Genomic DNA, 142,216 nt, shown 5'->3' with positions numbered 1-142,216 from the left:
GCTGGTGGCACGATAGGCAATATGTGCTTTGCCTTCACACCCCATCATCCTGTCCCCCCCACCCCCAACTTGCACCCCATACTACATGAACTTTAGGAAGAAGGAACCAACCTAGATGACTGGGTGCGCCTCCTACCTGGAGCCTCTTCTACCTTCCCCTCCCGCCAGCTCATCAGCAGGAAAGATGCTGACACCCTCCTCCTATCACAAGCCCCGCCCAAGCTCCCAGTAGCTCTTTGGCCCTTGCCTGACCTCTTGGTGCAGAGCTAAGCCCAGGACTCCCACAGGGCAAATGAAGCTACTGCCAGGGCCTATCCATCAGGCCCAGCACAGCCTCCCTGCTCGGCTGCCCCCACCACACAGAGTCAATGTCTGGGTCCACTGGAAGGGACCCCCATGGTCTATCTGCCGCCACTCCCCTTGGCTGCCCCTCTTTGTGACAGCTCCGGAGTGAGAAAGTGATGACCCCCTCCCCACCCTCGGTCTAAGGCTAACAGCCTCCCCCTCCCACCTGGTGACCTGCTGGGTGGGATCCAGGGAGACCAAAGCTTCAGGTCAAAGATGACAAATGCTGGGCTATTGACTAAGACACAATCATGGGGCAATCTGCATGTTGTTTACATAGCTACTCAATACTGAGATGAGATGAAAACGCATCCCACTGCAGTGGTCCTGATCTCTCCAAGCCTTCCCAAGGCTGCTCCATCTTCTCCAGGCCCTGCAGAGCACAGGGCTGCTTCAGGGCTAAGGTGGCGCAGGTCTGTCCCTGCCAAGGCACAGCCTGTGGAGAACAGCCCAGTGGCACATCTGCCGGTGGCCTCTGGTCTCCTTAATGTGTTTTCACATCACCCTGAGAAGAGCCAACCCCTAGCCTGCTGCCTCCCCCTTGCTGCCCCCAAACCTGATGTATTTGTGCAGAACCCCAGAGGACATAATGAGAGGCCCATGTGGCTGCAGCTGGCTGTGTCTGGGCTCCAGCAAGGGTGAAGGGAGGTCAGCAGGGTAGGTCTGGAGAGTGGAGGGAGGGTGGCCCGAGGGCAGAACGCTTGGGGCCCAGCGGTAACAGCTTACACATGATTTCTCCTCTCCACAGTGTTCTCTACTCCCAGCTTGTGGGCCCCTGAGTCAGAAGCTTCCAGAATGGTAACAAGCTTTAGTTTATACACAACCAGCTGCATTTTCCTACTACTGTTTGCACAAAGGGAGCCCGCCCAGCATCCTCCCTGCCTGCATGGCCTCAGCAGCGGGTTCAAGCTGGGCTCCTGTGAGAGCTGGAGAGAGAGAGAGTGTCTGCACAGATAGTGAGAACAAGCAGGCCCTGACCTTCTGAGTCTGTCACTCAGTATCTACCGGGTGTCCCCACTCCTTTAGACTGAAGGGTCTCCTCTCTCTACTATCCCTCATCAGACCCGATTATAAACACAGAGGGACCCAGAGTTTGAGAATGGCCAGGCCAGAGATGAGTCACTTGCAGCCGAGGCTCTCGAGGGCCTCGGTGACCAAAAGAGATATACTGAAGCTAGGCACATCCCTGCCCTTCCCTTGTCCCATCTAGGCCGCCTCCCTAGCTCTGCTTTCGGGGAACCTCTCCTAAGGTAGATGGACTGAAACAGAGCCGCTGTTTGGGAAAGGAGCCCAGAGAAGAGTGGCCCGTGAGAGAGGGAGGGGGAGAGAGAACAGGAGCTAGACCCAGACAACTGTGACAGGGACCTTGGTACACCACCAGGCTATGACTCAGCCCAAGCCCAAAAGGCAAAATCCCAAGCCTGCTCATGTAGGCTGGGCCAGGCTAAGGCCTTGTTCTGAATTGCTAAGGGAATGCCCCGCCCTGCTCACCTGGCTGCCATCAGGTTCCAGGGTGACCCAAAAGAGAAAGGTGACTCTCCAACACAGTAGAACTAAGCTTAGGGCCTGTGGGACCAGAGGATGTGATCGTTGTGGGATATTTTGATCACACTGTGACACTCCAGACTGTCAATAAAGTTTACCTTTGAATCAGGGGGTGGGGCCAGTGACTAGCTGAATTAGCCACAGAAAAGCTAGCAATTTGGATAGAGAAGATACACAAGAAGAAAGGCAGAGTCGCCAGACAGACGCCGAAGAAGCAGGGTAGGCAGTATGGAAATAGGGTAGATTAAATAATATGGGTCAATTAAGAACTAATCAGGAACAAGCCTAAGCTAAGGCTGAGCTTCCATAATTAAAAATAAATCCCCATGTTGTTATTTGTGAGCTGGCAGCCCAAAGAAAAATCCGACTACATGTGATCTTATCCCTTACCCCTTCCAAATCTCCTGGTCCTTGTTAGGTTCCTTGAGAAAGAGAGGCAGGAGGGTGGCTGGTAGCAGATCCCAGGGATGCACTGGCCAGAGGAAAGTGTCAGGAAATGGAGGCCGATATCTGACTATCTGTGAACATGTCAGTTAGTACTGCTGTATGTTAGTGTCTCCTCATGCAGCTGAGATAAAGAACTCAATTCTTTTTTTTTTTAAAAGATTTATTTATTTATTATGTATACAGTATTTTGCCTGCATTATGTCTGCACACCAGAAGAGGGCACCAGACTCTATTACAGATGGTTGTGAGCCACCATGTGGGTGCTAGGAATTGAACTTGGGACCTCTGGAAAAGCAGCTAGTGCTCTTAACCTCTGAGCCATCTCTCCAGCCTCCAAGAACTCAATTCTTGAGTACTGGGATGACTCAGCTGATAGAGGTGCTAGTACATGGGCCTATCAACCCGAGTTCATCCCTGGGTCCCATAAGCTGACAGGTGAGAAGTGACCTCTGACCTCCACATGAGTGCCAAGGCACTTATACACACACACTCAAAAATTACAATTTTATTTTAAAGTATTTTTTCTTTTATTTTGAGGTTATAATATAATTACATCTTTTTTCCCTTCCCTCTCCTCTCTCCAAACATTTCCATATGCCCCTCCCTGTAACATTAAGTAGACAGAGAGGGTTACATTTAGGAATACATATGTATGTACATATACATGTATATACATATATATCAATACATATACTTATATATGTGTAATAACAATTTTAAAAAGGCCATGAATTTGAAAAATAACAGTTTAAAAGTACTCAATCCTTTCCAGTAGTTTAACCCATGTGAAGCAGTTTGAATGGTCTGACCACACACATTAGGTGTCTCAAAATTGGCAGCTTTTGAAACCTCAACTGCGTGGAGCTGGGCACGAGAAGGGGAGCAGAGGCTTGAGGTGGACACACGGTCTGCGTACCGCTGGGACTCACCAGGGTGACTTCACAGCCCTCTTCAGCCTTTCTTCAGAACTGAACTCCAGATGGATCAACTCCTCACCGCTGCCCATCCTTTACTCCACTCTCTCATTCCCTTCGTTCTGCTTCCCAGCTCATGGGGAAAAGCTTTGGAGGCAAACAAACCTGGCTTCAAACCCAGCTGTACCTGATGCTATCTGTGTGGCCCTGAACTGACTCATAGGTCCTAATTGTCCTGAGCTTTAAAATCCTTGGTTAAGCACCTCCCCTCCTAGTAGGACCTGACAGCCAACAGACCCTTAAGTATCAGGGTGCCCTTCCCCACTCTGGGTGACTCAGGACAAGACAGGGGAGCTAGGGCTTCTGTGTATCCTGCTTAGATTGAGGGTGATATTAGCCAGGCATGGTGGTATATGCATATAGTTTCAGCACTCAAGAAAGCAGCCGAAGGATGGCAGGTTCAAGACCAACCAGGGATATAGCAAGATCCTGTCTCAACAACTTTCCAAAAAGAAAGAAAGAGAGAGAGAGAGAGAGAGAGAGAGAGAGAGAGAGAGAGAGAGAGAAGCAAAAGCAATAATATCCATGAGGCCTCAGGTTGATGGGCAAGAGTATTTCAGCTTTTACGTATTTCAGCTTTTACTCTAGATGAACATGGAACCCAGAAATCCCTTGTTCACTCTCCTAAGAGAAGGCCATGCCCCTGCCTCAGAGAGTGGGGTGGTGCAGATGATGCCCTTCAGGGAGAGAGACTGATGGCACTTTCAGCTTCAGGAAATCAGCATATGGCTAGCTCAGCAATCACTGGCTCTCCAGAGGACAGCGTTCTCCCAGGTACACAGTCAGCCAAGGGCCTTCCACAAAGATCCTTATGATCAAGCTCTCATGGCCTGATCTACACACACACACACACACACACACACACGTGCATACACACATACACACATATAGATATACACACACTGCACAAACTGCATACACTGCATGCATACAGGCACAGAGGCATGTGTACACACCCACAAATACTGCACACACATGTGAACACAATGCACTGCATACACACATACACACACAGGCATACACACACACACAAACACTCCACACACATGTGAACACAATGCACTCACACACACATACACACACACAGGCACACACACACACAAACACTGTACACAGACACACACACACACACACACACAAACACTGCACACACACCACAACCATGTCTACCTCTAGGTATGGCTACAGTGGGCTATGGCTGGGCAGGTCTCTAAGCCCTTTCGTCCTAACCTTTCCCCTGCAAGGGAACGGAAGCATGGAAGGGTAGCCTGGTGGGAGAACAAACCATGGATTCATTATCTCCCCCACCTCCCAAGGATCTCTGCTCCCTGCACAATTAGAGGCTTCTAATCCCTACTGAAAAGTAAACATGAGCTCTCCCTTGTCCACACACACACACACACACACACACACACACACACACACACACACACACCATTCCCTAATCAGGGCCCTGGTGGCTCTGGCTCCTACTTTTAATACAGACACTCAATTAAAATTTCTTGGAGGGCCCAATAATTGGGTCCTCAAGACAGTGAGGCCCAAAATGTGCAGGTATATCTGGAGAGAGCATCAGGCAGAGAGAGAGAGAATGCAGAAGGGCACCCCCAGAGGGTCTTCAGATCATCCATAAGAATGTGGAGACACTCCGCAATATCTGTGTACCCACCAACTCTGACTTCCTCTGAACTGGCTTGAGAGAGAAACCTCCAAAATCGGACTGTGGAAGCTACTGGGAGCTGCTTGTCCTTGCCACCCCAACTTCCTCCAGTCTGCCGCTTTGTGCCATCAGCCTGGGTTCACTGAGGGCAGCATCCTCCCCCAGGCACTGAGCCACCAAACCCTGCTGGACCCCTCCAGTCTCAACGTGAAGTGCTGCTGGGCATCACGCACCTTTTCAGAGCAGCCCGAAAAGCAGCACTGTCCTGTTCCTGTGGGAAGGCCAGGAGGAAGACAATCTTGTCCAGGTGCCCTCCCTGTAAGAGACAACCTGAGCATGATCAGCCCCTGGGGCTCTCAGTGGCCTTCCAATTATTCCCACTCCATTGCTTCAAATCAAAGGTGGAGGATGGGGGCTGTCTGTCCTCCAGGCTCAATTCCAAGATTGACCTGCCGAAACACAGGAGAAAGAGACTGTTCCTCATCCAATGCCCAGGAGTCACGTGGCACCATCAGAGACCTTCTCCTACAGACCTGGAGGAAGGAGAAGGTGCAGTGAGGGGAATGGCTAGGGGCTAGCGGTTCCTTCCTCCTCACCTTCTCCTCTCCCTCCCATCTTCAAGAAGTCAGCTTGTCAGTCAGCCTGGGGGTGGGGCAGGAGACCAAGGCAAGAGGCCAGCTGGCCTTCCTAATTAAAAGCCCAAAAGCTCTCTTGACAGATCTTCCTGGTAGTGTGGGGTAGATTCCTTCAGCCCAAAACACAGTTCCCCTGGAGGTCTCTGTTCATGACCTCTAGACACAGGATAAGGCTGACTAGAAAGGAATGTATGAGAAGAGGGGTCAGGAGCCCCCTCACTTAGAGCTGAAGAGAGAGAACCTTCTGGAAAGCTGGTAGGAACTCATGGGGCTGGCATCCTGAGAGGCCCCACAAGGATGTTAGAGCACCCACTTCGGGAAAGGTGGCATGGGGAGATGCCAGCTGAACATCTAGTTTTCCTCCTCAAGTAACCTCACAGGCCACAACCTTGGCTGCCTGGGAGTGTTCCACAATCTCATCTATTAGACCTTGCCCCAAATGCTGGGCTAGCACCTCTGAACCCAAGTTTCAGAAGGACTTGGGTGCTACCATCAGCCCAGAGATAGCAAGCCACAGCACCCCAAGCAGGCTGACGACTCAGGCAGGTGAGGACCCAGGGTGCCCAGCACAACCAGAGGTCATCCTGTGGAGGCTGCAAGGAGGGAGAGCAGTTTGGGAGACACTCCTGTGGCAGGGAGCCCAGAGGCGAAAGCTGAGCCAGGAGCTTCCAAGGGAGTCTGGAATTGGTATTTATGAGTCTCTTGTTCCCATTAAAAAAGAAGGGTTCTAGGTCTCAAGTGCTCTGGAGACCATCCTCTGGCCCCAGATGCAATGCATAGGGAGGCACTATCCTTTCCCCTCTGGCTAGATGCATGTTACCCAACTCCTATGCTCCTGATGTAGGAGAAAAGATGTACAGAAAAGAAGAAAGATGTATAAAAGAGAAGGACCATGTTGCCTTGATCTTGAGCCCAGGAAGTAGCCTCAAGTCATTGGAAAGTAGTAGTGAGAACCAGAAGTGCCGTGCTTCTTGTGTTGTCTGACTAGGATTGGAAAAGTCACTCCAGAGGACCTTAATGTCTTTTTCAGGGACTTGAATGTCTCTTTTGTTCCAGAAGTAGCCCATCATAACTCACATTAGGCTAGCATTTTCTCTTCTTCTATATGCCCCCACACTATCATTTAGGTCTTCCATTAACATATTTCATGAATCCTGACTCTGACACCAGATTGTCAGACAGAAGGGAACAGGGGAGTGCTGAGCTCTGTGTGATGTCCAGTCACGTGCCGATGGGTGCTGCTGCTGCTACTGAGGATAATGATGGTGATGATGGTGGTGATGCTGCTGCACCTACTGTGCTGAGGATGATGATGGTGATAATGATGGTGGGTGCTGCTGCTGCTACTGAGGATGATGATGGTGATGATGGTGGTGATGCTGCTGCACCTATTGTGCTGAGGATGATGATGGTGATAATGATGATGGGTGCTGCTGCTGCTACTGAGGATGATGATGGTGATGATGGTGGTGATGCTGCTGCACCTACTGTGCTGAGGATGATGATGGTGATAATGATGATGGGTGCTGCTGCTGCTACTGAGGATGATGATGGTGATGATGGTGGTGATGCTGCTGCACCTATTGTGCTGAGGAGGAGGATGGTGATAATGATGATGGATGCTGTTGCTGCTGAGGATGATGGTTGGTGGTTTATTGTGTATTTGTTGGAGATGCCCTCAACTACACATCCTTACTGGAAACAGTCACATGATGACTGGGACTGCAAGAGAAGACCAGAGAAAGACATGAATGGTCTACCCCACCAGGAAACAAGCTGTTAGTGGAGGAAGGAGAACAATGCCAGGAGAATCTAGAGCAGACTAAACATTGTCATTTGTGGAAAAGGGGAAAGAAGCAAGAAAGAGAGAGAGTGTGGCAGTTAGAGGAAGGGCCTTAACAGGTCCCTCACCATGATTCTACTGAATAGAAATGCAAATCCACCAGGGCATGGGAGTTATTACTGGAGATCATTTTCAACGCAATTAAGATGCCCAAGAGATGTTGGAAATTTACCTTCTAATCAAAAGGCATGACCAACTACAAAATATTTACAAGAATCTTTTTCTCCATGGTAAGAGAAAAAAAAAATGTAAGGAGAGGTATATCAGTGCCCAAGTTCTGCTCTTGACACCTCCACATCTTTGCACACTATTCTAGTTTGCATTCTGTTACTATAATAAATGCTTACCAAAAGCAGCTTGGGAAGGAAAAGGCTTTCTTGGCTCCACTTCCAGGCCCCAAATCCATCATTGAAGCAAGCCAAGGCAGAAACTCAATGGAGGAACTTGAAGCAGAGATCATGGAGGAACTCGCGCACCTTACTGGCTTGCCCTTCAGCTTCTGCTCAGTTAGCTTTCTTATACAGCCCAGGACCCCCTGCCCAGAGATGGCACCACCTACAGTGGACTGAGCCCTCCCCCATCAATAATCAATTAAGACAGTTCCTCACAGACTTGTCCACAGCCCAAGCTGGTCCAGGCAACTCCTCAGTTGAGGCTCCTTCTTCACGGGTGACTCTTGGTTTTGTCAAGTTGACAATAAAGACTAACCAGTACACACATGCATTCCATCTGCCTGGAAGACCCTCTCATCTTGATCTATCTGTTCCCTGCTTCCCACTCCCTGCTGAGTTGGGAGGCCCTCTTCTATGTTATTGGGTTCTTGAGTGAGTTAGCAAATGTGAGCTCCTTAGATGGAACGTGGGACGTAAGGACACATAAGCAATGGTCAGTTGCTGTTATACCATGATATTGTTGCTGATCTATCATGCATTCCCTTCTGAGCCTCCACATGGATTACATGAGTTGGTGGTCATGTGCTAGTCTATTGGACTCACTGACTGTGAGAACTTGTTTAGCAGCAAACATCCATGGAACACTCTTGTGTACTTACACCCCGATATGGTAAGTGAAGTAGAGGGGCAGTTGGGAGCCTGGTACATGCTAAGTTGAAATGTTGACTGAATGTATTAATGAAAAATGAATGCCTATGCACTTTCGAGATGGAGTATGAACAAAACATGTGCCCTCCACCAGCGGTGGTCATGTTCCCTCGGACATGTGTTCCTTCACCTCTTACACTGCTTCAGGCTCTCAGCCAGGAGCCTGTGGTCCACTCTCTTTGGAAGGAGTTCATTTTGCTTTGTTCCAAGGCAGCCAACATCAACAGCAATGTAGAGATGGAAAACAGACCAGGACCAATGAAAGTTGTTCCTTCTCCAGCTGAGGCTCCAACCCGTTTTCAATCTGCTAATGAGACCCAGCTAGAAGTAATCAGGAAGTGTCTAAAATTAGCTGTTTTAATTTGAGCGAGAGGGAAGGGGCTGGCTCAGAAGGGGGCACAGGCTCCAGCGGAGAGTAGGGTCCTAGGAGCCTCCGGAAAAAAAAATAAACCAGAGAATCATCTGGAGCTCCAGTGCCCAAGAGAACACCCAGAATGAACCAGGGTCCCCATGCCTCAGCACCTGGTCTCAAAATTTAAAATTTCATGGTCTGTTTGTCCCAGAGAATCCATTGTGCTTTCATGTTGGGGAGCAGGGGCCGTGGGCTGCCACCTGCAAACCATTAACCAGGGTTGATTATGAGAGTCCTTTCTCCTCCCCAACTTACCACTTTCCAACTTCATTATTTTGGTTCCTATTTCCCACCCCAAGAAACTAAGCATCTAGTAAGTGTTTCACTGCCCTTGACAAACTTTCTGGCTCCCAGGAATCCCTGTGTCTTTTGAATGTCTAAGGCAAACTCATTATCTTACTCTTCATGTCTCAAGCTCCCTAACATTAACTGAACACCTGTTATGAGCTAGGTCATGAGGTAGGGCTCAGGGATTCACACAAAGAGGAAAAGGACCCTTTCCCTTGTGATTTTATTTAAGGAGCTTAATCTGTTATCAGAGAGACAAATGTGGAAATCACAAGTGCAAAATCCTGGGATGAGTGCTCCCTGAGAGTCAACGAACTTCCCAGACCAAAGAGAAAGCTGCCCTTGAACTTGAGATCCACCTACCTCTGCCTCTCCTGTGCTGGGATTATAAACATGTGTCCCCAGATCCTTCACTGGCCTTCCTCTGTCCTTTCCTGGCACTCATACATGAACAAGTTGTGGTCAAAGAATGCGTCTTTGCGTACTTCCTCTTCTTGGTTACAGACTTCACATCCTGGGAGTCCAGTGCATGTTTTGCCGTTGGTGATTGCCTAAGAACATGGCGATCTGGCATTGCAGCAGATAATGACCACTCCTTGAAGAATCCACAAAAATAGGCTGAAACTGAGGAGGAAAGGAAGTAGGAAGACGCCTCCTGAGTCAGTTGAGAGTGACCCAGTAAGGCTGTAGGTCTCCTTTAGAATGCTTCATGCAAGGCTGGGGAGTATACCTGAGCTGCTAGAGTGCTTACCCAGGATGCACAAAGCTCTGGGTTCGATACCCAGTACATAAGCCACATAAGCCAATACTGCGGGGTGAAGGTAGAAGGATCAGAAACTCAAGGTCATCCTGGGCTACACAGTGAATTTAAGGCCAGCCTGGACGACACGGACCCTGTCTCAAAATAATAAACAAACAAATAACAAAAAAGATAGAAAAGTTACCATTGGCTACATAGCACATTGAAACTAGTCATGGCTACATAAGATCCTGTCTCAAAAGGAATAAAAAAAATGAAAGCTTCAAGCATAGCAAAGTCTTTCCTGTATAATTATCTATTATCTATTATTATCCTAGGATAATTTAGATTTGGTGGTCTGTGAGGACGAGAGATTAGAGAAAACTTCCAAAGGCCTTTGGTGTGAGAAGGCAATGCCCAGATGCTGTGAGAGGAGGATTGTAGGCTTAAGGGGTGCTACCCTTTAGACCTGGGTCCTTGGCTTGGCTTTCACAGCTCTTGTCAGCTAGTTCCTGCTCTCCACTCCCTCAGCCGCATCCCTGCCACCAGGCATATCTCAGTTGTGGCCATTCTGAACATCCCACCATTACCTAGACTCAACAGGTCCTCTACCTCCACATACATTTTAGATGCCCATCCCTCTTCATCTGAGAACTGCTGTCCATCTTCCAAGTCCCAGCTCACTTCAGTAAAGTGTCTCAACGTCCTCCAGTAGATCCAGGCATGTGGTCCTCTTGGCAACTCTGCATTTCATTTCTATCAGTGTGGTGACACTAGCCAGCTTGTGTTGCTGTGTGGGTAATAAGAAGAAAAGCCTAGATTTTAAAATCCTGGAAGATCTTCAGGGCCCAGTTGAGCTCATATAGCAGATGGAAGTACAATAGGAACACCTACATAACAAGCCCTCCTGGCAGCCCGTGGCTGGATGCCTCCCCTGGGCTTCTCCATTAACATCCCTCACTTTGGGCTCTTGCATCCTAACCATCTCTCCCTGCCCACCGCCCCATCCACTCAGCAATCAATGGCACCAAAGAGCTATAACCTAAAACCTAAGGTTTCCCACCGTTTTGACTACCACCACCTAGTCCGTGGTTCCCAGCTCTGGCTTTATAGCAGATTCACCTGGAGAGTTGCTAAACCATGTCTCCTCTCTTCTTGGGTTCAGGCCACCCCTCTACTTTGGGGCCAAGGCCCTGGCAGTCTGGTCCTCATCACCTCTCCAGCCTTAGCTCTGGCTTCATTTTTCATCCTCCACCATACTGACTTTGTGTCCCTGCCATGATTTGGATGTGGTTTGAATCTGTCCTCTAAAAGTTCATGCATTGGAAACTCACGGATTTGGGTAGAGATGTTGGGAGGTTGTAGATGGGATCTTTAAGAGACAGGTTGTAGCTGGGAGTGTTGGCATACACCTGTAATCCCAGCATACTGGAGGCTAAAATGGAGGATTTGAATCCTGTGCCAGCCTAAGATACACAGTGAGACCTTTGAGAGAGAGAGAGGGGCGGGGGGGGGGGGGAGATTTCATTGTTTCATCATGATGTCACCTGTCATGTTGTCATACAGCCAAAAGATGCTCACTAGAGGCCAAGCACATAGGGCTAATCCTGGACTTAGGTTCTGTATTAGTTATGTATCTATTGTTGTGAAGAGACACCCTGCCAAGGCAACTTATGGCGATGGTGCACACCTTTAGTCCCAGCACTCAGGAGGCAGAGGCAGGTGAACCTCTGTGAGTTTGAAGCCATTCTGGTCTATAGAGTGAGTTTCATGGCAGCCAGCTAACTACACAGAGAAACCCTGTCTCAAAAAAAACAAGAAAGAAAGAAAGAAAGAAAGAAAGAAAGAAAGAAAGAAAGAAAGAAAGAAAGAAAGAAAGAAAAAGAAGGAAAGGAAGGAAGGAAGAGAGAGAGAGAAAGAAGGAAGGAGGGAGGGAGGAAGGGAGGGAGGAAGGAAGGAAGGAAGGAAGGAAGGAAGGAAGGAAGGAAGGAAGGAAGGAAGGAAAGAGTTCGTTGGGGGCTTGTTCATAGTTTCAGAGGGTTAATTCATGACCGTGATGATGGGAAGTGTGGTGGCAGGCAGTCAGGCATGATGCTGGAGCAGTAGCTGAGGACTTACATCTTAAGACAACAACTACAAGGCAAAGAAAGAGGAAGAGGGAATGCTAACAGGGAATGGCATGGGCTTTTGAAACCTCAAAGCCCACCCCAGTAACACACCTCTTCCAACAAGACCACACCGCCTCCAATTAGGCCACACCCTCTAGTCCTTCTAAAACAGTTTCACCAACTGGGAACTAAACATTCAAATATATGAGCTTTTAGGGACCATTCTTATTCAACTACCAAAGCCTCCAAAATTGCGAACTAAATAAATCTCTTGTCTTTATAAAGTGCCCAGCATCAGGTATCCTGTTATAGCAACAGAAAATGAAATAAGCTATGTTCCATGCTTTCTTCCCTCCTTTGAAACGTCTCAGGTGTCTTTTCTTCTATACAGATTTCTTCCCTTTCTCTCTGCCTAGGCAACTTCTCCTTCCATACCTCCTCCTCCTCTTCCTCTTCCAGGAAAGAAAGGTTAAGAATACACACTCCAGAGCAAAACGGCCCATAACCTGATCCCAACCACATGACTGTAGCTGCTGCAGAGGTGGCTCTGAGCCTATTAACTGCTCTAAGGTGAAGTTTCTTCACGTTGGGTTGCTACTTAGGGTTCAGCTTCAGAGGTGACTATTTGTTCCTGGTGCCTGCTACTGTACTCAGCACTTGTGAGGTGCTCAGGATATATTCTGTGAAAAAAGAACAAATGTCTCTACCTCTGTTCTGAAGATAGACCCCTGCCTGGAGTTCCCTCTAGACTTCTGGGATCTGAGGTATTAGAACCATCCCCAGCTTTCCCAAAACTGGATAATTTATAGCCAAAGAATCGTGACTTCCCCTCCCTACCCCCATTAAAAAAAAAAAAAAACAGAAAGCAAGTTGGACATCAAAAGCCTCTTTAAAACCAACATTTTGATGACTTAAGAGTATATGAATGAGAAACATACGGCTTGAATTTCCTCTACGATACACAAGGGCTCTTTCTGGACTCACTTTCCATTGCTGCCAAGCTAATGATGAGGGTGGAAGTTGCCCAATTCTCACATCATCAACAGATGGCTCCCCATATTTGGAGAATTTTCACGTGGCACAGGAAGAACACTGCCAGCTCCTCAAGTCAGTCTCATGCCTGGTGGCCCTTTCGCTGCCCTCCGTATCTCGTCCGGGGTCAAGCGGAAATTCCATAGCCAGCAGCCTGGAGGCCTGAGGAGGTAGGCCCTGTCTTTCTGGGGCTGGCAGTGGGTAAGCAAAAGGAACTTGAGAGTAGGCAAAGATCCTAGGCCAGGATCTAGTCCAAGTTTTCCCACTGACAAAGCCATATAAGCTTTAGTTTCTTTACCAGCAAGGTGGCCTTGCTTGGTCTCTGCTAAAAATGTGCAGATAAATGAAATGGACACTATGCAGTGTCCAGCACAAGACACACAGCCCATATTCCCTGGCCCTGAAAGGGACAGAAACAGGACACAGCTGGACACTTCACACTGTGTGAGGAACAAGGCAACAGCTGGCTCCTTTTGTCCCTCCTGGTTGGGGCAGTTGGGACTGCTGCAGTGTGATGGCAGGAGAATCCAGGATGCTTGGTCCTTGGTTTTGGTACTGTGGGGAGGAACCCCTGCCCTAGGAACAAAGTTTGACTGATGACGGCAGGACACATTTATTCTCAATGCAGTGGCAGTCCCCCATTTTCCTAAGGCCAGCCCTCACTTTCAAAGTCATTGAGAGTTGGGTGACATCTTTACAACTGCTTATTATATCTATTTCTTTGTACGCGTGCGAGTACACACATGTACTGTGTAAGCATAGGTGTGCCATGGGACACAGGTGCCACAGTGCATGTGTGGTGGGCAGAGGATAACATGAAGGAGTTCTCTCTCTTCTTCTACCATGTCAATTCTAGGTTCAAACTCAGGTCCAGGCTTGGCAGCAAGGACCTTTACCTGCCTAGCTAAAGGCCCAGGGTGACATCTTTAAAACCTTTCCAACACCCACTTGCTTTGGCAGACAGAGATGCCTCAGGGTCCCAGGAGGACCATGCAGGCAAGTCCTGCGACAGGAAGTGCCCACCCGAGAGAGCAGCGGGTGAAGTCTGTCTGAGTTTCTGTGGCGGAACCAGGCCCGGTGGACACACACCTGACCACTGTGGGTCCAGCTTCCCCTATTAACATTTCTTTGTGATGAATGGGGCCAGCGAGATGGCTCAGCAATCACAGGAAACTGCTGCCAAGCCTGATGACCCAAGTTCAATCCCTGGAACCCGCATGATGGAAGAAGAGAACCAACCTGTGGGTTGTCCTCCGACTTACGCATACATGCTGTGGCATGTGTGGACATGCACATACAAACACACACACACACACACACACACACACACACATACACACAATAAATGAATGTAATAAAAAATATAAAGATGTCATCCAAACTCTAAACCATCCAGTAATGACTTTTAAAGTGAGGGCTGGTCTTGGGAAAATATAATATATATTTAATATACATTTAATATAGATTAATGTAATATATAAATAATATAAAATTTTTATGATGAATAAACATTGAGCAAGAACGTGAGGATGGGGAGGGGGAAAGTTAGCACAAACAGATGAGTGGCTTCGGTATGGCACTTGGCCGCTCACTGTCTTTCTTAAGAAAAAGATGGGGATTGCTGCCTCCACCTAGTGCTTTCAGAGTCTGTGCACAGACCACTAGGAGCCTAACCTCAGCTGGATGGGTGGGGCTCAAAGGGCCGCAGAGGAGTGTGGAGTGGTGAGGTCAGCACTGGCAGGTGCTGAGTATACAGAACACACAGGCTGAGGATTTCGGAGCCCTGTTGACAGACAAGCTGACAGTGACGGCAAACTCATCGGTCGGCTGTTCTTGGTGGGTGGGATCTACGGCCAAATCAGTCGAGATGAAACTGAGTAAAATGTTGTATGTGCTAGGCCCTGTACTTCATCTTTCATCATCTCACACACATGAGCGTGTGTATGCACACAGGTGTGCACACACACACACACACACACACTATATATATATATATATACTTATACACACACGTGTGTGTGCACACACACAGAGTTTTAAAAGAGGGTGAAGAAAGACAGAAGGATGTTTCTGGGAGAAAAGACCTGGATTTTTATTAAATTCTAAGCACAAGAGAGTACTAGTTTTCTTTAGCGGCTGAACCCTCAGGTATGTATGTATGTACAGGAAAGTGGTCTCTGTGAGCCATGACTCAAACCACTCTGGAAAACTGCATTCCGTTCTGGTGTCATATTTTAAGAGGGAGAGACTTGGAGCAGCCAGGGCAGGAGGGTCCAGCAAAGAACGAGCGAGCTGCTCAAGGAAGGCTGGAAGCTCTGGTGTTTGCAGCCCTGAGAATGTCGTCCTTCATTACAATGAAACACTCGTGAACCGCCAGCACAGTGTCAGGTCATAGCTGATGTGTTGCCACGACAACCAGACACTCTCTGACTTGGGTTTTAACTCCAAGGTAGATTACTTGCTTAATGTGCACAAGGCCCTGGGTTCATTCCCCAGCACTGAGAAAAGAAAGAATAATAGCATTAATAACGACAAAAGAGAAGAAACTGTTTTCAAGGTGTTGGTGGGTGCCGTGGTTATCCACCTGGCCTGAGACAGTCCCATCCCCCAATTGCTGGCAATTTCAGTCGGTGGCTCATTCTGGGCTTAGCTGGGAATGCCCTGACCCAAAGTGGTGCTGCATTCTATATGAAAGAAAAGAGAGGCCCAATCTCCTCGTCACAAACTGAGACCCAGCTCACAATGCCTTGGGGACCATGTTTATAACCATGGTGGATTCTATTTCCCCTCCGCCAAATCCCACCATTTCCATTTTCCTACAGGATGCCTCATCATCAGTCAGGCTAGCGGCAAGAGGGCTGCACACAAGCAGCAGGTGATCACAGCCCAGTTGGGAGGGCTAGCAATGAGGAGAACAGGGTGTTATAGGTGCAGCTAGGAAAGACACCTAATCCACAGCCAGAGGAATGTCTAAGCCACTTCCTGTTGCTATAACACAATGCCTCTAAATGGATAATTTATACAGATTTACAAATTTGTTAAAAAAAATAAAAATAATTAAAAAAAAACATAGCTAGGGCAACTGGAGAGAAGGCCCAACAGTTAAGAGCACTGGCTGCTCTTCCAGAGGTCCCGGGTTCGATTTCCAGCACCCGTATAGTGGCTTACAACTGCCTATGACTGCAGTCTCAGGGGATCTGATATCCTCTTCTGGCCTCGGTGGACACCAAGCGTGCATATGGTGCACAGACACACATGCAGAACAAAACGAGCATACACATATTGTGTGTGTGTGTGTGTGTGTGTTGTGTTGTGTGTGTTGTGTTGTGTTTTTCGAAGTAGGGAAGTACAAAAAAGTTAGCTTCAGCTGCTTCTAGTCAGGGCTTTCTTACATGGAAGACAGGGCTAGAATGCCACCATAGGCTTCTCTTTGGTTTTTTGTTTGTTTGTTTTGTTTTACAAATCTCTAATGCCACTGTGGAGGCCAGACCCTTAGGACCTAATCTAATTACTTTCCAAAGGCTCCGCCTCCAGATATATTAACATATGAATTTGGGGATTGTTGTTCTGAACACATGAACTTGGGAGGGCATATTTAAAACACAGCAGAGAGGCAATGGGGCTTCTTAGAAGAGGTAAATTGATATGAGACCCAACATGGGGAGCATGGAGTGAACAAGAATTATTTTCAGGGTCCAAGTGGTACCACACAAAAAGCTCAAGCTCTTCATTGGGAGCTCAAGGCTGTGCTGACAGGCCTCAGGGAAGCAGTCTGGCTCTGCCTGGGTTCTTGCTGCCCCCTGGATCTCTGCTCAAGGCTACAGGGACAGGCCCCCTGGTTTTCCATTGCTGGACACATCATAAGTACGTAGGAAGAAGACAGAATCTACTTTGGAGGGATTCAGTTTTCTTAGCTCCCATCCAAAGTGAATTTGAGCTCAGAGATTAAAAACTTATTCCTTTCCAGGAAATGAAGAGTTCTGCCAGGACCGCCCAGTCGAGAGAATAGGAACAAGATGCCTCGTGCTGTTGACGAACTCCCAACTCTTAGAGCCTCGAGGGAAGGCAGGAAGATGGGCCCGGATCCCAGGCACTCCCATATTTGTTCTCAGCTGGGCTTCACCCCCGAGGGTGGGAAGTCCCCGGCTGCTATGGCATCCGCAGCTAGAAACTGTCCTGTGACTACAAACTGTCTCAGCCAAGGGCAGAGTATGGAATGGTAAGGAGAGGGTACTTTGTTCTAGTCTCTCTTGCAACCAACCGACTGAGTGATTGACGGTGAGTCTATTCAGATTTCTGCAACTTGTTTTGTTGTTGTTACTTTGTTGGTGCTCTTTACTTTTACCTTTTCCTGGTGTTGGAGAGTAAACAGAGGCCTCACACACAGCCTACCACTCATGCTATTCCCTCAGCCGTGGATCTTGAGGTTTTCTTTTGTACCTTTAATGGTTCGGCTTGTCTTTTCTTTTCTTTTTTTTCTTTTTTTTTTTTCAAGACAGGATTTCTCTGTGCAGCTTTGGAGCCTGTCCTGGAACTTGCTCCGTAGACCAGGCTGGCCTTGAACTCACAGAGATCCGACTGCCTCTGCCTCCCAAGTGCTGGGATTAAAGGCGTACGCCGCCGCCGCCGCCGCCGCCGCCGCCGCCGCCGCCGCCGCCGCCGCCACCACCACCCTGGTTTGTTTTTTAATCTATGTAAGAAATTATGGGTTTTATGACCTAGACTGGATAATTTTTTGCATCTAATTATGGTTTCTGAGGAAGGAAATAAGAGAAGCTTACCAATGAGCAGGCTCTTGTATGATGGCTGAGATCTCAAACTCAGCAAGGCTTCCTTTTCCTGAGGCTGTTGGACACCCAGGGAAGGCAGCAAGACGTCACTTCAGAGCTGTTCTGATGTTTGCCTCTGAATCCAGTCAAGCTGAGAGGCAGTCTCCTGGCCAATTGGATGGCAAGTTGGGGCGGGCAAGTTGGGGCATGTTCTGGCTGGAGTCTCTTGTCTGAATTCCTCCTTCGATGTTCTCAGCACAAACTTTCTCTATAGGGACAATATGACATCTGCTCTTTCTGCCAAACCTTTGATGGTGGTGGTAGTCACCGTTGATGGAGTCTGCTAATCCTTCATTAGCCCCAGTCTTAACTTAGGAGTGATTATATCAGATGAATCAGCAAATATTGACTGAGTGATCACTAACTGCAGGCTTACATACCAAAGCATAGGAATGGTTTCTACTGTGCAGAAAGATGAAGGGAAATGTAGAATATTATTATTTCTCTGTTTTAAAATGTTCAGTTGATATTTGTTGGCATGCATGACTATGGGCAGGTTAGTGTGCCACGGTGCACACATGGGGGTCAGAAAATAGTTTTGGAGGGGTGGGAATCAAACTCAGGAAAACAGGTTAGTTCAGCAAGTGCCTTTACCCACTGAGCCATCCTGCCAGCCCTACTTTTCTCTCCTGCCTATTACCATAAACCATACCAGATTGGCAGTTCCTGTCTTCCCACACTAGGACTGGCCAGGCAGTCACATTTCTCTGGACGGCTCAGTAGCTCAGCTACAATAAGACTCTGTCACACAGATGCCACTTAGGCCAGGATACACACTTTCTTATTCTTTCTTTTTTGAGGCATTCCGTGAACTGTTTTTATTGTATTGGAACAGATGTCGCACACTGAGCATAACTACAAATGTACAAGTGTGCAAAAGAGGGGTTAGTCTTAGAAAGAAACAAGAAGGCATGATTCTTGTTTTCAATGAACATGTCAACACGGCTTGGGTCTTACATGAGTCTGGGCCTGAGAGCTACATGATGGGACTGCCTTGCCTATAGATTCAAAATGATGTCACTCTCTACCCCAGTAATCAACCCATGGAACTAGGGTGAACATGAATTGTTCAAGGACATGCGCAAACCACGTGGAGTAATATGGGAACTACCTACCTACTGTTGTGCACGTGGCTCAAAGCAACATTCGTTCACCATGTCCCAGCCTCTCTTGATCGGAGGTTAGGCACAACACCGTTAGGCCCTTTGATCTGGGCTTCTCACAAGGATACAACCAAGTTTTTGGCCAGGGTTAGGGTCTCATCTAAGGCTCAAGTGAGGAAGGAGTGTTGGCAGGACTCAATCCCTGGGGACTGCCAGTCTTCATCACGCCTGTGTGACTCCCAAAAATGCTCCTTCCTTTATCAAAGGGTGAAAACCAAGAGGGCAGAAAAAGTCAGCTAGCAAGGGGTGAACCATACTCTCAGGTAAGCAAAGAAATAACATCCCATCATCTTCGATGTTTTCGTTGTTAAAAGTGAGGTCTGGTGTAGCTAGAGTTTTCCTGCCTGGCCCACCTCAGGACAAATCTCTCTCACCTGCCAGTCCCACAGCCGCTCAAACCCAACCAAGTAAACACAGAGACTTATATTGGTTACAAACTGTATGGCCATGGCAGGCTTCTTGCTAACTGTTCTTACAGCTTAAATTAATCCATTTCTATAAATTTATACCTTGCCACATGGCTTGTGGCTTACCGGCATCTTCACATGCTGTTTGTCATCGTGGCGGCTGGCAGTGTCTCTCTGACTCAGCCTTCCACTTCCCAGCTTTATTCTCCTCCTTGTCCCGCCTACACTTCCTGCCTAGCCAATGGCCAATCAGTGTTTTATTTATTGACTAATTAGCAACACATTTGACAAACAGACCATCCCACAGCAGTCTGGGGCCCCACTCACACTCAAGAGGGTAAGTGTGTAAATGTGAATACCAGCAGATGGGGACCATTGAGGGCCACCCTAGAGGCTGTCTGCCACAAGAAAGGAAAGAGAAAGTACCCATTGAGCCTCCGAAGAACAGCACAGGCAAGCACCATGGGTACAAGTGTCCCAGGCCAGGCTGAGTTGGGTATGTGTGCTGGAGTTGAGACCCAAAGTAAACATCTGCTTTGCTTTCTCTCTCTCTCTCTCTCTCTCTCTCTCTCTCTCTCTCCAACTTGACACAAGCTAGGGTTATCTGGGGGGAAAAAACCTCAGTGTCAAGTGCAAACCCCTCATTCACATAAAGTATGTCTTAGCCCACCAAAGGAGCTCCTGAGCCCAGAATGCCCCCAACACATTGGAGATGCTTAAGAAACAAAAGCAAACAGCTGCCTGCTCTCCTGCAGCTCAAAATATAAAAGGGAGCTGTTTTTTGAAGGAAGGGTCCAAAAGAGTTCCAGTGGAAGGATTTACACTTCCAAGGGTGTGCACATCAAATGCTGAGGGGAAGAATAACAGACTGTACCAAGCAAAAGGTGGTATGGCCCCAGTATGTGAAAACAAGGAGCACTTACATATGGTCTCCTCCATCATCTGGAGTGCTCCTCACATCATGTCAGACAGCAGCTGTAGATATATCTGTCTTATATTTACAATGAAAACTGAGGAGTCTGAGACATACTTGATCAAAGTTATATGGCTTAGGCAATGCTCTGGGATGGGGATACGGACAGGAAGAAAGAAAGAAGGTGTAAAGAGAAAGGGTGTTTTCCAACAAATGGTGCTGGAACAACTGGACACCCGCTGGCAAACACACAACATTGTCCCCTATTTCATGCCCTATACAAAAATCTACAGCAGATAAATTGATCATCACAAATATTTAAATCTTGTGTTGCCTCTGGCAACACATGCTTGTAGTCCCAGTACTTAGAAGCCTGAAGCAGGAAGATTTTGAGTTTGAGGCCAGGGTGACATAGCAATATCCTGCCTGAAAAATAAAACAGAACAACAACAATAAATAATAATAGTAATAATACATGTTTGTGCATCAAAGAATACCAGCAAGAAGGTTCTGGAAAATATAACCAACATAATGGGAGATAATGTTTGCAATTCATGTATCTACAGAACTTCCATATAAAGAACTCGTATAAGCCAATAACAAAAAGATAAATGATACAATTTAGAAATAAGTCGAGGATCATGTGAACATTTCTCCAGAGGATGAACACATGTCCAATAAGCACAGCCAAAGATTCTCAGCATCGCTGGCAACCATGAGAATTCAAATTCAATCCACAATGAAGTAGTATCTCACACTGCAAGAGTGTCTAAAACAAAACAACAATAATACAGGAAGAGGAGGAGGTGTTGGTGTTGCTGAGGATGTCTACAGGATTAGAGCTGGCATATATAAAGTGGTGCAGCTTCTCTGGAAAAACCAGGCAGTTTTCCAAAGGCAAAAACCAACTTATCACGTGACCCATCGATTCATTCATAGACCCAAGACCTGAAAGCCTCTGTCCACACAAAAACCTATGCACCAGTGCCCAAACCAGCACTGCTCATAAGAGCCCCACAATAGAGCCTTTCCAATGTCTGTTCATTTGTCCATCCCAAAAGAGTGAGCTGGACATATCCATTCGATGGGGGATATTCAAGAGAAATGAAGTATTTATGATGCTACGACATGGATCGGCTTTGAAAACACTCTGCTAAGGGAAAGCAGGTGATTCTGTTTGTATGAAATGTCTAAAACAAGCTGATCTTTAGGCAAATAAACCTGAAATAAGTGGGAGGGCTGAAGGTGGTGGTTGCATAATTCTGTGGCTATCCTAAAGTCCACAGGGTTTTTTCAGAGGAAGAAGAAAGAGACGGAGGCAGGTAACTTTCCTAGGACAGCCACTCTTAGCCTGGGGTCCTGAACTCCCTAAAGCAGCATATAAGGGCATCTGTGTAGTTTGGGGTTTTGTTTATTTGTTTGTTTGTTTTCTTTTTAGGACTGCAGCTTTCCTCATATTTCCCCGAGAGTCAAACCACAAATCCAGAATTCCCACCTTCAAGCGGGCCTGGAGGGACTCTGAAGAGTGGTGGTGATTGGGGGCTGCATCCTTGATGAAGCCCCTTTGAATTTCCCTCCTGGTTTCCTGTAGGTGGGACAGGCTTCAAGGCCAGACTTCATTTCCTGTCTGTTTAATCTCCACTTGGCTGTGTGGAGTTGGGTTAGCCAGCAAGCAGCCCAGGCCCTCGCCCTTCCCAGCCCCTTGCCCTCTGTGGCACTCTGCCACTCAGCCTTCTCCCAGATGTGCCTGCATAGACCTTCCTGCCAGGAAGTGGATAGCTGTTCTCTTTCCAGCTTTAAAGGGGGAGTGTAGACAGCTAGCTCTAGGGCCCTGGACTCCAATGTTGGAGTTGGAATGACGCACGAGTAGGACACAGTTCAGCTGCAGACAGTCTTGCTTTTAAGGCTGCCATCTTAGCATGACTGAGGAGTTCAGCCCTCATTCTTACAAAAAAACCACCATGGTGTGTAAGGTTCCCTTAACTGTCTCCTCAACCAAAGGGAACGGCCACGGCTGCATGGGAGCAAGCAGCGCTCAGCTGGCCCTAGCTGGGTTCACTCACTTCCTCAGCAACGGGCTTCATTCTCTTGGAAGCATCAGTAGGACTGTGCTTCTTTCTCTCCAGGCCTCACTTCCTACCTCATCAAAGATCCTCATGGAGGGGGTCCTCGGCCTCAGCCTCCCACTACCTAAAGACAAGGCTAACATTTCTCAGTAGTCCTGGCAACACTTAGCTTTCTCTTCCCTGGGCTAAAAAGTCCTGCCCAGATTCTCAACTCTTTTTTCCTCCACCCTCCAAAACACCTCTCTTCCCCCTAAAGATGACAAACCACATCTTTAACATTTTATGATGTAAGCCAGGCATGGTAACACACACCGGTAATCCCAACACTGAGGAAGTTGAGGCAGGAGGATCAATGCAAGCTCTTCAGTTTTGGCTACAGAATAAAACCTTATCACACACATACACACATACACACACACACACACACACACACACACACACACACACACACATACAGGAAAATAAAAAATCTATTTTATACTTCTAGTGCCTGGTAAAAAAGTGGGTGGCCTTGCATTGGTTTGTTTTTTCTTATGTTTTCAAAACAGAGTCTTGCTATGTAGCCTTGGCTGGCCTGGAACTTGATATGCAGACCTGCTTAACCTTGAACTTGTGATAATCCTCTTGCCTCTGCCTCCCAAGTTGTAGATTAAGGTACACCACCATATCCAGCTAAGAATTTTTGTCAGTAAGCAACTTTTGGATGAATGAAGCCCTGGAATGGTTATGCTGAAGGTGCCAACTTATTGCACAAGACCTCAGACCCTGCAGAGCTTGGACCTCTAGGTGTGGGCAGCCTGAAGCCACACTCTCCACGGAAGTAGGACTAAAGGGCAGTGCTCACTGAAACCCCCATTGAGGGCCAGGCAAGAACTTACAAGGCAGAGGGAAGAGACGTCACTTTCTGTCTCAGAGCTGCTTGTCTGCCCATGTGCAGAACCCTTCAGCAAAGCCGGTTTCCTCTGCTCCAACCAGAAAGGAAGCACTCTTTTCTGAAGAGGTATACGATGAAGACGGGGCTGCCTGATTTTAGGTTAAGGGCTCTTCTTATTTTAACATGCCACTGTGAACACCATAGACACCTCCAGTCATAGAGGACTGTCTGTAATCATAGTGTCCATGGCTGGCCCCAGGACCACAGTTAGAATAGAGCGAGATGATGACTTCTTGGTTCACAAACACTGGATCCCTGGATGCTAATGGCTACTATTATATAAGGGGTGTGTGTGTGTGTGTGTGTGTGTGTGTGTGTGTGTGTGTGTGTGTGTTGGGGGTGAGGGGGTAGAGGGGTAGCTATGACATTGTTGGGCAGAACTTTCAGAGTCATGTGGAACTGTTTCCAGATCTCAGTTCTGTTTCCTCTTAGCAAGCTGTTTGCTCTCCATCTCATTTTGCAATTTTGATAATGCTGTTATCACACAGGGTTTGGAGGCTCTGATGGGGATATGTAGTGAAGAGTCAGGAACCAGAACACTCAGGAGGCAAGTGTTGGGTTTTTGCATCCCCAGTTCTCCAGTTAGCCTGAGGCCAGTTGGTCTCACTTTAGGGCCCAAGACCATGATTGCTAAGCATGGCTGGTTGAAGAATCACCATGGGAGTTGTTTTTTTAAATTACAAATTTCTGGGCTGGGGAGATGGCTCAGCAGGGGCAGTGGTGGTGCACAAGCACAAAGATCTAAGTTCGGATCCCCAGCATGCACATGAAAAGCTTGGCATGGCAGTGTGAACCTGTGCTTCTGTGCTTGGGAGGGCACAGAGACAAGATGATCTCAGGGGTTTGCTGGCCAGCTAGTCTAGCCAACTGGCAAGCTCAAGGTTCAGTCAGAGATCCTGTGTCACACAAGGTGGAGAGCAATAGAGGAAGACACAGACATCGACCTCTGGTCTCCACAGGCACATGCATGGATGCTTTTATCCATGCTGTCCCCCCCACACACATACACATTACACATGCACACAACTAAAAGAAAAATAAATGTAAATTTCTAGCACTCAACCTCCAGCCTGTTGATAAGAGGCCTGGGAATTTATGTTTTTGGAAGTCTCCAGGTTTGTGGTCTGCAAGTACCTCCTCTCAAATCCAAAGCAGCCATTTATCTATCAAAAGTCCTGTGAGGGACAAGAGAGGCCCCGGAGATCCACTAACTGCTAGCCCGTGGCTCCTCCCCACACTCTCTCCACGCCAGCCCTGGCATCCTGGCCCAGGCTGTGGTGGGTCTCTTCTGAGGGAGGCACCGCTCTTAATGAAAGGCAAGACTGACAGGAGGGGTCGAAGTTCACACAAGCTGCACCACCTTCTGTTTCATTTACGAGTGGCAGTCACCTCATTAAACCCGGTCTCCCTTCACCCCACCTACCCTCACCCCATAGCCCACCCCTCACACCCCTCACCCAGGCCCCTCCTTCCTCAGCTTGGCTGGATTGGCTATTCTGGGGCCCAGAGGCAGACAGAAGAACTCATGGAGATATTTGCCCACGTTTCCTTTGGCAAGCTCGCTCCCATGTCCAAACTTTCACAACATCTGGCATAGGGAAGGCACTCAACAGATGTTTGTTAAACTCAAGCATTTATGAATGCATACAAGTGGCACTACGACAGCCATGGCACAACCTGGACCTGGGAATCAGCAAGGACTCCTTCAAGTAGAGTCCTATAAAGCAACACACACACACACACACACACACACACACACACACACACACACACATCTGGAGGGAACTGGACTCTGGCGACCTGCTATGTGCCCTGTGCTTATTTCTTTGACCCTTTTGGTCTACGATGAGGAATAAGTCACAAGAAAGAACCCAGATTAGCATGGCACATTGTAGCTAGTGGGTGAACACTGTTCCCCTGAATCCCGAGCATTTAATGGGGACAGAACACCACAGAGTGGGCTTCAGTTCTGGGACTGCATGAAGGCCCCTGTAGCTGGTGAACAACACAGAAAGACCAGAGAGGCCTGAACTGAGACCAGAAAGAGGGCTATTAGCCAGGTCAGGCAATGACAGGGTTGGTGCAAAGAAGCCCTTCATGAGGCCTTGGGCAGGACAGGGGCTGGCATGCCAGAGTGGACTTGGCATGCAGGGGCAGAGGGCAGATGTGAAGGACAGGAGATGAATGGGATCAAGGTACAAAGAAATATCCTCTCCTCCCAAGCCTCCCACACCCACAGCTGGAGAACACCACCTCAGCTCTGCCTCCTGGGGCTCAACTCAGGGCTGATGCCAAACTGGAGAGGGGAACTGAGCATTTGCATGCAGGAGGCCCCAGTGGAGGGGCTGCTGAACCAAAGGCGGGGGTGGGGGGGAGGTGGGGGGGTTGGTTTCAGTCTGTCCTTAGAGTCTGTTTATTTGGGGGGAGGCGGGATGGATCAGGAGCTAAAGTGCACACAAACCCATGTAGAACGGAGCTGCAGCATGCTGAGGAAGATGGTACCATTCCCACCATAGTTTCTGCAAAGGGTGTTCTTCAGGCTGGGGCCAGTGGGGCAAATGAGTCTCCTAGAGTCCCGGACCAAAGCTCAGCCGAACCACACCACTGTTTGATCAGGGCTGCCAGGTACGTGGCCCAGAAGGACAAAGAGGCAGGACCCATGTTCCTCTCTGATTGGGGCTCAGCATAAAAAGATAGCAAGTGTCCTTCCCAATGTTCGAACGCCTCTTGCAGTTTTTATTTTATTTGTGTGTGTGTGTGTGTGTGTGTGTGTGTGTGTGTGTGTGTGTGTGTATCAAGTCATCAGGCTCGGTACCAAGCAGTTTTACTCAGTGAGCCATCTCACTGGCTCCAAGTCACAGACATTTGTTGTCATCTGTTTAACCTTGAAGCTTGTTTTTGTCGTCTCTGTTAGCAGCCCTCAATGGCAAGAAGACCCCAAAGTCTTCTCCAGGGTGAGCGAGCTTTCCATAAAAGCTCAGACTCCGGCTCTGGTGAGCATTGGGGGTACACTCCATGTGCAGTCAAGTGTGGTCCCAGGCCTGGGGTCTCACAGCATCCGCACAGGACAGGGATGGAATCCCCTTGCTGAAGAGGTGCACAAAGGTGGCTGTGTTCCTATCCACCCCTCTCCCAGTGGTCCTTCCCAGGCCTGTCAAGCTGTATGTATGGCCTTTTCAGTGATTACTGGGACAAGATACCAGCACTGACAGTTCTTGTCACAGTCCACCCCTGCTTCGTCCATATTAGAAAGGGGAGGACAGCTTAATTCTGTGGCTCAGGCACAGGGATGCCTGCCAGATACGGTGAGGCCACACTGACCCGCTGCCCCTCCTCCCCGTGGAGAACAAAGGCTCTGGTGTCCCCTCTCCTCTCCTTCTTACTGTGGCTCTCTCTTCCCTCTTCCAAATGAGCACTGATAACAGCTAAATTGTCCAGGGATGAGTGATGCTAGGTTCTTAGGAGGATGGGAAGAAAAACATGACATGTTTGACATAGCAACCTCAGCCCTCCCCCACCCCACCATTCAGAGAAAAGGGGGGAGACTGATGTCAAGTCTTCGAGTAGGGGTTCCCTTAGCCCCAATATTTTGGGCTCTGGACATAAAGGCAGAACCAAAGTGGTTGTTTTGGGTAGTGGTTTCCAACTACCTCCCTGCCCCCAGATATACATCTCAAGGAACTCTGGGACAGTTGGTGACACCGTGTACTTCATTACATCATTGGCTTCCAGAGTGGGGTCACCCAGGCTCTCCGCCTCCTCAGCTCCATCTTTGGGGGGTGATTCCTATTCTCAGGGCTATCTCCCAAGCTAGCTTGGGTGCTCATCACATATGGTCCCAAATCAAGAATACTGCATGCCAGCTTGAATCCCAGATTCCACACACACTAGAGGTGGGGTGCGGAGCCCCTTCCCTTTCCTTTGTGTTTCCTCTGCTTCTCCCCCAAAACTAGTAGAGCTGCTCTGCACTCTCCCCAGAACTCTAAAAGACAGAAGACCCACCCCACCCCGAAGAAGCTAGCCCTGAGACCCCTGTTCTTTCTAGGAAAGTTGGTGGACCACTTCTCCAGATGGGCAACAATACAGTGCCTTAGTACACAAGCTCCCATCTCATCCTTCTTATTTCCTAGCAGCAAGACAGAAGGCAAATGGTCCAGCTTGTTTTCCCCATCTCCAAAACTTCTCCTTCCTGAACTATGGTGAAGATTCCGGAGCTCTCACAGATACGGCACACACCACCTGATGTGGCATTTTGTGTAACAGCCCCGGCTGTCATCCACAGTGTGAACCCACAGCCCTGAGAATGGAGGGGCATCCAGGAACCGCACAGGAATAGTCAGGACCTTGTATCTGGGGCCCTCTCTGGAAACTGAATGTATACAGAGTCGGGATTCTTAGCTGAGCCTAAATATCAAGTCCGGCTCTGTTCTCTGAGATGATGGAATCATGAAGTCCAGGCAGTGGCTGAGGGTATCATTCCTTCTTCCAAATAAGTCATCTCAGCTACCAAACTCAGGGTCCTGAAAATAGAAGGGACCTCAGGGATTATATTATCCAGAGACACAGATCCTAGCCTCCATCTCATCCTCTCACTTGACGGTCAAGGATCTTGAGGCCAAGAGAGACTGTGGCACAGCCAGCTAGCAGCAGAATGGACATAGAGACCCAGCTGGCTTGTCTCCATGATGGGTATGATGCTCCTTCCTGCTCTAGCCACACACCTCCATCTTTGCTCGGGGCTCTGTCTACTCAGCCCCAAGCTGGGATCTGGAAAGGTGGGAAAGAAGAAGCCTTTGTGGGTTCCTAAGATGGGCTCATCAGAGCAGCACAGGCTGAGAGGAAGGATTCCCAAGTGAATCCAGACCTAGTTCTGCTATACAGCTATGAATTTAAGATGTCATTTGGTCCCTCTTTGGCTCTGTGTCTTCCCGCAGTGAAATTGAAAAGGAATAGTAAATTCTTTGCACAGTTGCTATTGAGAACTTGAAGCAAGCTAATACATTTAAGATGTTCTGACAGGTAAGGGATGCCAAATACTGAAATCCCATTTCTATTAATTTTCCAGGTCTTGGTGAGTGGGGAAGGCCAGGCTCCACTGTGATCACAGGCCCTATAAGCTTTCTTCCCTTCTTGACTTTTCTTCCTAGATCATAGAAGTAGGTGGACAGGGGAAACTTGGTTTAAATTTGGGAGGGTAGGCAGGGAGGTACTGAAGAGTTAGCAGTTAAGAGTGCATTCTGCTTTTCCAGAAGACTCAAGTTAGGTACCTAGTCAGGTAGCCTGTTAACTCCAGCTCCAGGGGATTTTATATCTTCTCTGGCCTCCATGGGTACCCACACACATGTGACATATACTTAAACACACACACACACACACACACACACACACACACACACACACACAATATATATATATATATATATATATATATATATATATATTTTAAAATGAATAAAAAATAAAAAAATAAAACTTAAAAAATTCAGAGAAACTTCTGGAAATTTCTGTAGCCTTAGACAGACAACGAGCCAATCTCAGTGGCAGTCTCCTCCCCATCTGTCCTTCCATCTCCCTCCCTACTCTCCTCTATCTACCAGTGAGGGTGGGGGTCCTCTCTAGTTGGTGAATTTCTTACAACTGCTGGTGTGAAATCAGGCCTAGTTGGTGCCAGTTAAAAGCAGAAGTAAAGGATCCCAGCATCCAAGGCAAGAAAGCGCCCAGTCCCCTGCAGCCCCTCCATGCACTGGTCCCCTGCAGCCCCTCCATGCACAGTCCCCTGCCACCCCTCCATGTACCAGGATTCTCCACTTCCCAGAGAAAATCATCTCTGGTTCTAAAACTTGGGTGTTTCCTGCATGAAATGTACCACTTCATGTCCACCGTACACGAAATAGGCAGGTGGGTCTGGCCACCGTGCACAGGTTGGAGATTTAGAACCGAGAGTCCCACACTGCTGCCTAGCACAATCCCGAGGTTGGGGAGGAGGAAGCTGGTCACAGAGAATCAAAAGATGAAAGGGGTGATGAAGACAGACTGGCGTCTTCCCCAGAAGCCCAGGATGGAAGAGAAGATTGTGTTCAGAATCCCCCCTCACCTCCTGCTCCCTCCTTGACCTTGTGGCTCACATCAAAGTCGGGATCTCTTCCCACAGCCTGAACTGTCCAGGTCATCACTCCTGGCTCCTTGATGCCGCTGACGGACAGATGGTAATAGCTCCCAGAGTGCTGAAGGATGCAGACTTCAGGTCAGGGGCAGCCCCTGCCTGGCGCTGTGCTGGGGGAAGCTGCTGGCTCCACTGCTGAGTCTTCTGTGCATTCCCAGGGTGCCCTAGGCCAATCTGGCTAGCTCGTGCTGGGGAAGGGAGTGCGTAGGTAACCCTGAACCTGTAGGTCAAAGGCCACAGATGCAGAAGTTGAGAGGTGCAGAGAGGCCTGAAGAGCTGAGGATTCCTAAGTCCATGTCAGACAGGCATTTGGAGCAACAAAGATCCTGTGGAGAGAAACACGGTGAGGCCTGCCCGGGAGGAGGGAAGCGGCTCCTCTCACACCCACTTCCTCTCCCAAAACCCATCCTTGGATCAGGAGCTTCCAAACTCCTCACCTTCACTTTCCCTCTGCTGTTTACTAACTGATAAACTAATCATTTATCTACACAGCATTAGCCAAAGTCATACTTACCTATCAACTAGTACACCCGATCTGCAGACAAGGCAGCCTTCAGACAGTAAGCCCTGGTTATCTAGTCAAGAGCTACAGACAAGGCAGCCTTCAGACAGTAAGCCCTGGTTAACTAGTCAAGAGCTACAGACGCCCGATGGGTGATTTAAGCTGCATAGCCGAGCGGCGAGCGGACATTCCTGCTAGGCCTTTTGTTAGTTGAGAACAGCTGGATCAAACTCTCCATGTTTTCATTTCATGAGCCTCTTATCACTGAGTCTGAATCAAGTTTTATTTCACATCCTCTCCAGAACCCAAAGCGTGGCCTCTCCCTATGAATTTCACCTCTTCACCATGAAACAGAAAAATCAGGTTCAAGCTAGCTAAAAAACAATAAAGGAACAAGATTCACAACACCGGAGCAACCAAAGCCAAGTTCATGAGGAGGGTGAGAAAGACAAAGAATGACTTGTGAGGGGATTTGGTATTTGCTTAAAACCTAGTCCCACTTTTGGGGTAGTAGAAAGAAGTCCTAGGCAAAATATGGGGCGCCGCTGCCATCTGGTGGTAATACTGGACAATTCACGCCACTTGCTCACAATGCCAAAGTAACACGAAATCTTGCCCCATGACAATGTTTATATTCAATCCACTGTAACTTTCAAACAAAACAAAGCAAATTTTATCAAAACAACACCACAGGGCAATGAGATTCTTTCAACAAGTGGTTTTAGGATGATCAGCTACCTATTCAGACTGCGGGGTATTATAGACCTAAAGATGCTGAACCTAGAAAAGTCTTAAAACTGTAAGAGCAAATATCTATGGGTTTGACAGCAGAAACTCAAGCGGCTAGTCACATCACACCCAAGAGCAGAGAGAAACAAATGCACCTACACTGCCTGATTGTTTCACTTAGCTTATCCCGTCTTTGATAGTTCAGGACACCCTACCTAGGGAATGGTGCTGCCCACAGTGGGCTGCCCCTTCCTACATCAACAACCATCAAGACCATCCCCCACAGATGTGCCCATGGGCCAGCCTGATCCAAGCAATCCCTGAACGGAAGCTCTCTTCTCAGGTGGGTTAGGTCGTGGCCAGTTGATAACTGAAAACTAACCATCACAGATGGTGCTTCTAGGACACTATGCCCCTCAATCTTCTAGAAGTAGCCTGTCACAAGAAGAGTGGGGGCCATGAAGGTGATGCTCTTCAGGGGTTGTAGAGTGAAAGACAGAAGTTCGTTTTAATTAAAGAAATTAGATCAAGCCAGTATGAACTTAGTAACTGTGTTGGGGTTTGTTGCCATGATAAAACACCTGACCAGAAGATTTTAAAGGAAAAACATTTATTTTAGCTCACCGTTTCAATCCCCAATAACTTGGCTCCACAGTTTCTGAGGTGAAGCGTCATGGCAGACAATGTGTGGTGGGGCAAAGCTGCTTACTTACTTCATGGCAGACAGAAAAAAATAATAGAGTAGGATGAGGGGCTAGGTTCAAAATCATGCCCAGGGACCTAGTTCCCCCGTCAAGACCCCATCCCCTCTTTTTTAAATCTTTTTAAAATCTTATTTATTTTACACCCTGCCTACGGCCTCCCTGCCCTACTCTCCTCCCACTCCCTCCGCTCTTCCACCCTTCCCATTGAACCCCCTCATCCGTACTCGGTCAGAAAGGGGCAGGCCTCCCATGGGCATCAGCAAGGCATGGTTTATCAAACTTCGGTAAGATTAAGCACCTCCCCCCTGTATTCAGGCTGGGCAAGGCAATCCAGCATGAGAAATAGGTTCCCAAGAGCCAGCCAAAGCACCAGGATGGCCCTGCTCCCATTGTTAGGAGTCCCACAAATAGACAGCTAAACTACACAACTGTCTCCTATATGCAGAGGGCCTAGGTTGATCCCATGCAGGCTCCCTGGTCATTGGTTCCTCGCCCACACCTAATAGCCCATTTGGCTATGAACTCATCAGTGGATTAACCCACTGATAAAGCCAGATCCCTTCCCGAGCTAATCATCTCTCAGTAACTCTACCAGTTGAGACCAAGTTTTCAAGACACACGCTTTTGGGGAAGAGAATACACTGCATATCCAAATGGATCTAGGGACAGGTGTAAGAGAAGGGAGTTATCCCCAGGACTCTCGTGACATCGTTTAACCATGGCAGGTGATAGGAGAGGAGGAGCATGACTGAGGTGAAGTGATAAGCAGTCTTCATGATGTGAGGGAGCCAATGGGGAGCTCCCTAAGGGACAGGGCAGATGGCTGTGGACATCTAGAGCTCAAAGAGACAGACCCCCATCATCAGCACACAGGCAGAGGTTTCCAAGCTTGCCTGTATCTGCAACTCTTGGGAGGAGGCGGGATGTGAAAGTGGAGCTCAGCAGGGTATCCACCTAGAACCCTTCAAGGAGCCTAAACGCAAATCAAATGAGAAGGCACAGCACACATTCTTGAATCAAAGCCAGGCAGGAGCCCCTGAGCAGGAGATCCACTTATCAAAGGTAAAGGCACATGTGGTTTGAAGTCTGAAAAGTGATTTGTGAGCTTAGGTTGGAGCGTGCTCAGGTTGCAAAAATCCTAAATACCCAGGAGGCAAGGTACTGCTCTCAGAGTGGGCATGGGGTGAGCCACCCCCCTCTCCAGCCTCTTCAGAGCAAGAACTTCTAAGAGGCACAAACACACATTTCATAGAGCCCCAAAGACAAAAGCTCTGCTTGGGCAATGAACTGCCATTTCTCATCATAAGCCTTTCATTTTCACTTTTAATTATGTGCATGTAGAACTTAAAGGGGAAAAAAGAATGAAACAACACCTCCACACACTAATCACATGATTTCACTGCAGATGATCAACATTCTAAGCAGGTGAGGTTCATCTTAGGCATGTTACAAGTTCCTTTGCTGTATAACTCCAGTTTCTCAAACCACACTAACAGGTCCTCTCACTGTATCTGCAACAATTACAGATGCCCTTTATGCAGACAGACCTGATGCTTAGCAGGCCAACCCAGCGAGGATAAGAGAAATATTTAATTCCTTTGTTAGTCATAAAACAGAGGGGGGGGGGAGAGAGAGAGAGAGAGAGAGAGAGAGAGAGAGAGAGAGAGAGAGAGAGAGAGAGACCCACGGCTTTCCCTGCCCCAAACATCTACAACCCGTGGACTAAGAGACACCATGTTTTTAGATGACCCAGAGTTACTGAACCTTTTTTGTTGTTGTTGTTACTAGAAAAGGGAAAAGACTTATCTAGAATGCCAGCAAAAAGAGAAGATACCAGGGTTAAATAAAGATCATAAAGATCTTATTGCCGATAAAGATCATCTCAGCTCAGTGTGTTTTGTGGCCCTTCTATCCTTAGGTAAACACTGAGGCTTAAGATAAACTCGGTTATTGGAGACTTCTAGTTGTCTCCAGTGGACTATCCTGACAGTTGCTATGCATGTTGTCACAGGGTTATGCTGCCTCCATAAACACCGAAAGCATCTTAATTACCCTTATTTTAGATAGGATAGACTTAATCTGTGGGGCGTTTACCCACCACCCCCACAGTTCCCCAGAGTTTTCTTGAGTGTGAGCAACAGAAAATATTAGATAGAAGGATTTATTGCGGAGAATATCGCGGAGATAAACAGATAGAAAATAAAGAATAGCCTCGAGAGGGCCTGGAACCTATTCCAACGGCCCCGACTGTCTCTGCCCCAGGGTTTTTATAGAGACGCCAAGGGGTGGAGCAAAAGACCTCCTCCCCCAGCACAGCCAAGTGCAGATCATCTCAGACACCTGCACTCAGGCCCGTGGTCCTAATCATCCTCTATGTGGACCTGCTGGGTAAAGCCACGAGGAACCCAAGAATGGGCTCCCACAGTAATCCATTGACCTTAAGAGGCAAAAACTTTCCTGCCCTTTAAGGGGCAGAAAAGAGATTAGAAAAGTTAGGACTCCCGGTCCTGGACAGACATTTCCTTAAATGACTAAGATGTCTGCATGCTGAGACGAGCAGCATCTGGCCCAGCAATGAAGGCGGCAAAGCAAGCAGATTTGGTAAGAACACAGCAATGCCAAGCTTTTAACCACCCTAGTCATCTGGTAGCCATGTGTCTATATGGGCATTGCTATCAGCCAGAAAGCCTTCTCACCCCTGAAAGGTAACTTAGGCAACCATTTTCATCATAATCCACAGCACGCTGACACCTACATCTAGGCTAGTGGGAGACTAACAACACATTGCTCAGCCACGTGGCCACCAAACTTACCCATTTTACAATCAACTGAAAGCAAGAATAAAGGACGTTTTCTTGATTAATGATGGATGGGAGGGGCGGAGCTCAGCCCACTGTGTCACCGCTGGACAGGTGGTCCTGGTTTGCACAGAGAACAACACGGGCAAGTCACGGAAAGGAAGCCTCTAAGAATCCTTTCTCTGCTCTGTTCCTGCCTCCAGGTTCATGTCGTAGCTTCTCTCACTGATGGACTGTAAGCTACAGGATGAAATAAATCCTTTCCTCCTCAAGTTGCTTTTGGTCACAATGTTTATCATAACAAAAGGCAAACTAGAGGAGCTGGAGAGATGGCTGAGTGGTTAAGAGCACTGACTGCTCTTCCAGAGGACCTGGGTTCAATTCCCAGCACCCACACGGCAGCTCACAACTGTCTGTAACTCCTATTCCAGGGAACCTGGCAGACATGACAAAACACCAACGCACATGAAATAAAAATAAATTGCCAGGCATTTACTGTGGAACATGCCTTTAATCCCAGCACTCAGGAGGCAGAGGCAGGCGGATCTCTGTGAGTTTGAGGCCAGCCTGGGCTACAGAGCGAGTTCCAAGACAGGCTCCAAAGCTACACAGAGAAACCCTGTCTCGAAAAACCAAAATAAATAAATAAAATTAATTAATTAATTAATTTTAAAAAAGAAAAAAGAAAACCATTCATGGGATAAAAAAAAAAAACCTAGAACATACTGTGAGTGAAGATGTTAGATTTTTAAATAATTTTTTAAAAAATAAAAGAATAATGCTAAACAACAGACTCATGCTCTCTGCCTCCAGCTTCATGTGTTAAACCCTGTGGTGGTCCAAATGAGAAATGTCCCCAGTAGGACAGGTTTGTGTATCTAAATACTTGTTTCCTACTTGATGGCACTGTTTGGGGAGGCGGTGCAGCTTTGTTGTAGGAAAGTGCATCCCTGGGAGCAGATTTGGAGTGTTCCAGTTTCTTTCTCTGCTTCCTGCTCCAGCTGCCTGCTGCAAGGCTGTCCCTGCCAGTATTGTCAGGTCCAAAGGGAACTCCATTTCCTCAAATTCTGGTGGTTAGACAAAAACCAGCATTCCTCAGGAACTGGTGAGGCTGGTTCCCCTCTACCAAAAGAGCCATTTCCCTTCACACCGCAGAAGTTGCAAATGGCATGTGCGGTGCCTATTAGCATTCCAAAGTGCACACTGGCCTCCAGGCTCCCTCAGTAGGTCAGGTACCTGTTACACATTTCAGAGTCCTGCTGCCATCCTGGCTCTTCTCACCTCCCACCTTCCCCAGACTTCCCCCAGCTCAGGAGCTTCCCTCCTTTCCGAGGTTTACTCTCCTTATAACCCTGCTATTTCAACTGCACTCACTCCTGGCTCTTTCTTATACCTTCTCTTGGTCCTCCCTCTTGGTATTTTCCCTCTCCTTGGCCTTCTCTTTTTCCTGCACTCTTCTTCATCTCTTGCTCTACTCTGTTCCTGTTTCTCTTCCTGGCCAGGCCCAGGTCTGTGGGCCATGTTCAGTCTACAGTTTTCTTTCTCTGTGCTAGAATCTTCAAGATGTCTCTGGCAGTTCTCTCCCTCATACCTACAATGACCACCTTTCCCTCAACCCTACCATGGAGTGGTCATGTCATCAATTTATACAATTAGGAGCTCTAAGCCTCTTAAACAGTAAGCTAAATAAAATCTTTCTTCCATAGTCTGCTTTTGGTCATGGTGTTTTATCCCAGCAACAGAAAAGTAACTAATACAAGCCCTAAGTCAAATTGTAACTATATTTGTAGAAAGGATCTTTAAAGGGATAATTATGGTCAAAGATGCCATAAGGACAGTACCTTGATTAATGTGACTGGTGTTTGTGTAGAAAGAGATGTCAAGGACAGACATGGACAAACTGTCAGCCATTTATAAGGCAATGAGAGAAGACTGAAGGGAAACCAGACCTGCCCATACCTGGATCTTGGACTTGTAGCCTCCAGAGCTGTGAGAATTAAATGTGGACTACTGAATCCACCCATCTGTGTTATTCTTCAATGGCAGCTTAAGCTAGTACACTTACTGACCCATGAAAATTACATACACCTTTCATATTCCAGAGTCCACTAATAAAATTTTATTAGAGCACAGCCTCACCTATTTATTTACATTTTGTCTGCTGTTAGTTTCCTTGACAGAGCAATCAAGCAGTTAGTACAAGGACTTGCATAGCCTGCCAAGTCTAAAGTATTTGCTACCTAGTCATTTGCAGAGAATGTCTGTTGACTCTCCTAGTATCTCACTCACTTTGTCAACTTGCAGCATTTGGCACCCAGTGGCCCCTTCAAACTACTCCACGTCCAACTTCTCTGGGATTCACCACTATAGAACATGTTCCTTGCTTGATGGCTTGATAAGCAGATAAGACTCAACATTTTATCTTCTCCACACATTCAGAGCAGAGTACATCCTCACACCAGATTGCCCCTGGAATTCCTGAAACTACTCTCTGACCTGTAACTCACTGCCACACCTTGAACACAGCTGTGCTGCCTAGCCTTTTGTCAACTTGACACAAACTGGAGTTATCTGAAAGAAGGGAACTTCAATTGAGAAAACACCTCCATAAGATCTGGCTGTAAGGCATTTTTTAAATTAGTGATCAGTGGGGAAGGGCCCAGCCCATTGTGGATGGGGCCACCCCTGGGCTGGTGGTCATGGGTTCTATAAGAAAGCAGGCTGAGCAAACCATGGAGAATAAGGCAGTAAGCAGCACTCCTCCATGGTCTCTGCATCAGCTCCTGCCTCCACGTTCCCGCCCTGCTTGAGTTTCTGCCCTCACTGCTTTTGATAATGAACTGTTACATGGAATTTTGAGTGAAATCAACCCTTTCCTCCCCAACTTGCTTTTTGGTCATGGTGTTCATTGCAGCAATAGAAACCCTAAGAGAACAGTCCTTTCCTGTGTGGGGTGCTGGTCAGCAATGGTTTCCTTTCTGCTAATGCTTAGATGGCAATAATTTCAAATGGACTACATCATCCAATATTTGGTACTTCTTATGGTATGTTTAAATGTTAATCTTAAAGGATATTTCTTAAATATTGTAAGACATTATATCTTAAATATAACTGCTTTTAAAATCCATGCTTTTTAGAGTTGACCAAGTGACATAGTAGACAAAAATCACTTGGTCTTTGTTGTCCCTCTACTCAAAAGGTGCACTTCTACTAGGCTGTTCAGGGTCTCGGGTCATTAAGGCATCCCTGTGACTCAGGTAACAAGGAACAAGACGGCCATTTGGTAGAGAGCATCATGAAGATGTTAACTAACATAGCTTCATGTGGAATGGACACTGTCTTCAGTGGGGACACCCAGTTTTCTAGGGGAGTTTAACAACTCTCAAACTATCAACTTCACTAGCTTGTTATCCAACATTGAAGAACTGAAAACGTCAGAATGCCAGGCATGTTCTGTTACAGATGCACACCTGTAACACCAGCACTCAGGAGGCTGAGGTAGGAGGACCATGAGTTTAACACCACCCTTAGCTATATAGTGAGACCCCCATATCAAAAAATCAAAAATTGCTCACACCTTTAATCTCAGCACTTGAGAGGCAGAGGCAGGTAGATACCTGTGAGTTCGAGGCCAGCCTGGTCTACAAAGCAAGTTCCATGACTTTTAGGGCTACACAGAGAAACCCTGTCTCAAATAACAAGAAATTTACAATTAATTTTCAAAAGCTGACAGAGAATAGCAGTGTAGCATTTCATGGGGATACTGAGCAGGAGAGACAATGCAGCTGGCTCTCAGTGCCCCTCTGAGGTTGTACCAGCCTAGGGGACAATCTAGCCTAGGGGACAATCTAGCCTAGGGGACAATCTTCCTGGCCCTCCATTGTTTGAACATCGGGGAGCTAATCACATCTCCCCATTTCTTGAGAAAGCTGCTGAGAACTGTGAACAGTCTCGGGTACTCTCAGCCTGCTAATTATTCAGTTTGCCAAATTAAAAAGTGGGGTCCCCATTTAGGAGACACCAACAGGACAAATGAGGACACAAATCCAGTCATTTTTTTTTTCTCTTGTGCCCTGACTACTTCACTCCCTCTTTTCTTCCCAATGAACTTTATTTCTATCATCTGCTCTTCTCTACAGGTCCCCATTTTAAGGACATTCCTGTTCAACTAGTTCCTCAAAGCAGTCATCAATAGTTCCTAAATGTCACATTATCACTTTATCTTGAGAAACATGGCATGCTAAACAAGGGGAAAAAATACCCCAAATATCTAAGCCTTATATAACAGAATAGTCACCTAACCTAGGTGGGCTATCACATTCATTGTGAAGAGTAATAGGTAGCAAGAAAACAGGGAAAGGGATTGGAAAGTTGCCATTTTCAATCCGGAATTCTTCAGTCCATGTATTCCAAGACTCTCAGTGGATGCTCCAAATCACAGCTATTGGGGTAAATGAGATAGCTCCATAAGGATGCTTGCCACCAAGTTGACAACCTCAGTTCAGCTCCCAGATCCCAAATGGTGGAAGGAGAGAACTGACTCACTCAAGTTGTCCTCTGCACTCAAGTTCATGCACACTCACACACACAATTTTGTTTGTTTGTTTTTTGAGACAGGGTCTCTCTATGTAGCCTGGAACTCACTGTGTAGATCAGGCTTGCCAGCCTGAAACTCACAGAGATCTGACAGCCTGTACTTCCTAAGAGCTGGGATTAAAGATGTGTGCCACCTTGCCCGGCTTCAGAATTTCTTATGTTAAAGAGAAAGAAACCACAGATACTACAAAACCCACACTTTTTCTTTGCATACCTAAAATTGAGTTTAATCTGCAACCCAGGCACAGTAAGAGATTAGTAAAAAAACAATTATAACATACTACAATAGGGTTGGGATTTAGCTCAGTGGTAGAGCGCTTGCCTAGCAAGTGCAAGGCCCTGGGTTTGGTCCTCAGCTCCGACAAAAAAAAAATACTATAATAAAACAAGTGAATGTGGTCTTTTGAAAATGTTACTTGACAAACTCGGTGACAGTCAGACAACTGATCTGATAAAATCTGGTAACTAAGTGGCTACAGTGATTGCTGGGGAGTGGTAGTACATACAACACCAGCATGCTGGCAAAGGGAACATCCACCACCCAGGCAGCATAAGCAGGGTGGTGAGAGTTTCCATCATACTATTCAGAATGATGTATAACATAAAACTCATCAATTGTTTATTTCTAAACATTTCCACATCATCTGTTCAGATTAGTTACCTATAGGTAACTAAAACCGTGGAAGTTGAAACCACAGCTAAGGTGGGGCTACTCCATAGAGAGAGCATACAAAAGCTGTCCTGGAGCCTTTCCCAAGTGAGCTGTCACCCCAACTTTCTTAAACTCAGTCCAAACTATGAGTTGCATCTAGATAAAACAGTGGGTTTTCACCTTCCTAATGCTGTGACTCTTTAATACAGTTCCTTATGTAGTGGTGACCCCCAACCATAAAATTATTTTCGTTGCTACTTCATAACTGTAATTTTGCTACTGTTATGAATCGTAATGTAAATATCTGTTTTCTGATGATCTTAGGTAACCCCTGTCAAAAGGTTGACCCCCTGAGGGTCGAGACCCGTAGGTTGAGAAACATTGATGTAAAAGATTGTTTAAAGACCAAGATAAGAGCTGGTTATACCAACTGACAGGGAGGCCAGTGAAATTCCATCTCTAGGGTGCTCAGCATGGCCACCTCCTTCCTGAGAAACAAGAACAGGAGACTTTCCAAACCAAGGACGTATGAAATGGCAGCACCCTTATAACCACAGTCGTGAATTAACCAGAGCCGTCCCTACTCTAGAAAGCCAAGCACTGCATGCAGCAGAAACGTCAATCCTAACTTTCAAGATGTCTCTCCTTAAGCTTCCAAATCACTCATTTAAACAGATTCAAACTAGTAATCTAAAGACCAAATTCAACCTGCAAATATGCGCTTAGATGCATAAGAGTGTGTATGCAAGTAAATGTGTCCATCTGTGTGTCTACACATGTGTACGCACATGCAGGTGCATGATCGTGTGAAGGCCAGAGGATGACATAGTCTTCCTCAATCATGCTCTACATTTTGAGATAGGGTCTGTCACTGAATCTGGAACTTGACAATGTGACTGAACTGCCTGGCCAGCAAGCCCCAGGGATCCATCAGCACTAGCTATGTTACTGTGCCTGCCATTTACGCCGGTGCTGGGGCTCCAACTCAGGGACCCTTGTTCACACAGCAAGCACTTGACTTGTGCCTTTTCCCAGCCTCACTGAGTGTCTTCCATTTTTTCTTAGCCACTTTACTAAACCAGCATAATCCCTAACTACACTCGAAATATTTGTCCTTATACCCAGAGATAAGTATTCTTACCCCTCATCAAGGAAACTTCTCTTTCCAACAGATGAAAATCATTACAGAAAACCACAACCAATCAGAAGTAGAGTTGTGGAGCGAGTCCCAGTGGATACATCTACAACACAGCTCCTACTCCTAAGGTTCAGGGATTACTGTGGAACACGGGGAGGAAAGACTGCAAAGACAAGAGGGTCGGGAGTGTGCTATGAGTTCATGTCTCTTAGAAATGACAGAAACTACATCCATGAAGTCTTACCACCATGGTTGCCCTAGCATGACCTGAACAAGGATGACACCAATGAACAGGCTAAGGTCCGTGAAGTCTTAGCACCATGGTTGCCCTAGCATGACCTGAACAAGGATGATACCAGTGGACATGCTAATGTCCGTGAAGTCTTAGCACCATGGTTGCCCTAAACAAGGATGACACCAGTGGACATGCTAATGTCCGTGAAGTCTTAGCACCATGGTTGCCCTAGCATGACCTGAACAAGGATGATACCAGTGGATGTGCTAATATGGAACAGAGAAAGCTCACAAGGCTTTAACCTTACACAAAGAACTATAAGCAACTAAGAAATGCTGAGATTGGGAGAAATAGTGGCAAGAACATTGTAACTCGAATCTTAAAATGGTCTTTTAATAAAAAAACCTTGTACCAGATATTGGTGTAAATGCTGAAAGATCAGAGAGACAAAGGAACAAGCCACTTCTTACCTCTAGGACTCCTCAGCTAAAAGACTTTAGTTCCTGTCTCCTCATGCCTTACATACCTTTCTCTGCCCACCCATATCATTTTCTGTCTCAACTTTCCTAGTGCTGGGATTAAAGGCATGTGACTCCCAATAATTGTGATTAAGTTGTGTGCCACCACAGCCTGGCTCTGTTTCTCTCCTAGACTGAGTCAATCTCATGTAGTCTAGGGTGGCTTTGAACTCACAGAGATCCAGACAGACCTCTGCCTCCTGAGTGCTAGGATTAAAGGTGTGTGCCTGGTGTCTATGTTTAACTTAGTGGCTTGTTCGGTTTTCTGATCTTCAGGCAAATTTACTAGGGTACACAATATATCACCACAAAGCACACCAATTGGTTATCCAATACCAAATGGTCAGCCCTGAAAACATATATACAAGTAGCATTATATAGACTTATCAGGTTGTATTTATGTATTTAGGAATGCGCACACACACACACTCTCTCGTGCAATAACAATTAAAGAAAAAGAGGCCATAAATGTGAAAGATAGTGGGGGTTGTAACCTCAAAAAAAAATTTTTTTTAGAATGTTTTTATTTAGTTGGCAACAGGTTGGGAGATTTCACAGAAATATCTAGATTTCATGGTTCTCTACAAGAAAACAGAAAATCTGCCCACAGGGCAACCATCAGCTGGAGCTAATAATCGTTAGACAGTGTGTGTGCTTGGTCTTTGTCCCAATCACCGCCTTTCACCCTCCTGGCTTTACTCACTTAGGTTAGCTGCCCACCATTACCTCACCTAAACAACCCTTTCACAGGTTCCCAGCATGGCACCCATGTTCTAGCTGACAAAATCCCTGGGTCCCATGATGCACGTTTATCCGAGACATTCTTTCCAAGGGAGCACTCCTGAAGGCTCAGAAGCTTTTCCTCCTGTTGGATGAAGACAGGTCCTGGCCACAGACTCCATCCTTTGGTTCTCCTTTACTGGGCCAATCTGTCTGGTCCTAGGCTCTCTTCCATCTTGGCAAAGAGACCTATCGAGGAGAGACTTCCAGCAGGCTTTCCCACATTACAGCCAAACTGGTAGGAAATCCGACTTCATTCTCCATTCAAGTCCTGAAGTGGCCAAGTTTCTTCACCTTATCCCAGCTGGCTCTTCTGTAGTTTGTTCCAAATGAGAAGGTAGCACAATCCATGGACTACAGCAGAGCTCCGGGGCCAAAGTGGCCAACAGTCTTCATTGTGCGTCTACACGCTTGGCGCTTCTACACGCTTGGCCTCCTTGTCTCTGCTTTGATCCTGATTTGGTATCTCTAAACCCAGACGGTGCAGAGAACATGCAAAGAAGCGAGGCAGCTTGCAGGCCAGGAGGAGTTCCTCTGTTCTGGAGCCCAGAGCAGGCAGGACGAGCTGCCTAGCATGCAGGTGAAGGGGGATATAGCGGGCCTTTGCCTGCTGCAGCCCCAGCTTCTTCAGTGTGCCAGCAGAAAGCTTCTACAGAAAGCAAAGACAAATCCTTAAGAGCACAGCCAGCTACTGCCTGTCTTTAACTAGACAAGGCGCCTGCACTAACCTCTGCAAGACCCAGTAATGGCTAGCTTGCCTAAGGGGCATGTCTAGGAAAGGCTTAGAACCTCGGTAAGAAAAATACAATCATACCAGAGAAACTCTTATGGGTCCATTTTCTGGCCCTTTAAGAGAATGGGTGCTAATATCAACTAATAAAAAAGACCCCCCATGGTTCTTTAGATAGCATGAAAGGCAGCTGTTATCATAGCCTCCCAACAATATCTGAAAGTAAACAAATGAACCACTAAGGTTCTGACAGCATATCCTGTGGCTTCATGAAGACAGCAACTACTTTGATGCCTCTAAAAGCTGGAAGCATGTTGCCATGTCTGGAGACAATACTTTGTCATGACCTACTTCAGGGTTTTAACAAAAGAAAAGAATAAAAGGTAAGTTTACCAAAACATCTTTTTTAATCTTCTAAATGCTTTGAACAACGTAATTTCAGAAGCAACCCAAATCATATATACTGCTATTGTTAAGACACTTAAATGTCACATTTATTCTTTGAACCTTCACTTACTCTAGGGGATGTTCTCTTCCCCAGTGTGTTATCTCTCTCCCTGTCTCTCGATGCCCATGTTTGTATCTATAGTAAAACCACTTATTAATAAACTCCACTGTTGCTTCAGAACAAACAAAGGAAAGAAAGAAGTGCTTGCTGGGCATGGTGGCCCACGCCTTTAATCACAGCACTTGGGAGGTACAAGCAGGTAGATCTCTGTGAGTTCAAGACCAGCATGACCTACAGAGAGTTTCTAGGTGACACAGTGAGACCCTGTCTCAAAAAGACCAAGGGGATTCAGCACTGACACAGCAAGAGCAAGCCCATTCATTTGTTTATTATCTCAATAATTATCTCCCAAACCATAAAAAAAGGGGGGAGGGGTGGTTCTCTCTCTTATCTGTTAAACTGTACACAGAGTTAAACCAACGGTGGTTTGAAAGTGTCCCCCCACAGTGTTGGGCATTTGAACAGTTGATCCATAGTTGGTGGTGCTATTTGGGGAGGTTTAGCTGGTACTAGAGGAAGTGTGTCACTGAGGGCAGGCTTTGGGAACTTAAGGCTTTCCCTTACTCCCAGTTTGCTCTTCTGCTTCGTTGCTTGCATCTGAGATATGAGCTCTGAGCACTTACTTCCTGCCACCATGCTGGCTGCTTGCTGCCATGCTTCCCCACCATCATGGGCTCTTATGCCTCTGGAACAGTGTGGGGGAGTTGGGGGGTACTACCCACCACCCCCACATTTCCCCAGAGTGTTCTTGAGTGAGAGTAGTAGGAAATATTAGATAGAAGGAGTTAGAGTGTGGAGATAGATAGAAAATACAGGATAGCCTCAAGAGGGCCTAGAACCTCTTCCAATGGGCTCCGACTGTCTTTGCCCTAGAGTATTCATAGAAATGCCAAGGGGTGGAGCAAAAGACCTCCCCCCCCAGCACAGCCAAGTGTAGACCATCTCAGACACCTGCACTCAGGCCCATGGTCCTATCATCCTCTCTATGCAGACCTGCTGGGTAAAGCCACTGGGAAATCTGAAAATGGGCTCCCACAGAACAGTAGCTACTTTTATATATAAGTTGCCTTGGTCATGGTGTTTTATCACAGGAACAGAAAACGAATACAACCAGTATTACCTGAGGGGCCAACCTACTCCAGTCTGAGTACTTGTGATCACCAAGGATTGGGCAATCCAACCCAAAAGACAGGTGAACTCGAAGCTGATGTTTTATTCCTTAGGAGAAAAAGGAAAGAAACACTTATGAGAAGCAATAGAAACGATGCTACTGCTGACATCTACTTCAAATCCTATAAATCAAAGCACAGTAAACTAGCAGCACCAAATGCAGTAAGGAATAATGGAGGAAACTCTAAGCTAGGCAGGACCGGCCAGCTTATGAAATAAACATACATATTCTGGACAACCATTATCATGGCCTTTATGTCTACAAGTACCCTAACTTTTTATAATTTTACTATATGGTAGTCAACTATTATTTTGTATATTTCTTTCTTTTTTTCTTTTCAGTACTGGGGATTGAACTAAGGGCCTTGCGTATGCCAGACAAGTGCTCTACTACTAAGCTAAGTCCCCGGCTCACATTTCTTAACTTGCTGTATATACTTCTCACTTGAGCCACTGAAGTTCACAGTGCACAGCTCAGTAGCATCAGTTACACTACACTGTTTTGCAACCATCAACATTATCCATCTCGAACTTCCCATCCTCCCCAACTAAAACCCACTGGCGGAAACTATGGCTTCCCATTCCTCCCCTCTGGCTCCCTTCACCACTAGTTTTTGGCAAGCATCATTCTACTTTCTCTATGAATCAACTACTCTAAGTATATCACGTGAGACAAATCATACAGAATATATCCTTTATATCTAGTTTACTTCACTTAGCATAATGTTTTCAAGGTTCATCCATGTCAGAATTTCATAATTCTTCTAAGGCTAAAAATAGCATTCCCATGTTATTTCTCCATTCATCCATCCTGGGTTACTGCTATGAACATAGGGATGCAATGTCTACTTTAGATTTTTTTTTTTTAACTAAAGAAGAGAATTGCTGGATTAAATGCTATTTTTTTTTTTAAGAAATGCTTTGTATGTTTTTAAATAAAGCTATTTAAGCTGTGTTCTCCTGAAGCTCGACACAGTGGCACTTGACTATAATTCTAACACTTGGGAGGCTGGGGCAGGAGGATCACAAGTTCTAGGCAGTGTAGGGTACATAGTGTATTATTTCTTCTATTCTTCTACTCCCCACAATCATCCCCATGGAGACCCTCGTTTCAGATCTGTACCAGAAGCACAGACAGGGTCACACAAGTCAGCTGTACCCACAGCCTACACACAATACCAGTGGCTCAGAATAAGGGGAGAATCCAGCACGAGGCCCTGGACAAAGCATGACGGTCACCTCACAGTGGAATGGGGCATCCTCACCAGTGATAGGCTGCAGCTCCACGAGGGCGGAAGAGGGAGTGCTGCTGAGCACCTGGTACTGAGTCACAGCAACATGGGCATTCCGGTTGGCCCGCACCTTTACCATTTTCCCATTGTCCATACGGTAACCCGGAGCCAGCGTCATCTGAAGCCAGAGAAATCAAGACATGATTCCCAAGACAAGACAGAAACCCATGCCTCAGGGAGGCAGCTCACCTACCTTGTGGTGCTGCTGCTGGCCTTGCACTTCCTTCTCCACGATGGGGATGTCCACGACTCCTGCCGAGGGCAAGGGGACACGCACAGTGATGGCCCTGGGGGTGACAATACAGACTGCTGCTTGAGCCACAAAAATCAGGAAGGGGCTGCTGGGAGTTGGGGGCTTAAGACCTCACCATGGACCATCTTTACTACCATTTTTGCAGCTTCTTGTCTATGTAAAAGAGCTTTAGAATGGGTCACTGAATTATGCCTGTGATTTCATGACTTCTTTGACTAGCAAACAGGTAGGGACAGTCCTGTGAGTTTTTACTATATTCATTCTGTCACTCAGTCACATGTTTGTTCACTCAGCATGAGATTAGAACCCACCACTATTTATTTATTTTACTAACTTTGATTCTTTGTGATTTTCACATCATGCATCCCAATCCCACCCATCTCCCCAGCCCCCCATCCGCCCTTGCAACCCCCCCACAACTATTTGTAATCAAAAGAGAAATGAGATACAAAATCCTTTTATCTTGATTTTCTTTTAATTGTACATATCCATGAAAGATCATTTAATTTTTTCCCAAAGTATTCTACAATCAATACGCATGACTTTAGCTTAGAAGATTTCAGTTTAGAAATATCTAGCTCGTTGAGCGGTAGTGGTGCACACCTTTAATCCCAGCACTTGGGAGGCAGAGGCAGGCAGATCTTAGTGAGTTCGAGGCCAGCCTGGTCTATAAAGCTCCAGAACAGCCCTGGCTCCATAGAAACCCTGTCTCGGAAAAACAAAACAAACAAGTAAAGAGGAGTATCTAGCTCTCAGGCTAGGCGCTACATCAGGAAAATCATATGGGACTGCCCCCAACTATTCCAGTAGCTCTTAAATTTGACTTAATATTCCAGTTATTTACGGAACTTGTTATACTTTAGTATGAGAACCAATTCAGGGCTTCATGCATACTAAATGCCCTAGCTCTGCCACTAAGCTGTTAGAGACTTTAAAAGACACAGATGCTAAACCCACAGCCACCAGACACGAATGAGAACCACTGTGGGTGGGTCATAGACGTAGAGCTTCTCAAAAACAAAAAGTATTTTTATTTCTGTATGTCTGTGTCTGTCAAACAAGCGCAGGTGCCCACAGAGGCCAGAGGCAGGTGATGGATCCCCTGAAGCTTAAGTTACAAGTGGTTGTGAGCTGCCAGGTATGGGTACTGGGATCCAAACTCAGATGTCTGAAAGCAGCAAGTGGTCTAACCCCTGAGCCACCTCTCCAGATCCCACGTAGATTTTGTTTGTTTTCTTTTCTTTTGGTTTTTTGAGACAGGGTTTCTCTGTGTCCTGGAACTCACTTTGCAGACCAGTCTGGCCTCGAACTCACAGAGATCTGCTTGTTTCTGCCTCCCAAGTGCTGGGATTAAAGGTGTGTGCCGCCACCGCCACCCAGCTCCCTATATCTTTTTTTTTTCTTTTCTTTTTTTTTTTTGTTTTTTTGTTTTTTAGGGACAGGGTTTCTCTGTGTAGTTTTGGTGCCTGTCCTGGATCTTGCTCTGTAGCCCAGGCTGGCCTCGAACTCACAGAGATCTGCCTGGGTCTGCCTCCTGAGTGCTGGGGTTAAAGGTGTGCGCCACCACCACCTGGCCCCATATCTAGTTTTTAAAGGGCTCCCTTGATCACAAAGTTAATGCACAATTTCTAAAACAAAAAGGACTACATGTGCAATGCATAGAATAATATCTATAAATCAAACGTCAAATCAAAACCCAATAGGAAAATATCTAAGGAGAAATTGTCTGATCTCAGAAAGCGAAATTCAAATAGAAAATAAACACAAAATCCCTATCTGAGTGGCTTTTTAAAAATGCTTGGAGTGTACTCAGCACTGCTGGTGAGAGCGGAAACGAACAGCTATTTTGGAGAGCAGTTTAGGTACTATCAAATTTTTTTTCTTTTTTTTCTTTTCTCCCAAGACAGGGTTTCTCTGTGTAGTTTTAGTGCCTCTCCTGGATCTCGTTCTATAGACCAGGCTGGCCTTGAACCCACAGAGATTCGCCTGCCTCTGCCTCCTGAGTGCTGGGGTTAAAGGCATGCGCCACCACCGCCCGGCCCTATTAAATTTTTAAACGTGAGGCTTGAGAGATAGCTCAGAGGTTAAGAGCACTGACTGGGCTTGGAGAGGATGTAGGTTCAATTCCTCACACCCACATGGTGACTAACAACTATCTGGAATTCCAGTTCCAGGGGATCCAATGCTTTTTTCTGGCCTCCACAGGCACTGCATGCATGTGGTACACAGACCAAAATCCCCATATACACATGAAATAAAAATAAATTTCAAAAAAATACTAAAAATTTTTTAACATGCATACCATTCAAATCTGCAATTCTGTTTTTAAAGGAATATACTCTAAAAACAGCGCTAAGGAATAGCGTGTGGTGGTGTACACCTGTGATTTCAGCAGAAAGATCAGAAGTTCAAGGTCAGCCTGGGCTACATGAGACCCTGTCTCAAGAAACAAATCATTGGCCATTGAGATGGCATAGCAGATAAAAATGCTTGCTGCTAACCTTGACAATCTCAGTTTGACCCCTAGTACCCACATAATGGAAGGAGAGAACTGACTCCAAGTTGTCCTCTGACCTCCACAGATGTGCATGCATAAACACACAGAAACACAAATAAATAAACGTTTAAAAAACAACAACACAGGGGCTGGAGAGATGGCTTAGAGGCTAAGCGCTCTTGCAGAGGTCCTGAGCTCAATTCCCAACAACCACAAGGTGGCTCACAATCATCTATAATGAGATGATGTCCTCTTCTGTCATGCAGGCATTTATGCAGACAGACACTGTATACATAATAAATAAATAAACCTTTAAAAAAACAACAACACTGGGTATAGTGGTTGCAGGCCTTTCTACCCAGCATTTGGGAAGCAGAAGCAGGTATCCCTGTCTATGTAGCAAGTTCCAGGCCAGTCAAAGTTATGAAGTAAAACTCTGTCTCAAAACCAATCAAACAAACAAACAAATAAACAAACAACAGCAGTTGAGGAGATGGCTCAGCTGGCTTCACATGCATGATGATGAGCTCGGAATCCTAGCAGCCATGCTAAGTCCAGTACAGCAGTGCACATCTGTGACCTCAGTGCTCAAGGGGACAGAGACAGGCAGAGCCTGGAGTCTAGCTTTTCAGCTAGTCTAACCAATCAGTGAGTTCTAGGTTCAGTGAAACACCTATCTCAATAAAATAAAATAAGGAGTGATAAAGAAGTCTGACATCCTGCTCTGACTTCCACATGTACACACAATCACACACATACACACACACACACACACACACACACACAGAGATACACACACGAATCACTATTTTATCCACATGTACACACAAGTGAGCATGCACACACACAATCACACACACACACACACACACACACACACACACACACACACACGAACCATTATTTTATCACTCAATATTCTAAGTATTTAAGCTATTTCATATTCTCTTTATATCCTCATGTGTCCTAGTACAATGCCTTCTATTAATAGTTCCTGTAGCACAATGGACAGATAAAAGAGATGTCTTCATTTCTTCTACTAACAGGCCTCCTACCAGTACTTCTTTTCCACCTGGCGGGTTCTAAACAACTCCTGGACTTGATGTGCCATATCCTTCTCCCAGGCCAACACCATTACACCCGTGGTTTCTTTGTCCAGACGGTGGCACAGATGCAAAGGCTCTGCCTTGTGGCCACGAAGCATCTTTGCCAGGATGGGCAGGACATCAGTGATGCAGAGCTGGACTCCAGGGCCACCTATGACGGGAAGAGCCAGAAGCTGGAGTTTTCACTGAAGAACTCTTCTTGAGAGAACACTCCTTACTGCGTAAGTTATCCCCGTGTCCTATAGTTGTGCTATGACCACATGGCAGGGATTACTAATATTAATAGGTCCAGAGCTCTCATTAGCTATAAAATGAACTGCAGGTCCCCAGTCCAGATTACTAAGTCAGAACTCGTATTTTAACAAGCATCCCAAGGACTCACAGTAACTAAAGTCTGGGAAACACCGTGGCTTTCTCTTCCGATTCTGTGGGATGGAGAAGCTCTACTGAGGCATTACAGAAGAGAAGTTAAGAGGGGCTCTGAGATCAGACAGCCCTAGACTTTATTTACTCTTTGTACTCTCCATTTGACCTTAGAGAGATCACTATCTTTCCAACTCTGCTTTGTTATCTAAAAAATATAGATATCTACAAAAAAAAAAAAAAAAAAAGTAACCCCAACAACCAAAAACCTCATCAGAGAATAGTAAGGCAAGAACCTGCTAGGAAATCAAGAGGGGGAAAAAAAAATCACAGACGCATTTAACAATGCCTACTGTATTTCTCTGTACTGCCCACCAAAGAAGATATTTACTCCAATAAAATTCGTACATTGCCCTTGCAAGTCTTTGATAAATACGTTCCTTTTTTCTCTCTTCTTTTCCTTTCAAATTCTGATTCACTTCAGCTATCCCTTATCACTACAATTAGCAGAATCAGGACATCCATTAAGTTCCAGACATATCACTCCCTCCCCCCTCTTATATATTAACTTCCTCTTCCCCAGTGTTTTTGTTCTTGTTTCCCTACCTCTCTCAGTTTGAAATGAGGTTTTGCGGTTGCTGAGACAGGTCTGAACACCTGATCCTCCTGCCTCAGCCTCTCCTAGACCTGGCACCCAGCTCTTCCTCCCACCCCACCCCCCTTTGATGGAGAATAATCATTAGGACTGTCAGCACACAGCTTTTTGTATTCCTCTGCAACAATCTGTGTGGGAGGCTGCACACAACCCACAGTCAGAATTCAGCTTTTGTATTTCTCTGCAATAATCCCTGTGGGAGGCTGCATAAAGCCCACTGTCAGATATTTGGAAGAGGGGACTAGGCACTGGTTTGTGTTAGCAGTAGTCATATACATGGGCTACTACTATACAAAGACTAAATTAATTGAATTCAAGAGGGCCTCGCAGGTAAGGCTTCAGAGGTGCCCCTAGTTGTAGAAGGAAGCAGCAGCAGGTTCCTTTCCCTTGCCCACGTGGTTCTTACCGTGGACAGGGAGACCATAGGGTTTATTAATGACCACAAGGTCCTTGTCCTGGTGGAGAATTCCTCGGCTCAGCTCCTTAGCAAGCACATTGGGGTGAACTCGCTGTAGCTGCTGTGTGAATCGCACTAGTTCCTGCACCCTCCGCTGAACGGGGTTTGTAGGGACCTAAGGAGAGAGAAGGGCGGCAAAAGCTTAACGGGGAAGTGAAGCGCTGAGGATGGCCTTAAGTGAGATTTAGGTTTCGTGCGGGGGAATGACTGTGTTGTAGATTTAGACCCATGCCTTCCTTTGGGACCATACGTCGGTATCCATCTCACCTACACACCCACGCGGTGTTTGGGTCTGAGCCTGGCAGTAGCAAAAGTGCCCACAAAGACACTGTGCCAGCGTTGTCCTTTTCTCTCGGTGGTATTCGGACTAACACACTGTATATCCTCAACACGGACTTACTTGCTGTTACAGAACCTGCCCACGGCACCCCACACCTGGGAAAGCCGTGAGAGCATTGCCTCTTGGGAGTTGTGGTCTTTCCAGGCTCACCGGTATTTTCTTCGTCTTTTGCTCTTGTTTCTGGGCTCGGAGCTTCTCTGCCAACCTCTGAGCACTCAGGGGCCTAGAGGTAGTAGCACTGGAACAAAACGGCTTGGACCTGGGAATGAACAGTCTCCCGGGACGCGAGTTCCTACTCAGGAGCCGGAGACCAGGCGCACCCAACCTGGGCGCCGCCATCTTGCCGAGGGCGGGGTCAGACAGCACGGCACGAAGGGGAGCGACCGGGGGGCGCGGGGGGGGGGAGGTGAAGGGCGGGCTCTGTTGGTCACGTGGGCGGGCAGCCCGCAGGTCACGTGGGCAGTGCGCGCTCAGTGCGGCTGCGCCGGCCGGTAGCTGCAGCTGGAGCGGTGGCGTTTGGAGCAGACGCGGTGAGTGTGTGGGGAAGCCAGGCTGGGGCTGGGAGATGCCGGTGCCTCAACGGTTTCCGCGTGGCCCAGCTCTCCGTTCTCGGAGGGCACTGCCCTGGGGACCGTGTCTCGCTTGGGGACGCGACCCCACTCAAAAACACCTCCCCGCCCCCGCGCCCTTTAGAAGAGAAGCCGGAGAGACGCTGGCTCCTCAGCCTTCAGCGGCATCTGTCTCGTCCCTCTTAGCAACCGGGTCCTCGGCGGGTCCTCAGAGGGACGTGTCGTGTCCCCTTTTATTTCCTTGCCGTTCGCCCTCCCGGAGATTCCCGGATCTCTCGTATTCCAACCTCTCACTTGGCGACTGCCAACCCCTTTGTTTGGCGTTGTTTGTAACCAGTCCCTTCTCCCGAGGATGACGGCTCTTTCTTTACCTTCATCCAGGACCCCTACCCCATATGACCTACCTCGAGAGAACCACGGTTGTTTGTTTGCTTTTTTTTTTTTCTGACCTTCCTCAGGAGCTCGTTTCTTGGGGTCTACTGTCCCTTCTCTACTCTTCCCAAAGAAAGGGCAGAAAGAACAGAACACAAACCTTTTCCCTTTTGCCTTTAGTTTTTCCTTCCATAGCTTGAAACTGTCCAGCCCTCTCCCTTTCCTACAAGGAACTCCCATGTCGGAACTGCAAACCACAGCTTTCCTATCACCAAAGAGCAGCTGGGAATATGAACAGCTATTTGGAATGGTAATTTTGAAAAAACCTTGGGATGCTCATTGGGAAGCTGATGCTAAAAGGATTTCATGAGAACTAGTGACTCTTCTCTGACGAGAGAGGGTTTGCGTTTCAGTTGGAGAATAAGTAGTTGAATTAGGTTTGGGTCCTTCTTCCTCCAAAAAGGATTAGCAGAGGGAGACCACATTACGTGTGAAACAGTTGAACAGGTGGATAGCCTACAGAAGACTAAAAGTTGAAGAGTTTAAACTTTATGTGTTAGATAGTTGAGAGTCTTTGAAACTTCTTGAGAAGTTCCTTGTAAGTGGAATTGTAGATAGGAATCTGATAATGCAGTTCAGGACAGATCGAAAAGAAAAGGGTTTGTAGCTGGAAAACCATTTAGGCTATAGGTGATCATTAATGAGGTCATGTCCCATCCCGTGGTCTTTTTCCCTCTGCTCAGTACTGTCCTTGGAATGTGAATTACAGTTTATGCATTCAAGTTGTACCATTGTTGATGAGAGTTACTTGAGGACTTTTTTTTTTTTTCTAATCCCCAAGCCTGTTGATATAGTAAGCTCACAAATATTTGTATGGCTGCAGTGTTTCTGAGTTGGGTTGGATTTTTTTGTCTGTCGATTTGTTTTAAGGGTCTCACGTTGTAGACCAGGCTAGCCTTGAATTCACAGAATTTTGACTCTGCTTCCCTAGTGCTAGGATTAAAGACTACACCTCCACACCCAGCCTGTTTCTGAGCTTTTTATTTGTCAGTTTTTGACATGAAGAAGGAAAGCAGAGAATGGTGGAAAGAAGACTTGTCTGTGTGTCTGTAATAAGATAAGTGGTCTGGATACAGAGTTCCCTGGTAGCAGTTTGGGAAACTGTTAGTGGCTCTGTTCCATCTGAACAAGAAATTCACAAGTAGAACACCTATAAAAGTTGGGAAATTCCACTCTAAAAGAATTATTACCCTTTCTGATAAGCTGCAGTTGCAGGTTCTAATGTCATTGAACTATTGAGCATCACTTGTTAATCATATAAGGCCCCCTTCCTAAGACATGGGCATCAGGCGTTAAATTCACACCTTTAAGTGAATTTAATTACATACCTGTACCAGGTATAGGACCTTTATGGTTTGGGGGAAGGGGTGGAAGAACCTGTATATGCCTTTCCCTTTCTTGCACTGTTCAAGATTAATGTTTGTTTGTATAGAATTGGCCTTGTGTGGCAGGAAACAAAGCAAGGAAGCAACTCAGATGTCATTGCTAGTGACACAAAGCTATGTTCTTGGTTTCAGGTTAACGCAAGGTACACTCTATAATGCCTGGAAATAAAGATGCTTTGCTACTCACTGTATTAAAGAAGAGACTTTTAGGTTTTGTTTTGTTTTTTGCTGAAGAATTTAAAGGATTCAGTTTTTCTGTTTATCTCTGCATGTGGTTACAAAAGTTACATTTCCTTAATGCCTCTCCTATGAATCTTGGCATTTCACAATTTAAAATAGAGTTACAGCTGGGCATGGTGGTGCATGCCGTTAGTCCCAGCCCTCAGGAGGCAGAGGCAGGAGGATCTCTGTGAATTCAAGTCCAGCCTGGTCTACATAGCGAGTTCCTGTACAGCCAGAGCTACATAGAGAGACCTGTCTCAAAAAATAACAACAAAACAAAACAAATAGAGTTACTGTTTATAAACAGTTTATGTGCATACATCCTCTTTCCTTCACATCTGTATTATCTTCTTCCTCTTCCTTATCCAGTCAGAGCTATTTTCAGGCCTTCTCTTTACTACTTCCTCACCAACTTCATGTTGACTTTTTGATTTGAGACACCTCTTGTCCCAAAGGTTTTCCCAGTCCAAGGGAGGAAATAGGACATTCTGTTACTGGGTCACCATTTTTACAGAGTACAGATCTGTTCAAACATGGCTTATTTATATAACTACATAAAGAACTTGATTGTTGGCTCAGCTTGTACTGATGACCTGAGTCCCACATAGGAGGAGGAGAACTGACTTCTCCCAGGTTCACCTCCTGAGTTCGTATGCACTTGAGCACATTCAGGCATACACACACACACACACACACACACACACACACACACAAATACAATAATTTTAAAAAGTACATAATCGGGCTGGAGAGATGGCTCAGAGGTTAAGAGCACTGACTACTTTTCCAGAGGTCCTGAGTTCAATTCCCAGCAACCACATGGTGGCTCACAACCACCCACAATTAGATCTGGTGCCCTCTTCTGGCCTGCAAAGACACATGCAGGCAGAACACTGTATACATAATAAATAAAATAAATCTTTAAAAAAAAAAAAAAAAAAAAGTACATAATCTTTTAAAAGAACCTTTTAAAGATGTCTATTCTATAGAAAAGCAAAAAAGCTCCCTTAGTATTTCATAAATATAGATAATAACTAATTAATAAGGAATCTTAAGCAGCATACATGGAAGATTGATTAGTTCACAGAAGGCTAAGTTGTGCTTCCTAAAACAAAGATTTGCCAGTTGCAGATTAACCAGGGATCCTGTTTGCCTGAAGACCAGGAAGTACTTGGACATTATTTTATGATTTTAGGGAGATTAAGAGAAGCAATTAGGAAGAACTCACTGCTGGTTTCCTGGAAAGTGTGGTCTCGGGAGCCAGGCGATCTGGGGACTGGTCCCAGTTTAGTTGCTATGAACTTGACAGGTAATTTGGGGTTTGATTTTTCATCACTTAACAGCTGATCTTTTTTCTACAGCTCTAAGTATCTGTTCTGTGAAGGTTTTCAAATGGCACTTCAGAAAGAGCCTCTCTTTTGACCTTAACAAGTGAAATTTATTTCAGACTTACCTTGAATGTGTTTAGCGCCCGCACAAAGAATCTAGATTCTGTTCCTCCCGAGTGCCCCACCCCAATTGCACTCTTACTGAGCTGATGTTTGTATTTGGAGTTTACCAAACTGAATGGTATTGGGGTGATACTTAGGATGTCCCAAGTGGGGGTTGGTGAGATGGCACAGCATGTAATGGTGTTTGCCTCAAAAATGTGGAACCTCATAAAGGTGGAAGGAGAAAACCTACACCATGAAGTTGCCTTTTGACCTCCATATGCTTGCTATGGTACATATGCTCCCTCCACCCCAAATCAATAATTAAAGAAAAGCTTTCCTGGCCTGGGTGTGGTGACACACACCTTTAATCCCAGCACTCAGGAGGCAGAGGCAGGTGTATTTCTGTGCATTTGAGGCCAGCCTAGTTGGTCTACACAGTGAACTCCAGGCTAGCCCTGGCTGCCTCATGGGACCCTGGTTTTTTAAAAAAGAGAATCCTATAATGTAGGTTGTGGATAGTAATTATTTTTTCCAAACCACCTTACTTTTTTTAAATTTTTGAGACAGAATACTTACCACTATGAAACCCATGCTATCCTAGAATTCACTGTACCTCCCAGACTAGCCTTCGGCTCTTGGCTTCCTGAATCAGTCTTTTCCTGAACACCAGCATTACAAGCCTGCTGCCACACCCAACCTCAGACAGGCAATTCCAAGAAATTCCCTTGTTCTGTTGCCTCATACTTTTATCTACCTTTTGACCAGTGATCCAGAAGGTGTAGCTTAAATTAGTGCTTCCTGGACTTTGGTGTTTCATGAAGCGTGGATAGTAGCTATGTCACTAGAGAATGCTGGAGATGGGCCATATGAGGCTACTAGCCTCCTGTCTGTCCACAGTTACCAACCTGATAGGTAGCACCAATGGCTGAGGAGATAAAATACATCCCTACCCTGATGCCTGACTACTTTGCACATTCAAGGTTCTTACTGAAAACTGACTATGCCGTACACTTTTAGAAAGCCACTGTACTAGAACAAGTACGCCCTGTAAAGAGAAACTAACCAAGAGTAACTAATAGGGGCACAAGCATGACAAACAAGACCAAGTTGAGAAAAACAATCCATGGCACAACTCTTCTATAAGTCAGTCAGTTTTCAGTAAGAACCTTGAATGTGCAAAGTAGTCAGGCATCAGGGTAGGGATGTATTTTATCTCCTCAGCCATTGGTGCTGCTTTCTGTTATAAAAGTAATAGTTATAGCATAAAAAGTACAAAAGTTAGAACAGAGGGAGCATTCATAGTTCTCTTTTCAAGCCATATTAGTATCATGGCTTGTCTCCAGTTTTTTATGGACTCTTATTTTTCCCCCAACTGTGAAAATTTAAATGAGCAAATAGAAGTAAAGTGGGTGTGGTGCATAGCCTGCCATTTTTGTCATCTCAGAACACCAGCGGTAGGAGGATGTGAGAGGTTAAAGGTCATCTTCAGCTACACAGGAAAAAAAGGGCAGGAGCAGGGGAACAAGTGCTAAACTCCCATCTATGATCAACCAGCTTTGACAGTTAACCAACATGGGACCATTGTCCTCCCATCCCCAGATGGCTCTGGCTGAAATCCCACACATATTTCATCTGAAACTTTGTTGTCTATTTGTTTTTAATACAACCGCAATCCATTATCCTTTTTTTTGTTTTGTTTTGTTTTTGAGACAGGGTTTCTCTGTAGCTTTGGAGCCTGTCCTGGAACTCACTCTATAGACCATGTGGCCTTGAACTCACAGACATTCCATGCCTCTACCTTCTGAGTGCTGGGATTAGAGGTGTACGTCACCACCCGGCCCATTATCATATTTTTTAAAAAAGAATTTATTAATGTTGTCAAGCAAGAAACTAGCTCCTTTTAGTTAAAGAGACCCAAGATGCATACAAGAAGGAGCTGCATATCTTGCAAACACTTGTTTTGTTGCTGATGGGAATCAAATTCAGTGCTTTATGAATGTTAGCAAGCACCTTAAGTCATATGCTTTTTAAAAAATAATTTATTTTTATGCATTGGTGTTTTGCCTGTGTGTCAGATGCCCTGGAATTGGAGTTACAGATAGTTGTGAGCTGCCCATGTGAGTGCTAGGATTGAACTCATGTCCCCTGGAAGAGCAGCTAGTGCTCTTAACCACTAAGCCATTTCTTAAGCCCAAGTCATCTGCTTTTAACTAGGGAAACAATATACTTTTCATTAGATCACAGAATGTTGATAGTTCCCTTGCTTTCGCTTCCTGAGTGCTAGGATTACCCATGCCCAGCTGGTTTTTGTTGTTGTTTTAGACTAGGTCTTACTGCATAGTCCAGGCTGTTCTCAAACTCAGTGCCTTAGCCTCCTCAGTGCCAAGAGTACAAGTTTGAGCCATCATGCCTGGATGAGTATTTTATACCATTGGTCTTTACACAAGCTAAGCCTGTTCCTATCCATTAAGCTACATCTGCAGCCTTCTTTAGTGTGTGTTTTAAACTTGTTTAAGTGTTAGCTGCTTTAGGGCTACTTGAAGTTTAAATTAATGCATATTAAACCACTCTTGTAAAGCCTAGCACATTGCCAGTATGTAAAGACTATCAGCTAGTCTCAGCACATAGTATAGGACCAGGTGCATAAATACTTGTCAGATATTTGTAAATGAGCTAGGAGCCAAGAAATACAGAACTCAGTCTAATTTTGTCTCTGAGGTTATTTACTTCAAAGTTTTCTGCCTTAAATTTCTCATCCATAGAAGAGGGTAGTGTAAACAACTATATGATACTGAAATTCCTGTGCTTACTTGAAGTAACAGATTGATATTTAGAAAAGTGAGGAGATTTGAAAATAGATTGGGAGGGCTCAGTGATGTAGAGAACTTGTTGCTCTTGCAGTGGGCCTGGGTTCAGTCCCTAGTACCCACCTGGTGGTTCATAATCATCCGTAACCCCAGTTCACAGGTATCCAGCACCTTCTTCTGACCTCTGCACAACACCAGGCACTCAGGTGGTACACATATATCCATTCTATCAACCACTCATACACACAAAAAGAAAATAGATTGAGGGTTGGGGTCATCATTGACAGCATTTAAGCTCCACACCTTCATTCTTCATTTGTAAAATGAATTAATAATACCTACCTAATAAGGTTGATAAGCAAGCAAGATAAAGATATGTAGTGTCTAGCATGCAGTAGGTACTCAAATTATTAGTCTGAAATTGTATTAGACTTTTGTGACTATGACCAAATACCTAAATACAGTAGCTTAAAGGTGAAAAGACTTATTTTGTCTCATAGTTCCAGGGGTGAGTCCATCGTAGTGGAGGGAGCTTGGTGGAGCTGTTATGTTGACTAGGAAATAAGAAGGGGCCAGAGCTAGATATAGCTCCCAAGGGCATGCCACCAGTGATGACTTCTAAGTAGGTCTTGCTTCTTTCTTTTCTCCACCTCCCATTAATTCTGTTGCACTGTGAATGTATCAAGGGATGGACTCATTTATTAGGTCAGAACACTTACGATCTAGTCGTTTCTGGAAACCCTTCATAGACATACTCAAAAGTGTACTTATTTCTTGGGCCTTTGTTAAATGAATTAAGTTGATACTCAGGATTAATCATCATGCATCACTTCTCATGCAGGGCCTGGCATGTGCTAGGGAAGCGCTCCTCCATGGAGCTATATCCCTAGCCCAGTATTTGCACATTTTCAAAACTGTAAAGAGCTATATATTTTAAGGTATTATGTAAAAATCAAAGTAATCTTATTGGGAAATGAACATACAACATAGTTTCTAGACTATCAACAGAAAAAAAATTATGGATTTTTAAAACCACTTGGTTGGATAAAAGTCAGATGTTAAGACCCTAAGAAAATTAAACATGTATTTTCAGCAGGATTTTCCTATTTGAGTAAGAACAATTAAAGATGTGGCTCATTGTGTATGCTTTAGTTGTTAATGGCTGGCATGGACTGATAAGTTTGACCTGATATCATTGTTATATGTAATATATATATATATATATATATATATATATATATATATATATATATATATATATCACTAGTTGGTATTAGCAGAGTTAAACTATTAACTGGTTTAGAGAAATTGATCCACTCAGTTTACCAATCCCAATATATTGGTCCCAACATTTCTGAAACTTGATAAGAGTTACGGGAAGCACTGGGCATAATGGCTCATGCCTGCCATTCCAGCACTTGGGAGGTTGAGGCAAGAGGATTGCTTTGAGTTCATGGCCAGCCTGGGCTACATAGTGAGACTGTTTCAAGCAAGAAATCAGTCATTAGATCTCTGCTGTAGAGATTCTGATTGGGTGACTTGGAGTCCAGGAAATGGTTTCTTTCTGCTTCCCCAAGCTAATACTTTGTTTATGGATATACCAGACGAAGGTCAGGCTCCTAAAAAAAATGTAAGAAAAGTCATGGCCAATGTTAAATATTGCTACTTGGCCTCTCTGCCAAATAGTGTTGGCTGTAGACACATACAGTCTCTTCCACCTGTGCTCCTCACTGTTTAGGTTGGCCTACACTTCAGTGTTCACCTGCCTGCTGTTAATTTTCCCCAAGTGTGCCAGCATGCTTCTCACATGCTTATCAGTAACTTTGTGAGCTCAGCTGGATCACCCTGGCTGTCGGCGGGCGCCCTGCCTCTTCCTCCTACCTTCAATGTTTTTTAGGAATGCTGCCCAGCTGCTGTCCTGGACCTGCTTTTCTCTCACCTCCTTCCTGTGTGGAACCATGTCCTTTTCTGGCTTGTTTCCTTGTTTTATTGAAGCATACACTCCAGGAATTTCCTGAGAAGTATTTGGATGACTTGATTTTGCCTGCCCATTTGGTTCAGCAGCATATAGAAATGAAAGTTTGAAGTAATTCTCCCATAGAACATTGAGACATTGCTGTACTGTCTTCAAGAATTGGTTATTGCTCTAGAGACGGCATTCACATCCTTTTCACATAATCTTGTTTCTCCCCTTTCTCCTTCCTTGAAAACTATGAGTGTTGCATGAATCCTAAATGGTCTTACAGTAAAAACCCAGAGCCAAGTATTGGGGTAAATGCTGAAAGATCAGAGAGACAAAGGAACAAGTCACAGTCACTTCTTTTTTTTTTTTTTTTTTAATTTATTTATTATGGATACAGTGTTCTGCCTGCACACACCCCTGCAGGCCAGAAGAGGGTGCCAGATCTCATTACAGATGGTTGTGAGCCACCATGTGGTTGCTGGGAATTGAACTCAGGACCTCTGGAAGAACAGCCAGTGCTCTTAACCTCTGAGCCATCTCTCCAGCCCCCACAGCCACTTCTTACCTCACCAACTCCACTAATCCTCTGACTGAATGCCCCTGAGTCCGCAGTTGAAAGCTCTCTAGTTCCTGTCTAGCCATTTCACTTCCTATCTCAACCTTCCTAGTGCTGGGATTAATGGTGTGTGCCACCATTGCCTTCCTCTGTTTCTCTTTTAGACTGGATCAATCTCATGTAGCCCAATGTGGCCTTGAACTCACAAAGGTCCAGATGGATCTCTGCCTCCCAAGTGCTAGGATTAAAGGTGTGTGCCACCACTGCCTGACCTCTGTGTTTAACTCTGTAGCTGGCTCTGTCCTCTGATCTTCAAGCAAGTTTTATTAGAGTACAACAAAATATCACCACATATGTGGATGTCCTCTATCCCCTACATTATACCGTTTCATGGTGGTGTACAATGGGGTGGGGCTTTGCCCAGTGTTCTCGTCATGTTATAGTGGGCTCATTCATACCCTTCAGTTCTAAGGCATTTGCCAGACTCTTCTCCCATCCTTTCTTTGATTCTTTTGTTGCTGTTCTCTCCCTCTCTTCTCCTTCCCTCTCCCCTTATCCTCCTCTCCCCCACATCTCTCTCCCCTCTCTCCTCTTCTCTATCCCACTCTCCTATCCTCTCTCCTCCCTTTCTCCCTTCCCCTTACCCACTCCCTTCTCTCTCTGTAGCCTAAGCTGGCCTTGAACTCACTAAGTAACTGAGTCTGATCTTGAACTTTCGATCCTCCTTTCCCTCCTAAGTGCTGGGAATTAAAGTGTGTGCTACCATGCCAGAGTTTTAGTCTACTCTTGCTATATGGATATGATAGGCTGCAGGTGGGTCCATCATAGTTCTTTATAGATTGTTCTCAGAACTTTGCATTAGCTCCATTTCCTACAAGTGATTGGAGGGTTTTCACCGGAAATTCTCTGCCTGATTGTATCCTGCCTCTGATAGGCAATGACATGCTCCTTCTCCAGGCCGGCCTCAGAGCACCTGGTTGAGGTGCCCTCTCTGTTTAAAGTCAGGCCCCGTCTCCTGTTTCCTTCCCTGTTCCCTGGAGCATTTCTTACCTGGCTTATCCTCACTACGACTATGGGCTTCACCAGGGCATGGGGTTTGGTTTTGTTCTGTTCTGTTACCGTTGTAGAGAAGGGCCTTGCACTTAGTAAGCACTTAGTAATTTGAGAAACAAATGAACTCCTTTATCTTGTGATTTCTTTGCAGGTCTAATGATCCTGGTTGTATTTGACTCAAGTTATTTAAAATTCCATTTTGTTTTTCTCTAAACCTTTGATTTGGGAGGTGGAGAAAATGAAATCGTTTTCTGACTTAGCAGTAGGTGAAGAAAATTGCAGTGAGTAGACTTTATGATAATCCATATATATCTTTAGCTCTGCATTAAATTTTCTGTTTCCCATCTCCAAAAATTGATTGAAAGTCCTTAGCTGCTGCAGTCTTCTTCCCTCTGTCTCAGTCTTGGTTTTATAGTTTACAAAATTCTTATCATTTTAATGATAATACTTGAAAAGAAAGTATTAATTGCTTAAGGACTAAAGTCAAAGGAGTGGGCACAATGATATCTGTACATAGCAAAGAAAAACACAAATTATCCGTAAATTTCTTTAACTGTTTTCAGAAGGCCAGTCAGCACAGCCTTTTTAACACTGCCTGAAAAATTTGAGATTAGAAGTCACTGGCAAGTGCTTCTTACTGTTCCAGAATCCATAGGCGTCTCACCCATGGGATGGAGCTAGAGAGCTGCCTTCTCAATGGGCTCCCTCTCATCCTGGTGCCTCACAGCCCCAGCCAGCTGGAGCAGTGTACTGCTGCCCTGTCCAGCCACTGCGTGGCTTGTTCCTGTAGCTATGGAGATCAAACCCTAGACCTTAAACTTTCTAGATAAGTTCTCTATTGCTGAGCCATACAGACCTTTCCTCCATTATCTTATAGAAACAAGATTCTTGCTAAATTGCCAGGCTGGCCTTGAACCTGCTTGCTTCTACCTCTGTAGCTGGGATTATAAGTAGGTCCCACCACATCTTGCTCTGACAAATTGTATTTGTTTGTTCATTTAAGCCAGGGTCTTGTATAAAAAAAACTGGCCTCCACCCTTAAAAACATTACTTACAGCTGGGCAGTGGTGGCGCACATCTTTAATCCCAGCACTTGGGAGGCAGAGGCAGGCGGATCTCTGTGAGTTCAAGGCCAGCCTGGTCCACAAAGCGAGTTCCAAGACAGCCAGAGCTGTTACACTAAGAAACTCTGTCTCGAAACACCGCCCACCCACAAAAAACAAAAACAAAAACAAACCCAAACCATTACTTACTTTTACATGTATGAGTGTTTTGCTTGCACCTGTGGACATCTGTTCACTACATACATGCAGTGCCAGAGGAGGCCAGAAGAGGGTATCAGATCCCCTGGAACTGGAGTTACAGACAGCTATGAGCCGCCACGTGTGTGCTAGGAGTCGATGTGTGTCCTCTGGAAGAGTAGCCAGTGTTCTTGACTGCTGAGCCATCTCTCCAGCCACAACCTCCAGCTTTTGATATTCTGCCTTGGCTTCCTGAGTACTGAGGTTAAGGTGTACACAACCCTGCCCAGCACTGAATGTTTTTAAAAGTTAATTTTGCTAAAATACTGAGGTCAGTGGAGGAAAGCAGGAAGATAGTATGAAAGGGGTTGTAAGAATATGATAGCCTGAAGCAAAGGCACTCTAAGGAAGGAAGTTTTGAATTGATATGAACATGGAGCCAAGATTATCAGGTGCTTTGCGCTCCTTTTTGAAAACATTGTATGTGTGTGAGTGTTTTGCCTGTGCGTTTGTGTACCATGTTCATGCCAGATGCCCTCAGAATCAAAAGAAGACATCGGATCTCCTAGAAAACTGGAGTTATGGATGGTTATGAAGCACCATGTGAGTGCTGAGAACCGAACCTGGGTCTTCTACAGAGCAATAAGTACTCTGGCCAGTGAGCCAGTGAGCCAGCCCTCTTGCCTTTTCTGCATAACTGCTTCATTATAACTTTATATTTTTTCCTTAATGTCTACACGGGATCTGTTCTCCGAGGTACAGGAGAGGTGCCAACTACCCTCTGTGGCTGCTCACTGCCTGGGAGTCCCTCCCTTGTCTTCACTGGCCTCCCAAGCTCTTTATTATACAGTGTGTTTGTAGGTTTCCCTAGCCTGCTCTTCTCTCATAATTTTTCCCCCTTTGGTTATTTTCACAGGCCACTTTGAGACTGCTGTTGCCTGCTGGGCAAAGCAATGCTTTTGGAGTTGTTTCTTCCGAGCTAAAACTTGGTGGGCTCTATGGAGATGATAATCTCTTTTTTGTGTGTGTGGTGCTTTCAGATTCTTTTTTCTAATCTAAACAATACTTTAGACTCTCAGCTTATTTATATATCACATAAAATACTATTTTTTTAAAGTTGATTTTTTTTTGTTTGTTTGGTTGGTTTTGGTTTTGGTTTTGGGGGTTAGGGTTTTTCTGTTCAACAGTTCTGTGTGTCCTGGAACTCACTTTGTAGAACAGACTGGGCTCCAACTCACAGAGATCCGCCTGTCTCTGCCTCCCAAGTTCTGGGATTAAAGGTGTGCGCCACCACTGCCCAGCTAAAATTGATTCTTATTAGGACAGAAGTCCTGCAGAGATTATCATAGTAGTTGAAGATGGCATGTTTAGTCATATCATTCTTTTGTTCTGACAGGATTGTTAAAATGGTTTTTATAAAATCAGTACACACTTAGGTTGGTATTTCAGACCAAAAGAAAGAGGCAATTGCCCATAATTTTAACATGTAGAGATTATCTCTGTCATTCAGAGGTCTGTGGCACAGAGTCATTCAGAGGTCTGTGGCACAGAATAATTTTTAAACTATTTTGACCTTTAGTTTGATATACTGTCTGTCTCAAAGAACCACATGTGTCTAAGTACAGTCTCACTGAACTTGAAAGTTGTGTCTCACGGGCATGAAGCACAGTAGTGACATGGGCCAGGAGTCTCTCCAGGTTAATTGGTGCTTTAGACCATAAGAATACTGTGGTGGGGAGGGAAAGAAATGTGTGGAGGTGGAGGAGGATTCCTTCAGACCTTGTACCTTGGAGGCTAAAGAGAGGGTGATTGCTCTTTCACTGGGGGATGGAAGGGAAACTAGGAAAAGATGAGAATGGAATTAAGTGCTAGGTGCTTCCAGAGGGAAAGGAAGATAAACAGCAACACAGTCTCAGTGAATTTTGTCTTTAGGATTTCATTTCCTATAAAGGGTTCAATGAGCACATGTTCCTCCTCAGTGTTAATGTGTGTGTATTCAACCTGCATGAACAAGTTACAAGTACTGACTATGGTGTTCTGTCACTAGAGGCTAGACTTTCCAAGGAAATAGCCTATGTCTTATTCGTCAATTGAGATACTATCACATGTCATTGTGTCATAACAGGGCTGACTTTGAAGTCAGTGTACTATGTCTACTGTGCTGAGATATTATTGCACTGTCTTAACAAAGTTGACTCTGCAGTCATTGTTCCCTGACTACTGCATAATAGTCAGGTGACTTTTATTTAGCAAGCTTTGTAATCAGTTTCATTGTCTAGGGTATTTGTCATACATAGTGATAACAGAATCTTCTTCAGAGAAGAATGGTATTGAACAAAGTGTAAATGCTATGTAGTGTTTTGGGGAGGTAAGCTGGATGCAATAGTAATTTTAACACTATGTTTGACATTTAATATATATTTGAACATGAAAATTCAACAACTTATGTCTAATAAAATGATTGTTTTGAATCCTACAGGCATATGCAGAATATAATCAGAGGCAGCTACAAACTAGAAATAGACTAAGTTGAGTACATGTAGCCCTGTTTTATCAAACACATCCGTAGACTGTCAACAAAGTCTTATGTGACCTTATTCTCTCTTCATCAGTTTATCTTCTAGACTTTAACTGTCATAGTAGGTACACAATTATTGAATCAGCAAATATTTGAACATTTGCTTAAAACACTGTGTAATAGAAATGGGCCTAGGAACAGATGATAGAACTTCTCCTTATCCCGAAAGAACAGTTATTCTTGTGGGAGAGGCCAATAATTGCAAATGTTAAAAGATACAAATAAGGGGTCAGAGTATATAGCAGAGGCACTTAGAGGAGAAGGGTGGACAGGCAGCCTACTGGTAGCATTGAAACGAGGGGCTCCAGAAGAGAAGAGGGGGCTGAATGAAGTGCTGATGGTGGGTGGAGCTATAACCATCATAACCATGATGAAGAATTTAATTTTATTAATCACAGATGAGAAGTCGTGGAATGCTTTTATTTAACCCAGTTTGTTTTGAGATAAGAAACACTAGTTTCTTGTCCCCAAATGCTAATACCCCTGAGTCACTTGACAGAAAGAGTTCTACTTTTAAGAATCCACCTTTGGCACTGGAAAGATGGCTTAGAGGTTAAGGGCACTGGCTGCTCTCCCAGAGGTCCTGAGCCCAGTTCCCAACAAACACATGGTGGCTCACAACCATCTGTAATGAGATCTGGTGCCCTCCTCTAGCGTGCAGGCACACATGCAGGCAGAACACTGTATACATAAAAAATAAATAAATCTTTAAAAAAAAAATCCCTCTTGGCTGTGGTGATAACTCAGAGGACAAAGTGTTTGCTGTGTAAGCATGAGGACCAGTATTAAGCTCCCCAGAGCCCTTGTAAGTTAGACACAGGAAGGTAGTTCAGATCATCAGGTTCGATTTGAATAAAAGTTTGGTGGCCTATGCATATAGACGGGGAAGAACATTCTGAGTAAAGACAGACCTCAAGGCTAGAGTGCACAAGCCTGTTTGAGGAATTCTGTAGAGGCTTCAGGGAGGGACTGGATGTGTCAGCTTTCTAGAAATGAGTTTCTCTTGAGCTTCAAGAAGTTCATATGTCAAAGTAAATCAGTAGTTAGGTATGGAACTTTCAGTCCACAAATACTCTACAGATGCAGTCTTTAAATACCTACACTCATGTCTTAACTTGAAATCTTAACAAAGTAATGCAGTTTAAGTTCACTTCATCGTACAGCTGAACAAACAGGTGTCCTGTAAGTAAATCAGTGGAATTGGATTACATGTGTACAGACCCAGCATTTAAAAAAAACAAAAAACAAAAAAACGAACAAAACAAAAAAGCCCCCAAACTAAAGATGCTACCATTCTAGAATGGGGATGTAGTTCAGTGGTAGAGTATGTGCCAGGTGTGCCCAAAGTACTGTTTTTCATCTCCTGTAATTCAGAGAGGGAAGAGTGGATTCGATCATTTCCACTTACAGATTGCCAGATTATAAGGCTAAAGTCTGTTTTATGGCAAAGATGTTAAGGACACTTGTTGATAAGACAAACAGTGAGAGGGTTAAGATTGGGTTTAGTAAAGGGGAAAACTGCCTTTTGTTTGTTTTTGTTTTTCAAGACAGGGTTTCTCTGTGTAGCCCTGGCTGTCCTGGAACTCACTCTATAGACTAGGCTGTGCTCGAACTCAGAGATCTGCCTGTTTCTGTCTCCCAGGTGTTGGGATTAAAGATGGCTGGGCATATAGCTTATTGGTAGAGCATTTACCTAATATGCATAATCAGGTTTTATCATGTTCCCTGTTCTTTCTAGCTCAGTAGTACCAAATCTCTTAAATGTTTTTATTTGGTGATAAGTGTTTTCTGTTTTCATACAGTAAAATTTTCTATGTGCTTCTTAATTCTTAAGTCTTGAATTGGTCACACTATCATCACTGGCCATAGTAGAAAATCGGCAGAGCTGTGTGTATCAAGTGTGTTCTGTGCATTGAAGTGCCTTTTTTCAAATGTCCATGCTCTTTATAAAGAACTATGCCCTGTAATCTGCTCAAAGTGATCCTGGGGCGACTCTAGCCATCATGTCCCACAGCTCATCTTTTCTTAATGTTCTGAATTTTGTGTCATGATTATAGTGGCCTTTTGTACTGAGTAAAACTTCTATATGCTTTTCTCCATTTATCACTGTTTTCTATTGGAATCCTATTCTGCAAATTGCCATTCATTGTTTCTAGGTTAGTTTGCTGGGAGGTTGGAGCTGAAATAAAATTAGAGAATGTTCAGAAACATGGGTCTGAAGAAAAACATTATTCTTTCTACTAATAGCACACACACGCACAAAAAAAAAGGAAAGTGACACATGTTCATATAACTAAAAATTAGAAGGACTCTTGAAATTCAACATACCTTTTCTCTCCCCCAGACAGAACTGTTACAGATACCACCTCCAGCTCTAATAGTTCTCCCACTTTACTTTCTTGGAGCTAGGGTCTCTCTACAAAGCCCAGCTGGCTGCCACCTCAAGATCCTCTTGCTTCCATCTTTGGAATTCTGGGGTTACAGGTCTGTGCCACCATGCCTGGCTACCCTCTTTCCTTAAAAGGACATGTAACATGCCGGGCGGTGGTGGCGCACACCTTTAATCCCAGCACTCGGGAGGCAGAGGCAGGCGGATCTCTGTGAGTTCGAGGCCAGCCTGGTCTCCAAAGCGAGTTCCAGGAAAGGCGCAAAGCTACACAGAGAAACCCTGTCTCGAAAAACCAAAAAAAAAAGGACATGTAACAACCTCTTTAACTTCCAGTTCTATTTCCATTTGAAGTAGAGAATTCAAGAGCATAGCATGTAATAGACATTTAAAGCTGCTAAATGAAAACAAAAAATTGTACTCAAATAAGCTTATTCGTAAAACCCTTTGTGTGTTCTAAAATTGGTTTTTATACAGAGCAAGCCTGTGATAAGTTTCTGACTTATCTGTTATAATATCATGTTTAATATATATATGTGTGTGTGTGTGTGTGTGTGTGTGTGTGAACTCAAATGTAAGTAGTATTGTAATGAGTAAATTGGACTTGATTGTATGTATGCATATGTGCATCTTCCCCCCTCCACCCCTCATGTGCATGCGTGCTTAGGTGCACATGCACATTTGCCCGTATATATGAAGGCCAGAGGTCAACCTCAGATATTTTTCCTCAGGAGCCATCTGCCTAGTTTGTTGAGACAGGATCTCTCATTGGCCTTCCTCAGTTGGAATATGCTAGGTTTGCTGGCCAGCAAGCCCCCGGATCACCTGTTTCTGCCTCCCTGGTAATGGGATTACACGTGTGTACCACCGTAGCTGCTTTTTAAAATTGTAGGTTCTGAAGGGTTGAACTAAGGTCCTTGTGCTTGCAAGGCAAGCACTTTATTAACTGAGCTATCAATTTGGCTTTAAAATTAAAAATAATTGATAAAGGAGCTAGAAGGATGGCTCAGTGGTTAAGAGCACTGCTTTCTATTATAGAGGACCTGGGTTCGATTCCCAGCACTCACATGGCAGCTCACAACTATCTGTAACTCCAGTCCTAGGAGATCTGACACCCTCTGGCTTCTGAGAGTAAGCACTCTCTATATACATGCAGGCAAAACACCTACATAATTAAAATATGACTGATAAAAAGAACATCCAAGGTCATGATCCCGAAATACCAATATGATTTATTTGGGGCTTGAGTGAAATGACTTACTGGAATTTGGGGTCTTTCAGAAGCCTTGCCACTAATGAGACTCTTTTCATATTGGATGTGAGTGAGTGTTGGTAAAAGAATAAGTAACATCAAGCTATCATGTTACCAGCAGCAAGTTTTCAAGAAATGAGTTTTATGCAGCGATTATCTGACAAAAGTCAGGGGTTTCTGGCATGCTGCTTAAGAATAACGATAGGAGCTAAGATAACCATGGGTAGAGGAAATATTTCAAGTCTGGGTTACAGAGAGCAATCAAATGCCTGCTCACTGGACATCATTTCTATCTCTGTATGAATCTTAGGAAGACACAGCAAGCTTGCTTTTGTACACGGATAGGAAAAACTGCACTGTACATTGTGGATTGAATTTATCAACTATCCAGGCAAATATTTTATTGAATATGTTCCATTCAACAAGCTTGTAGAATGCTCCTTGGTGGTGCCTTACTTATACTGGGCATCCTTTCATTCCTCCCTTCCCTGACAGCTGCTAAAACACAGATGTGTTGGAATTAGTCCAATAGCCACAATCAGAGGGGTTTTGGGTTTTTTTCAAAACATAGGATGACTATTGTTTCCCTTAAAAAAAAAAAAAAAGTTAACCTTTTTTGCTGTAGAAGTAAACGTGTTCTTTTTTCCAGTTAATGTTTCATTTTTCATAAACAAAGAGAAGCTTGCTGCAAGGAATGTGCCAGTCTTTTATACTAGTTATTTGTAAATCCTTTGCTTTCTGGCAATCCCCCCACCAAAATATTGGACTTTCCCTCGACTTGACTTATTCCATCTGCCCATCTATCACATAGTGTTATTCCAAGTTCCTTGTAGCATGGGGCTTGGCTCAGTTGAGTACTGTGCATATGCTGGAAGCCTGTGAGAATGAGGAGGCAGCTTGAAGACCCAGCTGAATGCTGAGTGCAGGGAAGAGCCAGGGTTTACCCTTTGTGCTGCTTCCAAGATGCTGGGACAGCCAGAGCTCCTAGGATTCTGATGGTTTCAGATCCTGGGTCCGTTATTAAGTGCCAACCTATCTGTCATCCAGATAACCAGTCCCTTTTCTCTCCACTCTCTATTCCTCATTTCTTTCAGGGTTTTTCTTAGGTTATCTTGAATCTGCCACCTCCAGCTCTATTTTTACCAAGATGACAGGTTGCAAATTATAAATGCTCTGACTTTCTTTGATTTTTAATTGGGAAGGTCTCATGTGGCCCAGGTTGACCTTGAACTCACTATGTAGCTGAAGCCGGCCTTGAACTCGATCCTTCTGTCTCTGTCTCTACCACTTAGGATCAGGGATTACAAGACTGCTAAGTGTTCTATCTCATTTGAAGATTTTGGCCTGAAAGTTTTGTAAATGACATCACTGTCACCTGTTTTCAGTGTTCAGTGGGCATCTGACTGACTTTGCTATGCTCTGTTAGCCTTGAAGGATTTCTCAGTAACTTAGCAGTCATTGGAGTATTGAGGACACTGCCACAGGTAATGCCACTGTTTACTTGTGTCAGAAAAGTGTTTCCACTTCAACTCTACGTAGCTCCTGTATTCTTCCTGGCTCCGTGACCTGACTAGGGCAGCAAGGAAATCAAGAAAAGACAGACACACAGAAAGAAAAGCTGGGATTGGCTGATCTAGGGTCTCTAATGGAGAAGCCAAAGCCAGCTCCTCACCCCCAAGCTCAGTGTGTTTACTATTATATAGCTAAACAGGGAGGAAGAGTTATTCATACAGCTGAACAAGGAGGCAGGTTTAGTTAATCTCAGTAGGAGCCATCTCTGGGAGAGAAGTCTTCAGGCCTTAAATATCTGAAGGTAGAAAGCTATAATGGACATTTTCTGCAAATGCTATTAACTTCGACAGTTAGACCAGAGGAAGGCTTTGCCATTGAGCCTCACCTGGGGAAGGCTTTTCTACTCCTATTGGGGTCCCTGACAGACCCTTGGCATGACTGTGCCCATGTCAACAACATACATTCACTCAGGACTTCACTCACTCCTTACACATAGCAAATTCCACTGAAACAGAAGCTGAAATAATCTCATATAGAGAAATTCATGTGTAAACTAACTAGTTGATACATGTTAGGAATGCTGTACCAGATTTCCATACTTACCTTTGAGGCTTTTTAGCAGCACTGCATACTGTTTAGGATAAATGATAAAAGGGATTTCCCCCCCTGAAAACAATGCTCTAGAATGAATAAGATATGATTTTTGTAACATATGCACTGGGATATACACTTGGGAGATATCTCATATGAGACATCCTTGACTGAGGGTAAAATATTAGTCCAGTGGAAAACAAGATGAGTGGATGACGAGTTGTGATAAGGGCATACAGAATTACTTTTCATTCAGCTTCTCAGTAATAGAACCTAAAACATTCCAGTCAGAGCCCGTTGTGCATGTTTAATTTTCTTAAACTATAGCCACTGAAATGAGCTTGCAGAAAGGTTCTGTAAAGAAAAGCGTCAGAAATTAACCAGTGGTCTGGATGAGAACACAGCAAAGCTGATGATGCATTTCCCCAGAGAAATGCAGAATTAGTCTAGAGTTCTGTTGGTGATCATCAGCAGTGAGAGGTGTGTAACGAATAGTTCTTCCAACTTCCCAACTGAGCAGGCTGCATGAGTGCATGCCTCCACCATGACTAATTATGACATGCCCATTGAGATCTACACAGAGTTATTTTAAGTAAATCTGTTTGCTACAATTTTAGCACTTAAAAAATTAGTTTCGGACTTCAAAAAATATTGTAAGACTGAGAAACTAGTAGTTGGAGAACATTTTAGTTGGTGGTAGTGTTACTGAGAGCATGGCGGGCGTTGCAAGACGGAATGGCTGTGGTTTGAATTCTGGGACTAAGTACCGACCTTTTGTGTCACAGGGTTCTCATCCATAAAGTAGGCTGATGATGCAGGCTGAGACTCCTTTAAATGAAATATTTGAGACCAGAAATGGTTGGTTTGAGTTTTTTGTTTTTGTTTGTTTTTAATATTTTTTTATCACATAATGAGTTATCTTAGAGATGAGACACAAGTCTAAAACACAGTATTAATTTATTCTTTATATACATATAGCCTGATGGTGTTGTGTACAATTTTTACTATAACATAATGTCAAGTGTGAAATTTTGTACTTGATGGCATCTTATCAGCGGACCAAATGTTTTAGACTTTAGAACATTTTGGATTTTGGATTTTCAGGTAAGAGATATTCAATCTGTAATACCTAATAATAAGGTTGTAGGAATTAAGTGAGCTAATATTTATAGATTTTTCATGGCCTGTGATAAGTAGTGATATTTTTTAAATTTGGTTTTGTTGTTGGTTTTTCAAGACAGGGTTTCTCTGTGCAGCTCTGACTGCCCTGGGACTCTTTCTGTAAACCAGGCTGGCCTCAAACTCGGAGATCTGCCTGCCTCTGGCTCTCGAATTCTATGCCAGCACTGCCCAGCAATTTTTAATTTTGCTTTTTGTTTTGTTTTAGGTATTTTGAGACAAGGTTTCTCTGTGTAGCCCTAACTGTCCTGGAACTCACTCTGTAGACCAGGCTGGCCTCAAACTCTGCTTACCTCTGCCTCTCCACTACTGGGATTAAAGGTATGGGATTAAAGGCCACCACCTGGCCTTTTTTTTTTTTTTTTTTTTTTTTTTTTTGGTTTTTTTTCGAGACAGGGTTTCTCTGTGTAGCTTTGCGCCTTTCCTGGAACTCACTTGGTAGCCCAGGCTGGCCTCGAACTCACAGAGATCCGCCGGCCTCTGCCTCCCGAGTACTGGGATTAAAGGCGTGCGCTACCACCGCCCGGCATTTTTTTTTAATTTTTAAACAAAACTGGGTTAGTATTTGAATTGAACACTAAGTTCTGAATATTCCAGGCTTCAAAACTTACATTAAGTTCATTTACTTTACATTTCTCGGTGCTCAATGATTAGGTTTAATTTGGTTTTTGTTGTTTTTGGGGGTGGGGTGGGGAGGGGGTTCAAGACAGGGTTTATCTGTGTACCCCTAGCTGTCTTGGAACTCGCTTTGTAGACCAGGCTGCCTGGTCTCAGAGATTTGCCTGACTCTGCCTCCCAAGTGCTGAGATTAAAGGTGTGTGCCACCGCGCCCAGCTGGGTTTAATTTGTTTAAGTGATGGGTTTACAGAACCGTGTTTATGAGGGCGAGGGGACATAAATATGTTTGCCTTCCCTTAGTGTTACTTTAAATCATATCCCCAAACTGAGAGATTGTGGTATGTATGAAATAAAAAAACCACTTTTTTTTTTTATCACTGGTTCTCCATAAAACATAAATGTTAGACAGAAAATGATTTCTATAAGTTAGAACTTGATGAAAATATTTTAGTGATGATCAAGTTCTGACTGTCAGCAAATAGGAAGCTTTTTAACCTCTAAGAAGTGAAACACACACATGAGAGAAGGAAGTCTGTCAGTGTATTCTTTGATGTTGCTCATAGATGCCGCAGTAGAGAAAGAAGCTCACCCAAATGCTAAGCCTTCATCTTCCGAAGGAGCAGAAGGGTTCAGCATTCTTAAAAAAGACTGACACCCAGCTAGCTCACTCCAGTTACTTTATTCAAACATACACAAGGTTAATAGGGGCTGGGAAAGGCTCCAACTATCAAAGTCATCTTGCTCTTGCTGCCAGTGAGAGCAGACAACCCACAGAAATCTCAGTCTCTTTTGACTATGGCAAGACATAATCAAAAGTAAGAATCCAGGTCTGCCGGGAATGTCTTAGGACCACGGTCGGTGTAGCTGCAAGCTCTCATGTAGCAGCACCAAATACAGAGTCTCCAGAAAGACAACAGTTCTTCAAGATTTAAACAGTCTGAAAACAGTTTCTCAGCCTCTACTGATTAACCCAAACATAACAAAGGCTTTCTGAAACATTCTGCTCAAAACCAGACATAAAGGCTTTACTTTACATATTGCTACAGTGGTGTACTTACTGAGCACCCAGCATTCACAGAGTGTCTAGGAAAGTTAAATTTGACTTTATTTAGCTGTTTCCTACTTGAAATACTAGAAGAAGCCCCCAGAGATATTCTGTTCTTAGAAAACATGTACTTTTGTTTAAGACTGACTTTATTTTTAAGAATTTACAGTATCCTTTTAACAATCATAGCAGATATTTAAGTTAAGGCAAGATTTCCAGCTTTGGTGATTGACCTATTTTCCCAGGGCCTTGCTTTCTTATGATCAGAATCAAAGATTTTACCAGAAAGGTGATCTATGTCCTAACTTTTGTGGGTTTTCTGTTCCCTAGTTCCCTGATGACTATAATATCAAAGAAATGTCATTATGTGAAATGGAATATGGGATAAGGAGCTAAGCCTTCTGTTTACAAGAGAAAATTCTACACATGGCTTTAATAAATAATGAGCTTTCTAATAGTGAAGTCCTAATAGTAACAGTGGGGCATAATAACATATCCAGAACTCTATTATCTTCTACATTGTCAGTGAGATGCTCAGCAGGTACAGGTACTTGCTGCCAAATCTGACAATCCGAGTTTGATCCCTGGGACACAGATGGTGGAGAAGAGACTAGACCCTGAAAGCTATCCTCTGATCTCCACACACATCCCGAGACACACCAACATATGCATACTCACGCACAACTAAAAAAATAAAATAAAAAAGCCAAGCGATGGTGTCGCACACCTTTAATCCTAGCACTTGGAAGGCAGAAGTAGGTGGATCTCTGTGAGTTCAAGGCCAGCCTGGTCTACAAGTTCCAGGACAGCTAGGGGTATTACACAGAGAAACCCTGTTTCAAAAAAACAAAACAAAAGTTGCTAATATCAGTCTTTAAATGTCACCAGTATACTAAAGTTTTAAGCAATTAAAATCCGTTGTAGCTCTTTTGTTTGTAGTGACTCCTGTGCTGGGTATCCCAGCAATTGATGTTCATTGTCTTTCACATCTCTTTGCTTAATACCTCTACCACTTACCACGGTGACTTGACTAAAGTCCCCTCCATGTTTAGTGAGAGAGACGTGTCTTCAGCCTGTGGGGACAGTTAACAACAAAGAATGTCTAACAGTGAACAAGTGGTGTTGCTCATTGTATTGCCAAGTGTAGGTGGATAATTAAGCACTGTTAGCACACTGATCTGTGGGTTGTTTGATGTCCTCAGTGATTCCCAAGTCGTCTTATGTCAGTTCCATAGAGTGATGGCCAGTGGCTTGCATGAGTTGTCATAGCTGGGTTTTGGTGAGAGTTGGGGGCAAGGGATTCTCAGAAACAGAAGCAGTATGCCAATATGGAGCACTGATACAATGAGAGTTGTAATTTCAAGACTACTTGTCTTAGACTAATTTCATTCCTTAACCTTGGTTGCTCATTAATTAATGGATTTCTGTTGAGCAGAGGACACCCTATAATACCTTAATGGGTATATGACTTATGAAAATGCTTAATGTATGTGCTGTTGTAAATGGTGTACTTTACAGATCTAATCATGGTACATGATGTTTAATCTATTTTAGAAACTGGATGGCTTCTACAGGGAGCCAGGCCTCTGATATAGACAAGATTTTTGGATTCTTCAATGATGGCGAACCCCCCACCAAAAAGCCCAGGTAAACAAGAGAAAGGGAATCAGAGGAACAGAAAATTACCATTAGTGGGAGATACTTACCCTGAATTATAGGTGTTTTCACTGATTAATATGGCCTTCATTTAAAAGACTAAATTATTTTTACTTTGGATTTAATTTTTTATTAAGGTAAATATATGTACATAAAATTTTTGTTACTTTAAAGCTAATAATATGCTACTCATCAGAGATATTAATTTTCTATTTTTTTATTTTTTTTTTTTTTTTTATTTTTTATTTTTTTTGGTTTTTCGAGACAGGGTTTCTCTGTGTAGCTTTGCGCCTTTCCTGGAACTCACTTGGTAGCCCAGGCTGGCCTCGAACTCACAGAGATCCGCCTGGCTCTGCCTCCCGAGTGCTGGGATTAAAGGCGTGCGCCACCACCGCCCGGCCAATTTTCTATTTTTTTAATCTTGACATCTGTTTTGTTTTTGATGTGAGACAGGGTCTTGCTACATAGCCCAAGTTGGTCTAGAACTCTTTTTTTTTTTTTTTTTTTTTTTTTTTTTGGTTTTTTGAGACAGGGTTTCTCTGTGTAGCTTTTGCGCCTTTCCTGGAACTCACTCTGTAGCACAGGCTGGTCTCGAATTCACAGAGATCTGCCTGGCTCTGCCTCCCGAGTGCTGGGATTAAAGGCGTGCGCCACCACCTCCCGGCTAGAAGTCTTGCTTCAGCCTCCCAGATGCTGAGATTGCAGGTATGCAGCTGACAGCACACACTTTAAATGCTATGTTCTGCTGCATGCTCTCTAGTAACAGAAGATAAGGACTCCGTTTGCTTTCCTGCGTCCTCCCTCTGTTGGGGCCCCACAGGTTTCACCCTTATCTCCCATATGTTTATCTGTATTTGATCAACCAGTTCTCAAGATTTACATTATTATGTCTTTATACATGGTATTCATAAGCTGGGCATGATGCTTTTAATTCCAGCACTCAGGAGACAGAAGCAGAGGCAGGCAGATCTCTGTGAGTTCAAGGCCATCCTGGTCTACATAGCAAGTTCCAGGACAGCCAGAGCTGTGTAGTGAGGCCCTGTCTCGAAAAACCAAACAAACCATAAATAGTATTAAAGTGTTATGATTTTATTTCCTTTTGTGCATTTTTTTAACCTCCATATCACTGAAGAGCGTCTTGGGTTTTTTTATTTTCTGTGTTCCTCTTCAGATGCTGACAGGAAAATTAATCTGTCATATGCTGAAAAATGTTGGAAACTTTAAAGTTTAATTGATTCCATGGATTCTTACCTCTGGACTCAACCCTGGGACAGTCAGCTCCTTAGTCTCCTGCGTTTTATTTGACCGTGCTCCATTTTGCTGAAGCACACTCTCAGGTGCCTTCCTTAGTAAGAATACATAGGGAAGAATTGTGGAGATACTGAAATGGCTTTGTCATGTCCTTACATTTACTTAATGGTATGGCTGAGAATAGAATTTTAGCTAGGAAATACTGTTTTCTTACAATTTTGACAGTGCCACTCATTTCTCTGGTAACAGAGAAAAGTATTCTTACCAAGATAGACAGTCTGTGGTGATTAGCAGTTGTTTTAGAAATGAATTTAAAAGAGGAAATGGTGATTTGGTCACAATTTCAGAGATTTTGGCTTATGGTCTGTTGGCTCCATTTCTCTTAAGAGTATTGTGAAGTGGATTGTCATTGAAGGACGTGTAGAACAGAGTTGCCCATCTTTTGCCTGCTGGAATCAGAGAGCCAGGGAAGAAGGGTCCAGAAACAAGATACCGTTCTTTCAGGTCTCATCTCTAGTGAGTACCTCCAAGTAGGCCCTGTGACTCAGTCTCTACCAGTCTCAGTAATGCCTTCACATTACAAACCCATCAGTGGATTAACCCAATGATAAGTTACCTTCCAAAAACCCCAGCTCTGAACACTGACTGCTGCCTTGGGAACCAAACCTTTGGTGCTTGAACCTTGCCAGGGGGTGTTCCAGACCCAAATCAAAACACCAGTTTTTGTATTGTGTGATCTCTTTTGTCTTTGCTCACTAAAATCTTACAAAAATCACATTATTCTCAGTAACTCAAAAAAATTGTACAATACCATATCATGTGAAACTAAATACTATGATGCCTTCAAGTTACTTCCTGATAACTTCATTTTGAAGTAATTATCCTGTGTTAAGCTGATATTAAACTCTCATTAAACATTTGTCTTTTGTTCAGATGTCAAACCTTCTGTCATTAGTGTGTTCATGTTTTCTCTCCACTTCCCACCCCCACCCCATCTCTCACTATTTTATAACAAGGTCTTTGTATATAACCCATCCTAAACTCCAGCTCTGTCCTCCTGTATCAGCCTCCTGAGTTCTTGGATTACAGGCATGTACCTATGTGCCTGGCTCTGTTTTTTGTTTTGGTGTGTGTGTGTGTGTGTGTGTGTGTGTGTGTGTGTGTGTGTGTTATTTGTTTCAGTTCTACTTTCTTAAAGGTTTTCTCAGTTTTTCTTATGGGTTTTTAAAAATTGCTGTTACATTTTTAATTTTTTTCAGTTTTGTTATAGTTACTGTTTTTGTCTTTTTGAAGACAAGGTGTCACTAGGTAGCTCCAGGCTGGCTTACAAGTGTGATCTTCTTGCCTTAGCCTCCTGAGTGATTGTTTGTATGTACTGCTTATCGTGGGCCTTTTGCAATTGTAAAGTGACCATATAGTTTGTCTATTCATATTTAAGCTATGGAAAAGCAGTTAGGAGTCTATGTGAGTGTAGATATTAGTCAGGGTTCTCTAGATCAGTGGTTCTCAACCTTCCTAATACTAGGACCCTTTTTACAGTTCCTCATGTTCTGGGGACCCCAACTATAAAATTATTTTCATTGTTACTTCATAATTGTAATTTTGCTACTGTTATGAATCGTCATGTAAATATCTGATATAGAGGATATCTGATGTGACCCCTGTGAAAGGGTCATACAACTCCCGTAGGAGTCACAGCCTACAGGTTGAGAACCACTGCTCTAAAGGAGTAGAACTGATAGAATGAATACGTATTTTAAAGGGGGGTTATTAGGTTGGCTTACATGGTGTGGTCTGGGTAGTCCAACAGTAGTTCAAGTCACATTGGAGAGTCAGAGAAGCCAGGAGCTTCTCAGCAGTCCCAGTCTGGTGTTGAAGGCCTAAGGGATAGATTCCTGGAAAACCACCGGTCTTCAGTCCACACTGGAGGACAGAAGGAGATGATAATGTCAGTGAAGAACTGAAGCATGGACAGGGTAGATGAACTTGTTAGCAGGATGGGAAGGCAATGCTGACCTCCTTTTTAAAATCTGGCTGCCACCAGGTGCCACCTACATTTTAGGGTGGATCTTCCCACTTTGAATAATCTGATCAGGAAGATTCCTTACAGGTTTGCCCAGGAGCTTTTCTTTTAGTTGATTCCAGATTCTATCAAATTGGCAACCAAGTATTCATCATCACAATAAGCTAATGAGCTTCCCTCTGAATATTAAGCCTGGAGCAGGTTCAGTAGTTGAGGACCTCTAACCTGTCTAAAGCTGGGTCTTTCCTGCTCCTATTTCCCCAGAGAAATCTTTCCATCTCTTGAATTCGTGGAGACTGGGTGCAGAGAAAAGGTTAAAGCCTAGTGTCTGGGAGGCTTGCCCCAAGGGAGACTGGTTGGAGAAGTCTTAGATTTCATACAGAGATTCTTCCTTAATCCCTCCCACCTGGCACTGTGCACAGTGTTCTCAAATGCAGCGTCCTCTGGCTGACTTTCTGCAGACTTCCAGCTGAGTTTTAGTGCCACCTGCCTGCCCACCTGAACATTCCTGAGCTTCTACAAAGGGAATTGGGTTTTATCCTGAACTTCTAAAATGATGTTGCCTTCTGATGTCTGTTGTCTGCTCGCTGCTGTCATCTTGTCCTACCCTACTTTTTATACATGCTGTAGCAGGATGTTACAGCTCAGCACTGCTACCATAGGCCGAGGAGTTACACTTTAGAGACCTCCGTACAGGAAGAGCTGCAGAGAAGAATTTCGGGTACACCATTTTAATTTAGTATGGGGACTTGTGGGAGGGGGCTTTATTTGGGGAAAGGACAGTACTCACTCAGTGTAAGCTCCTTGAGAACTGTATTTAGGTGTCTTACAGTGGCTGTTCATATGAGCCTATGGCTTTTTATGTTATATTTCAGTATAATTTACCACAGGGGTTAAAGATTACATAAAGCTTAAAAATTAGTAAAGTTTGAGCTGAGTAAGGTGGTGTATGCCTATAATTCTCACACTTGTGAGATGGAGGCAGGAGGATCAGGAATTTAAGGATTCTTGGGCTATCTGAGACACTATCTTAAAAGCACACTCTTGAGCACACACCTCAAGCACACACAAACACACACACACACACACACACACACACACACGCACTGAAATGAGCTAATTTTACTTATTTTTCTTCTTATTGAGCTTCCTTTTATAAATGTGAGATAGTTTTATGAGGTGTTTTGTCTAGATTTGGGTATGGAAGAGGCATAGTGTTACTATCTAAAGTCAAGATGACAAACCTCCTAATCTTAAGTAAGTATGTAGTTTCGTTTGTTGTTTTAAACATCCTTGTTTGACATACCTCTTAGAAAAAAGAATATTGGGCTATAGAGAATCTTGGCTTTGTCACTTGTGACCAGGTTTCTGACACCCAGCCATATTCTTCAGTGAAAGGCTTTTTCCCCTTCCCATGACCCCCTCATTTTCCCTTTCTATCTTGCCTTAATACTGTCTTTAAAAATAACTACTAGGGCCGTTGTGATGGCTCCGCAGGTAATGCTAAGCCTGATGTCCTGAGTCCAGTCCCTGGGATCAACATGACGAGAAGAGAGAAACAACTCCCCAAATTGTCCTCTGATCTCCACACACAGACACACTAAAAATAAATGTATGTTTGGGATTTTATAGGTTATTTAGTGATTGAAGTAGAGATCATAATTGCATTTTTTTTTTCTTTTTTTACTGGAAGCCCTTTTGTGAAAGTATTCAGTGGTTGTGTATATTTACATGTGTGTTTATATGCCATTCACTACCTTTTTTTTTTTTTTTTTGGAGACAGGCTTTTCTGCAACTGGCCTTAAATTTCTAATCCTTCTGTCAGTACCTCCCAAATTCTGGGATTATGGACTTCAGCCTTCACATCCAGTTTTCATTCATCATCTTGATTCCTCTTTTTAAAACACACTCAATTATATGCTTCTAATAGCTGTTAACAATTTTTTTCCCAGTAGACAAGCTATTTTATATATGGGCCCATCTCTAGTTTCTGCATGTTTCAGGGTTTTCCTATTTGTTAAATGACTGAATGTAGAGACCCGAGTAGGACAGGCAGTTGTAGAGGTTGTCTCCCAAGACTTCAGAGTGTTCTCTTGTTCTTGAGTTTTGTCTAAGTGTTGATCATGTTTCTATTCATTGTACTATTTGGAAAAAGAAGGGTAAGGCAAGTAATGATTGCAGTGTAGTCGTAGAGTGAGAGGGAAGGGAAGCTGAAACATGCTTGTCCTCATGCAGTCTCCCAGCAGGACTCTGCTCATCCCATGAGAAAGGGCTGTTTGTTGTGAGAAAAAACACCAGGCGCTCATGTTCTCAGAAGCCTGCTGAGAACTTTGTTTTGTTTTTGGCTCAATGATATCTAGAACAAAACCATGTACAGATTTGTCCCCTGGATTTGGCTTTCATGCTGAGTTTTATCTTTGCTTATAAAATCTGGAATCAAGTTTTTTATTGTCTTCCTTATTTTACATTCATATCTCAACAAACAATATCAATTTGTATGAAAATATTTTCTTTTTGAAAACAAACATGTCCTTTTGAAATTACCATTGGCTTGAAGAATAATTTAGTTGGCAGAACTTCAGCTGTAATACACTTGAATCTGTTGTAATATTAGTGGTTTTCTTAGCTGGAGAGGACAATGGAGGAGAAAGTTGGTTTTGTGATTGTTTTTCAGGATTCCTGAAATAGTTATTATTTTGTCTTCTTGCAAGAACTGGAATAATATTATGGTCTTTCATTTAATCTACTTTGGAGAACTGTCAGAAACTGGAATTCTCATTTTTACAACTAAAAATTATAAAGGGCACACTTTTAATCCCAGCACTGGGAAGGCAAGGCAAACATCTCTGTGAGTTCAAGGCCAGCCTGGTCTACATAGTGAGTTCTAGGCCAGCTAGGACTACACAGTGAGACCCTGTCTCATAAAACAAACAAGTTCCAGCTGTTGAGTAGTGAGGCCCGCTACATGTTTGTCAGATGTCTTCAAATGTACCTGGTGTCTGCTGCGTGCTCCAATCCTCTTGTGCCTTTTCCTTTTCAGGAAGCTGCTTCCAAGCTTGAAAACCAAGAAACCTCGAGAACTTGTGCTAGTGATTGGAACAGGCATTAGTGCTGCAGTTGCACCGCAGGTCCCAGCCCTGAAGTCCTGGAAGGGGTTAATTCAGGCCTTGCTGGATGCTGCTATTGATTTTGATCTTCTAGAAGATGAGGAAAGCAAAAAGTTTCAGAAGTGTCTCCATGAAGACAAGAACCTCGTCCATGTTGCCCATGACCTCATTCAGAAACTCTCCCCTGTGAGTAGTCTGCTGTATGCCAAAGTTCCTGAAAACATGATTGGTGTGCTTACTCTAGCAGGAATATTTGTCTATTGCTTGTGTGTTTATAACATTTGGCTCTTAGAGCCTGTTCAGAGTAATTATCCTGGCCCCATTTCTTTTTGTGATATGCTGAGAACTTTGAATGTTTGAATACACTTTGGCGATGTTCTGAATTTACTTTTTCTATGCTAACTATAAAAGGTGCCCTGATTTCCATGACTTTAAGGAAATATTGGAAAGATTTAAGTTGGGATTTTGTTTTTGTGTTTTGAGAAAGCATCTTGTGCATATTATACTGGCCACAAACTTGAAGTCTTCATGCATCAGCTTCCTGAATGCTAAGCGTATAGGCATGTGCCCCTTGCCTAGCTGGAGATAATTCTTTATCATCAAATAGATAAAATGAAACCAATTTTTAGTGTTCTTTTTAGAGGCTGTAACTCAAAATATTCACAAGGAATTTTATCAAATTAAAGAACTTAATTGTCTTTCTTGCTTCCCCTGAAAAATTATTTGAAAATTAGGATTCAGTTATGCTAGGATTAGTGGTACATGTGTAAAATATTACATCAATGAAAGCAGGGGGATTTGTGATTTCCAGGCCAGCCTATGATGAATAACAATTCTGTGGCACACACACACACACACACACATACACACACACACACACACCACCACCACCACCACCACCGACAACAACAACAACAACAAAAAACTCCCAAAGCACAGGCAGTGGATATGGCTCAGTTGTTAGACGCTTACCTAGGATGTATATGTCAAGGGCCCTAGGTTTGATCCCCAGCACTATCCCACTGAAAGCTTAGAACATGTTTTGGCTACTGTATTATTTCCAAATACATCTTCAATAAATCCTGATTTGGTTTGTTATTTGAAACAGTCTCATGTAGCTAAGGTCAGCCTAAAGCTCACTGTGAAGCCAAGGATGGCTTAGAATGCCTGATCCTACAGTCACTACCTCTCAGATGTTAGGCTTACAGGCTATGTGTTGCTTGGGATGGAACCACAAGCCTGTACCTGAGCCCACATGTTCCACATTTTAATAATTTAAATGCACCATGAAAAAGAAATAGGGCACTTACTCCTTAAAAATTAGCTATCGGGGGCTGGAGAGTTGGCTCAGCGGTTAAGAGCACTGGCTGCTCTTCCAGAGGTCCTGAGTTCAATTCCCAGCAACCACATGGTGGCTCACAACCATCTGTAATGAGATCCGGTGCCCTCTTCTAGGATGCAGGCAGAAGACTGTATACATAATAAATAAATAAATAAATAAATAAATAAATAAATAAATAAATAAATAAATAAACAAACAAACAAACAAACAAACAAACAAGCAAATCTAAAAAAATCATCTAATTTGAAAAAAAAAATTAGCTATCAGTAATTTTTATCCCTTCTCCCAAGACTATAGAAAGAAATGTTCCTAAAACTTATCATAGACCTTAAGGTTTCATACTCTTCCTTTCAGTTCCTTGTCCTTAATGAGTTTTCAAGAAATCATAAGGAACCAGATGTAAGTAGTGCATGCCCATACTTCCCACACTAGGAGACTGAGGCAGGAGAATTGCTACATGTTTCAGGCCAGCTTGGAATAATAGAGAGTTTGAGACCAGCTTGGACTACATAGTGAGGCCCCAACTTAAAAAACAAAAACAAACAAACAAAAAAACACACATGCCAGGTGTGGTGGCACATGCCTTTAATCCCAGCACTTGGGAGGCAGGTGGAGCTCTGTGACTTTGAGGTCAGCCTGATCCATGAAGTGAGTTCCAGGACAGCCAAGGCTACACAGAGAAACCCTGTCTCAATCAAAAAAACCAAAACAAACAAACAAGAAACAAAACAAGGGTTCATGAGATATTTTATTTTAATTCCAGAGCTGTGCCTTTTGTGGTAGCACACACCTTTATTATTTGTGTGTATGGGTCTACATATGTATATATGTGTACCCTGTATGTTCAGTGTCCTCAGAGGTCAGAAGAGGGAGTTGGATCCTCTGGGACTGGAGTTATAAATGGTTGTGAGCCACTGTGTGGTTGCTGGGGATTGAACCCAGGTCCTCAGGAAGAGCAGCCAGTGTTCTTAACCATTGGACCATCTCTCCAGCCCATGAGATTTTTATTCAGTAGGTAAAATTAATTCAAAATGAATCCCGAACCTAATTATCAGAGTTACAATTTTAAAATTCTTAGAAGAAAACAGTTTGGCAGTGATTTAGTCATAAACTGAATAATCTGCTTTTTAGAGGACAATAGGCTTGAATAGACATTTCTCCCAAGAATAATAGATAGATATAAAGGGCTAATAAGAATTCAGGTATGGGGGCTGGAAAGCTATCTTAGCAGTTAAAAGCACTGGCTGCTGTTTCAGAGGATTGAGGTTCAATTCCCAGCACCCATACCATTTATAACTCCAGCTCTAGGGGTTATGATGCCCTCTTCCAAGGGCACTACACTGCACGCACATGGTACACAGACAGATATGCAGACAAAACACCCATGCACATAAAATAAAATTAAAATCTCAAGAAAAATACTACCTACATTCATTTTTTTAAGGGATCCAAATATGATGGTATATGCCTATAATTCCAGCATTAGGGAGAGTGAGGCAAGTGTACTGTGAGTTGAAGGCCGTCTCTGGCTACCAAAACCATAACCACTTCACACTCATAGATATGGCTAGTATCAAGAAAACAATAACAGGTATTGATGAGGCTGTAGAGAAATTGGAATTTTCATTGTTTGAGGCAATGTAAAGTGGCTCAGCTGCTTTAGATAATAGCTTTATAACTTCTTGCCTTGCATGGTGGCGTACACCTTTAATTTCATCATTTGTGAAGCAGAGGCATGCAGATTTCTGTGAGTTCTAGGCCAGTACGGTCTACATAGGTTAGACAAGGTTATATAGTGAGACTTTGTCACCAAGGGGTGGGGGAGTGCAGGGGATACCAAACATACAAACAAAACGAATCTATAGCTTCATCAAATGACCTGAAAGCATGGTGTGGACAAGATGGTTCAGTGGGTAAAGGTACTTGTTGTGCAAGCCTAGCATCCTGGGTTTGATTCCTGGAAAACATGTTAACAGTGGAAGGAGGGAATAAAACCCACAAAATTGCCCTCTGACCTCTACATGAGCACTGTAGCATATGTGCCCACCTACACAAATCATGCACACTATAATAAAAGCTTTTTAAAAGCATGTTCGTGTAACTCCTGCTCATAGGTGCTAACAGCAGTGGTATTCATAATATCCTAAAAGTGGAAACATGTCAAATCTGTCAACTCATGGCTAGATAAATAAAATATGCTGTATCCATATACTATTATTTAGCCTAAAAAGAGTCCTAGCACATGCTACAACATTGGTGAACATTGAAACCAGCGCTAAGTGAAAGAAGCCATACACAAAGGACATATGATTCATTCATATAAAGTGTTCAGAATAAGCAAATCCACAGAGATAGGAAATAGATTAGTGGATTCCAGGGCTTGGAAAAGAGAAGAATGTGTTGCAAATGTGATATGCAGAATGTTTCCTTTTGGGGTGATGAACTGTCCTAGAATTAGGTAATAATGGTGGTACCTTATATGGATATACTGAAAACTAGTGAGATAATACACTTTGAAAGTGAATTTTATGGTAAATTACAACCAAAAATTCATATGTATGTAAACATTTAAGTTGAAGGTAGAATGGAATTTTAGATTTCTTCTTAAATTTTAAATGCTTTCCAGACTACTTCAAAAAATAGGAAGGAGGCTAGAGAGATGGTTCAGTAGTTAAAAATGCTTGCTGCTCTTGCAAAAACCACAGTTTAGTTTCTAGAACACTTGTCAGACAGCCTACAACTCCAGTTCCAAGGGATCTATGCCCTCTTCTTGATTTCTCAGGCACTCACATACATGCACACATACATACATAGATGCATGTACCACAAATAAATAAAAATAATCTTTAATAAATTAGGAGAGAGCTGGGCAGTGGTGGTGCATGCCTTTAATCTCAGCACTCAGGAGGCAGAGGCAAGCAGATCTCTGAGTTCAAGGCCAGCCTGGTCTACAGATTGAGTTCCAGAACAGCCAGAGCTGTTATACAGAGAAACCTTGTCTCAACACCCGCCCCCCCCCCAAAAAAAAATTAGGGAATCCCTCCAATTTAATTTGTAAGGCAAATATTAGCCAGATAACCAGAGTATATGTGAGCAGGGGTGGAGGGGGGGGGGGACTGCTGGAGAGAGAATAGGAAGACAGATAGACAGAGACAGGGAGGGAAGTGGAGGGCAAAACGTCAAATCAAGTACTTAAAACATCCAGCAAAAACTGAGTAAGGGAAACCCCTTTTAATGCAGCCAGCTGGAGTTTCCAACAGAGGGAGTCCTGGGCAGAGCAAAGTATCTCCTCAGATGCGGCTTCCAAATAAAAGAACATGTGGCAGTAGATAGAAAGAGCATCATCAGGTCAGGCACTGATGCTCATGACATCCTGAAGAAACTGACTGGGGAAGTTGAGGGAGCATTCCTTCCATGGTTGAGTTTCCATGGGCTGGACTTCCAGCTTCTCTTTCCCACTGCGGAAGCTCTTCTATCATGGGATAAACAGTGGGAACTTCTGTTAGAAGTGGCTTACGGCCTAGCTAGTCTCAAGGGCTCTTTTGCTGTTCTCTTCCCTATCCCAGAGTTATGGAGGTTAGCCTATCTAGCTCAGATTTTGGAGGACAGTTGGAAACAAGCATGCTTGGGTCTGAAATAGGGGAGACCCCGACTCCCAGAACGAGCTGCTCAGTTGAGTTCCAACAACACATGACAGTTTACCAGTATTGTACACTACTTGCCACTATCTCTTATGAACATTGATGCAAGGATCTTCAAAAGTATATAGCTAAACTTAATGCAGCATATAAAAAAGAATTTACATAATGAGCAAGGGTGAACTTTCCTAAGAATGCAAAATTGATTTAACATGTGAATGTCAGTATAATGTACAAAGAATGTCTATAGCCAGCCAGTAAGAAGTCAGGTGTATATATCAAAGGGATCTATATCTTTCTTTTAAAAAATAATTATTTTTATGTACATGAATGTGTTGCCTGCATGTATGTCTATGCACCATGTATGTGTGCCTGGTGCCTGCAGAGGCCAGAAGAGGGCATTGGTTCCCCTGGAACTGGAGTTACAGATGGTTGTAAACCATCAAACCTGGGTCCTCTGGAAAAGCAACATGTGCTCTCAACCACTGAGCTATCTTTCTATTTCTAGCCCAAGGGTCTTTATCTTTTAGGAAACATAATGAAGTATCTATGAGTGAAATTATGTAATACTTTGATATCAGCACTCAACAGCTCAGTGAAGTTAGGAAAAAGTCATGATGCATGGGAGTTTAAGTCAAACAAGATTGGCCGTGTGTCATGATTATTAAAATTGGGTGATTGGTATAGGGGGGTGCTCATTTATTTATGTATTTGCCTTTTATCGCAGTGCTGTGGATTGAACTTCTCACAATCTAGGCAGGTGCTCTGTTTGTTTTTACTTTTGTATGTTTGGGAAAATAAAATTGTTAGATTATTCAATAGTAACACGAAATGGTTAATTGGTCCCAATTATTGATCCAGTTTCATATAATAGAGAAGTAACATTGTGAATTCAAGGCAGAGAGCTTAGCTGTCAGAATCAACAAAACCATGCCATTTCAATACACTGGAATTCTGGGCAAATCAACTGACTTCTCACCATTTGCTTTTGCACAGTAGACCTGGGATCAGGACGCCTGGGGTCATCACACTGTCTAGAGCATGATTGAGTGGTTGGATCCCCAGCACCAAAGAGAAAAAACCAAACAGCTTGTTGTATTACTTCCTTCATGGGATTTTGTGAAGACTAAATGGCACTAGCCACGCTTGAGTGACTTGGAGTTGAAGTTGGAGGGTGGAGCAGCCTAGCCACCTTTTTTCATCAAACATCAATTTTACTTGAAAGAATGAAATGAGTGCTCAAAGTAAATGCAGTAGGAATGTTAATGACCTTGGAGGGGATGTGATCAGGAGTGCTTGATTTGCTCTATGTGGGACTAGAAAGATGAGTTACAGGGTAAAATAAATGATGTAGTATGGGATTTGCGGCACTGTTTGAAGTGAAGGAGGAAAATTCTTAGAGGTTGTGTGGGAGTTTGGCATTTCCTTTTGACTTCTGAACTCCCTGTTTATGTTTTCATTCCTTTGTCTCAGAGAGGCCACTGGTGGGAAATTTAGTTCTAAGACAAAAACTTTGATTTCAAATTAAGGAAATCAACACGGTGACAAAAGCATCTTTCCAAGCCCAGAGTGGTGGCTGACACCTGTAATCCCAGCATTGAGAAGCTAGAGGATCACAAGCCCAATGCTAGCCTGGGCTGGATAGTGAGGCCACATCTCAAAACAGAACAAACAAGCAGATATCCTCAGTCTTTAATATTGCTATAGAAAATTTGGTAATTCACAGAACTGGAACTAAAAGATACTAAGCTAAAACAAGTAACTTAAGGAATTTCCAAGTTTTAGTCTTTTCATAGAAAAACAAAAAACAAAACCTCATGTTCTTCACCCATGACTAACATGGTCTACCTAGGCCCTTCTACTTGTGCTCATAGTAAGCAGGCTGGTATAGGAATATAGCGTGTATGATTGTAAATACGAATGAACTAAGTACAGTTGAAGTTACAAAACACAACAAAGAACTTCTTTATAAGAAATCACTATATTTATTAAATCTGAAACTTAGTTCTGCATTTTTTTTTCTTTTTTTCTTTTTTTTGAGACAGAGTTTCTCTGTGTAGCACTGACTGTCCTGAAACTATGTAGACCAGGCTGGCCTCAAACTCAGAGATCCACCTGCCTCTGCCTCCTGAGTGCTAGAATTAAAGGCGTGTGCTACCACTGCCTGGCTTAATTCTGCTTTTTTGAAAAAGTATTGGTATATACATTGCAAAAATCAAAAGGATGTAGCTATTTATATCTACTGAGATATCTTGCTCCTGCTGGTGTATTTGTCTTATCTCTTCTTTGCCCTAAGTCACAGTTCACATATTTTTTTATGCGGCCTTCCAGCTTTGCAAATGTAAGCAGAAGTATATCTATCCTTCCCTCACTGTTGCCATCTCCAAAATCAAAACTAATATCCTCTAGTTTGTCTCACCTAGCAGTGTGTTGTTCTCCTGTATAGAATGTAAGTCAGTGTTGTCTATAACAAAATAACCTACTTGCTTATAAAAAGAAGAGGGGGTGGGAGGAGGTTCCACTCCATGGTCAGTTATTCCAATTGCTTTGTTCTTGTGGTGAAGCAGTGCATCATGACAGAAGCATGTAGTATAACTTTACAAGACAGAGATTAAAAAGCTAGCCAGGGCCCCAGAGCCACCTTCTAGAATATGCCCCCCGGTGACTCAAGGACTTTTCACTTGGTTCTACAATTTCTTAATGGCACAGCCCATGTTCTCATGCCTTTGGGAGGTACATTCAAGATCCAAATGATAAGATATGGTCCTGGGCCATACCAGTCTTCCATATATGGGTGTGTAGTCTATTACTATTGGAGATAACAAAGCAGTGATAGCCTTGTATATGTCATTTTATCCAATTGCAGTTATATCTGCAGGATTCCATCCTAGAAATGGAATAGCTGTGGCATGTTGGGTTGGCTGAATAGACTTGTGGGTTTGATAAAGTAAGGAAGCATCATGTTTCTTTAATAGTAAATCTGGTACTAGCATTTATAGTAGTTGACTGCTGTGTGTCGTGAACTCGGTAACTAGAATTAATACTCATCACTGTTTTGGTAGGGGGTAGATTTTTTTTATTTTATATGAGTTTTGCTTGCATGTGTGTATGTATAATTTGTGTGTGCCTGGGGCCTGTGGAGGCCAGAAGAGGGTATCAGATCGCTTGGATCTGGAGTTAGAGATGACTGTCAGCCATTTGGATGCTGGAAACCTAACCTGCATCCTCTGAAAGAACAGCAAGTGCTTTTAATAATTGAGCCATCTCTCCAGCTCCTTTCCACTGTTTTTGATTGGGTTATGCATCTAATTAAGTAGCGTTAGAGTCTCCTGTTGACTGCCTGTGTGCCATTAGTGTGATGTAATTATGTGATTGTGTAATGAAACTAGATAAACTTCGAAGACTAGGACTTGCATTCTTAGCCAAATGAGTTTCAGATCTATTTACACACCAGGAAAGAATCTTTGCAGCTGCTGACAGCAGGGGGCAGTAAGAACTCTGTGCTGTGCTGTTGTGCAGCACAGAACCGTGATGGACAGAGCCCAGATAAACCATGGCTTGTATCCAGCGGGCTGAGAGACAGTTTTAACTGAGTTCTAATGTTTTCACTGAGGAAATAGCACTTATTTGGTAAGTATGACCAAAAAATTGGTTATTTTATAAAATACTGTGTCACGTTAGGAAAGGGACACTGAAATGTGTTGTGTGTGTCTGCTTAAGAGGTTCCATGGAAACCTAAGTATTTCACTCCTGAGAGACAAGGAAACCTGGAAGGTATAGGGGGGCTGCTTTGAGGGAACCTAAAAGGAGCTCTGTATTCCAAGGAGCTTGAAACTCCTTGGTATGCCCTTGTAGCTAGATGCAGTAACTCATAGCGTGAATGGGAGCCAGGCTTGCTGACTTGCACGAGTAGCCCTAGCCTCTCTGGATGCTGAGGGAGGAGGATCATTTGAGTATAGAAGTTCAAGGGCAGCTTGACAAAAGTAGCAGTTCTTCCTCGGAGCTTATCTAGTGGCATAACATCAAGGATAGACTAGCTAGTGATCAGGTGTTTGTTAAAACACTTGACCTAGTTACTGTCTCATTTCAAATTTCTTTTGCCCCAGGGGTCACTGTGTCCTTGGTTATAGAACCAACTTCTCATCTGAAGTTGGCATTGTATTTCCTCAATCCTCACAGATATTATTCATTCATTGCTTAACAGTGGATATATATCCTGAAAAACGTATTATTAGGCGGTTTACTGCTGTACAAACTTGTAGAGTGTACTTCTACAAATCAAGATTACTCTGACATCACTTAGATGATACAGTTGTACAGGACCAGCTGTAAATGTGCCATTGTTATGCAGCACAAAATTTATTTACACATGTATCCTGAATGAAGCTAGGGAGGTAGTTAAACCATATGTTAAGTAGCTTATTTCAAATTGTTTAGTGGTTAGTAATTATTATTATTGTCCTTTTTTTTTTTTTTTTTTTTTTTTTGAGATAGGGCCTAGAACTCACTATATAGACCATTCTGGCTTCAAACTCACAGAGATTTGCCTGCTTCTGATTCTTGAGTAGTGGGATTAAAAGTGCGTGCCACTACACCTGGTTCTTTTTCTTTTTTTTTTCCCCCCAAGTTTTATTTATTTTTATGTGTGTGTTTTGCTTGCTTGAATGTATATGCACCACATATGTTTCTGGTGTCAGCAAAGGCCAGAAGAGGGAATTGGATCCCCTAGAGATAGAGTTACAGGTAGTTGTCAGCTACCTGATGTGGCTGCTGGGAATTGAACTCTGAAGCACTTTGCTATCTCTCTAGCCTGGTAAACTTTATTTTTAATTGTGTTTATGTGGGTGTGTGTATAGGTGAATGCAAATGCCTGTGGTGTCCAGGAGAAGGTGCCGAATTCTATGGTGCTAGAGCTCCGGGTAGCTGTGAGCCACCTGGCCTGGGTGCTATGAACCAAACTTGGATCCTCTGCATGAGTAGTGCACAAGCTTAACCTTGGAGGCATCATTTCAGTCCCTGAGTTTAGTATTTTCAATAATTGATACCTGTGGATATAGTCCAGTTGTACATGTCCAAAGCTCTAGGTTTCATCCCTAACACTGTAAAAACAATTGCAAAACGCAAGTTTTTAATCATGAAACTTATTTTAAATCTCTTCATAATTTTGTCATGTAATAGATATTCTTCATAGCAAGCCTATAAACAGATCGCTGAATTAGGTCAGGGTAAAACAATACAAAAAAGTAATAAATGGTTTTCATAACTCCATAAGCAGCCAAGTACCTGTAATTAGAAAAAGAGATGTTAAATTGGATGTGGCAGTACATACCTGTAACCTAGCACTTGGGAGGCTGAGGCTAGAGGATCATGAGTTGGAGACCAGTGTCAATCAACTACATAACAAGTTCAAAGCCAGCATGGGCTGCATATTATTCCCCTGTTCCCTGTTTTCCCTCTGTCTTAGTTAGGGTTTCCCTTACTATAATTAAAACACCTTGACCAAAAGTAACTTGGGAAGAAAAGGTTTATTTCAGCGTACAGCTTGTAGTCCACTGTCCAGGTTAAGTCAGGGCAAAAACTCAAACAGGGCAGGAACTGCAGCAGAGGCATGGAGGAGTGCTGCTTACTGGATTACTCCTCATGGCTTTATCAGCCTGCTCACTTGCTTGCTGGTTTTGGTTGGTTTGGTACTTTTTTTTCCCCCTGGTGGGGGTGTTTTGTTTTGTTTTGTTTTTTGTTTTTGAGACAGTCTCTCAATATAGTATTGGCTGTCCTGGAAATCTCTATGTAGAAAACCAGGCTGGCCTTGAATTCAGAGATCCTTCTGAGTGCTGAGATTAAAGGCGTGCACCACTATGCCCTAGCCTGCTTTCATATACCACTCAAGACCACCTACCCCAGGATATCATCACCACACCCACTATGCCCTAGCCTGCTTTCATATACCACTCAAGACCACCTGCCCCAGGATATCATCACCACACACACACACACACACACACACACACACACACACACACACACACACAATGTGGGCTGGGCCCTCCCATATCAATCATTAAACAAGAGAGTGTCGCCGTGCAGTGGTGGTGCACACCTTTAGTCCCGGCACTTAGGAGGCAGAGGCAGGTGGATCTCTGAGTTCGAGGCCAGCCTGGTCTACAAAGTGAGTTCCAGGACAGCCAGGACTGTTACACAGAGAAACCTTGTCTCGAAAAACAAAAAAACAAAAAAACAAAAAAAAAAAAAGAAAGAAAGAAAAAGAAAAGTGCCCTACAGACTTACCTGTGGGCATTCTGATGAAGGCTTTTATTCAGTTGTTGTCCCTATTCCCAAATAAGTAGCTCATGTCAAGTTGCCAAAAAAGCAGACTTTAAAAGAATAAAAGAAGGGCAGTGGGGAGATAACACTACACCACCTTGGGTCTGAGTGTCGCCTTCTTATCAGAGGCCTAATTTGAGGGTAGTTGGTGCTTCACTTTCTACCTTCATCCTTTAGTCATGATCTCTTAGTCTTACCATTTTCTTCCTTTTATAAAATTTAGAAGGTGGGCATGGGGGCTGAAGAGATGGCTCAGCGGTTAAGAGCACTGGCTACTCTTCTAAAGGACCCAGGTTCAATCCCAGCACCCACATGGCAGCTCACAACTGTCTGTAACTCCTGTTCTAGGGGATCTGACAACCTCACACAGACATACATGCATATATAACACCAATGTACATAAAATACAAATAGCCGGGCTGTGGTGGCGCACACCTTTAATCCTAGCACTCGGGAGGCAGAGCCAGGCGGATCTCTGTTAGTTCAAGGCCAGCCTGGACTACCAAGTGAGTCCCAGGAAAGGCGCAAAACTACATAAACCCTGTCTTGAAAAAAAATAAATAAATAAAATAAAATAAAATAAATAAAATAGGCCAGGCGGTGGTGGCGCACGCCTTTAATCCCAGCACTCGGGAGGCAGAGCCATGCGGATCTCTGTGAGTTCGAGGCCAGCCTGGACTACCAAGTGAGTCCCAGGAAAGGCGCAAAGCTACACAGAGAAACCCTGTCTCGAAAAAACAAAATAAAATAAAATAAAATAAAATAAAATAAAAATAAATAAATTTAAAAAACAAGAAGGTGGGCATGATGACACATGTAATCCCAGCACTTGGGAGGCAGAGACAGGAACATCACTGAGGACGTGAGGCCAGCTTGGTCAAAGTGAATTGAATTCTAGGCCAGCCAGCAATCCACAGCATGACCATTTCTCCAGTTTTAAAATGTCTATTTCAAAGGCTTATTATGCTCATGATCACTTACTGTTACTAGGCATTGTGTTTGGCATGTACCATTCTAGTTTCCTTATTACAATGAGAGTGATGATGTTTTAAGTATAAAGTACTCAAAATTTGTAGTTTCTGCACATGAAACAAGTTAACAAAGCACTTATGAATTTTATTTTATTTTATTTTATTTTTTTTTTGTCTTTCAAATCTCCCACACATGCAGCGTACCAGTAATGTTCGATCCACATTTTTCAAAGACTGTTTATATGAAGTATTTGATGACCTGGAGTCAAAGATGGAAGATTCTGGGAAACAGCTCCTTCAGTCTGTTCTCCATCTGATGGAAAATGGAGCCCTAGTATTAACTACAAATTTTGATAATCTCCTAGAACTATATGCAGCCGACCAGGGAAAACAGCTTGAATCCCTTGACCTTACTGATGAGAAAAAGGTAAAATGTTAACCAGTAGTCTTCTCTTAGGGTAGGTGGGTCTTATCTTCCTCAGAAAAGCTACCTTCTGGCCAGTATGTTAGTATTTCTGTAGCAGAAGTGTATTAGTTATTTTTCATGTTGTTGTGACCAAAATATCCAACAGAAACAAGCTAAAGGAGGAAAGGCATGACGCTCACTATTTCAGGGAGTTTTAGGCCTCACAGTAAGAAGAGCACAGTGGAGAGGCTTTTTGTGGTGGTGAGAGCATGTGGTAGAGACTGTTCACATCATAGCAGAACAAAGAGCAAGAGAGTGGACCAGAATCAGGACCAGGTTATAATCTTCATAAATCTCTCTCTGAGTGGTCTGTTTTACTGGCAAGGTCCCACACCTCCCAAAATAGCATCATGAGTTGGGAACCAGCACTTAAACCATGAGACTGTGATGGGTATCTCCAGCTCAAACTGTAACAGTGAGAAAGAAAGCTGCTTTCCCTGCTTGTATTTTTGGGATTGGTTGGTTTTTTAGGTAAAATCGGTATACAATAAAATACAAAGGCTTTAAAGTTATGAGTATTGACAGTTTTGCCTAATTGTAAGGGTGAGATTAGTCATTTGAAGAGACTGGAGCAGTGGAGCAGTGGTTCAGCAGGTCGGCTATCCAACCATACTTAGGGACTTTCCAGCCAGTAAGGCAAAAAAGAGAGAAATCCCAACTCAAAATTTTAAAAAGAAACATGGGAGTGAGTGTGACGTGGTTCAGTGGGCACTTAACCATCAAGCCCAATGACCTCAGTTCAATTGCCAGGACCTACATGGTGGAAGGAGAGAACTGACTTTTGCAAGTTGTCCTCTGACCTCTACATGTGCACCATGGTGGTGCACCGTCCCCCCCTCCCCCCACACACACACACACTACATAAATAAATCTGAAAGATGTTGATGAAGAGATGATTCCTTTAAGGTCATTTGCTCTGTTCTGTGATTTTGTCATTTTCATTGTTTCTTTCCTTGGAACCTACCTTTGTGTCCAGATTAGTTAGTGCCCAGCTGAAATAGTCTGAAGAGATAAATGACTCCCCCAGTGCCGCAGGCCTGCCTCTGCTAGGGTAGTAGCTGGAATACTACTTGTTTTTGCTGACCTGGGACTCAGATTGGGAATTGAGCCAGGTGTGGTGGTGTATTCCTGTAATCCCAGTACTTAGAATGCTGAGGTGAGAGGATTTTAAGTTGAAGGCCAGCCTGGGCTAAATAATGAACAAAAGAGAGTGAAAATAAAATAAGCTGGGTATAGTGGTACATATCTTTAATACCAGCACTCAGGAGGCAGAAGCAGGTAAATTTCTGTGAGTTTTGAGGCCAGCCTCGTCTACATAGAGTTTCAGGACAGCCAGGGCTTCATAGAGCGATCCCATGGCAGAGGGAGGGAGGAAGGAAGGATGAATGGGAGGATGATACCAGAGCCACACCAGAGGAAACTCCTTATTGTTCTGCAAATGGTGACAAATTCTAATTGCTGATAGTGACTTTCAAAGAGAAGTCACTAGATTTGCTGCCATCATTCCTGACAGTCATAACATAGGAACACAGGCACATCAAGTTTTCGAATTCTTGTCCTTATGATACCGTGAAGCTGGACAGTTATATCAGAAGTCTGATCTTCAGGCAGCCTCTTACACCTTGTGACTTTGAAGCAGGTGCTCGCCTTGCCATCCTGGTCGAGCTGTGTATGTATTGTGCAGGTCCTGGAGTGGGCGCAGGAGAAGCGGAAGCTAAGTGTGTTACACATCCATGGGGTCTATACCAATCCTAGTGGCATTGTCCTCCACCCAGCTGGATATCAGAACGTGCTCAGGAACACTGAAGTTATGGTAAGTGGTGCTGATCTAGCTGGGCTCTGGCTCCTGAAGACGTTTCTAAGCATATTCCAAGTATTAACAGGGGAGCATTTACTTCTCATTAATCAAGACAACTAGAAAGTCAGACCTTACTCCCTTGTCTGTTAGCCCTGGGTGTGCATGCCATCCTGGGAAGTGCAGAAATTTTACTTCAGGTGTAAGGTCATAGGGCAGGTATTTACCTGTGCTTGGTGAACAGCCAGCAGAGGTACGACCTCATTGGCATCACCTTCACATACCAAGAATATATTAGTCTCTTTCTTCATTTGGTTTCTTATTTAGTCAGCTTTTTAAGAAACAGTTACAGTTGGGGCATAGATTATTGAAAGACTGTCCATTTATTCACACTTGACTGTTTACTTGGAAAAATTGAAAAACAAATTGATTAGAATGACAGAATGGAGGTTTTCTTCTTTGGGTCTGTTGATCTTTGGGGTTCAAGTTTTGGACTTGTTCACATATACATGTTTAAACTGGAAATGCTTCTTGGGTCCAGCTCAGTGCTAGAAGTTTTCAGGACAGGGTCACATGGAATCTTTACAGAACGGGGCCAGAGAAAGACCAGGAAATGTAATGCTTTCTGAAGTATAAGGGCCTTATCCTTCCCTGATATTTACTCTAAGTATATCCATCATTGATACTGAAGCAAAATCATTTCTAATTTGTGTGTGTGTGCTATATGCTCAGACACAAATTATATAGACACACACAGCAATGTTTTAAGTAGTCAGGTTTCTTTGACCATATCTAATGATAGAATTACGTTTTCTGATGATCAGTTTGTAAGGCAAAAATCATTTGAGGGCTGGCAAGATAGCCCAGTGGGTACAAAGCACTTGCCACTAAGTGAGGAGCTTAGTTCTAGCCCTACCACTGACATAAATGCCAAGGACAGTACCATGTGTCTGTAGTCCCAACATTTGAAAGGTGGAGACGGGAGGAGACCCTCTGGGTCAGCTGTCTAGTTAAGACTAGCTGAATCTACAAGTTAGGGTTCAAATAAGAGACCTGCCTCAGTATATAAAAAGGAGAGCAATGGAAGCCCAACATCAGCTTCTAGCCTCTACATATTACATGTAACATGCATGTACACATACTCACTCAAAAAATAAAAATTTGAAGTTGTCAAATTTTTGCAGAAAGTGGAAAGGGGTAAGATACATCAAAGACCCATCGGTTGTCTAATTAACCAAGAACATAACTCTAAAAAGTTAACCCTGCATGACCAGTAGACTAGTGCCAATGTGGTGAAACTGAACAAAACAGAAGGACCAATGAGACAGCTCAGTGGGTTAAACCCTTGTTGTGCAAGCCTTGCAGTCTGACTTCAATCCCTGGAACCATGTAAAGATAGGACAGAGAAAGATGACTTCATGGTTGTCCTCTGATTTCTACATGCAGTCTATGGCATGCACACTCATGTACATACATCATATCCACAAAATAATATATCTTTTTTAAAGAAACAAGAACCTTCAGAAGAATGTCAGTTAAGAAGTGCAATTTTAGACTAAGCATCACATTGTAGTAATAACTAGGAAATCAGACCTTCTTGTAATGTCTTTCCCTCTTCAATCTTCATCAGTGGATCATTGCAGTTCGCTAAATGTAGCAGTTATGGACTGTTGACTTTTTTGCTTCAGCTGTCTTATCTGTCTTCTGTGTTATTAATATGTTGTTTTCTTTTCCTTGAAGAGAGAGATTCAGAAACTCTATGAAAACAAGTCATTTCTTTTCTTGGGTTGTGGCTGGACGGTGGATGACACCACTTTCCAGGCCCTGTTCCTGGAGGCTGTCAAGCACAAATCTGACCTAGAACATTTCATGCTGGTTCGAAGAGGAGATGTAGATGAGTTCAAGAAGCTTCGAGAAAACATGCTGGACAAGGGGATTAAGGTCATCTCCTATGGAAATGACTATGCTGATCTTCCGGAATATTTCAAGCGACTGACATGTGAGATCTCCACAAGAGGTAAGGGAAGGTCAAAGAGCAGCAACCCTTTGGCTTTTTGTGTGTGTGTAAATAAAATCACTACCAAGATAGGGAATGTGTAGTGTCTGACCAGTTTGGGAAGAGGAGAAAGTGTCTTCAGGTCACACCAAAGTGTCATTTTGATTTGGGGGAAATAATCATAATATATACCCTTGCAAGTCATCATATACATAGAGAGTAAGAAAAACATGTAAAGATTCTTAGCTTCAGGCCAGCTTTCCTCAGCAGGAAAAAGCACTTGCCACTTGAGCCTGATTACCTGACTCAGTCTCTTAACCTACTGTGGAAAGGAACCTACTCCTGAAAATGGTCCTTTGACCTCCACATATGTACTGTGGCACATGCATGCCCTACACATGTATCACACATACATATAATAAAAAATCTTTGAGGAGCTGGAGAGACAGCTTGTTAAGAGCACTTGCTCTTGTTCCAGAGGACCCAAGTTCAGTCAGTGCCAGCAAAACCATGTCAGGAAGCTCACAACTTCCTGTAACTCCAGTTCTAGGAGATCGGACCCCCCCCCCCTCTTCTGGTCTCCATGGGCACACACATATACACACACAAAATCCTAAAGAAAAAAACATTTTTGAAGATGCTTAGTTCAAGTGAGATGTAGTTGAAATTCAGGTTTCACAATGGAGATAAGTAACTGTTCAGCCTTGGCTAAGTTTATGAGGAAATTTCTTTCATGTATATATCAAAAATTTCAGGACCTTTTGTTTCAGAAATTCTACTGATAATATTTATCCTGTAAGAAAGTTTCCCTTAAGAAAGTTTCGCTAAAGAAATAATGTGATTGCACACACTGTGACAAACCACAGTGGCACCTACCTATAATCTCTGCACTCAGAAGGCTGTGGCTGGAGGATCAAAAGGTCAAGGCCAGCCTGGGTACATAGCAAGAGCCCAGCCTGAGGTGGGGAAACCTGTGGGACTTGGGGGAGGAATAAGGCCAGGGTATGGTCATTCACTCGCCCACCCAATTCTAAAGGAATTTTCTTGCTGTTTGTTACAGACTGTTGTTAAAAGAACCTGGGTTTATTCGTTAGTTGATTTTTTTTTTTTTAATTTTGGGTAGTTTTGTCTTTTGTTTTTAGTTTTGTTTGAGACAAGAACTTGCTATGTAGACTAGACTGTCCTCAAACTCAGAGACCTACCTGCCTCTGTCCCCTGAATGCTGGCCTTGAAGTCACTATGTAGTCCAGGTTGGCCTTAAACTCTGAATCCTTCTGTCTCAACTTCACAACTATATAAACACACACCTACTATGCCTATCCTGCTTCAAATATTTGGGTGTGTGTGTGTGTGTGTGTGTGTGTGCGCGCGTGGTTTGGTTTTGTTTTTTACTTTGTTTACTGTTGTTTTTGCCTGCATGTGTGTCTGTGTGAGGGTGTCAAGCTCTGGAACTGGAGTTACAGACAGTTGTGAGCTGCCATGTGAGTGCTAGGAATTGAACCCAGGTCCTCTGGAAGAGCAACCAGTGTTCTTAACCGCTGAGTCATCTCTCCAGCCTTGCTTCAAACTTTTTAATGAGTATTTCTGTTACCAATTTGAATGTATCTTAGATGACACGTTAAAATACAGGTAATCTAGTATATGTCCCTAAATCTAATTGCAAATAGAATTCTAATTTGAGTTCTGTCATGGCAGTGCTTGGTAAGCTGAAGCAGGTCTGTTGAGAGTTCTGGGCTAAAGTAGACTTGTCTTTTATTTAAAACGCTGTAACTGAACACCAAAGGCTTCATATACTCTTCCCCTCTCTCCAGAGGCTTAGAAAACACTTAGAAAGGCAAATCTTTGAACTTGTCTCTTTTGTGAAATGAGCTGCCATCTTTTTCTTGAGGACAGTTTTTCTGGTGTCCCTCAGTGTGACAAACCTTTAGGCTGTTTGCAACATTGGGCTGAATTTTTCTCTTGCATGTGCTCTGATTATATAAACTGGAGACACACACTCAAGCTCTACACAGTTAATTTGATCTATACTGGATCCTCTACCAGGAAAAAGTGCTGTGTAAAACAACAGTCTGAACAACAGTCCCTTCTGATGCACTCAATTTTATGTTAACATCCTGAATATTGTAGAGTGGTACAGATAGTTACTAGCTGCCAGGTTCTCTAGAGTAACTTTCTATTTACCAGTCAAGAAGCCATTCTGTTTATTTTTAATTTGTTTTGTTTTTTGAAGACAGGGCTTCTCTTTGTAGCCCTAGCTGTCCTCAAACTCAGAGATGGGCCTGCCTTTTTCTTCCAAATGCTGGGATTAAGGGCATGCACCACCACCACCCAGTCTGTTTATTTTTAAATCAAGGGTTTTCCATATGATCATGGGACTCTCCACTGGAATTGTCTGTCAGGTAACTTCCAGTCTACCAGTGTAGTTTTTCTTCATTTTGTATGGAATCAAGCCTGTCTTCCATCTATTATGCCTTAAGTCTCAGTAGATACATGCTGCTGAGAAGTCATCCAGGGGAACAGAAGAGTGTAAAGCATTACTATACCGGCAACTATTTTAGTACAATGTTATTTCAGCTACTTAACCAGTAACTGATTTAACCAGTAACTGATTTAACCAAACTGATTTCTGATTTAACCAATACATTTTTTCACAGTTGTAAACAAAGCTTAGTCTTGGACACCTTAAAAATAAAAATAAATAATAAAACCAGAGGTTTCGCTTTATGCTCTGTATTTGCCTGAAAGTAGCTGTGCAGCCCAGGCTGGCCTTGAACTAATGATCCTAAAGCCTGCATCACCACCATGCCCTGCTTTGTATTTATTAGTACATACATATTGACCACATGAAATATAGTAAGACTGAGGTACAGAATTTTTAATTCAAATTAGCTGCATGTGTGTACTTGCTAGGAATAGAGTAAGCAGCCACATTTTGTCTATGTAAAATGTTCTGGGGGCTGGAGACACAGCTCAATTGGGTAAGAGCTTAGACTGCTCCAGAGGACCTGGGTTCGACTCCCAGCACCCATATGATGGTTCACAACCATCTGTAACTCCAGTTCTAAGGGTTCTGACACCCTCTTCTGACCTCCTCAGGCACCAGCTATGCACGTGGTACAGAAACATATATGCAGGAAAAATCATGTAACCTAAAAAAATAAAAAAATAGTTTACAAGCAGTCTTGCAAAATCTTTCAAAGTAGTACACAGCTAGAATTCCAACTACCAGGGAGGCCAGAGCTTAGAAAATCTGGAGCTGTAACCCTAATGTGGTAACAGTGAGATCCATTCAGACAAAAAAACAATCTTAGTGCAGTAAGGAACCCACTGCTTCGGTCCAGTATTGATAGTCTGAAGGTTACTCTTCCTTATCTTGTGTCATTCCTAAATGTCATCTTTAGTTAAACCTGTGCCCTTAGCTCCTCTTAGTTTTCATTTTTGCCATTAATAGTTTTAGCTTTCCCAGAAACAGCAAGATGGCTGTGGGTAAAGGCATTTGCTGCCAAGTTTGACAACCTGAGTTTCTTGCAATCCACACAGTGAAGAGAACCCACACCCAAAGAGCACACAACACACAAAATGAAAATGTAAAAAAAAGTTTCTGCTTCTTTACCTAATGCCTCTACCAATGTTCTTCTGTTTTTAGCAGGGATGGCAAGAGAAGGCCAGCTAAATGGCTCATCTGCAGCACACGGTGAAATGAGAGGTATACTACTTCCTATTCAATCTGTCAGCAGAAAAATTTCCTAGAACTTTGAGATTGTGGAGAATCAAAATTTGCCTTTCCTACCTGTTTGAGATTCTCTGAATCTGCTTTCTGAAAACTTAAGACTGACTTAAGTAAGCACCTGCAGCTTTAGATGCATAGACTTGCTTTGCAGAACTTCATTCTCTTCTTTTTGTTTCCCCATAGGCTGTAGTACATGAGCAAGCTGGAGAAATCACCATTAGACCACACTGTGGGGCCTTCCTGTGGATGTGTTTAACATGCAAACATACAAGAACTCAGCACCGCTCCCAGGAAGTACCAATACCCAGAAGTTGAAGCTTGGGGTAGAATAGGGGTGGCAGTGTTGCACCTTCCCTTCATGCTGGCTGTTTCTTGATACTCTGCTGCCTGGTCCAGTTAAATACCCAATGACATCAGGACCCAATGTAGCCCCTACCTACCCCAAGGCTGGACATGCTTGTCTACACAGCAGACCAATGTGATGGCTCCTGGCTATGGCTGCAGCTCTGCAGGACTTGGGGAGCAAGAAGTCATGGAGTCAGTGGGCTCTTGTTGCAGTTTTGTACTCTACTTGGTTTTTTCAATTGAGCTTATGGCTTTTTTAAAACATGACTTGAAGCTCTAGTTTTCTAGATCTTTTACAGTGTACAGTATTTTACATAACTGAGCTGTATTAAAAGCCTGTTCATTTACTTGCCAGGGCCCTGGCTCTACTTCGAAGAGTTAACTGTCAAACTTGAAACTTGCAATTTACTTTCATCTTAGGCAAAGTGATCTTTGTTAGGGCAAGCACTTGTCCAATTCCTCAGAGGACTGTCAGTTCCTATCATGCCCTTCTTGCCAAAAAGAAGCCCAAGAACTACAGCTAGTATGAGTTAGCATTTTAGTTTTAAATCCTATATAAAATAATACAGACCTAAGAGGCAATTTCCTTATGAAATTTATTATTTTTTATATAAATTATGTATTTCTCTGGGCAGACAGCCTTCACCTTATTGCACTAGTAGCACATCTGTAACCAAACTACAGGACAAGTCTGAACAAGAGGTTTGTGTTCTTCAACGTAGCACTTGTCTACCAGGCACTGTAGAAGAGGATGAGGAAAAGCCAGGACCTGCTCAGGAGGCCAAGGGTTGAGTGGGGTGGGGTATAGGACAACGATAACCCTTCTGACAACTGCTTTTCTCCCAGGAAGGTAAACATGCAAAGCTTACATCAGGATTCTGGGAGCAGGGACAAGTTGGAAGGCAACTCAGCTCCCTTTGTTTCTGAGAAGTGGGCACTCACCTTTCACTCATTTGTAACAAGGTCTAACTGATGCTTTGGGGCAACAATCAGGTGTAGAGTTCATCATCAGATTTAGAATTAGCAGCAATTAAGAATGGACCACCATCACTGCCACAGTGAGGTGGCTGTTACCCTGGCACCAGGGACCCGAAAGCTATATTCTAGAGAGAGGTGCCATTAAGACCCAGAGCTGGCTCTGGAAGTAACCCAATAGAGCTGGGACTTCACAACTGCTCTTATCTCAGATGGCTCTGTGATCATACTAGTTAGCAATACTCCAGGTGTTGGGTTTTCCAACCATTGGTCAAAGCTATGATACTGAATCTGTAGGCAGAGTGAAGAAGATGCCTGAGTAGGAAGAGGGAGGCTTGTGGTGATAAGGGTCATCGGGCAGTGATTGTAACATGATTAGGCCCTCCTTGCAGGAGGTAGGGCTGAACATGGAGTAGGGTTAGAGCTGCAAGTCTCCAAAGCTCCCCTCACTCTGCCTTTGTACTACACTGAAAACAAGGTGCTCACATACTCTAAAGCACATTCTTGATAGAGGAATGGGGACTTGGGGCAAGCGGCGATTTGGTATTAGGCAAGAGCCACATTAAGCCTTCATGAGGGCAGCCACCACAGCCTTGGCGTTGAGACTGCGTAGGTCACAGTAGGTCTGGCCAGTGCCCACAAAGACGATGGGTTTGCTTGTAATGTATGTCATAGAAATAGCAGCTCCCACCTGAAGAAGAAAAAGAGGATGGCCAATCAACTCAAGCCCTGTTTACACTAAATGCCTCAGCTTTCTTTTGTAAAGAAGCCCATTCCTCCTTCGTTTCATCCAGTGTCAACCACCTTTACCTTGTCATCAATGGTGTCAAATTTGGTAAGAACAATACCATCGATGAGCCGAGGTGTTTGAGCCATAGAATGGTCAGCCAAGGCTCTGTTGAACTTGACCTGAAAAGGGAAAAAGTAACGTAAGGACCCATCTAATTTGCCAAAGTTTAAGTTGTAAAGGGAACTAGGCCCAAGCCCTCACCAGCTGATCCACGGCTTCATTGCCTACTAAGGCCTCCCCCACAAACAGCACCAAGTCAGGTGTATTGACAGTAATGAGTTTGGCCAGGGCAGTCATCAGGGGGGCATTGTCTTGCATGCGGCCAGCTGTGTCCACCAGCACTACATCAAATCCTTGGTTACGTGCTAGAGAGAGAAAAAACAATCAACTCCAAGCACACAACTGTCACTCATACTAACAGCCAACTTGTGAAGATTTCCTACTCTGGCTATGTGAAAAGCCACTCAACTGTCACTCATTCTCACTGCCAGCTTCTTGAGATGTCCCAGTCTAGCTATTTGAAAAGCCTATCCTGTTTACTTACTTGGACTCTGGATTTAGTTACAAGGTAATGTAATAAAAAACTTGTCCTATTCTTGGCCACCACCAAAACCGTTCAGGGAAAGGACATAAGTAGGGTAAAGGTGACCACATTCAGGTCTGTAGTTAAGATACACTAACTTTTTTTCCCTTCAACTATACACATTACCACCCAAAAACATCACCCACACAAGTAACTTACCCTGACTTCTCTGGTAACCTTGTGGTAAAAGTTTTATAGTAGCCTAAGTCTGCAAATTCCCAGGGAATACAAAAAAGACACTATAAGACCCCTGCGGCCCCCGACACTGTACCAAAAGCAATGGCTTCCATGGCAATGCCAGCAGCATCCTTGCCATAGCCTTTTTCAAACAACTGCACCATCGTACGACCACCATGCTTCTCAGGGGGATGGAGGGCAGTCAGTCGCCGGGTGTGTGTACGAAGCTGCTCAACAGCCCCAGCCCGAAATGTATCACAGGCAGCAATGAGGACACTGAAGCCATTCTCTAAGAGCCAGAAGGAAATCTGCAAAATCGTTAAGAACACTGTCACATGGAGCCAGGACTCTTAAAGCACAGGGTGAAAAGGTAAAAGCAGCAGGCTGGGGAGCTGAACTGACCTTGGCAAGATTAGTAGACTTCCCCACTCCATTAACACCACAGAAGGTGACAACATAAGGGCGCTGGCGACGTTGGGCATCCATGATATCCCGGAGCATGTCTACACGACGCTGTGGCTGCAGAATCTGTACCAGAGACTCCTGTAGAGCTTGCTTGACTGTGGAAGTCACAGCTTAAAAGGGTGATGAAGGGATTCAGTCAGAAAACCAAGTATCACACTTGATACCCAACATCTTTCTATCTAATAGATTTAAGACCATGTAGTTTTTCCCATGAATTCAGATCATACTGTTCTAAGTACTTGATTAGCTCATTTAACTGATCTATTAAGTTCTAAAGGCTGTTAGGGCGATTTAGAAATGAAGGTGTTTGCCAAAAGGCACATACCCAAGAGGTCTGACTATCACCTCTGAAATGCATGTGCACTTTATGACGTGTGCAGATACTTACTGCTGAACGTCCCCATCACTTTCCCTTCCAGCTTGTTGGCAACAGATTCACAGAGCTGGACAGCAATATCTGCAGCCACATTCTTAGCTGAGAAGAGAGGGACAGCTGTGAGTTTTGTGTTAGCAATGATCAACTCTCAGAGTACAGCTTAGAAAATGGTTCTACCCATAATCAACTCTATGCCACATACGTCAGCCCAGTCGTCCAAACTCACCAATGAGATGATCACGCATCTTGTCTAGCACAGACTCCATGTCTTCACGACTTAAGCTCTTGGAACCCACAAGGCCCTTCAGCATCCCAAACATGCCACCCAGAGTTCCCTTGGTAGTACTACAAGCACAGAAGGTCAGAAACACACATAAGGCCCACAGACAGGAAGTATGGCTCATCAATACTGCAGCCATCCAGTGCACCTCCCACCTGAAATCCTTCTACCTAGGTTTGGTGTTTTGAGTGGCCCCTTCATCATCTGAGCTGCTGCAATCCAGATCTTGAAGCTGCCCCCCAGGCCCAGTTCCTCGAATCTGGAGGACATGGGCAAACGAAGGAGATGGGATGAGGAACACTAGCAGCTGAGGGAAAAAATCCCACACCCTGTCAACATTGCCTGAGACCTTGAAGAAACTCCAAATATAGTTCACTCCTCTCAAATCCAGGTATACCTTCCAACTCTTTCTGGTTAACGGTGACCTTTGCTCTGATCTTTATGCTTCTTACCAAGTTGATATCTTCAGACAGGGCAGCCTCTGGGGTTCCATTGGTGGTGGGAGCACTGTAATCCAAGACTTCCTTGTTAGCACAGCCACCTAGTTCCCACACCCGGGGTGCTTTCTTGCCCTTCTCCTTTGGAATCTCTGACTTTGTAGACTTGCTGCAAAGGACCATATGAGAAAGAGTTACGGTAGAAAAGTAGAAAAGAACATAAGACAAGGCAGTTCCCTGACCTCTAACACAGCTGGGTAAGTCACCAGAGAGACTGACTAACCGACTGCTCACCTGGATTTGTCCAGACCCTTCCCATGCTTCTGAATGAACTCCTCTCTCTTCCGGCGTATCAGCTCCTCTTTGGAAAGTTCTCCATTCTCAGGTCCCACTGGGAGACCTGACTTTTCTGCAGGGGCTGTTTTGCTGGTAGCCAAAGGGCCATCAGAACCTGTTAAGAGAAACCTCACTGGAGGAAAAAAAAAAAAAAAAAAAAAACAAGCCCCAAACACCCAGATGATGACAATCCTTCCAAATCCTTAAGAGCAAACTTGGACCAAACACCTTGGTGACCACAAGGCCACAAGGGGATGACAGGGTAGTGAGCATTTACACTGAGGGAAGCAAGCAATGACAAAAGGAACACCACAGACCTTTAGCACCATTCTAACCTCCGTGGCCTAGCATGCTCATGCTCAAACACACCTTCCTTTTTGGCCCCCTTTTTTTTGTTGTTTTTTGCTTTTTCCTTGGTCTTTTCCCCCCGTGTTTCAATCATGGACCTCACAGGTTTCTTAGCTTTTTCAGAATCTTCAAATTTCTTCATGGTAGTGGGAGCACGGATCTTACTGCTCTCCTCTGCTTCACTAAAGAGAAAAGAGAATGGTTAGTCTTTCTACCCACATACGAGGGAAAGAAAAAAGAAAAAAAAAACTGATTCCAGAAAAAGGTCTCACATATCAAAGGGATAATCAGAGATGAGCTACAAAATGTGACTGCTATGAACCCATAAGTTAATACTGTTGAGCTACCTGCAGGCAGGGCACTTATCAAACCACAAACATTGATTCTAAAGAGTTGGGAAGCCTCTCACCGAAGAAGCCGCAGGAAGTCATTCTGGAAATCAAAAGTGCCATTCAATAGACTTAAAGCACTTTGTTGTTGGATTTCTGTGCGGTATTTATCCCGAAACAGCCGATGTACATCATCTATCAATTTGTCTACATAGGTCAGTGTGAGGATCTTCTGAAAGCCAACCTGTTTATGGATGGAAAGAGGGCCAACAGATCTCCTTACATGTCAGCCCAGAATGGAGGGAGGCCAACTCAACCCAGGCCTCCAGAGATAGGTTTCCCGTCCCGAGAGGTAGCCAAGCTTCCCACCTTGCCCAGAAGTTGCTTTCTTTCTCCCCTCCACATTCCAAATTTTTAATCTATCACATATACAATACAGTTAATTGGGTTTATCAATGGGGATTCTGTTGAGAACATAACTTGTCTTTCTAGAACACCCTTCACTTACCACAAACACCAGCTCAAACTGGTTGTCCAGTTTATACTTGAGTGTGAGGGCCTCATGAGTGAAAGAGTTGTTACCTCCTCGTTCCTGGAAAAAGAGTGTTTCAGTGTTCAGGCTATCCATAGCAAAACCAGACTTTGAACTACGTTTGGGCAATAACCAGGTATTATCCTGGCCTCAGCAAGGGAGTACTGAGACAATTTCTCTCTAGCACCCCACCACGGGGGAAGACACCAAGTTGAGGCAAAGGGTAAAGTTGGGAGAGAAGGCATGACACGTGGGAGCCAGAAGATAAACAATCATACACAAACAAGCAGATCTTCCAGCAGCTGTGAGTCATTTAATGTTCCTAAAAGGTGTTCTCTCATCCACAGTCTCACCCAGCCTCAAAACAACAGAAAACCAAGCTGCCCCAGTTGGATGGAGAGAGTAATAAAGTCCCATCAGAAGCCGGAATACGGATACAGCCCCAGATATGGGAGGGGGGGGGGGGCGTCGTAAAGTTTCGGGATACTGTGATGCCAGGCAAGGAAGTTGAGTCTAGGTGGCCAGTAAGTGGTCAGTTTGAGGAGGGCAGGGCGGAAGGCGCAGGATGATTACTGGAAGGGGGCACTAAAGACTGGATCTGAGGGACAGCACAGAGTTTTGCCCCGCGGGGGTGGTACCTGCAGCAGCACGGAACGAATCAACGCGTTCACGGGCCCGGTGCACGAGTCGCTCACGCCCTGGAAACACCAGAGCACAAGCCCGCCCTTCGAGAAGATGGTGAAGAAGTCGAGCATGACGGAAGCGGGAGAAGACTTGGGGCCGAAGCCGGCGCCGGGAACTCGGGCCGCGTCCGCCGCCGCTTCCTGCTGCGCCAAGCGCGGGACACGTCACACCAGCAGCCCCCGGAAACCGGCTCAGCCGCACTTCCGCTACGAGCCGCCGGGGTCCCGCCCCCTCCCCGCCCAGGGCGCGCGGGACTGACGTAGAAGCAAGGCTGACCAATAGTGGATGTGGGCGGGGCTCCCGGGAAGCTGGCTCCCTATAGCGTTGGAGGGGTGGGGCCTGAAGGGCACTGCGGGCTAATCGGCACATTCGCGTCAATGCCCGGTGGCGCGGAGCGATGACTAGAGGGACGGGAGTGGGACTGAGCGGCACTTCAAGCTGGAAGAAGCCGGGTTCTGTAAGGCCATGCTTCGCAGATTGCTGCGTCTTGGCTTGGGCCCGGGCCTCCCAAACCGGGGGCTACGCACACGCAGAGGAGGCTTTACTCTGGGTAAAGCTGAGGGCAGCAGAGAGTATATTATACAGAGTGATTCTGGGGTACCCATAACCTCCACATATGTGACCTTCAAGGTTTGACACCCTGCCTCATGCTGGCGGGACAGCGAGTTAGCTGGGGAATGGGGTAGGCTTGCCTGCCAAAGATTAAAGAGCCAAGGCAGGTATATGGATCTCAAGGAGGCACTTTCCAGAAGACAATTCCATGTAAATGGAAGCTTGCTGGTGGTAATGGATATTAAGGATAAGGGACCATATAAAGTTGACCAGCTTTAGAAGGCTGTGTGGTAATGGAGTATACTAGGAACTCATGTTTCCTGAGCCTGGGATACCTGAGTGGGCTGACTGTGCAGTTGAATATCTGAGAATGGGTTCAGGAGGGAGAGAGGTCTGCACAAGCTAAATATGTGAGTCATCTAGCATGTCCAGGGAAGTAGAAAGTGTAATTTTAGGAAATCAATCTTTCAGTGCTAGAGAAGGTACATAATAGTGGGGACTGATGGGGCAAAGACCGATCAGCAAAGTTGTTACAGTACTGCTGTATGTGAGTTGATCTTGTGAGGAAGGATGACATTGGAGATATGCCAACCCACATGTCTATTCAGGCCACCTTTTCCTGTGCCCATCCTCCAACCCCACAGCATGTGGGAAGGAAACCTAAGTCCCTCTAACAGTAACTATGTCCTGCAGACTGGGATGCAAAGGTGTCTGAGTTTAAGAAGAAGATTGAGTGCATCCTGCCTGGAAAGCAATGGGAATTGCTGTACGACACCAGCCACCTGCCCCCAAAACAGTCGGATGTGGTCATCGTAGGAGGTGGGATCCTTGGTCTGTCTGTGGCCTTTTGGCTGAAGAAGCTGGAAAGTAGACGAGGTGCCATCCGGGTGCTGGTGGTGGAACAAGACCACACGGTGAGGTCAGGGAGTAGTGTGGTCATCTTATCGAGGACACAACCTGTAGAAGTTCAAAGGGCAGGGATTGTGCTTTGGACCTTGAGAAATAGTCCCAGGTTCTTCCTCCAAGAAGACCCTTGGCAATAAGATTGTTTTGTTGAGGGAGGGGAGGAGGTCTTGTCACAGCTGTTTAATCTCTTTGGAGGCAGGGTCTCAATATATAGACTAGGCCAGCCTTGAAGTCAACATCCTCCTGTTTCAGCCTCTCAAGTGCTGGGATTACAAGTGCACTTCTGCACATTTGCCTAGACTTTTGCTTGTAAAAGCAGATTCTACCGTGATTGTACTTCAGTATGTGAAGGTCTGTCCAAGATAGCTTGTACTTGGGCTACTTATTAGTGCAAACAGTTTCCTCTGCCGCCTTTTAGGCTCCATTGTTTCTGAAGTCTTGGTTGTTCTTGTTTGCGATTGGCCGTTAGCTGCAAATCTCATGTCTGTCTTCATTATAGCCTTCCAGTTTTGTAAACTGTTTTGTAAACTTGTTGCAAGGTTAACCTTCTACCCTTGGACTTCCAGGCCATTACTATTTGGTCTGTTATGTCCAGCCCTGTAAGACAATTGACTTCTGCTCAGTTCATGTGTCATTGATGGTTTCAATGATTTAAAACACTGTGTTTATCTTTGAGCTGTGGGTTGGTTGACTTGCATACAGGTTTACACTTCCTTGCTTCTTGAGAAAGGATTCCCCTTTAAGTTTGGGTGTGTAACTGAGAGCTTCCATTGCAGGATTCCATTACATATGACATCATGACAGTCTACCTCGGTTTTTCTCTTCACAGTATTCACGGGCTTCCTCCACAGGGCCTTCTGTGGGCGGGATTTGGCAGCAGTTTTCTGTGCCTGAGAATGTCCAACTCTCCCTCTTTTCAATCAACTTTCTACGGAACATAAATGTATGTACCATGAGATTTGAGGGGTTGGGGTAGGGAGCCCCTCCTTAGCATAAAGAACAGAAGCCTAGCTGGCAAGGGGAACCGAGGAGAAATAGTGTTAGAGGCAGCAAGACATTGTGATCCTTGGCAGTCTTCCAGTGTTGGTGCCCAGAGAAGGGTTTGTCCTGATCTGGGGCATTGACCCTGAGAGCTAGAGTGAGAAGGCCAGGAGGCTCCCCTTTATGCCAGCCTCTTTGGAGAACAGCTTTCCTTTGTACACAGGAATACCTGGCTGTAGTGGATGCCCCTCTTGTGGACCTCCGGTTCAACCCCTCAGGCTGTCTCTTGCTAGCTTCAGAAAAGGATGCTGCCACCTTGGAAAACAATGTGAAAATGCAAAGGTGGGTATGTAGCACTGCCCTGAGCTGCTTGGCATTGCATACTTGATGAGCTCCCGTGCCAAGCTAGAAATGGGGAAGCTGAAGGTGATGTCACAGGAGCCGCCTCTCTACTAGCTCATATTATCAGGAAAGATGGACCTATTCAGACCTTCAAGGCCCATGAGGAGTGCTATAACCCACTTATGGACAGAATGTGGTTCCTCCATTTACCAGATCAAAACATACATCCGAAACCTAACAAACCAGAATCTCTAAGGAGTGGCCTGGGGACTGGGCTACTAACAAGAATCCTAATTTAGGGGTCAGCAAAGTTCTTTTTATAAAGATCAGACAGTAAATATTTTAGGTTTTGCTTGTCATTTTGTCTATGTTACAGCCTGTCTGCTCTGCCATTATAGCACAAAAGCAGCCACAGACAAAAAAAATATAAATAATTGAGTGTGGTCCATATATAAAAGTAAGCAGCAGGTTGGCTTCAGCATGTGAGCCCCACATCAGTTAAGGATTGGGCATCTTTGTGATACGTTATGTACAGGCTCTCTTTTGATATGCTATAAATCTCACTAGTGACAACAGATAAATGTTTGCAGGCGCTAACTCATTTAATCAGAACATCTCATTTTACATGTAGGGAAACTGAGGCCAGAAGATCTAGTAAAGCTGGCACTGTGATTCAGTTTAAAATAGACACTAGCTCATAGGAGTGTTTCTTAGCACTTTCATTCCCCAGCCAGTAAGTGTTCCAGAGGAGACACTCATGCTGAGGGACAGGGTTGTACTAAGCAGTAGAGAAGAAGGTATTTACAGGAGTTGATGGAACATGGTTCCTCACCATGTTGTGAAAGGAGATGGAGTAGGTTTGGGCAAGAAGAAGTTGAGAATTCTGAAAGGAGACAGGAGTGTAGAGAAGGAAAGATAAGCTGTCACATTCAGCAGTCAGGAGAAATGGGGCCATTTGGGGTAGAGAGGGCTATCAGTGAGCTGGACTTCCATCTCATGGAGCCGGGGTCCATGTTCCTCCCCTATGAATACCCTGCCTAACACAGTAACTGAGATGCACACATTTCTCTTAGGCAGGAAGGAGCCAAAGTCTGTCTGATGTCTCCTGAGCAGCTACAGAACAAGTTTCCCTGGATAAACATAGAAGGAGTGGCTGTGGCCTCTTATGGTGAGGTTCACCTGCAGAGCACATGGCTTTCTTTCCATGAAGATGGAGATTGAAGAGCTCCTGGGGTTGCAAGTTTCAGTGTGCCTTCTCCACACTGAAGGAGGACCACTTTACTCCTGAGTAACATAGCCTGCCCCAGACCGTGCTACTTTTCTAGCCTTCAGCATGACTAGACTCCAGTACAGTTGGTCAAGATGACCTTCCCTGCTTCTAAAGCCCTAAAAAAGTGTGTTGGGTATACAGTGGGAAAAGGAGGGTTCCAGTGCTTCATGAGTTTTCTTTGTCCTTATGTCAGGGATGGAGGATGAAGGTTGGTTTGATGCCTGGTCTTTGCTCCAGGGTCTTCGTCGAAAGGTCCAATCAATGGGAGTCTTACTCTGCCAGGGAGAGGTGACACGTGAGTCCAAAGTCTCATTCCTTCAGCTTATGTCTTGCAGCCAGGACGAGGCCTAAACCAGGCTCTGCCTTTTGGCTCACAGGCTCACAGGGTTGGGGTAAGGGGCTGTCTTCTGTCAGAGGGCTGCTACTACTAAACTGCTTTCTCCTCGCTACACTGCCCTGTTCTTGTGTGGCCAAGTTCATTCTGGTTTCTTGACGTCTGTTCACTGGAGTGTCTATGGGAAAGCACTTATTCTTCTCATCTTCTTTCCTTGAGAAACCAGTGTTCGTCATGGAGCTAGGAATGTAGCTGTTAGTGGGATGCTTGGCTAGCATGTGTGAAGCACTATGATCCATCTCCCTCGGTTCTATCCCCAGCATCATAGAAACCAGGCACAGTCATACATTCCTGTAATCTCAGAACTCTGGAGGTGCAGGCAGGAGAATCAGAAGTTTAGTGTCATCCTCCACTACATAGCAAGTCTGAGGCCAGTCTGTGATACGTGAGACCCTTTCTCAAAAGAAACCAGTGTGATTTCCCCCATTTCCCTCAAGGGTTTTGTGTATGTATGCATGTGTCTTATTTACTGTTCTATTGCTTTGAAGAAACACCACGACCAAGGCAACTCTTATAAAAGAAAGAATTTAATTAACAAGCAGGCAGGCATGGTGCTGGAGAAGTAGCTGAGAGCTATATCCTGATCCACAGGCAGCAGGCAGAGAGAGAGAGAGAGAGAGAGAGAGAGAGAGAGACAGACAGACAGACAGACAGACAGACACTGGTCCAGTGTGGGCTTTTGAAACTTCAATGCCTATCCTTGGTGACACACCTCCTCTAACAAGGTCACACCTCCTAATTCTTCCCAAACATTTCATCAACTGAGACTAAGTATGTAAATATATAGCCTATGGGGACCATTCTCATCAAACCCCCACTGTGTGTGTGTGTGTGTGTGTGTGTGTGTGTGTGTGTGTGTGTGTTGATGGGAGCACTGGGGATAGAATCCAGGGTCTCATGCATGCTAAATATATGCTCTACCGCTGAGCTAACCTTTCCTGGAGGGCTTATTTTTATTTTCTTTCCTGCAGGTTTCATCACTTCATCTAGCCAAGCAGAGACCTCAAGTGGGGAACCGGTAGTCTTGAGAAGAATTCACAAAGTCCATGTGAGTCCCAAGTTCCATTGTGCTCTTTACTACAGTAGAGGGGCAAGAAGGGTGATAATCTGCCCAGATGTAGGTCTTCTGTCTGCTTCCCAGTTATAACACAAATCCTAAATGGTCTTACAATAAAAACCCAGAGCCAAATATTGGGATAAATGCTGAAAGATCAGAGAGACAAAGGAACAAGCCACTGCCACGTGTCACCTCGCCAGCTCCCCGAATCCTCTGACTCAAAGCCTCTGAGTCCTTAGGCAGAAGGCTTCCAGCAGAAAAAGGGCTTCAGCCAAAAAGGCTCCTCAGCTGGAAAGCTTTGCTTCCTGAGTCCTCACACCTTTGATGCCTTTCTCCGCCCAGCCATATCACTTCTTTCCTAGTGCTGGGATTAAAGGCATGTGTGCTTCCCAAATACTGGTAGCAGAGGCATGAGATCTCAAGTGTTGGGATTAAAGGCGTGTGACTCCCAAGTACTGGGATTAAAGGTGTGTGCCACCACTGCCTGGCTCTGTTTCTCTCCTAGACTGAGTCAGTCTCACGTAGTCCAGAGTGGCTTTGAACTCACACAGATCCAAATGGATCTCTGCCTCCTGAGTGCTAGGATTAAAGGTGTGTGCTACCACTGCCTGGCATCTATGTTCTGTTCTCTGATCTTCAGGCAAATTTTATTAGGGTACACAATATGTCACCACACCAGTACTGATAAAGTTAGGCTCAGGAGGAAATAAACATCTCAAGAGTCCATTAGGTTGTGTCATCTGTCATGCCCCCACCACACACACACACACACACACACACACACACACACACACACACACACACACGCTCCAGCCTCCTTCCTCTTACCCTCTGTTGCCTATAGGTAAAAATGGACAAGAGCCTGGAGTATCAGCCAGTGGAATGTGCTGTCGTGGTCAATGCCGCAGGAGCCTGGTCTGGGAAAATTGCAGAGCTGGCTGGTATTGGGAAGGGACTGCCTGGTACCCTGCAGGGCACCAAGCTACCTGTGGAGCCAAGGAAAAGGTAGCTACCCTCAGGGCAGCTAAGGAGGATGAGAAAGAAATGATACAAAAGTTTAGGATGTGTTTGTTTGTGTATGTGTGTGGTGTGTGTGTGTAGTCTGGACTGAGGGTTGGTGTTAGTTCTGCAATGTCTTAACTCCCCTGATCATGACAGGTATGTGCACTTATGGCACTGCCCCCAGGGACCAGGTCTGGAGACACCGTTGGTTGCAGACATCAATGGAGTCTATTTTCGACGAGAAGGATTGGGCAACAAATACCTAGGTGGCTGTAGCCCCACTGAGGTAAATTAAGTTGCAAGGAGACATAGATAAGATGCCATTAAAGAGGGAAGCCTTTTGGGGGCCCTATGTTGTCATTGAGGTTAGAATTGGGATCCACTGAGGAGATTGATTATAGGAATCAGATCCCAGTTTGCCCTCATATTACAAGCAGTATATAAGCCTTGCCTCTACCTCTCACTTAGGAGGAAGAACCAGACCCAACAAATCTGGAAGTGGACCATGATTTCTTCCAGAACAAAGTATGGCCCCATTTGGTCCAGAGGGTGCCATCTTTTAAGACTCTGGAGGTAACTAACAGAGAATAATTAATTGCTCCTGTTGGGTTTGGGAATGAAACAGGATGGATGATACTGGAGCATCTTAGTCTCTTTGACCTCTCCCTCTTGTGTTCCCTCCACTTAACAATCGCTAGGAATCTGTGGGTCCCATCCCATGACCCCTTTAGCAGCTGATCTCTGAGCAAGGCTGTGGGTTGAGCATGGCTGTGGCTTTGCCAAAAACCTCATCATCTTTTGCATCTGCAGGTACAGAGTGCCTGGGCTGGCTATTATGACTATAACACTTTTGACCAGAATGGCGTGGTGGGCCCCCACCCACTAGTTGTCAACATGTACTTTGCTACGGGCTTCAGTGGTCGGGGACTTCAGCATGCACCTGGCATCGGTCGAGCTGTGGCCGAAGTGGTACTGGAGGGCCAGTTCAAGACCATCGACATGAGCCCCTTCCTCTTCACCCGCTTTTACGTAGGAGAGAAGTTACAGGAGTTCATTATCCTCTGAACATGAAAACTTCTGTGGGCCTCGCCAGCCCAGGCGTTGTCCTTGCCTCACACTGGCTGTGGTCACTGCCTGAGTCTCCCCAGGACGGTGACACGGCTCCATCCCTTCCCTCACCATCCTCTAAGCCGGGCCACTCTGCCCCAGTGTCTCTGGACAGAGAATGCACACAGGCACAGAGACCCAGGTCAATGGAGAGTGATGAATGGGACCCTAGGACCGACTGTAGCCCAGGCTGATGCCACCATCCAAAACACTTCAGCTGGCATCCTGGGTATGGGGCCCGGGACTGGCCTCCTTCCTGGTACAGGAAATGGTTCTCTGACCCTCTGGCCAGAACCCAGGCACACAGCATTCTAGGACTGCCTGGACCAAATTTATCGACTCATCTGTTAACCTAGTCTCCAGTCAGTATATGTGATTAACCCTTTCCCTCTGCTCTTGTGTTCTTTCTGCTTCTCTTCTCAAGGTAGAAGCTTTTGAAGTATTGCCATTAAAAAGGCAGCCTCGTCCTCATGGGAGTGTTTCTTAGATCCCCTGTAGGAGGCATCTTGTTTTCAAGCTAGTATTCCCTGTTCCTGAGTTCTACAGGAACAAATGGTTCTAGAGGGAGAAATGGGATCATTCATCTAGTCAACTTAGAAAGTGCAGCTTCTGGCTCCCAACATTCAGTCTATAGCAGGATTCAAAGTGGCATGCTGACTGGATCATGGAGGGAAAGAAGAGGAGCCAGGGTCTGAAGAGTCACGCTAAGAAGGGTAGATTTTGTCTCAGCAGAAGCCCAGCGGAAGAGTTTTAAGTAGGGAAGAAACATGATCAAATTTTCCTTTTAAAAATCTCCCTTGGGGGCTGGAGAGATGGCTCAGAGATTAAGAGCACTGACTGCTCTTCCAGAGGTCCTGAGTTCAATTCCCAGCAACCACATGGTGGCTCACAACCATCTGTAATGAGATCTGGTGCCCTCTTCTGGCCTGCAGTCATACATGCTGTATAACTAATAAATAAATAAATCTTTAAAAAAAAAAAAAAAAAAAAAAATCTCCCTTGGGCTGCCGGGCGGTGGTGGCACACACCTCTAATCCCAGCACTCGGGAGGCAGAAGCAGGTGGATCTCTGTGAGTTCAGGGCCCACCTGGGCTGCAGAGTGAGTTCCAGGAAAGGCGCAAAGCTACACAGAGAAACTTGGTCTCGAGAGAGAAAAAAAAAAAATCACCCTCTGGCTAAGGGTGGTGGTGGCACATGCCTTTGATCCCAGCATCCAGGAGGCAGAGGCAGGAGGATCTCTGTGAGTTTGAGGACAGCCAGAGCTACACAGAGAAACCCTGTCTACAAAACAAAACGCCCTCTGGCTAAGGGTGCAGCCTGGTGATAGAGTAATTAGCATGTGGATGGCCCTGGGTTTGATCCTCAGAACCAATGCAAGAAGGGATCTGGGGGAAGTCACTGTGGGTCCCTTGTAGAGAACTAGTTCAGATAGCAAGGCCAGAAACAGGTTCTAGATGAAGGCCGTTGCAGTCCATATAGCAGATAACAGTCATGATGGGAAACACATAGAGCAAGGTAGTGACATTGACAACATGAAATGGAGTCAACATTTCCCAAGTTTCTGGCTAAACAGCCAAATGGGTACCATGTTTCTTACAGAAATGACACAGGGAAGAACAGCAAAGTGAGTAGCCTGGTGTGGATATTCTGAAAGGAAAGTGCCTGTGAGAAGTGTAATGAGTGACTGGACTAATCGGGGTGGGCAGTCTGGGTTGTAGACAGGTGATAACCAGCGTCATCAAAGGAGAGTGGAGAGTTTGGGACAACACACAAAAGCTGGAGGGACCCACTGGCATTTAGAGAAAACTGGATAAATACTGAAGTGACCTGTGAGGCAGGAGAAAATCCAGGAGTGTATAATCATGAAAACCAAGAAGTCAGCACCAGAATGAAATGCCACATGGCAGCTGGGCTCAGCACCTACCACATCAGTGGTGACCAGGGAATGCAGTTAAGCGGCAGATGGTTGCAGAAGAGTGAACTAGAGTAGAGCTTCCTGGGAAAATGGCTCCATCCTAATCCCCTGGAGAGAATGAAAAGTAGAGGTAGACATCACACAGGAACAGACACAGGGGAGACGGGCCTGCTGGAAGTATAAAGTGTGTGGCTTGGGGAGAGCCGGGCCTGAGGCAGTAAGCAAAAGGAAAGCCATCAGCAGGCAGTGCTGACTTATTAGAAGGGACTTGTCAGGAACCTAGTGGACAGGCTTTAGCCGCCAATGGGACCAGTCAGGCCAGAGAACTGGTTAGCCCTGGATGGTAGATCTTTGGGTGCCCCATGGTGATTTCGGTACAGCCATCACAGTCTAAGGGTCCAAAGAAATAGGTGCTATAATCATAAATGCCTAAGGAATCCTCTGCTCCTGCAGGACTTGATTTGATCCCATGGGAAAACCTTTATGGGCATGGGATTACATCTGTTTTCCCCTGCAAACCGAGAGGAGCCGGGCCAAGCCCTTATCTTCGCCCCCAGACCCAGCCATCCCAGAGCTTGTCCTGTACTCTGAGTGCCCATCCAAGCATTTCTGCTGGACCCCAAATGTCCTTCCCTGGCCCCAGGGAGTCTATACTGCAATGAGAGGCAGGGCCAAGGCAAAGGGATTTCTGGGGAGGGCAGAATTCAAAAGGCTTTCCATGGGCTCCAAATGCTGTTCGGGCCTGACAACTTAATTTCAATCCCAAGAACCCAAGTAAAAAAAGCATGGTATGGTTGCATATGTCAGTAATCCCAGGAGTCAATCTGTCAAGAAGGGAAGTAGAGACAAGAAGTGCCTGGGAGCTAAAGAGCCAGCCAGCTGTAAGTATATAGCATGGTGGAAACAAGAGAGCCTGCCTCAACAAGGTGGCAGAGAACCAACTCCCGAAAGCTGTCCTCTCACCTACACATATGCAACAGTAATAATGTTTAAGATTTGTATTTTGTCTGTGCATTTATGCTGTGGGGGCAGGGGAGTGGAGGCCAGAAGAGGGAGTTGGAAAGCTGGAGTTACAGGTAATTGTGAGCCACCTAATAAGGATGCTGGGACTCAACTCAGGTCCTCTGGAAGAGCAGAAGATGCTCTTAACCACTCTTCAGCCTCAATTTATTAAAAGGCTTTCCTGGCCAGGCAGAGTGGCCCAAGACTGTAATCCCAGAACTTGGGGGTGGAGGCAGAAGATCAGAAAAGTTCAAGGTCCTTTACATTACAGAGCAAATTGGAGGTTAGCCTAGGCTATTGGAGACCCTCTCTTCAAAAACAAACAAACAAAAGAGGAGGAAGAAAGGCTTTCCTAACATGACACAGAAATGAACCTGGCTAGAAGCACTCTTTTTTTTTTTTTTTTTTTTAACAAGCATGGCTGGGCAGGGATAGAAGGAAGAGTAGAGATGTCCTCACCAAGGAGCAAAAACATTCACCACGTGTGGGCAACTGCTGGGACACACAGACGACGATGACACAGGACAGCTCTTTCCATAAAGAGAAGAAGAGATGGTCTATTCTTGAGCCATATTTGAGTGACCATGGCCCAGAAACACAGATTTAGGTTACCCCAAATTATATATTCCAATGTGGAAGTCGCTTCACAAAGTTTTTGTTTGTTTTGAGACAGTGTTTCTTTGTGTAGTTTTGGTGCCTGTCCTGGATCTCACTCTGTAGACCAACTGGCCTCGAACTCTCAGAGATCCACCTGGCTCTACTGGGATTAACGGCCTGCGACACCACTGCCCGGCGCTTCACAAAGTCTTAAACTTGCACATAAATTCATAAATCAAGCCAAGTTTAAATTACACATTGGTGGGTACATCAGAGAGGTGGTTACAGCAAGATGGGGGACTGTGCCTCAGATGTTATCTGATGACATCCTTAGCTTGGGGCTTGGGCAGCTAGGGGTCTGCTCAAGGAATGGCTATTCAGGGGGCTAACGCGAGCCGAAATAAGATGATTAGCCTCTGGAGAGGCAACATGCCAATCTCTCCTCATCACTGCAATTCTAATCAATCCGTCTTTGCAGACACAGCTTCTTCCCAGGAATTCTTGACAGTCCTCTTCCTTATGAATAGTCATCTCTTACAACACCAACAGCCAGAGCACGTAATTTTGCTGAGTAAACCTAGAAAGATCATGCATGAACAGAGCCCCCCCCCCCCCCACCGCCCCAGTATAAACTGCCTCCCTCTGTTATCCGTTAGGCTGGCTGGAGAGAAGAAATCAGACTAGAGCAGAGAGAAGACCTTACACCAGTCCACTAAACTCCTCCCACCTGCCAGATTTCATGTGCGTCGTTTTCAGGATAGCTTTGTTTCTTTCTTTCTTTGTTTTTTGTTTTTCCAGACAGGGTTTCTTTGTGTAACAGCCCTGGCTGTCCTGGAACTCAGAGATCCGCCTGTCTCTGCCTCTCCAGCGCTGGGACTAAAGGCGTGTGCCCCCATTGCCCGGCCTCAGGTTGGCATTTTAATAACACTTTCCCTTGGAGCTTCACAAAGCTCACAGCACGAACTCTAGGGAGTGGGGACAAAGGACTTACTTAAGTATTTCATCAGGACTTGTCAACATCTTGCCTAACCACCCTTTCTGCAGTTATTTTGGTAGCCTCGGAACTGCACTTGAATGTCCATCCGGGAATCCCTGCTTACACTTTCGGCAAGACTGATTCCAGCCTGTGGGCGTCAACATTAAAGGGACCCCCCTCCCGGGGGCTGGCCTGAATCATTTGTACCACTTAACCTACCTTGAGAGGCCTTCGGGAAAATGCCTCATTTTCCTGCGCCTCCCTTGCCCTCAGACGGGACAAACCGGCTCAGGGCTTCACAGTGAGGAGCTTCGGCCTAAGCGTGGAGGCGGCCGGGCAGCCTGCGCGACGCGGGCGGGCGGGCGAGCGGGCGGGCGGGCGGGCGAGCGCCCCCTAGGGTCGCGCAGGAGAGCGGGCGGGCGGGCGCGGGCAGGAGGGCGGCTGGTGCGGGCAGGAGGGCGGCGACCTAGGAGCTTCCGGAAGCCGGGGAGCGGGCACTTCCCGGGCGAGCCTGCAGCCCGCAGCGCGGGGTCGCGCAGGTAAGCGGGCGGCGGGGCGGTGGGCGGCCGGGCCCCGGGGGTCGGGCCCTTTCCCGGGACACCGCTTCCCTGCCCCGCCCCTTCCAACCCGCGGTCCAGCACTCCCGGGAAAGCCGCCACCTTCCTGTGGCACCCGAGCTGGCGCGGGGCTGTTAGTATGGCAAGGGCTTCAGCAGCCTGGCCCCGTCAGGTGGCTCTCTCGGGCTCCTGGCAATCTCTGCTCTGGTCCCAACCTGGTCCCTGCTCTTGGGTTTGACTCTGTGGCAGTGTTGTGTAAGAATGTCACCTTATTTAGGGTTAAGAACCTACCGGGCGTTGCTACCACGGTCACTTAATGGGCGTCTACCAGGGACGACTACCGTGCCAAGAACCAAAGGGACACGGGGAGTAGGAACAGTGCGGTCCTTAGGTCCACTGGGTGGCAGGTAATCTAGACACCCGAGAAGTGCCAACTAGAGAGGGAAGTAGGGAGTACTCCAGCTGACAGACCTACTCGGGAATGACTCAGAGGAAACCTTGCCTGCTTTGTTTTCAGACTTTAAGAAACAATACATAACAAACATATGGAAAAGTGCACAGATCCTGAGTCCTGCCAAACCGCTTTTCACAGGCTTGCTTGTGGAACCTGCATCCAGAACAGTAAGTCTATGTATGCTCATTGATGTATAATATTCTGCAAAAAGATGGACTGTGTATTGTTTAACCGTTTTACTGATGGACATGCTTGTTTTCTTCTTTGGCCTATTTTGAGTAGTGTGACTTTTGTGTGTTTGCTCGGTTTGATTATATAGTGTGCAGCCGGGTGTGTGCTCCCTCTCTTCTGTCCTTATCAGCCAGGGTCCAGCCTGTAGCTGTTCTGCTGACTTGCACAGCTTTGATGCCCTGAGGTTTCAATTTGCATTTCTGTGAGGACTGGTAAACCGAGCATCTTTCTGTCTGCTGGTCATTTGAATATCCTTTCTGTAAAATGACTGTTCAAGTCTTCTCCCCATTTGTGTCTCTTAGCAGTTTATGTGAGTTCTTGAAATATTTGGGATTTAAGGCATTCGTTAGATACGTATTTTTAAACATTTCCTCTGTCTCAGTAGATTGCCCTCCTCACTTTCCTAACGATAGATATCTTTGGGGCAAAAGTCTTCACATTAATGTTTTCCAATTTATCATTTTCCCCTTATACAGACTGTATCGCATTTGAATTTTTTTAAACAAAAAAGTTTTTATTAAAATATTTTCTAGGGCTGGAGAGATGGCTCAGAGGTTAAGAGCACTGACTGCTCTTCCAGAGGTCCTGAGTTCAATTCCCAGCAACCACATGGTGGCTCACAACCATCCGTAATGAGATCTGGTGCCCTCTTCTGGCCTGTAGTCATACATGCTGTATACATAATAAATAAATAAATCTTTAAAAAATAAAAAAATAAAAAATAAAATATTTTCTATTGATTTTACATACCAACCACAGATTCCCCTGTCCTCCTTCCTCCCATCCCCCAGTCCTCCCCCACAATCCACCCCTCATTCCCACCTCCTCCAAGGCAAGGTCTCCCATGGGGTGCCAGCCAGCCTGGTACACTCAGTTGAGGCAGGTCCAAGACCCTCCTTCCTGCAGCTGGCTTGGTTTTTTGTTTTTTTGTTTTTTTTTTAATGCTGAATGCCGTTTATGGAGGGAGGAAGTCTTAAATAATACAGGCTTACAGCACAATGGGAGAACCCTGGAGGGCAGAAGTTCGCTACCGATGTTTTACAATCTTGCATCTAAGCTGTTAACGCGCATTATGCATGATACACAGACATGGAACTTCCTTTAAGCATTCAGGAGTGTGGAACCTGGCAGGGAATTAGCATAGGGAGGATATCAAGGTCAAGGTCAGCAAGCAAGGCAACAGTTACCCAAAGGGGGGGCAGGGCCCTACAGGTCCCCCTTCTACTAAAAAATGAGCTTCTGACTTAGGTTATGTGGGACATCAGCAGGTCACCTTACCCGTCATGGAGACGCCTGCCCAGGCCACACAGGCCCTCTGTCTTAGGTTGGTGAGCGCCCCCCAGGAATTACCCATCTCTGAATACTCATTATCATACAGGCTCAATCATGTGTGAGCTGCAGCGTTAACTGCTGCCAAAGATCTCAAAGTGGCGCTGGGCTTGCAATCTGTGTGTTCGACACAGAAAAGACCAACAGAGGTCCTATCCCACCCATAGCCAGTAGGCTAAAGGCAACTGAGCCTTCACGTTAATGTTTTCCAATTTATCATTTTTCCCTTATACAGACTGTATCACATTTGAATTTTTTTTTTTTTAAAGCCAGACATAATGGTTCTCACCTGTACTTTCAGCACTCAGGAGGATTGCTGTGAGTTTGAGACCAACCTGGCCTACATTCTGAGTTCTAGGCCACCCTCTACAGAGTAAGACCATGTCTCAATTTTTTTTTTCTTTGTCTACTCCAAAGTCAGAAATCATGTTATGTTTTCCTATAAGATCTTTATTGTCTTGCTAGTCACAGCTATCTCTAATACCCATTTAAAATTTTAGCCCGGCAGTGGTGGCACCCGCCTTTAATTCCAGCACTCGGGAGGCAGAGCCAGGCAGATCTCTGTGAGTTCGAGGCCAGCCTGGGTTACCAAGTGAGTTCCAGGAAAGGCACAAAGCTACACAGAGAAACCCTGTCTCGGAGAAAAAAAAAAAAAAAAATTAGTTTGTGTGTCTTGAGATGTAGATTGAGATTAATATTCCCACAATACTATCTAAGTAGACCTAATACCATGGATTGCAAAGAGCGCCTTTCTAGGGCTGGTGGTGTAGCTCGGTTGGTAGAATTCTTCCCTGGCATGCACAAAGCCTTGGGTTAGATCCCCAGTGTGGCATAAAACTGGGCTTGGTAGCCCCTGCCAATAATCCCAGCACTTCAGAAGTAGAGGCCAGAGGCTCAGAAGCTCAATATCATCCATCCTCAGCTACATAACAAGTTGAAGCCAGCCTGGGGGTCAGACAAACCTTATCTCCAAATAAGGAGGAAGAGGAGAGAAGGCCATCATCTTTCTCTACGGAACCTCAGTGTCACCATGGTGGTAAAGGTAGGAGACTGTTGAGATGCAGGTCTGTTTAGTGACACTCTGGTTTTATATATATTTATATTTTTCCCTTCCCCGTCAGTCATTCGGCCTTAGCTGTTGTTGCTTTTCAGGAAATCCTTACAACTCTGGTAGTACACAAGTCAGCAGTTGTCTTTAAAATCTTAGGTACTTTTCACAACCTTTACCCACAAAGTCTTTTTAAACGTATATTAAAAGTGCTCATTTGGGGATTTGAGATGTAACTTAGTGGTAGAGTGCTTAGCATGTGCTGGATTCCATATCTCCAGCACTACTTAAAAAAGGGGGGGGGGGGGCGGGGAGAACCATTTTTCAGCTCAAGGGGCATCTAATGTCTGAAGACATGTTTTGTTTGTTTGTTCGTTTTATTTTGTTTTTAGAAACAGGTTTCTCTGTGTAGCCCAGGCTGTCCTGGAACTCGCTTTGTAGACCAGGCTGGCCTTGAACTCAGAGATCTGCCTGCCTCTGCCTCCTAAGTGCTGGGATCAAGGGTGTGCACCACCACCTCCCAGCTGGTTTGATGTTTTAAGACAGGGTTTCCATTCTGCAGTCCTGACTGGTCTGGAACTCACTATGTAGACCACACTGGCCTTAACACACAAACACACACAGAGATGTTCCTGCCTCTGTCTCCTGAATGCTGCTGACACAATCTATGTTGAGTGCCTGCATATTTACACAAAATCCACAGCAAAATAAAAACAAGACAAACACACCATTTATTTATACATCTATCTATATATATGTATATATAACATACATATTTGCAGAACAAAGGCAGTATTTTTGAACTCAGAAACTGAAGCATACCAAGGGTCAGTTTGAAAAATCTGGCAATATTAAGTATGTTGTGACTCCTGTTTGGCTGGTAGGGTATGTTTCTATATGACTAAATATAGCTAAGCGTTTATATTTTCCTGCCTTTGAGGAAGTCACAATCCTTCCTTAGTCTTCCAAACGCTGAGATTACAGGCATGTGTCACAGTAATCAGAAAAACCTTTCAATTTATAACTAAGTTAAAAATAGTGGGTGCTTTTATTCATAGCGACACATACTTTTTGACATTTTTATTCTTCAGAACTTACAAATTGTAGTATGGAAAGTAGTTTGGAGTTTATCTCACAGAAACAATCATGAAATTTGATGGGCACTTTTAATTTATTCACTGCCAGCCAGGAAAGGAGGCACATGCATGTAATACCAGCACATGGGATGTGAAGGCAGGAAGATCTGGAGTTCAAAGTCACTCCAGGCTACAGAGTGATTTGGAGGCCAACCTGTACTATAAGAGACCCTACCTTAACTCCTCCCACAAAATAAAAATAAAGAAGTAAATAATTTCACTGATTATAAATATCAGCAATTTGTTTGCTTTTAAAATTAGAAAATGTGGCGCACTCGGGAGGCAGAGCCAGGTGGATCTCTGTGAGTTCGAGGCCAGCCTGGTCTACAGAGTGAGATCCAGGAAAGGCGCAAAGCTACACAGAGAAACCTTGCCTCGAAAAACCAAAAATAAATAAATAAATAAAAATTAGAAAATGTATTAGTAGTGGGGGGGTGCACATGCCACAGTCTGTGTGTGTGTGTGTGTGTGTGTGTGTGAGTGTGAGGGGGGGGCGATGGGGGTGTGTGCACATGCCACAGTGTGTGTATGGAGACCAGAGGACAACTTTGTGGAGTCGGTTCTCTTATGTGGATTCCGAGGATAGAACTCAGGTCACCAGGTTTGTGCAGAAAAATTTATCACCTGAGCCATCTTGCTGACACCCCCCCACACACTTTTTTTTTTTTTTTTTTTTTTTTTAGATAGGATCTCAGTATATATCCAGACTGGCCTCAAAATCTCTACGTAGCCCAGGCTAGCCTCAAACTCATGATCTCCCTGCCTCAGCTTTCCTAGTGCTGGGATCATAAGCATACACCACTGTTGTCAAGCTTTCAGGTTTTTTGTATTTGTTGTTTTTTGCACTTGGGATTGAACCTAGAGCTTCATGCATGCCAGGGAAGCACTGTATCACTCACTGAGTTACGTTTCCAGCCTTTCACTGCTCATATAAATAAGACCTGATGTGGTGTCACACACCAGTAGCTCTAGCACCTAGGAAGCTGAGGCAGGCTCAAAATTCTATTTTTATGGTTTTTAAAGTTTATTTTTTATTTTGTGTGCATTGGGTGTTTTACCTGCATGTATGTCTGTGTACCACATATGTACTGGAAGAGTTTAGAGGAGGGTCTTGGATCCCCTGGAACTGGAGTTATAGATGGTTGTGAGCTATGATGTGGGTGCTAGAAATCAAACCAGGGTTTTCTGGAAAAGCAGCCAGTGCTGTTAACCCTGGAGCTATCTCTCTAGTTCCATGATTGCAAATTTAAAACCAGCATAGACTACATAGCAGGAGTCTGTCTTAAATATTTATGTGTGTATATACATATATATATGTATATATAAGCATATATAATGTGTATTTTGTGTTTATATATGCATATTATATATATGCATATACACATAAAAATCACATCAAAGCCGGGCGGTGGTGGCGCACGCCTTTAATCCCAGCACTCGGGAGGCAGAGCCAGGCGGATCTCTGTGAGTTCGAGGCCGGCCTGGGCTACAAAGTGAGTTCCAGGAAAGGCGCAAAGCTACACGGAGAAACCCTGTCTCGAAAAACCAAAAAAAAAAAAAAAAAAATCACATCAAGTATATATATATATATATATATATATATATATATATATATATATATATAGTTTACCGTCTAGACTAATGCTTCCATGTATCATAATTTTCTAGAAAAACTCATAAAACTTAGGCTTTCTAAACCACCCAATAAGAATCTCCAGGAGTGTCTTTGTATTTTGCTTTGCTTTTCCCTAGGGGGATTGTTTCGTGTGTGTAAATAATAAATAATATCTGTTTTGTTTTGTTGAGGAGGAGTTTCAGTTTCTAGCCCAAGCTAGCCTGAGATTCACTATGTAGCCCAGGCTGACTTGAACTAGAAATGATCCTCCTGCCTCAGCTTCCTAAATCCCTAATAGGATTATGGGCATGTGCCACCATGCCCATTTCTCATGCTGGTTCTTTTTTGAGGGCGTTCCTTGCTAATTATCTATAAAATCTCTGTCATTCTCTATAAAGTGAGTCTTTGAGGTACATGTCATTCTGCTTTATGCGTGTTTTTAAAAGAAAACGTGACTTCTTTTGAGTCCCGGTGAATCAGAGATTAGACAAAGCTGGTGAGTAGACCTTCCAGCTGGAGGGTTGGGTTCACTATCTTATCTGCCTGACGTGTGTGACTTGCTATGTGGTGACTGTCACTCTGTGTCTTGGAAAAGTTAAGTCATGTCTGATTGCGCCCCAGCCTTCGCTGCAAAAGAACTCACAGTGAAAAAGGAAGGTACATGAGGTTATATCCAGGAAGTGTATGGTTACTGGAACTTATCTGCCATCTTGCACAATTATCCTCACAGATGCTGGTATTTCCTGTGCTTACACTTTTCCATAATGACAGTTAAAGGGCATATCGTACCCCCACCCACCCACCCCTGCTTCCAGTGGGTATGCTATTAAACAGTTGACTTGATGCTCCTCCTGCTCCTTTTTCTTCTCTTGTTCCTCTCCCGCCCTTCCTCCCCTTACCTCCACAGTGCTGGCCTCATCTATGCATGCTGAGCAAGCACTCTACCTCAGTGCTACAGCCCTAGTTTTTTCTGTTTGTTTGTTTTTTTCTGAAACAATAAAAAAGGCAGTTGCCCAAAATCAGGATGTGCTGTGAAAGGGTAAGTTATTTCAAAAAACTTGCTTCCTTCCTTCCTCTTACTCCTCTCTTCACTCTCCTTCCCCTCCTTTTTCCTTTCAGTACTAAGGATCGACGCAGGGCCTTGTATATGTATGCTAAGTGCATGGTCTGTCCCTTAGCTACACCCCCAGTCCAGCTTCATAAAACTTTTACATCTCTATGTTCAAGTTGAATATCATATTATGTGATTTTCTTTGTTCCCATATTATTTTTATGTTATCTTAAACTTCAGAATATTGTTTTAAAAAAAATTAAGTGATTCTCCAGTTTGTATCAAAGGCAAACAATACATTTTCTATTAAAACAGAAATTGAGACAATCTTTAGAGAGTGTCAGAGTTGAATGATCTTATGTGTACTGCCAGAGAGAAAGACATCTTTTTATTTATTATTTTTCAGGTTTATTTTGTTTTAATTTGTGTGCACATGTCTGTGTAAGTGTATGCTACCTTTGGGGAGGTGTCCTTGGAGGACAGGTAGCGTGACAGGCAGTTGTGACCCATATGACAAACTGGGTTTGTCTTGAAGGAGCAGCAAGCTCTCTTAAGCACTGAGCCATCTCTCCAGCCCCTGGAAGAGGGATCTTGAGTGGTTTCCTGAAGGTGTAGAGAGATGGCAGCCCCTGACCAGGAACAGGCTTTCAAAACCTGCCAATGGTCTGAGGCACTGCAGTGCCGCCACCTCTCTTAGCTTGTCAGAAACCCAGAGCATGTGAAGAAGGAAAGGATCCCATCAATACAAACAGTCGACTGAGGGACGGCCCACTGAGGGACAGCCCCCTGAGTGTCCTCCTCTGTGGTCTGACTGCTTCTCTCATTCAGCATTCTGACTCCAGAATTCATTCCTCTCCTTTTTGCTCTGTGTTAGTCAGACAAGTACCTTCGAGAGTTACTTACAGGAGGAGTTACTTACAGGAGTTATTACATAACGCTCCTGGCCTCAGAGCATTGAACTCATTGTAGCGGGAGGGTGTGGTGGAGCAGAACAGTTTGGGTCATGGTAGCTCTGAAGCCAAGAGAATGCAGGAAGGGGACAGGGTAAGATCTAACCCAGGAAGGGGACAGGGTAAGATCTAACCCAGGAAGGGGACAGGGTAAGATCTAACCCAGGAAGGGGACAGGGTAAGATCTAACCCAGGAAGGGGACAGGGTAAGATCTAACCCAGGAAGGGGACAGGGCAAGATCTAACCCAGGAAGGGGGCAGGGCAAGATCTAACCGGCAAGGACACACCTCCAGTGACCTGCTTTTCTCAACGTGGCTGCACTTCCACCTGTCCACCCCCCAGCCATGTCATCAAATTCTGAATCCATCAAAGGATTGACGCATTCATTACATCAGCGCTCTGTGTTCTCATCATGTTGGGGAACACCCTCACAAACCCCCCATGGGCGTGCCTTCCTAGTCTCTAGGCGTTTCTCGTTCTAACCAGGCCAGCAGTTAAGATAGTCGCCACATGGCCTCCGTTGCTGTAGCAGTGTGCATTTCTTTTTTTTTTTTTTTTTTTTTTTTTTTTTTAAGATTTTTTTTATTTATTATGTATACAGTGTTCTGCCTACATGCATGCCTGCAGGCCAGAAGAGGGCACCAGATCTCATTACAGATGGTTGTGAGCCACCATGTGGTTGCTGGGAATTGAACTCAGGACATCTGGAAGAACAACCAGTGCTCTTAACCTCTGAGCCACCTCTCCAGCCCCAGTGTGCATTTCTTGAACTGAGGTACTTGTTCATTAATGCCCAACACAGATTTAAACATTTTTTAAATTTACTTATTTTGTTTTGTTTTTCAAGACAATTTTTCTCTGTGTAGCTCGCTTTGTAGACCAGAGCTGGCCTTGAACTCAGCGATCCACCTGCCTCTGCCTCCCAAGTGCTGGGATTAAAGGCGTGTGCCACCACCACCTGACTTACATTTTTAAAATGTTGAAGCCTCTGACAGTGTGTCTAATTACCAGATTTGCTTCTCTATGAATTCCCAGAGGGAACTTTTGTTATGACTTCTACAGATCCAGCAAAAAGCCAGAAAGCAGCCCTGTGGTCATTACTCCAGCTCCCGCACCCAGCTCTGGACCAGTCCTTCAGCTGGAGAATTTCCTCCAGAATGCAGGGCTCCCCTGCATTGGAACAGGCACTGCCCCCACAGAGTCTTCTCCCTAAAACCAAAGCTCAAAGAGCCTCCAGCGTCAGAACCGCTCTGACCTTGTAGTGTGAAGAGAGCACAGCAGTGCATTCCTGGTCCTTCAAGTTTTCATACAAATTCTGAAGCAATTTCATAACCTACCCCCCCCAAAAAAATAAAAAAAATTAAAATAAACCTGGAATCACAGATAGCATTGAACTAAAGACCAGTTTGGGGAAGATTAACATTATGATATTGAGTCTTATAAACCAGACACACCCCTCCCGTGCCTAGGGCAGTGGCTCCATGAATAAATGTGCTTGCTGTGCTAACCTGGGAACCCGGGTTCCATCCCCAGAACCTGTGGTGGAAGGAGGGAACCAGCTTCCAAAAGTTGTCGTCTGTCTTCCACAGTGTGCTGTGGAATACCGTGTGCCTGCACATATCACACGCACACGCACATGCACACGCACACACAATTTAAAAGAATTTAGGACTAAGGGATAAACTCATTAAAGGATTGGGTTTTAAAAGTACTAAGGACTGCCAGGCAGTGCCACCCTTAATCCCAGCACTTGGGAGGCAGAGGCAGGTGGATCTCTGTGAGTTCTAGGCCAGTCCGGTTTACAGATTAAGTTCCAAGGACAGCCAGGGTTACACAGAGAAACCTTGTCTCAAAATAAATAAATAAATAAAATAAAAAATAAGTTAAAAAATAAAGAAAGGACTAAGTTCCCTCCCATAGCTAGATTATTTGAGACAAGGCCTCACTCTAGGTAGCCTGGAACTTACTATGTAGCTAGCCCAAGCTGGCCTGAAATTTGCAGCAGTCCTCCTGTGAGGGCTGGGATTACACGTGTGTACCACCACACCCTCCTGTTCGTTTTCTTTTAAAATAAGATCTCAAAACTGCTGCTGGTGCACATCTGTAATCCCAGCACTGAGAGGCAGAGGCAGGTGGATCTCTGCGAGTTCGAGGCCAGCCTATTCTACAGAGCAAGATCCAAAGCTATACAGAGAAACCCTGTCTTGAAAAACCAAAACAAACAAACAAACAAAAGATTAGGGTCTCAATAGATTTCTGAAGCTGATCTAAACTCATAGATACAAGTAATCCACCTGCCTCAGCCTCTTGTGTACCTGAGACCACAGGTGTATTCTACCACATCTGGATAAGAACATACTAATCCACAATGCTTTCTTAACATTTTTTTATACACGAGGTACTGTTAGTACATTACATAAACTCCTTTATGTTATTCGCATGGTAATGCTGAGTTGCAGTTTCCAGCATCCAGATGGAGACACCAAAGCCTGGGAAGACTGTTGAAGGCCATGGTCAGCATGAGGTGCAAATCCATGAAATCTGTGTGTAGCCTGCAGTCGTCACCATTTTATGACATTGTTTCCCTAGCTGAGGGGTAAGGGCTAGGTGAGTGGGTGGATGGGGTTAGGGGAAGACAAACTGAGGGAATGTAAGACTTGCTTCAAGTACTCCTACTGCTTAGCACTCATCCACCTGTCCAAATCTCCCATTTCAGCACGGACACAGGAAGTCCTTCTAAAGAGCTGTCTGTCTTCTCTGTTTTCCCAGATCCCAAACGCACTCCTGGCCAAGTGAAGCAGAGAACAGTCACTCTACCAAGTTTGTACCTTGTAAGTCTGGTCACACGTCACAGATCTGGGTCATTTCCCTGGTCCCATGAACCTATGTAGAAACTGCGTCATTAGGGACTAGGAGAAAAGCAGAACTTCCAGGTAGGTAAGCACGATTTTTGTGATTCTCTGTCCCTGGCAGGATGGCTGTTCCATGGCTCTGTCCCCTCCTGCCGCTCCCCCGATGCCTGCTCTCCCAGGGTTAGTTTGGAGGCCTGCGCTATGGCTTCATCATCCTCTGTCCCAGCCTCTCCTGCTCAGTCCAAGAAGCCTCGAGACAAGATAGCTGGTGAGTGGAGCCTGTCTCCTAGTTATGCTCTGGTTCCTGAGAGAATAATCCCCAGTCTGCTGGTGAGGTGAGAAGACTGACTTGTCCAAACTCAGAGGAGAGATGCAGAAAGGCTGGTGTTGGGGACAGAGCTGCCAGTGAGATGACCCAAAGCGTCATGGAGGGGCGGGGGGAATAAGGGATGCACGATGGATTTGGCAGGCCTTTGTTTCACATGTTTTCTGGCCTGCTTGGCCTGCAAACCATTGTGCTGAATGCTAAACATGGTGTATCCTGTCATCTGAATCCTTTCTTAGAACTGTTCAAAGAAAGGAAACAAGAAAGAAAAAAATGAAACAATCCCCAGTACAGCTGTGTTTTAATAATATGGAGTACTTACAATTTATCTTCAGGAACTAAACAAACTCATTTTATAGATGAGGCAATGGAGACCTAGGCCACTTTGCAGAAGGTCATAGAGCAAGCAGTATGGCAGGTCTACAGTCACATCTGGGGCCTGGCACATGGGGCTTCTGAAGTACCAAGCTCTGTGTCGCCTGGGAGCTCTAATAGCCCTTGGCCTCTGAACAGCAGGACAGATTCCAGTGCCCTGGCCCTTTTTCTTTTTTTTATGGTTACTCATTTGTATTAACCCAGGCTGCCTGGAACTTGCCATTGTAGTTGAGATTGACCCTGAACCTCTGATCCTCTGATTCTATGTCCCAAGTTGTGGGATTACAGGCATATATCACTGTACCCATCTTCCCTGGCCCTTTCCATTCTTACCTTATCTAAATTCATCTCCTCTCAGGGCTGCAGCTAGGCCTTGGGCCTGATTAATACTTATCTGTGGATGTCCACTTACACAGGTAGTTGACTCCTCTGGTTGCAGGGCCTTCTGATCAAAGTGGGCTCTGGATAGAAGGTATCAAATGACCTACAGCAGAACAGGGCCATCTATATTTCATTTTGTAATTAAATTATTAATTTATAATTAAATACATTGTTTTATTCTAATTTTAAATTTTATTTTATTTTTCAGAGAGGGTCTCACTATGTAGCCCTGGCTGGCCTGGAACTCACTATGTAGACCAGGCTGGCCTCGAACTCTGCCTCCCAGGTGCTGGGATTCAAGGCCTGGGCCACCATGCACAGCAAATTTTATTTTATTTTTTTTAAAAAAAAAATCTCACTGTTTTTTTTCAGCCTGGCCTTGAACTACCCCTCCTGGGTAGCTAGGCCACAACAAACACTACCTCACCATGGCGACCCCATTAAGGCCGCCTTTCTTAATTGGGCTGGTAAAACACTTGGACAGGATTCGGGTTCCCTCAGTATTGGGGAACCTTTAAAGACAGCAGGAACTCTAAGGCAAGACCTGAGGGGTGTGCCCAACAGCAGGGTAGCAGGACAGAGGGTAAAGTGAAGCTGGCAGAGTCCCATCCAGTTTCTTTGGGGGAGGGGCTTCAGCTTGCAGGCAGCAAGTCTCAGTCAGCTCTGTCTTCCTCCCTGTAGACTGGCTCAGGCAGACTCTGTTGAAGAAGCCCAAGAAGATGCCGATCTCCCGGGAAAGCCACCCCAGTGATGGTTCACAGACAGCCCCACAGGACGGTCTCCCATCCCCAAGCCGCAGCTCACCCCCTAGCTGCAGCTCACACCCGAGCTGCAGCTCACCTCCTAGCCACAGCTCACACCAGAGCCGCAGCTCAGGATTGTCTCCTACCCTGCAACCAACACACATGGACCCCAGCAGCAGCAGTGGCCGCTGGAGCAAAGACTATGATGTCTGCGTATGCCACAGTGAGGAGGACCTGGAAGCCGCCCAGGAGTTGGTCTCCTACTTGGAGAGTAGCAAGGCCAGCCTGCGCTGCTTCCTGCAGCTTCGGGATGCAACTCCAGGTGGCGCCATTGTTTCTGAGCTATGCCAGGCCCTGAGTAGTAGTCACTGCCGCGTGCTACTCATCACCCCAGGCTTCCTTCGGGACCCCTGGTGCAAGTACCAGATGCTGCAGGCCCTGACGGAGGCCCCGGGGGCGGAGGGTTGCACCATCCCCCTGCTATCCGGCCTGACCAGAGCCGCCTACCCGCCGGAACTTCGATTCATGTACTATGTGGACGGCAGAGGCCAGGATGGTGGCTTTTACCAAGTCAAGGAGGCTGTCGTACGCTGTAAGATATAGGAGGGCCTGGAGGGGGTGAAGAGTCAGCCAGTGTCTCTGTAAGGACCTTAGGAGGCAGTCTTTGTAGCTTGAAAGAGCTTCTGGAGAAGACTGGATTTGTACCCTGGCACCGTCACCTGTTAGCACTTGAGTTACTTGGGCATGTTGCTTAACCCCTCTGAACCTTGGATTTTTCATTGTTCATTAGGACTCCCTTACTGCAGAATGAGCACATGTTGTGTGTTCATAACGGGCAGGGCCTAGCACAAACGGAGTCCTCAGTTCATATCAATTAGCAAATGGTGTTAGTGATAGTGATAGGTTTCTCTCTGAAACTGGATTAGAGGTGTGTTCCAGCAGCTGGGCAGATGCCAGGGGTGACGTCAGTTCAGCACTGCGAAAACGGTAAAAAGGTAAAAAGAAACCAGCTGCGGCCTGTAGTGTATCCCGGGAGGGACATGCTGCAGGGGGCGGGGCTAAACCATGACGAAAACAAGGGGGGAGGACCCCATGGGGAGGAACAGGTCCTGGGTTTGGGGAGAGTGACAAGCCTTGTGATTCTCTTCCGTCCCTTTCAGATCTGGAAACACTAAGTTGACACTGAAGTTGTCACGAGAAAAGCCGGAAATAGCTCACACCAGATGCTGGATTCCAGTAGCTATGGCAGGAGGCTTCAGGAGCCAGAGCCAGCTGCACTCTGTACAGGACACAGGATCAGATTGCCACCAGCTTCCATTACTGTGGGCTCCAAAAGAAGGCCAGGCAGAAGATGGGGACCTCCCCCAAGGAGACCAGGAGGAAGACGGGGACTCCCCAAGAAGGGCAGGAGAAAGCCAGGGACTCCCCCAGGAAGGCAACGAGGAAGTCATTGAGTTGTCAAGAAACTGTGATATCAGGAGGGTCAGCAGTATCTTGTCTGCTGCTTCACTGGACAGGAAGCTGACACATAGCTGTCTTCTTCCCCCCAGAATCAGGCACTGGGGTAAACAGGTACCATTCTTCAAGAGGGATGAGCCTGATTGATGAGCTAGAAGTCAATGCTCTTCCCAGTTGCCTAGGGAAGCTGGGAAGAGGTGGCAGGTATCAGGTCCTTCCCACACACTCACACTACTGTAGCTCCTTCCCAGAGACGTCAGCCCACTTCACAAAGCCGGAAGAGAGGCACATCCAGCTTCACACTGGATTTCACTTACTGACAAACGTCATTTGAAATGCAAACCCAGCCGGGCAGTGCTTCTACCCTAGCAGGGTGCAGTGCTCAGCTTGTTCACCTGGACCCTGTGACACATAGGACCACCTCAGACATCGCTAGAGCCCATGCTGCATAGCACCTGTCTTTATGTTGAACTGGCAGGAACCAGTGTGTACTCCCAGGGAGGAGCAAGGTGTCACCTATATTCTCAATAAGAACAGAAACATGGTCAACGGCCATTGTCTCCCCTGGTGTGTACCTGGAGCCTCTTCCTTTTACCATGTCCCCTTACTGAAAACCAATTATTTTTAAATTATGATTTTTTTGGTTACATACAAAATATTCTAAAGGATACGGTACCATACTCATGCACCTACCACCTTAATATATAAAATACAATAAGAACTTTGCCGGGCGGTGGTGGTGCACGCCTTTAATCCCAGCACTTGAGGAGCAGAGGCAGTCGGATCTCTGTGAGTTTGAGGCTAGCCTGGTCTACAAAGTGAGTTCCAGGAAAGGTACAAAGCTACACAGAGAAACCCTGTCTCGAAAAACCAAAATAAAATAAAATAAGAAAACCTTATTCCTAACATGCTTGTTTTCTTCGTGTTCTGAATTCCAGGCCCCTCGTGTGTCCTAACAAAAATAACCAATATTCTGAATTTTGTCTTAAGCTTTTCTGTATGAAATTTCTGTAGATATATGCATCCCAGCAAACGTTACTTATTTTTATGACTTTATCTTTTATGCGAATTGCATGACGATGCACGTTCCCTTTGTGTGACATGTTTGTGAGGTATGTCCACGTCGTTGTGTCACTCATGAGTTTTCCTTTTGTTTTAGGTCAGCGTTCTCGGCCTGTGGGTCGAACAGTCCTTTCGCAGGGGTCGCATGTCAGATATTCCACATGTCACATATTTATGATTCATAACAGTAGGAAAATTACAGTAATGAAGTAACAATGAAAATAATTCTATGGTTGGGGTCGCCACACCATGAGGAACTGTATTAAAGGGTCACAGCATTAGGAAGGTTGAGAACCACGGCTCTAAGATCACTTTAAAGCAAATTCCAGGTGCTTTCCCCCCAAACATTGAGTTACAGACCTCTAAGTCATGAGGGCTTTTTTTTAAGCACGACAAAGTTACATTTTCACCTTAATATAAAATGCTGTCTATGAAGCTGTAGTCAGTGCTTTTTGTGTCTTACAAAATTCTCCCTGTGTGGTTATTCCTACCTTCTACATTCAATCTTGAAAAAAAAAAGTTGGTTATGTTTTCTTCCACAGTATTTCTATTCATATTTAGATCTTTACTTCACTTGGGGTTGTTTTTGTTCGTCTGTTGTTTGTTTTCTTTTGGGCTTTTTTAAATGGTCTCTAGCCCAGGCTGACCACCAATTTGAGATCCCCCTAGCTCAGCCTCCCAAATGCTGGGATTTCAGGCATGATAAGTTACCATGCCTGGCTTGTTCTTGATTTTCAAGTCAGAAATCCAATTCTTTTCTCTCGGTTTCTATCAGTTACTCGGTAGTCTATCCTATCCCTACTGATAGCTGTTTGTTGGTTTCTGTCTGTCTGTCTGTTTTTGTGGCCCTGGCTGGCTAAGAATTCACTCTGTAGACCAGGCTGGCCTCGAACTCATAGGGATCTGTCTACCTCTGCCTACCAGGTACAGTGCTGGGATTAAAGGTGTGCGCCATCAGACCCAGGCTGGTTCTCTAGTCTCCTTCAAGTAGACCCTGTGTTAGTGCCACAGTGTCTTTGAAAAAGCCTTAATGCCCTGTGGGTCAGTTCTTCCCACTCTTCTTGTCCTTCTAAATCGCTCTATCATTTCTTAATTCCTACTTCTCTGCATTGTGTATTCATACTGTCAGGTGCCTGGGAAAAGTCTATATTTTTATTGGAGTTACACTGAGTTTATGAATTTGACTAGGAAAAGCAGGTACTTTTATGATAAAGCCTTTCTATCCATAAAGGAGAATCTCCACTTCTGTCTTTAAATGTGTTTCAATAAAGTTGTATATTTTTCATGTTAATAATCTCATGTTTTATTAGATTTAGTCTTTCTCACTTCATTTTCTGCTGCTACTATAAAGAGTGACTTAAAATTATACATACATATGACTATCAATAGCATAGATATAATACGTTAGTTTGACATTAAGTACCATACTACATTATTGATTTTAAATGACTATAGATTTTACTTGGTTTCTGTGCACCTCCCGTGCAATTGTGAAGGAATTCACAACAGCAGCCATTCAGGCATTGATGTCATACTGCTTAAAGGGAATGGGTCAGTCATTTCACCACTAACCTGTGCCTGCTGTGGGTTCTTACATGAGGGGAGGGCAGTAGGACATGAGTGCACGTGGCCTTGGAATCCTGAAGAGATCCCCCGGATCCCCTGGAGCTGGACTTACAGGAACTTGCCACATGAGTAATGGAAGTGAAGTTGGGTCTTTTGGAAGAGCAGAAAGCACTCTCAACCTCCAAGCCAGGTCTCCAGCCCTGCTTTTTGTTTTCCAAGACAAGGTCTCACTCCATAGCTCAAATGAAATAAATAAAATTTATTTTTTTAAATTTTATGTTTTATTTATTCTAAAGATTCTACAGGCTATTCGACAAAAATTAGGACAATCTGGGTTGTGAGTTCTTTATTACTAAAGGCATTACAAAGTAGATTGAACTGGGAGGTGGTGGTGGTGGTGGCGGTGGCGGCAGCACATGCCTTTAATCCCAGCTTTCCAGGAGGCAGAGGCAGGTGGATCTCCATGAGTTTTAGACCAGCCTGGTCTACACAGCGGGTTTCAGGACAACCACGGGGGTTACACAGAGAGACCCTCTCTCAAGAAACTTAAAAAAAAAAAATTGCACTACCCTTTTGTTGAGTAACTATTGCCTTCAAAATTAAGTGGTAGCCAAATCATGTCAATGGACAAGGACCCTTCCAGTTCCAAGTGTCTACAATTTAAAGCCATGAGGGACAGGTTGAATGAGTGCCTATGGAGTCCTCAGTTTCTCCACTTCCTCTTCGTAGGGCAGGCTCAAGTGCTGCAACTGTCCTCCCGGCCCTAACAGAATTGTTCTATATTTGACGGGCACTTAGGTGCATCTGTCTCCTAAGCAGAAGACCAGAGGACTATTCTGGGGAATCGAAACTGCACAAGAGATAATTCTCACAAACTTTGATGCTGGTAACACCAAAGTTACCCAAGGTGAGGTTTAAAGGGGACTAGCTCTGCTACTGCAATAATGGCACAAAGCTTGTGGGCGTAACCAACCAATACCTGATTGGATTTAAGTCCCACTCCACGAGATAGAAAGTTCAGAGACTTTTTGGACTCAAACACATGGTGATCCTCCTACCTCAACTTCCAAATGCTGGAATTATAGGTTTAATCTGTTATTTCTTACACTTATATTCCCAATTATGGATTTATGAGATTGTATTAGTCACTTCCTATTGCTGTGATAAAACACCATGACCAAAGCAACTTATAGAAGGAAAGGTGTTTTTTTGGCTTACGGCTGCAGAGGGTTCATCACAGCAGGAAAGCTGGCGGCAAACAGGAGGCAGAGAGCAGAGAGCAACTGGGAGTAGGTTGAGGCCTTAAGCTCTCAAAGCCTGCCCCTGGAGACATACTTCCTCAAGCAAGGCCACACCTCCTAATCCTTCCCAAACAGCTCCATCAACCCGGAGTCAAGTATTCAAATGCCAGAAACTATATTCATTCATATATACATTCCTATGTAATTATATATATTTATCGTTTAAACTCTCCTATTTGGTGAACCATTCAGGAGATTCTGGGATGTATCATTTATTTGGGGACCCACAGATAAAACCCTAGAAGAACTGGCAGAAGTCAGCAAGAAAAAAGAGGGGGCAAAGGTGTGTATTTGTTTGTTTGAGATAGAATCTCACTACCTTGCCCTTAACTGCCCTGAAACTCATGGTGTAGATCAAGCTAGTGTAGCCAGAAGTTTCTCCAGTCCCACTGTCCCCACGGTCCCACAGCTGCTTATAAAATAACCAGAGGCTTAATAATAATAAATTGTATGGCCTATGGCTTCTTACTTCTTGCCAGCTAGTTCGTATAACTTAACTCAACCCATTACTATTAATCTATGTATTGTCATATGTTCCATGGCTTTACCTGTGTCCCATTACATGTTGCTCCTTTTATTTATTTTACAGCTTTATTTATTATCTAATGGGAGCCACATATACTCACAGAATATAGAAAGACATCCCACAGCAAGCTAACCTCAGACTTGTGGCTGATCTTCATGCCTCTGCCTCCAGAGTGGTTGGATTACAAGTGTACACCATCATACACAGCTCTGAAAAATGTAAGAATTCTTACCAAATTTCTAGCTGTAGTACCTCCTTGAGAAGAAGACATCTTGATCTATTTTCTACACTATAACACAATACCTGAGCCTAGGTCCTTTGTAAAGAAGTTTATTTAGCTTGGTTTTGGAAACTGAAGTCCCGGATTAGGTGGCCATATCTATGGTGCTAGCCTCTTGACATGGGACACCATAATGACAAGAATACGTGGGTATAAGATCTCATGGAGGTGAGGCGCTGGAGTGTGGGGCATACATGGGCTGCAAAGAGGGTGCCGAGAGAAATTCAGATAAATAGCTTTAAGGTGTTTATGCAGAGTGGATACAAACGGTGAGAAAGAAAGTTAGCTCAAGTTATTTATGCTAAGATAAGATACTAAAAAACAAGAGACAGTGTCAGGACATAAACAACTTGTAAATAGGGTGCCCTTTAAAATGATTGGTTTGTTCTTTCACCCCCTCCTAGGGTTTGGAGGTTTTCTGGTATAAAAGAAGCTTACTGCCTATCAATAAACGAGTTCTTGAGTTCTTGCTTGACTTGACTCCCCGCTGCATCTGATTGTCTCCGGGTAAGAGGGAGGCTGGGGAACGGATCGGTGTGCACTTACCTTTCCTCGGTTCCAGGCCACCTCTTCACAGGTGACCTAAGTTCCCGGTGGGGCAGGTCCCCACACTGGAGGACAAAAAAAAAAAAAATACTCATAAGAACTGTAAGAACGAATCTGTAGGAGGGTGTAGTAGGGTTCTCCCTGAGCATGTATTGGCCCCCATGTTCTAACCCCAGGCCCACAAAGGAAAAAATACATTAAGTCCTTCCAAGAACAGCACCAAGATGACCTAACAGCCTTCCAGCAGTGTGATGGTTTGGCCCCCACATTGATGATAATGGCCCCCACAGGCTCATATGTTTTAGTACTTGGTCTCCAGTTGGTGGAAAGATTAGGAGGTGTGCCCTTGTTGGAGGAGGTGTGCTCTGGGGTTGGGCTTTGAGGTTTTAAAAGATTTTCATCTTTCCCTGTGTCTCATTCTTTCTCTTTCATTCTGCCTCATAGGTCTCAAGATATGAGCTCTCAGCTATGGCTCCAGCACCATGCCGGACTTCCTGCTGCTGTGCTCCCTGCCACAGTGGTCATGAACTTTAACTTCTTGAAACTATAAGCCCCAAATAAACTCTTCTGTAAGTTTCCTTGGTTATGCCATCTTATCACAGGAATAGAAAGTAACTAAGGGAAACAGTGTGCTGGCTAGTTTTATATCTACTTGACACAAGCTGGAGTTATTTTGGAAGAAGGAACCTCAATTGAAAAAATACCCACACCAGATTAGCCCGTGAGCAAGCCTATGGTACATTTTCTTGCTCAATGATTGATGTGAGAGGGCCTAGCCCATTATGGGTGGTGCCAACCCTGGGCTGGTGGTTCTGAGTTCTATAAGAAAACTGGCTGAGAAAGCCATGGGGAGCAAGCCAGTAAGCAGCACTCCTCCATGGCCTCTGCATCAGCTCCTGTCTTCAGGTTCCTGCCCTGTTTGTGTTC

The 142,216-nt window shown here is 44.7% G+C and overlaps 5 protein-coding genes and 1 long non-coding RNA gene across 13 annotated transcripts; 3 read left to right on the top strand and 3 right to left on the bottom strand.

Moving 5' to 3' along the window:
* Positions 1 to 5,468: 5,468 nt before the first annotated feature.
* LOC131914154 (uncharacterized) lies at positions 5,469 to 11,467 on the bottom strand. The gene is made up of 4 exons (XR_009380090.1): positions 11,323 to 11,467; positions 10,611 to 10,778; positions 9,613 to 9,873; positions 5,469 to 7,328 (listed from the first exon to the last, which is right to left on the bottom strand). It is a non-coding gene; the product is annotated as an uncharacterized LOC131914154 (long non-coding RNA).
* Positions 11,468 to 41,406: 29,939 nt separating this feature from the next.
* On the bottom strand, positions 41,407 to 52,005 carry Rpusd4 (RNA pseudouridine synthase D4). The gene is made up of 7 exons (XM_059267604.1): positions 51,777 to 52,005; positions 51,236 to 51,401; positions 49,761 to 49,962; positions 46,149 to 46,242; positions 45,929 to 46,073; positions 44,614 to 44,711; positions 41,407 to 42,904 (listed from the first exon to the last, which is right to left on the bottom strand). Exons 1-7 carry the CDS (start codon positions 51,963 to 51,965, stop codon positions 42,659 to 42,661), a joined length of 1,140 nt encoding a protein of 379 aa, XP_059123587.1. The 5' UTR covers positions 51,966 to 52,005; the 3' UTR covers positions 41,407 to 42,658.
* Positions 52,006 to 52,043: 38 nt separating this feature from the next.
* Positions 52,044 to 103,436, top strand: Fam118b (family with sequence similarity 118 member B). 7 transcript variants are annotated; one of them, XM_059267602.1, is made up of 8 exons: positions 52,044 to 52,156; positions 76,003 to 76,095; positions 82,419 to 82,671; positions 94,957 to 95,184; positions 96,908 to 97,036; positions 98,759 to 99,035; positions 102,661 to 102,720; positions 102,928 to 103,436. In XM_059267602.1, the coding sequence occupies exons 2-8, from the start codon at positions 76,010 to 76,012 to the stop codon at positions 102,939 to 102,941; spliced, it is 1,047 nt and encodes a 348-aa protein (XP_059123585.1). In that variant the 5' UTR covers positions 52,044 to 52,156; positions 76,003 to 76,009; the 3' UTR covers positions 102,942 to 103,436. The 7 variants fall into 7 exon arrangements, with proteins under 7 accessions (XP_059123585.1, XP_059123584.1, XP_059123583.1 ...); XM_059267601.1 differs by having other exon boundaries at positions 96,863 to 97,036; XM_059267600.1 differs by having other exon boundaries at positions 96,860 to 97,036; positions 102,664 to 102,720.
* A 232-nt stretch (positions 103,437 to 103,668) lies between these two features.
* On the bottom strand, positions 103,669 to 109,588 carry Srpra (SRP receptor subunit alpha). Its single transcript, XM_059267593.1, has 14 exons — positions 109,356 to 109,588; positions 108,694 to 108,777; positions 108,266 to 108,429; positions 107,878 to 108,038; positions 107,467 to 107,623; positions 107,188 to 107,341; positions 106,906 to 106,994; positions 106,682 to 106,800; positions 106,468 to 106,554; positions 106,017 to 106,189; positions 105,709 to 105,922; positions 105,056 to 105,219; positions 104,875 to 104,973; positions 103,669 to 104,755 (listed from the first exon to the last, which is right to left on the bottom strand). Exons 1-14 carry the CDS (start codon positions 109,470 to 109,472, stop codon positions 104,627 to 104,629), a joined length of 1,911 nt encoding a protein of 636 aa, XP_059123576.1. The 5' UTR covers positions 109,473 to 109,588; the 3' UTR covers positions 103,669 to 104,626.
* Positions 109,589 to 109,715: 127 nt separating this feature from the next.
* Positions 109,716 to 117,483, top strand: Foxred1 (FAD dependent oxidoreductase domain containing 1). Of its 2 annotated transcripts, XM_059267594.1 has the most exons (11): positions 109,718 to 109,951; positions 110,647 to 110,867; positions 111,689 to 111,802; positions 112,064 to 112,182; positions 113,256 to 113,350; positions 113,646 to 113,747; positions 114,818 to 114,894; positions 115,748 to 115,908; positions 116,062 to 116,191; positions 116,374 to 116,478; positions 116,716 to 117,483. In XM_059267594.1, the coding sequence occupies exons 1-11, from the start codon at positions 109,867 to 109,869 to the stop codon at positions 116,968 to 116,970; spliced, it is 1,464 nt and encodes a 487-aa protein (XP_059123577.1). In that variant the 5' UTR covers positions 109,718 to 109,866; the 3' UTR covers positions 116,971 to 117,483. The 2 variants fall into 2 exon arrangements, with proteins under 2 accessions (XP_059123578.1, XP_059123577.1); XM_059267595.1 differs by lacking the exon at positions 116,374 to 116,478 and having other exon boundaries at positions 109,716 to 109,951.
* Positions 117,484 to 121,934: 4,451 nt separating this feature from the next.
* Tirap (TIR domain containing adaptor protein) lies at positions 121,935 to 136,765 on the top strand. The gene is made up of 6 exons (XM_059266744.1): positions 121,935 to 122,041; positions 122,577 to 122,680; positions 132,644 to 132,705; positions 132,848 to 132,994; positions 134,489 to 135,142; positions 135,711 to 136,765. Exons 4-6 carry the CDS (start codon positions 132,928 to 132,930, stop codon positions 135,728 to 135,730), a joined length of 741 nt encoding a protein of 246 aa, XP_059122727.1. The 5' UTR covers positions 121,935 to 122,041; positions 122,577 to 122,680; positions 132,644 to 132,705; positions 132,848 to 132,927; the 3' UTR covers positions 135,731 to 136,765.
* Positions 136,766 to 142,216: the final 5,451 nt, after the last annotated feature.

Source organism: Peromyscus eremicus, chromosome 7 (assembly GCF_949786415.1).
Source record: "Peromyscus eremicus chromosome 7, PerEre_H2_v1, whole genome shotgun sequence".
NCBI lineage: Eukaryota > Metazoa > Chordata > Mammalia > Rodentia > Cricetidae > Peromyscus > Peromyscus eremicus.
Note: the sequence above shows the minus strand (reverse complement) of the source record. Positions and strands in the feature narration are given on the sequence as shown.

Coding starts and splice junctions, on each gene's coding strand:
- Rpusd4 (XM_059267604.1), bottom strand. CDS start 51,965: ATGGCGGCGCCCAGGTTGGGTGCGCCTGGTCTCCGGCTCCTGAGTAGG. Junction 49,963..51,235: donor CTATGGTCTCCCTGTCCACG/GTAAGAACCACG, acceptor TTCCCGTCATAG/GTGGCCCTGGAGTCCAGCTC. Junction 46,243..49,760: donor CAGGTGGAAAAGAAGTACTG/GTAGGAGGCCTG, acceptor TGTCACCCCCAG/GGCCATCACTGTGCGTGTCC.
- Fam118b (XM_059267596.1), top strand. CDS start 76,010: ATGGCTTCTACAGGGAGCCAGGCCTCTGATATAGACAAGATTTTTGGA. Junction 76,096..82,418: donor CCCCCCACCAAAAAGCCCAG/GTAAACAAGAGA, acceptor TTTCCTTTTCAG/GAAGCTGCTTCCAAGCTTGA. Junction 99,036..102,660: donor ATGTGAGATCTCCACAAGAG/GTAAGGGAAGGT, acceptor TTCTGTTTTTAG/CAGGGATGGCAAGAGAAGGC.
- Srpra (XM_059267593.1), bottom strand. CDS start 109,472: ATGCTCGACTTCTTCACCATCTTCTCGAAGGGCGGGCTTGTGCTCTGG. Junction 107,624..107,877: donor AAAGGGGGCCAAAAAGGAAG/GTGTGTTTGAGC, acceptor TTCTCTTAACAG/GTTCTGATGGCCCTTTGGCT. Junction 106,555..106,681: donor GATGCGTGATCATCTCATTG/GTGAGTTTGGAC, acceptor CTCTCTTCTCAG/CTAAGAATGTGGCTGCAGAT.
- Foxred1 (XM_059267594.1), top strand. CDS start 109,867: ATGCTTCGCAGATTGCTGCGTCTTGGCTTGGGCCCGGGCCTCCCAAAC. Junction 111,803..112,063: donor ACTTTCTACGGAACATAAAT/GTATGTACCATG, acceptor CTTTGTACACAG/GAATACCTGGCTGTAGTGGA. Junction 113,351..113,645: donor AGTGGCTGTGGCCTCTTATG/GTGAGGTTCACC, acceptor TCCTTATGTCAG/GGATGGAGGATGAAGGTTGG.
- Tirap (XM_059266744.1), top strand. CDS start 132,928: ATGGCTTCATCATCCTCTGTCCCAGCCTCTCCTGCTCAGTCCAAGAAG. Junction 132,995..134,488: donor GCCTCGAGACAAGATAGCTG/GTGAGTGGAGCC, acceptor TCCTCCCTGTAG/ACTGGCTCAGGCAGACTCTG. Junction 135,143..135,710: donor CAAGGAGGCTGTCGTACGCT/GTAAGATATAGG, acceptor CGTCCCTTTCAG/ATCTGGAAACACTAAGTTGA.